Source organism: Bubalus bubalis, chromosome 2 (genome assembly GCF_019923935.1).
Source record: "Bubalus bubalis isolate 160015118507 breed Murrah chromosome 2, NDDB_SH_1, whole genome shotgun sequence".
NCBI classification, from domain to species: domain Eukaryota; kingdom Metazoa; phylum Chordata; class Mammalia; order Artiodactyla; family Bovidae; genus Bubalus; species Bubalus bubalis.
Window position 1 is genome coordinate 184,418,982 of NC_059158.1, and position 142,059 is coordinate 184,561,040.

The following is a 142,059-nucleotide window of genomic DNA, read 5'->3' on the forward strand; positions in this document are numbered from 1 at the left end:
AGGGGAAGCACTGACTGAAACTGGCCAGGCAAGATAATCGCCACCTGTGTGAGTTATCTTAAAAACAGGAGATTCGGGTAAGGAATGCGGAACTAGCAAAGTACGACCAATCAGAAGAATCCGGCGAAGGTCAAAAGGAGAGAGGAGACTCTAGTCCATACATCCTGCCGACCTCCCAGAATCTTCTTCTCTGGAAACCATCTTGTCTGAGTGATGCTCGGGCCACCAGGAAAGACCCTGAGTCAGCATGATTGGCCAGAGACGACCCGAAACTAACTCCATCACCATAAAACCAGGTGGCAGAGCAGTCCTCCCAGGTTCCCTTACTTTGCTGATCTTCGCCCAGGGGCCCCTTCCAAATAAAATCTCTTGCTTTGTCAGCGTGTGTGTCTCCACATACAATTCGTTTGAGTATTAGACAGCAGCCCACTCTCAGGCCCCTTCCTGCAGCAAACGTAAGCTTGCAACTGGCAACTGAAGTTAGGGGTGGGGGTGGCAGTCTTCAACCTGTGAAATCTGATTCTTTTTCTGGGTAGTATCAGAGTTGAGTTGAATTCTCCAACACCCTGCTGATATCTATGAATTGCTTGTCGGTGTGGGAAACCCTCTCCCCACATTGGCATTGATCTCAGAGCACCAATAAAGCTAGTGTGGGACTTTCTTGTGATAAGATTGTCATCTGATGGATTGACCTACTTTTGATGCAGGATTTTCTCCTCCAGTACTTCTAAGTTGTTTTTTTTTTTTTTTTTTTTTTTTAACAATTCATGACCCATCTGTTAATTTAATGCGATTGAGACCATTGAGTGCTACTGTTTTCAGACCATAATTGAAAAGGCATAGCTTTTCCAAATGTGTCTGAAAGACTAGAATTTGCTAAGCCTCTGGACATCAGTAATATCTGGCAGATACGTAGGTGGTAAATTGAATAAATAGGATCTATTGTGTGTTGGAAACTGGTTTCTGTAAATAGGAAATAAATGTAATGTTATCCACAGTGAGTCAGATCTGAAGTAATGGTGTTCAAACCTATTGACTCCTACTCAGGTATTTTAAGGACTAAGTCAGCCATTCTTCACCCTTTCCAAAATGCCTGGTACTGAAATGCGACAAGGCGGCGACCCCAAGGCATTATCTGTCCCCTCTGGGTTCATTTGCACAATACACACACAAGCCAGTACAATCGACATTTATCAGCTCTGGCCCGTCAAAAATCAACAGGGCCATTTCCTAAATGCTCCTGTGGAGGTGTCCTTTTCCTGTCTCTGACACACAGCCTCCAGGCATCCAGCTCTCTCTCCTCTCCTGCCCCAGGAAGCTGTTCCCGTCTTCCCTTGAGAGCTAAGCAGAGGGAAGCACTGTGCCCACTGTTCCCATCCTTGCACCGCTGCTGCAGGAAGGGGGACCCCTTCCAGGCCCAGGAGTGGGCTCTTGTCTAACAGTCAGAAATGAATCACGTGAGGAGACACATGTGCTGATAAAGCAAGAGACTTTTTGGGAAGAGGAGCCCGGGTGGAGAGCAGCAGGGTGAGGGAACCCAGGAGGACTGCTCTGCCACAGTCTCGGGTTTTCTGGTAGGGTTGGTTTCCGGTCATCTCTGGCCAATCACCCTGACTCAGGGTCCTTCCTGGTGGCGTGCGCAACACTCTGCCAAGATGGGTTCCAGTGAGAAGGATTCTGGGAAGTTGGCAGGACGTATGGGCCAGAGTCTCCTCTCTCCTTTTGAGCTTTCCCAAATTCTTCTGGTTGGTGGTAGCTTGTTAGTTTCGCACTCCTTACCAGGACCTCATGTTTAAGATAACTCATGTATGTAGTTACTATGGTGCCTGGCCAGGCCAGGCGGTTTCAGTCAGTGGTTCTCCTAACACTCCCACACCCATTTCTATGGCCCGTCCACTTCAGTTGGGTGCCTCCTCCAATGAACTATGTTCTTCCTTCATTCAGAGCTCACTTTTCAAGAAAATCGAAAAATCATCACTGTCATATGGACGTTTTCGGCCACACTTTTTAAATGATGGTTTTTAAAAACGTACATATTTAACCTCATAAATAACGATGTGATCAGTTATGCAGCACAAGCACCTGGTGTTTGGGACCAGCAGTTGGAACCTTACTTTTCCTTTAAATCAGGGCAGTCCTCTACGTTTGTGGATGCCCTGGTGGGTGTGGACCGCAGCTAATCGAACCACTCTCAACTCTCCCTCCTAACTGCATTGTGTTTCCATTTGTCTGTGCTCTTTGGGGATATAGGGCTCTGTCTGCAGCCCTCTCCTGGCCTCTGCTGTGCCTCTCAGCCTCTTCCGGCCTCCCAGCACTGCACACAGCCCTTTGCAAGTCAGTCCCTGTTCTGGGTTGGAGGTGGGTAATTCTTCCCCACAACGTGCTCTTTGTCAGCCCTGAGCCGCCAAAGTGAAAACGTGGCAGGCAGGAGCAGATGAGCTGCTGCACACCCACCCATGCTCATCCTCATTAGCTGTCTTTCTTCAAGGCGAGCACCAAGGGAGTGCAAGTTCCAGTCTTCTTGCAAACGCTAGAAGCCGGATGTTGCCTGACATAACTCCCCATAAGCAGCAGCTGGTTCCTCCCTCTTTCCTCCTGTGCATCTCTTGAACCCACTTTGGGAAAAGAACATTCCTTTGGTGCCTTGGCCAGGAATATTCTTAATCTCCTGAGGCACAGCCATTTATCAAATGCCTGTTATGCAGAAGGTACACCCTCTTTAGCGTATCTTTCAATTCTCATGTCAACTCTGGGAGGCAGGAATGGAGTCAGAAAGACCCAGGTTGGAATGCTGGTGCTGCTGTTCTCCAGCTGTGTGACCTGAAGTAACTCAAATAATGTCTGTGAGTTTTATTTCCCCATTTGTAGGATAAAGACAAGAATCCCCCCTTCCATAGGGTTGTTGTGAGATTTAAGTAGGATTTTTAATGTAAAGCCCTAACACAATGCCTTGGCATGTAGCAAGTGCTTAATAAATGCTGGGTATTATCATGGAGAAGTTGAACTTGGCCAGGTTATTTGACTTACCCCATGATGGAACTGAACCGTGAATTCAAATTATTTGAATCTATTTCCCTTTCTTCTTTTCCTCCCTTATTAGAAAGAAGGCTGTGTTTGTGCCAGAGCACTATGAAAAAATATTGGAGCTCCTGGTTACTTTGGCAGCATGCTATGCAATTAAACTCCAAGGCTAATAATAAAAAATTATAATATGATAGCTAACATCCATTGCATACCCAGTATATGGCAGAAGCATGAGAGGCACTTGGCATGCATTCTGTAGTCCTTTTAACAGTGTTCTCCAAAATTTAGTCATTTGTGCTCTATCTTCACAATTTTTGCCATTACTGTGTACCACCTATAAATTATATTACTTAATTTTCTTTAAAATTGACTCACATTATTACTTAAGTGTGTTTCAAAAGAACAGTTGTCAGTACTGTGAATAGCAGGGTCGTTTACCAGGAATAGAGGGTGATCAGGAAGACAGACCTAATCAAAACAAAGCCGTGTGGGCCAGTTCCAGCTGGATAATCCCCTGGACCGGAAGCCCCTTCTTGCTGAAAGGGAGATTAGCAAGTGTTAAGAGGACTTGGACACATTCTAGATCTGGACAGGTGTTTCTTCTGGCTGTAACTAGAATTACTGAAAAAAAAAAAAAATGGAAACAAACAGAATACCAAAACAGCTTGTGATTCCCTGTCCTTTAATGCTCTCTCAATGCACCACCTAATAAGCACAGGGTCCCCATTTCCTGCCGAGGGAAACACTGTCTTGTGACGATCTCTCAAGGAACTGTCATCACCCCATTTCACAAGTGATGACCGAGGCTCAGAGTGCTCCCATCATTTACCCAAAGTGGAAAAAAACTGGGTTAGAACCCAGGTCTTCCTCGAGAAAACACAAGAGGAATGCAATAGGCTTGATAACCCAGCACACCCAGGAGCAGCAGAGGGCTTCCTTGAGTTTTCCGTTACAGGTTCCTGGCTGTCCAGCTCATGGAGTTGCTGAGCTTCTCAGCAATCTGAGAAACCCTGATCCTCTTGGGGAGGAGGGTGGCCCAGGCTTCGGGAGCTGGGCCAGATGCCATCCTGGCGGTTGGCATGTCTCTGCCCGCTGCAGCCTTCCCAAGTGACCTTGAGCTGTGGTAGTGTGTGCAGCTGCCTCCCTGCAGGAAGCACTCCTGGCTGGCCTGTTGGGGAAGGTGGGGGTGGTAGGAAGGCATCAGGACCCACGGCCATCCTAGGCAGCTGAAGCCATTGACCAGAGTGGCACTCTGCCCTCTCACGGAGCATCGCCACACACCGAAGTGGAGGAAGAGGAGGAGCCTGAGTGCAAAGCCCAATTATTCCACCAAATTACTTAGCTCAGTAAATTGGGGGAAATACTTCACCTTTTGTACGTCAGTTTTCTAACCCGAGAAATAAGGATGAGGCCAATACTCCTTTGTAGGGTCGTTGCTAAGAAGGAATGAGCAGAAGCTTGAGCAGCTTGTGGCTGCTCACTAAATGATGGTTTTCTCCTTCCCCTCTTCCTCCCTAATGTGGTGCCTATATGCTACCTTAAATCCTCCTTCCTCTCCCAGCCCCATCTTCCTCAAGCTGAGAACATGGATTGAGACCAGTGTGTGTTTGGGCTTCATGGTGGGAATATATAATCCCTCATATGTTGTTGTTGTTCAATTGCTAAGTCGTGCCCAACTCTTTGCACACCCATGGGCTGCAGCATGCCCTTGTCCTTCACTGTCTCCCGAAGCTTGCTCAAAATCATTTCCACTGAGTCAGTGACGCCATTCAACCATCTAATCCTCTGTCGCCTCCTTCTCCTCCTGCTCTCAGTCTTTCCCAGCATCAGAGTCTTTCCCAACGAATCAGTTCTTCACATCAGGTGGCCAAAGTATTGGAGCTTCAGCATCAGTCCTTCCACTGAATATTCAGGGTTGATTTCCTGAGAATTGACTGGTTTGATCTCCTTGCTGTCCAAGGGACCTCTCAAGAGTCTTCTCCAGCACTGCAGTTCAAAAGTAACAATTTTTCATTGCTCAGCCTTCTTTATGGTCCAAATCTCACATCCATACAAGACTCCTGGAAAAACCATAGTTTTGACTATATAGACCTTTGTTGGTAAAGTGACGTCTCTGCTTTTTAATACATTGTCTAGGTTTGTCACAGCTATTCTTCCAAGGAGCAAGCGTCTCTTAATTTCTTGGCTGCAGTCATGGTCCACAGTGATTTTTGAGCCCAAGAAAGGAAAATTTGTCATTGTTTTCACTTTTTCTTCATCTATTTGCCATGGAATGATGAGACCAGATGCCATGATATTAGTTTTTTGAATGTTAAGTTCTAAACCAGCTTTTTCACTCTCCTCTTTCACTTTCATCAAAAGGCTCTTTAGCTCCTCTTCACTTTCTGCCATCAGAGTGGTATCATCTGCATATATGAGGTTATTGCTATTTCTCCTGGCAAACTTGATTCCAGCTTGTGATTCATCCAGCCCAGCATTTCATATGATGTACTCTGCATCTAAGTTAAATAAACAGTGTGACAATACACAGCCTTGACACAAGGGTGGGTGATTTCATAGTCTGACCAATGGGAGGAGTATTCCAGCTCTATCGGGGGAGGACTGGGGATTTCCAGGAACGGGGCCACCACCCACCTTTTATCTTTATGGTTAGCCCTGGAACTGTCATGGTGCCTCTGGGTGTGTCGCTTAGTCTGCCAATGTGTTATAGTGAGCATATACAGAGTCTCAAGATCTAGTGGAAATCCACTCATCTGCCACCTTGGACCTGTTTGATTTTAATCAATTTATGTCATTTCCTCAGGAGGAGCCTGGTAGGCTACAGTCCATGGGGTCGCAAAGAGTCGGACACGACTGAGTGACTTCACTTTCACTTTCAGGCCATTCTTTTAAATATAGTGCTCTGCCCCTTTCCCTCATGTTTCACCAGGGCCTTCACCATTCCACAGGTGTGATCCGGAGCACACTCTCCAGGAAACTTTCTTGTGGAAATCTCTGTCTCAGAGCCTATTTATCTGGGAATCTGGCCTTCAGTGGGAGTACCTTCGGTGGAAAGGTCCCTCCAGCACTGAATGTGTGGGCCTACATCCTGCTAATGGAGACTAGAGTGACTTGTGAGCCACACGATCAGGATTAGACTCTTACCACTCTAGAGCTTATGTTGCAGGACGCAAGGGAGTGGTCATGTCCCAGGTAAGCCCCTGGGATGGGCCACCGAGTGAGGGTCCTGGGCTTCTTGCAGGGAAGAATTCAAGAGAGAGCTGTAATAAAGTGAGAGCAGGGTTATTGAGAGAGATACACATTCCATAGGCAGAATGCAATCTTTCTTAAAAGGTGAGAGCTTTGATGAGGTGTGGTAATAGTTTTTATGGGCTGGGTAATTTCATAGGCTAATAAGTGGGAGGATTATTCCAATTCTGTTAGAGAAGGGGCAGCGAGTTTCAGGAATTGGGCCACTGACCACGTTTTATGTCTTCTGTGGTCAGCCTCAGGATTGTCAGTTGGCACTAGTGGTAAAGAATCCACCTGCCAATGCAGGAGATGCAAAAGGCATGAGTTTGATCTCTGGGTCACGAAGATCTTCTGGAGGACGAAATGGCAACCCACTCCAGTATTCTTGCCTGGAAATTCCATGGACAGAGGAGCCTGGTGGGCTACAATTCATGGAGTCACAAAGACACACCTGAGGACGCATACAAACACATACGTGAAACTCTCGTGGAGCTGGTGGGTGTGTCATTTAACATATACTCATGTATTGCAGTGGACGTATAATGAGGCTCAGTGTCTACTGGAAGCCAAGTCTTCTGTTGTCTTGTGCGTAGCGGGTTCTAACCAGTATCTGTCTTATCCCCAACATCATTCTTCTAAAGGTTGTACCCTGCCCCCTTCCTTCATCTCATTTACAGCAGTGTGATCTTAACCTTCTCAGAACCTGTTTTATTTTTTGTAATCCAAGCATAATAATGATTTCTATGTCATCTACTGTGGCAACCGAGATAACAGGCCTTATATTTAGAACAGAGCCTGGCACATGGTGAAAGGGCAGTAAATATTGGACATCTGTAGCAATCTTACTGAATGCAAATTTGTGTGCAGGACACACAGTGAGACCAAAAAACCAAAACATAAGAGTTTGCAGCAGGGAAAGATTCATTTCAGGGCCAAACAAGGAGAATGGGCGGTTCATGCTCAAAAACACCGAACACCCTAGATGGTTTTCAGGGAAACGCTTTTATTGGCAATTTTGGGCATGTGATTTTCTTCTGATTGGTTGGTTGTGAGGTAACAGGGCTTGAAGTTACCATCTTCCACCTGGCTGGGAGCCTTATTTCCTGCAGAAGAACTCAGATATTGTTATGTATATCCCTTGAGGAGGAACCAGGATCCTAATTTAATTGCTGTGCTATTGTTTCCTGATTGCTCCTCCTTTGTTTTTACATTCCCTTCCCCTTCCCTATTCAGTTCAGTTCAGTTCAGTCGCTCAGTCCTGTCAGACTATTTGTGACCCCATGAATCGCAGCACGCCAGGCCTCCCTGTCCATCACCAACTCCCAGAGCTCACTCAAACTCATGTCCATCGAGTCGGTGATGCCATCCAGCCATCTCATCCTCTGTCGTCCCCTTCTCCTCCTACCCCCAATCACGCCCAACATCAGGGTCTTTTCCAATGAGTCAACTCTTCGCATGAGGTGGCCAAAGTATTGGAGTTTCAGCTTCAGCATCAGTCCTTCCAATAAACACCCAGGACTGGTCTCCTTTAGGATGGACTGGTTGGATTTCCTTGCAGTCCAAGGAACTCTCAAGAGTCTTCTCCAACACCACAGTTCAAAAGCATCAATTCTTCAGTGCTCAGCTTTCTTCACAGTCCAACTCTCACATCCATACATGACTACTGGAAAAACCACAGCCTTGACTAGACGGACCTTTGTTGGCAAAGTAATGTCTCTGCTTTTGAATATGCTATCTAGGTTGGTCATAACTTTCCTTCCAAGGAGTAAGCGTCTTTTAATTTCATGGCTGCAGTCACCACCTGTAGTGATTTTGGAGTCCAGAAAAATAAAGTCTGACACTGTTTCCACTGTTTCCCCATCTATTTGCCATGAAGTGATGGGACCAGATGCCATGATCTTCGTTTTCTGAATATTGAGCTTTAAGCCCACTTTTTCACTCTCCTCTTTCACTTTCATCAAGAGGCTTTTTAGTTCCTCTTCACTTTCTGCCATAAAGGTGGTGTCATCTGCATATCTGAGGTGATTGATATTTCTCCCAGCAATCTTGATTCCAGCTTGTGCTTCTTCCAGCCAAGCGTTTCTCATGATGTATTCTGCATAGAAGTTAAATAAGCAGGGTGACAATATACAGCCTTGACGTACTCCTTTTCCTATTTGGAACCAGTCTGTTGTTCCATGTCCAGTTCTAACTGTTGCTTCCTGACCTGCATACAGGTTTCTCAAGAGGCAGGTCAGGTGGTCTGGTATTCCCATCTCTTTCAGAATTTTCCACAGTTGATTGTGATCCACACAGTCAAAGGCTTTGGCATAGTCAATAAAGCAGAAATAGATGTTTTTTCTGGAACTCTCTTGCTTTTTCGATGATCCAGCAGATGTTGGCAATTTGATCTCTGGTTCCTCTGCCTTTTCTAAAACCAGCTTGAACATCTGAAAGTTCATGGTTCATGTATTGCTGAAGCCTGGCTTGGAGAATTTTGAGCATTACTTTACTAGCGTGTGAGATGAGTGCAATTGTGCGGTAGTTTGAGCATTCTTTGGCATTGCCTTTCTTTGGGATTGGAATGAAAACTGACCTTTTCCAGTCCTGTGGCCACTACTGAGTTTTCCAAATTGGCTGGCATATTGAGTGTAGCACTTTCACAGCATCATCTTTCAGGATTTGAAATAGCCCAACTTGAATTCCATCACCTCCACTAGCTTTGTTCATAGTGATGCTTCCTAAGGCCCACTTGACTTCACATTCCAGGATGTCTGGCTCCAAGTATCTGCTCTTTGATACTCAGAGAAGGTCTAGGAAGCTGAAGCCTTTTCCCTGCAGACTAGAAACAGGAGACATGGAAAGGATTTGTATAACTGAATAGCACTCTATGGGGCTTTCCCAGGGCAGAGCCCTCCCCCATATCTTCTGCTTTAGCTCTCCTCCGAAGTACCCAGATAATAGCATCTGATGCGTGTTTCCTGAGTTGGTTTATACCCCACAAAATGGAAGGTGTTAACTATTTGATAACCATGAGCATGTAGTAGCCCACAGACCTACTGGAGTCTACGGACTGATAATGTGAACCCCTGTGGTACCATCCTATACCCTCACCACCATCTGATCAGATATTTGAACATTAGCTGATCGCATACCCTGCAGCCCTCCCTCCCTTACCTGGCCTTTAAAAATGTTTTGCTGAAGCCCTCGGGGGAGTGTGGGGGTTTTGAACATGAGCCACTGGTTCTCCTTTTATTGGCGCCTTATAATAAATGCTGCACAGTCCTTCACCGTAACCTGTGTCAGTAGATTGGCTTTACTGTGTGGGTGAGTGGGCCCACGTTTGGTTCAGTAACTTTTGAACCTGGAAGGGCCCCACAGGGTCCTGCTTGGTTCCAGTAGTAAACACTGCTGAAAACTCCTTAATTTCCCCCGCTTACTTGGTTTCCTTGAAATTGATGCCAAACCCTTGGCTTTCTGTGCACTGATGCCAAACAGAAGTACAGAGACAAACTTATGGAGTAGAAAGAAAGAGTGGCTTTATTTCTTTGCCAGGCAAAGAGGGAACACAGCAGACAAGAGTCTCAAGAACTATGCCCCCTATTCCCCAGGGACTAGGTCTCTGGTCCCTTTAATCTTGCCTCAGGTGGTTTCAAGGCTGCTCCTCCTTTGATTAGCAGCTGTTGGAATCTGCCCCTGGGAAGTCAGGGCAGGTCACGGAGACTGAATGAAGGCTATTTCCTATAATCAAAGGAATGGGAGACACAGAAAGGCTTTGTGCCCCACAGGGCCCTACAGGGCATCAAAATCACACTGTCCTTGCTTTGTCTGCTTTTCTCAGTATTTGTCCTCTGTTTGCTTTCCTGGCTCCTCTTCTTCCTCCTGCCTCTTCATCTGGCTGTTTAGGGTCTGTCCCATCCCCACGTCCTCTTCCCTTCTCTTGCCATGTTCTTTCTCTCGAGTCTCCTCTACTCTGTTGGAAGCTGGCCTGCAAGTGCAGTGAATAGCCATTGAAGTGGGCTGCATGTAGTTTTTAAGTGATGTAATTTTCAAGGAGGATGGGCAGACCTGTCATTTGCATGAATAATCAGAGCATTTCCCATTTGGGCTGCTCCAAAAGTCAGTCTGTCAAAGCTTGTGAATTGTTAGCAATTTTGTTTTCAATTTTTTGCCCTTGAGTAAGGGCACCTGCCTGTCTGTTATGGGTGCTATTGTCAAGGTTGATAATGCAAAGCAGGCAAGTGGAGGCGGAGGGAAGGGTAACTGCCATTTGAAGTTCTATGACAAGAGACGGGTAAAGGGATTCTGAGAAAGTCCTGGAATAATGAGGACAATGAACCATTGTTCTCAGGGCTTCATTTTTAAACTGTTTTGATACGTATCTCAAACCTCAATTGTTTACATATGAATTACAAGACTTCTAGGAAAGCATAAAATCCATGAAAATTATATGCAAAGAATTCTACTGATGGTCTGTGTTTTGGATTTAGTTGACCTACAGCTAAATCAATGAAAACATACTTTCTGACTTCAAAGGTTAGAATTAAGGCGTGTGGTTGTAGGAGGAGAAGAGGAAAAGGAGACTGGGAGAGGTCATCCCACTGCAAAAGGTGAGGAGAGAGAGGAAGAGGAAGTGAACACTTCTTAGTAATTACCCCATGCTCCCCTGATGGCTCAGCAGTAAAGAGTCTGCCTGTAATACAGGAGACCTGGGTTAGGTCCCTGGGTCAGGAAGATCCCATGGAGGAGAAAATGATAACCCACTCCAGTATTATTGCCTGGGAAATCCCATGGACAGAGAAGTCTGGTGAGGCTACAGTCCATGGGTTCACAAAAGAGTTGGACACAACATAGTGACTAAACAGCAACCCTGTGCTCAGCACCAGAAGGGTTTTCTCATTCAGTATCCAGAAAATTTCTGTAAAGAGAGTCTTACCCTGTTTTATAGAGAAAGAAACAGGCTCAGACAAAACCCCTTCCTGAGGCCACACTCAGGATGTGCTGACCCTAAAGTCTGTGTCCTTAATGTTCCCAGTAAATTTAAGGTTCTTGCTTCACTGTGAAAGAATTTAGATACGAAGTGATCGTAAGAAGTACATTTATTTAGAGAGAAACACACTTCACACTTTACATACAGGATGTGGGCCATCTCTGAAGGTGAGAGAGCCCCGACTGGGTAATTTCATAGGCTAATGAGTGGGAAGGTTATTCCAATTATTTTGGGAAAGGGGCGGAGATTTCCAGGAATTGGGTCACCGCCCACCTGTTGACCTTGTATGGTTGGCCTCAGAACTGTCACTGCGCGGGTGGGTGTGTCATTTAGCATGCTAATGTATTACAGTGAGCGGATAATGAGGCTGAAGGGCTCCTGGAAGGCGGATCTTCCGCCATCTTGGACCTAGCTGGTTCTAACTGGTTTTTCTTGGGTCCTGTGGCCATATCACTTTTTTTAAGGTTGCACCCTGCCTCTTTCCCTCCTGTTTCAGTAAGCACCCACCCAACCCCCTGTCCCAGAAGGGCTGCTGGTTTAGGGCGCTCTGACATCGTGACTTTAGGGTCTTCCGTTACCTTCAGCTTCTGTCATCACCATGTGAAATGTAGGGGAGTGCAGTGAGGTCATGACTGAACAAGATATATTTCAGTCGTGACCTTGATTTGTTTATAACACAAACCAGTGAGAGTCTTAGGATGAGTTCATATCCCTTCCTCCTGTAGCCCATGGCCCTTTACACACACACACACACACACACACACACACCCCATGCACACACTCCCCTGAGTTTGGAAGAGTTGTTGGAAGACATTCAGTTCTGTTCATTCTCACACTATCTTTGGTTCAACCCACTGTAGCCAAATGGATTGAACTTGATTTCCGTCGCCTTTCTGGGCTTAGGAAATTCTGGAGACAGTGGCTTTATCACATCTGGGTCCTAAGACCTTGCATTGGCCAACCAGTGAAACCCTCTCATCACATATGTGTGAAAAATTCTTGCTTAAATGAGTCACACCGAGCAATTTCTTATGTGATGCCCTTTTGTGATTGCTGCAAAGACAGGAAAAGGAGGAGAAATTATGTTGAAGAAGAGAGGTTAGAAAAGAAAGATCTGTCCTTTCCTCTGTGCTTGATTTAAAAAAAAAAATCTTTTTAACAGTTGAAATTTGATACTTGTGGTTTTGAAGAATAAAATTCCCAAGCCTTCTGTTGGAGCACGTGCCTCTGACCTGGCTGCCGTCCCACAGTCTGTCAGGCTGAGCACAATCGGAAGGACTCTTGGTATTGCAGCTGAAAGGAACAAACAGCTGAGAAACAACTGCCACGACCTTACAGACATCTCGGAAGTTAAGTACTTTTAAAGTGGAGTGTGTGTTGGGATCCATGCCCGCCTCATTGTGGTGTTGCAAGGAATGATGCTGGATTTCCATGAATCTTAGGTTTTAAAGGTCTTTCCAAGATTATTCTTGGTTGCCTAGAGTCCAAGGTTTCCTAAGGTCAAGGAAAGCCATCTTAGAGAACATATGAGCACAGCCCCTGAGCCAAAAGCATTAATTTTGCTTTTTCCCTTTATGCTTGCCTATGAAACATTTCCCAATTATTTTTCCATGTTGTTCTTAAGCAAGTAGTTCCTCTGGCTTTACTGCCTAGACTTTTTCAATAAAGGGTTGAACCGCTGGCTTCAGAAATAAAATGTTCAGAGGACTCCCCCATATGGGAATCCACTTTAAGAAGAAAGTCTGTGCCACTGACTCAGGTCCAGAAACCCATGTCCATTTCTTGCAAGAGGTCCTGTCCAACTGGCTCTCACCTTCCCTTCCAGTTCCCCGGGGTTCTGATTTGAAAGTACTTAATGAGGGTGCTAATTAGAACCTGATCAGGTTGCTAATGAAGTCGTTGGCAGCCCAGATCAACTAAGAAAGGAAAAAGCATCCCCGGCCTTTTGTTTGCAACCTCTTCAGGAGATGACACTCTCTCTCTTTAATTGCTTTCAAACAGGCTTTGCTGAACCAATCAGCCGCTGTCATCGCTGCTTGGCTCCTGGTCACGCTGCCCGTGCCAGCTAGAGACTGCACTGCAGAGGGGGGAAGTGTGTGGACTTCGGAAAGCAAGGCTTCCCTTTCCCCTGTGCCTGAAACTTTATAAACCTTCTACTTCCAAGGGGTTTGCTCTGCCTACTGATCACCACCCCTGACCACTGACCTTCTGAGATAAACGCTGAATCGCCATGTAACCAGCACATCCCACATAGTGTGTGTGTGTGTGTGTGTGTGTGTGTGTGTGTGTGTGTGCAGCATGAGGACTGAAACCAGAGAACTGGTTTAAATAATACTTCTACTTTATTTTTCCCCCTCCTGCTAACCTGGATGCTGGACTCCAGACACAGAACTCTTGCGTCTGGATGATGATTTTTATGGTGGAAATAACAATAGTGGGTGAATTCTGACATAGTGGGCATGACTCAGTAGAAAATGAAGTTGGTTTCTAGGCTGCAGTCATCTCACACAAGGTGTGAGGAATCCTGTGAAGCCAGGTCTGCAAATAGGCCAGAGGGGCCTGATGATGGGAGACAGACCACAGCTCAGGCAGAGGGGACCGGAGAAGGGGAGACAGACCACAGCTCAGGCAGAGGGGACCGGAGAAGGGGATGGGACTGACACTGAAGAAAAGGGGAGATAGACAAAGGGTTTAAAGAAAAAAAAATTTTAAGTATATTTGTTTATTTATTTTGGCTGTGCCGGGTTTTTGTTGCCATGTGGGCTTTCTCTAGTTGCTACGAGTAGGGGCTCCTCTCTAGTTGCGGTGCACGGGCTTCTGTTTGCGACAGCTTCTCTCGTTGCAGAGCGCAGGCTCCAGGGCGCGTGGGCTTCAGCTGTGGCACACAGCCTCAGTTGCCCCTCAGCACGTGGGATCTTCCCAGACCAGGGATTGAACCCGTGTCCCCTGCACTGGCAGGTGGATTCTTAACCACTGGTCCACCAGGGATGCCCCAACGAAATACTTTTTAAAAATATATATTGAGTATCTACTGAGCCAGGTGCCGTGCTGATCACAAGCTGTAGAGCATGGAATGAAACATGACTCTTTGGAAGACAGACCATAAAGAAATGATCGTAAGTAAAGTGTGAAGTCCTGCAAAAGATAGATCCTGAGTGCCCTGTACGGACACTGCAGAGTTGGCTGCAGAAAGAGCTTTAGGCTGAGATGCAAAGGTCACGTAAGGGATGGAGGGGCAGAGGGGCCAGAGCAGAGTTCCCGTTGCCCAACAGCACACGGGAAGTGGGAGGGAGAGAGAACAGGACCTAAGAAAAGTGCTACGTGTTGGAGCAGAGACAGGAATGGCAGGATTTCATGAGTTGAGGCTGGAGTAAAGCCCAATTATCTGTAGCCCTTTAAGTCACACGATGGATTTGCGACTGGAAGGAAGGCATTAAAAGGTTTTAAGCAGGGGATTCTTAGGATCGGATTGTATTCTTGAAATCTCCCAGCAGCTGTGTGGGGGAACTGAACAGAATGAGTCCAGATGGGAAGTGGGCCAATGATCTGGGCTTCTACAGTGGTCCAAATGAAAGTCAATGGCGGCCTGCACTCTGATGGTAGGAAAGGGGAAGGGGCGGGGTGTACTTGAGAGATAATATATAGAAAATGGAATGAGCAAGAATTGCTGGTTAATTGGGTGTTGGGGGTGAGAAAGGAGTTGTCAAGAGTGGTTCCCAAAGGTATGCTTTAGTGGTGGGTTCAAAGTGGGGCCATTTCTGAGATTAAGAGTGGTGGGGAGACGGTAGAACCAGGTCTGGGGCTGGGACAGTGGTAACTCACGTCTTGGCCGTATTTAATCTGAGGCATAGGATGGTGACCTTGGGAAGGCCAGTGGGATTGGTAGGTCTGGAACTGGGATGAGTGGAGGGTCCTTAGCCAACAGTAGACTGAAATCTGTGGAGCTCCATAAAACTTCCTTGTGGGGAGGCAAGCCTCTCTTCCCAAAAGAAGTACAAACCTGAAGCCAGGGCCTGAAGAATTCCACCATTTAACGGTCTCTCAAAAAAGGAGGAAATGAGGGACTGCCTTGGTGGTCCCCTTGCAATGCAGGGGATGCAGATTCCTTCCCTGGTTGGGGGGAAAAGAGCCCACATGCCACGGACCAGAGAAGCTTGTGAGCCGCACTCTGGAGTCCACGGGCCACAACTGCAAGTGCGTGTACAACAACAAAAGATTGTGCACGATGCAGTGAAGATCCTGCGTGTGCAGCTGAGACCACGATGCAGTGAAGATCCTGCGTGTGCAGCTGAGCCCTGACAGCTAAATAAATAGATATATATTTTTTAATCTTAAAAGGAAAGGAGGAATCTTGGGAATTCACCAAGACAACTAAGAAGAAGCTGCCAGAGACAGGAGGAGAGACACACCCTGGGGTGATGGATTTCATGTTCGAGGCTTTCTGAAAGGAGATCACTGTGGACCAACAACCACACAGGCCTAAGCGCACTGGTTTCCAAAAACATTTAAGCAGCAGAGCCCCTGAAAGTGAGATCTTTCCAGGTGACCCCCTTTCCAGCAGGGCTTGAGACGCTGCTCGCTCAGCCTTCCTCTTGTCAACGCCACCTCTGAACCCCAAGGCTCTGAGGAAGGACATTGGAACCACCCTGGCCTAGAGGACACCCACTTGGTCCGCTGAGTTGAGGGCATCTCCCAGCAGAATCGCCTTTGGACTCTCCCGAGGCTGTGCACCGCGCTACCCCATGAACCAGCCAACAGCCCAGCTCCTTTGCGCCATGAGCTTACAGAAATCTGACCTCTGCGTTACTCCAGGTTAGAAAGGATCCGGGAGCCGATTACCAGACACCTCCCCTTCTCCCCCCAGCGATAACTGCCTCATAATCCTTGGAAACCCAGCTTAGATGTCATTAACTTCATGACCCTCCCTAGGCCCCCAGTTCTGAACTGATGCTGCCTCCCCGGGCTGCTTTTTGCTGCGTCCAGTTCACAGACTATTTGGATTAGTTGTTTACACTCTCCTGCCAGACTTTGCATTTCTCGAGGGCTGGGATTCTTTACATCTTAAAGCAGGACAGTGCCTGGCACAGTGTGCATGTGGAATACATGTCTGCCCATTTCAGTTCAGTTCAGTCGCTCAGTCGTGTCCGACTCTTTGCAACCCCATGGACTGCAGTGTGCCAGGCCTCCCTGTCCATCACCAACTCCTGGAGCTTGCTCAAACTCACGTCCATGGAGTCGGTGATGCCATCCAACCATCTCATCCTCTGTCGTCCCCTTCTCCTCCCACCTTCAATCTTTCCCAGCATCAGGGTCTCTTCCAATGAGTCAGTTCTTCACATCAGGTGACCAAAGTATTAGAGTTTCAGCTTCAACATCAGTCCTTCCAATGAATATTCAGGACTGATCTCCTTTAGGATGGACTGGTTGGATCTCCTTGCAGTCCAAGGGACTCTCAAGAGTCTTCTCCAACACCACAGTTCAAAAGCATCAATTCTTCAGCGCTCAGCTTTCTGTCTAGATGTTTGCCCAATTGGATGAAATTACATTGAATCTGAACTTGGAAGGGCGCTGGGACTTCCCTGGTAGTCCAGTGGTTTAGAGTCCACCTTCCAGGGCAGGGGATGTGGGTGCGGGTTCAATCCCGGGTTGAAGAACTGAGATCCCACATGCTTCAGGGCCAATAAGCCTGAGCTGCGACTACCAAGCCTGTGCGCTCGCGAGCCCGTGTTCTGCAACGAGAGAAGCCTGTGTGCCACAACAAGGACCCAGCGCGGCAAAGACAAAACTTGGAAGGGCCCAGGCTAGTCTACAGTCCTTCCTTCTTATATAAAAGGGTAAGGATAAGCTCCAGCTTGCTGCTGGCAGAGCTCGTTCTAGAATCCAGAATCCTGATTTCGAGTCCAGTATTCCTAGGCTCCTTTCTTCGGTGCTCAAGGGTCAACAGCACTGAATAAATAGGAAAATGTTGGAGGAAAAACTCCTTAGTTTGCAAGTCACAGGAGTCTCTAACTGATTTAAGTGGTGCCATCTCAGTTCCACCCACCAGGCCCACAGCATAAACCGACTTTCTTTGGAGTCATTTTTCCTAAGACGAGTGTGACTGTCTCTCCTACTTGTCTTCACCACCTGTTATGGTTCTGGCTCCTCTACAGATTTCCTGTTTTTTTGAGTGCCTACCTTCAAAAGAAGGGCCACTTCTCACATTTTCTAGTGGAAATGTTTTATTCGTTTGTTTTTAATCTCCTCTTGCAGGATTTGGCCCAAATATAAAGGCCCTGGCGCTTTCTCTGTGTGGACAAGGGCTAGGAAATTCCTTAGGGGAAAAAGTAAAATTGGACTCTTTTCCTTGGACACAGAGTAACTGTGCTTTTCTGGAAGACCAGTTGAACAGGGGCTCTCAAGAGGCACACTGCTAAGTCACTTCAGTCGTGTCCAACTCTGTGTGACCCCATAGACGGCAGCCTACCAGGCTCCTCCGCCCGTGGGATTTGCCAGGCAAGAACTGGAGTGGGGTGCCACTGCCTTCTCCGCTCAAGAGGCATCCTTGAGTATAAAAGCTACAAGCAGTTGTTTCTCACTGTTCTTGGTGGAAGTGACCACCCCCTTCCACCACAATTTAGAAGGAACTGGCTAAAGGGTCTGAGAACCTGGTGTTCACTTCTCTCTCCCATTTATTTCTTTTTCTTAAAGTTTTTTTTGATGTGGACCATTTTTAAAGTCTTTATTGAATTTGTTGCAATATTGCCTCTGTTTTATGTTTTGTTTTTTTTTTGGCTGCTCCACAGCATGTGGGATTAAACCCTTACCCCCTGCACTGGGAGATGAGGTCTTAACTGCAGGATCACCAGGAAGTCCCTGTTCCCATTCATCATTTACCTGGGTCAGCTGTTTCCCCTTAGAGCACCCCTCCTGATACTCTGCCACCTTCCAGCTTTGGGCTAAGAGTTATTGCCAACCTACTGGTTTTCTTGAGGAAGTAAAGGCAATGGAAAAGAAGAGTGAAAGCTCAGGACTTGATCCCGTGTTCCAACCCTGGTGTGCCATCTGTCCCTTCACCTCTGCGGGCCTCAGTTTCCTCATCTGCAAAATGGGACTGATAGCCCCTCCCCAGGAGGGTAGTTGTGAGGACTGATGAAAATGTCTGTAAAGCCCCCAGCCAAGTGCTTGGCCCATGGAGTCACCTAAGGAACATTACTTGTTAATAAACCACATTTTTTTTTTCCAGGTAAAATCATTAGTTTGACTTGCCTTGATCTTGCTTGCTTGTCCGAACCAGCTATGATTGATCCATGTGCTCGCCATTTTCACGGGAGTGAGTGCAATAAAGGGTTTGCTGCTCTAATTACTGTTGTCACTAACAGCACCATTGCGATGCTTATTGATGGAAAGTCTCTGTTAAAGATAGATTCTTGCATGATAAGTAGTTACATGTAACCGAAGGCATATGAAGAATGTAGCCCGGATAGCTTTCTGTATTTTCCCTGTTTTGTGCTAGAAAAATATGAATTAATCTGTCAAAATAAAAGGATAAAGTGTTTAACCAGTGAAGGCTACTTGGACTACTCGAGTCTCGCTTCTGCAGCTTTTCAGGGTATCCTTGGCAACTGGTTAGGCGTGCGCTGAGCTTCCCGGAGGCAGCTCTCGGATGCAGGACACACGAAGGGCACACTTGCAAAGCTCTTCGTGTCTGTCAGCTAGCGTCTGTAGGCAATGTGTGCTTTTTAGAGAGCCTGATGAATTATAAGCAAGATGTGGGTGGCCAGATTCTTTCCCTTCAATAGAAATATAGTTTTCTACACTAATGTCTGATTTTCATTTAGTAGCTCTCTGGTTAAGAGGTACCATATAACAATATCTTAACCCTGGCTTAAGAGCAACTTGAAGGGCTACTCTTTTCTTTGTATCTTTACACTGGAACCCATTGCTTTTCTATTCATAGGCCCTTCCTGAAAGCCTTGAGTAGGCCATCTGTAGCATCAAATCCAACAACTGGATTCTCTTGACTCTTTTCGCAGCATTGAGTATTTGCTGGAAACTGTTTTAGTACAAACTAGTCATAAGGAAATGGCAACCCACTCCGCTGTTCTTGCCTGGAGAATCCCAGGGACGGGGGAGCCTGGTGGGCTGCCATCTATGGGGCCGCACAGAGTCGGACACGACTGAGCCACTTCACTTTCACTTTTCACTTTCATGCATTAGAGAAGGAAATGGCAAACCACTCCAGTGTTCTTGCCTGGAGAATCCCAGGGACGGGGGAGCCTGGTGGGCTGCCGTCTGTGGGGTCGCACAGAGTCGGACACGACTGAAGCGACTCAGCAGCAGCAGCAGCAGTCATACCTAAGAGCATATCCCAAGGAAATAATTAGGAACACCCAAAAAGCTGAAGAAATTCATACCAGCTTCACTCATAGCAGGAAAACACTGGACACACCTGAGACATCCAGCAGTGTTGATGTGGTTGAGGGGATTAGAACCCACCATGAGAAAGAGTTGCCTTTATGGGAAGGTTTTAACAGATGGCATGGGGAAATGTTTATGAATTAATGTTAATGTAGGACATAAAATTGTTTATTGAGCCTAATCTTTACATAAATCTGGGAAGATAGATGAAGACCAAAAGGAAATGATCCTAGAGGATAATTGTACCAAAGTTGTTCCTTGGAAGAGGGACTTTAAGACACTTTTATTTAATTCTTTATATTTTCTATTTTTCACAGCACACATTAATAACTGTGATTTAGGTAAAAGTGTCATTTAACAGAAGTAAAGGCAAAATCTCATAGGTCCAGGGAGGTGATTGTGGTAGAACTTTTAGATTATAAAATAGTAGGAAGTGGCAGCTGCTGGATATTAATGTTTAGCGCTGCTGCTGCTGCTGCTAAGTAGCTTCAGTCATGTCTTACTCTGTGTGACCCCATAGATGGCAGCCCACCAGGCTATCCCATCCCTGGGATTCTCCAGGCAGGAACACTGGAGTAGGTCCCATTTCCTTCCCCAATGCATGAAAGTGAAAAGTGAAAGTGAAGTCATTCAGTTGTGTCCGACCCTTAGCGACCCCACGGACTGCAGCCTACCAGGCCCCTCCGTCCATGGGATTTTCCAGGCAAGAGTACTGGAGTGGGCTGCCATCTCCTTCTCCAGTTTAGCACTGAGATAACATTTAATGGGATACCTTTAAGGTGTATTGTAGCACCTGAGCTCATTTTCATACCATCCCTTTGTGGCAGGCAGTAAGAATTGTAATGATTTTGTGGATGAAAAAAAAAAAATCCAGGCACAGAATGAACATTGCATTTTGCTTCTACTGATGTTTTTAAGCTGTGAAATTCAGGCCCACATGAGGACGTGTTGCCACCCATCCTCATTCATTCACACCAGACATTTAGGATTGGCAGGAACCGTAGAAACAGCGTGTTGTCCACTGCCTTGCAAGGAGGAAAGTGAGGGGAACACCGAGTCAGCCTCATATTTGGAAAGATCATTTCCATGCCTGCTTGTTCAGTACGGAGGGTCTTCCAAACAAGCTTTTTGCTTTAATATATATTATTAAATTATTCTTGCCGAGAACCTTCAAAAGAAAAAAGGAGGGGATGCTGAGTGATTACAGAGTAGATGGGAGATGGGGCAGGCAGGAGGGCTATTGGCAGCCAGAGAAAGTGGGCCGGACTCCCGGTCTCCCCACCTGCTCAGTGTCCCTGGGGCTCTCCTCATCCCCTTGTAACAGTCAGACTATTCGAGCTCCTCCCTAGTGGTCCTCCAGTCTCCGGTTACTGGTGTCTCCAGCACACCAGCCCATCTAAGGTAACTCATATTTGGGATTCAGGGTGTACTGTCCCTGGAGTGATAAGAGAATTCTAAGCTTTTCTCCCTCCCAGTTTTCTGATGTAGTTTTAAAAGGTGGTCACGGTCCAGATTCAGAAGAAGCATATATACATATTTCCTGACAGTTACCATCTCTGGTGTGTTTTGTTTTTTTTTTTTTTAATTAGTGCTTAACTGAAGATAAACTTTTTTTGGAAACTTTTTTTTGTAGCATCCGTGAGTTTGTGAGAACTCCCAAAAAGGCAAATGTTCATATGAAGATGCAACATTTGGTGCTTAATAGGTACCCAGGTTCAAATGGATGTTTTCTCTTTGGTTAATTGACCCTCAGTTTCTTCAAAGTGCAAAAAGAAGGTAATCAGAATAACGTAATAGTGCTAGGTTCCTCAGGATACGGTGTGCTATGCTGCAATAACAAGTAAATCTGGAAATATCAGTAGTTTAGAATAGCGAAATTGACTTTTTGCTCTTGTAACATCTGATGTGCATTACCTGGGCCCTCCTCAATCCGATGACTCTGGGATGCAGGTACCTTCCATCCAGCGTCGCCATCACCTTACATGTCGCTTCTAAGGTCATTGAGCCAGGGAAGTGAGAGCTAAAAGGTCAGGCGCTGTCTCTTAACTGTTGCGTCTGGAAATGACACATCACTTCCTATCATATTTCATTGACTCAAACTAGTCATATGACTTTGCCTAAGTGCAAGGGGATTGGATGTTCAGGAAAATACATAGGTCACTGTGTCTGCAGCAAATGTCTCTGCCACCTTACTAACATTAACTGAGCCCTTCCTATGTGCCAGGCACTTTCATAACTACTTTACATGCTGATTCCATTTAGCCCTAAACCTTAGGAAGTAGTTACTAATGTCTCCATTGTACAGATGCTACACTGAGCCACAGAGGGTTTAGGCCACTTGCTGTAGGCTCACAGCTAGTAAGAAACAGAGCCAGGATTCTGACTCCAGGACCTGGTACTTCACCTCAATGCCTGTCGCCTCCCTAGTATTAATAACATCTCTCCTTAGGGGTTTTCTGAAAAATGATAGGCAATGTAAATAAAACAGCTGGTATGCAACGTCTGGCATGCAGCAGTTACTCACAAATGACAGCATTTTTTTCTCTTATCATTGTTTTTGTTGGCTACCTCAGATCCTTTCTGAGTCAAGGCAGAGTATAAATAGATGGCTGTGTGATAGTGCTTTATTAAAAGGTACCCCTTTTGTCTTGGCATCTGAAGTTGCATGGAATGCTTTAATATAACCTTGCAGAGAAGTATCAAGTAATTACCATCGTGTGGAAGTATTTTAGCAAGCCGTGCCCATTCTTACCCTGTAATGGCATGAAAGCGAAGTCTACATTTTAATTACTGGCCTGCCATGTCTCATTACTGGTATCTGCAAGGCTGCTCTGAGCAGAATGTAAGGACACAACAGTAGCTTATTTTGTATTTGTTTTAATTAAACATTAGCACTGATCCTGACTTGTTCTTTGGGTAGTTAAAGCAAAAAATACGGTGCTGTAAAGTGATTTCTGAACCTCTTTGTAGAGCCAGAAATATATTTGGTGTTGAAGTGACTCCCCTGCCTCTTCCCTACCAGAAGTTAATTGAAATCACTTCTTCCCTTTCTTGGGGAGCCTCAGAGAGCCTAAGGGATGGGCCAGTGATCAAGCAGCAAAGGAACTGTTTCAGATTCTCCAGATTTGCAGCGACCGGTGAAGGATATCACTGAGTCTGTAGAAGGACTGGGGTGATCAGTGGTACAAGTAAAAGAGTGTGCTCTGGTGAGATTCCTCCTTGCCAAGTGGGAGATGGAAGGCAGACTCTGGGTACTTCAGAACTATTTCTAGTTCTCTCCTCCCACTGGGAGTTGGGGGAAGCCTCTTTTTTTATTCCTTACCTCTCTCAGAAGCCCAGTTTCTGCCATAGATTGCTGCCCATTGTCTCTGAAAAAAGGAGATGCCTTCCTAGGAATCTTTCATTAAACTGTGGATGGTGAGGCGCTCTGCTCAGCGATGGGCCAGGATAGAACACACTGCCTCAGCATCATCACACACACATAAATAATGACTCAGGATCGACCCCTGGGTTGGGAAAATCCTCTGGAGAAGGAATTGGCAACTCACTCCAGGATGCTTGCTTGGGAAATCCCATGGACAGAGGAGCCTGGCGGGCAGCAGTCCATGGTGGTCCCAAAAGAATCAGACATGATTTAGTAACTCAACAACAATAAAAAAAAAGAATTAGAAGTTCAAAACACTACATAGAGATACCCGGGGGAGTGCAGAGGAAGGGGTAGCTAACTCAGCGGATCTGTCTACAAGATCACTGAACCATATATGTGGATGCCTCAGAGTCCTTTTCTACTGATCAGAACCCACAGGTGATACAGTTTCTAAGGACTAAAAAGATCATGATAGGTAATGTAATTCCCCAGTATCATTTCAGCTTTAAGTGATTATCATTCTAAAGGATCTTTGGGTGAGGTACTGAGACTTTTGGCATTTTGGAAATAATGTCAGCCAGATATTGGATAAATTTTGGCAAGTTTTTAAAAGTAAGTATTCTGCAAAATAGCATGTATTCTGTGATTATAACTATACAAAAATAGACATATACATATCCAGCATCCAGAAGGGAATATGCATGGAAGGGAGTTACTTTATAGAGGTGAGACGATGACTTTATTTTTTAGGAAATATTTCAATATTGCATTGCCTTCAGTTTAAAGAGAGAACAAATAATTATTCTGCTATAGCCAAAACATTATATTAAAAAAATATCAAAGGGAAAAGCATCTCAGTGAGGCTGAGAAAGGGAATCTTTAAAAATAACTCAGAAACAGTCACACTTGATGGAAATTCTGACCTGTGGGCAGAGAACTTGAAAAGGATTTTAAAGCAGAAACGCATTTTTAGGGATATACAGGAAGATTTTTAGAAGTCAAAAGATCCTGGTCTAATTAGGGAACTGCTACTGGTATTTCTCAACCATCAGAGCAAAACTAAGAACATTCTAAGTAAGAAAGAAAAAGTCCCCCCAAAAGCACAAATGCCACAAACCAAACCATCTTTGGATTTGTTCCTTATACTCTAATGTTTGCTCACACATACACACAAAATTTAACATAACTTCAGATACATTTATACAGCTTTCTTCCCACAAGAGCTGTATTTTTACTTATATTGTACAATACTGTATTGTTTAATGTATTCAGAGAAGGATTTACTGACTATACTTAAAAACATGGTTATTCTGGTACACTTGTTGACTTGAACTATCTGACCTTCTCTTTAAAAAAACCATTGAGATTGTCGCAGAAAGGGAAAATATGTCAGTCTTGTCGTGTTTGGCTTGAACAGACACAAGGAAAGGTGCCAGTCCCAGGTCACCTGGACCCCCTCCACTTGGGAACTCCGTGGCAGGAATTCTGCAGCAGAGAGCACTTGACTTTAAGGTTCTTCCTAAAGCTTCTGAGCCTTTGTTTTGTGTGGCTGACATTCCAGAAAGTTTAGCTGCAAAAGGAGCTCCAGCTCAGAGCCTGCACCATAATCTTCCCGGGACGACTTGTCCTGGTGAAAACCCGGTCCATGCAGCAACACAGGTGGCGCTGTGGGTTTCCGAGCGCAGGAGCTGCCTTTAGGAGCCTGCCTGGCCTGTGCAACCTGAGCCTGAGCGTCATTCTTTAAACCACGTTGCCTTTTTGACGTGTAAGCTCATGACCGTTTCCTGTTCTCCCTGATTCAACCTGCCGAGCCAGATCGCACCATCTCCCTCTGGTCTCGGAAGAGCGAACCCCGTCCCCGCCCCGCCCTCGCCCTGGCCCTCGCCATCGCTGTGCTGGGCCAAGTGGAACCGCTGAACAAATACCCGCCCGATTGCCGCAGGCCCCGGCCAGCTGCAGTTGGAGACACATCGCCATCTAGTGGAGAAACAAAAGAAATCCGTCCCCTGCTTTTTAAAAAGAATCAGCAGGGCATCCTTGAAGTAGACCAAAGAAATCAATTGCCCTCATTTGATACCAAAGGGCTTGAGAATCAGAGAAGGAAATAGGCTTCTCGAATGTCACACAGCCGGCTAGTGGCAGCATCGACCCTACAGAATCTCATCACCGGAGCCTTGGTTCAGCATTCTTTGCACTCCAGTACTCTTGCCAGGAAAATCCCATGGGCAGAGGAGCCTGGTGGGCTGCAGTCCACAGGGTTGAAAAGAGTCGGACACGACTGAGCGACTTCACTTTCACTTTTCACTTTCATGCATTGGAGAAGGAAATGGCAACCCACTCCAGTGTTCTTACCTGGAGAATCCCAGGGACAGGGGAGCCTGGTAGGCTGCCGTCTATGGAGTCGCACAGAGTCGGACACGACCGAAGCGACCTAGCAGCAGCAGCAGCAGGAAAGAAACCGGAAGATAAAAGAGTTTCTAGTTTCGGTTGAGCATTTCAGACCTCTTCCAGGGTGCAGGTGAACACACGTAGAGGCCAATGTCTGATGAGCAGGCTTGGTTGTTTACTGTCCTAGAGAATGCCTTGGCTGGGCTCCTAGAACAAATGCAGTCTCCCCCGCCCCTTCCGCCGCCCACAGACCTGCCAAGAATTCAGCACAAGATCAGACCACATCCATGGCACTAGATTATGGAGCAGAAGATGCCACAGGTCACCTGTACCCAGAGGGAAGAGACTAGAAAGAGCCTGTGGGTTGCCAGGCCTTCCCCAGAGGCTCAGAGGTGAAGAATCCACCTGCAATGCAGGAGCCACAGGAGATGCAGGTTCGATCCTTGGTCAGGAAGTTCCACTGGAGGAGGGCATGGCAGCCCACTCCAGTATTCTTGCCTGCAGAATTGTATGGACAGAGGAGCCTGGCGGGCTACAGTCCATGGGGCTGCAAAGAGCTGGACACGACTGAGTGACTTAGCAAGCACGCATGTGGGCTACCAGTCGCCTTTCCACTGCATTTTTAGAGCTAAGGAAAAATGTGCACCTTCTTTCCAGGTCCCCGAGATCCCAGAAGAGAAGTGGGAGTGAGAATGGGGTGCAGCACCCCTGTTTCTTGCACTCCAGAGACTGCTGTGTGGAGCTGCACAGTGTGTAGGCTTCACAGCCGGTCTACCGCGAAAAGGCAACCAGATTGGGTAGACGGTGGAGGGGGAGATGCATGTGCATTATTCAGTGTCAGCTTGCGGGGTGGAAGGAAAGGTGAAAGCCACTGCCTAGCTTCGTTCCCTCGAAATAAAATCCTAAATGCTGACTTGAAACATATGGCTGTGCTTTGAGGTAAATCTCGTCTAGTTCCGCGTGGATACCCCAAACAGCTAACGAATTTCTTGGTTGCATTCTCTTCCTCGGAGCCTGGGCCTCCCCTTGACTCCTGGGAGATCGCTTCAGCAGGAAGGATGAGCCCATCTTGTCTTAAATTCTAGGGCGCTGGCAGAGCCTTCAGCTGTCAATGTGACTGTGAAGGCCATGCTGTTAACCTTTGTGCTCACTCTTTTCATTTAATTTCTCTAAAGCTGATTAGGGTAAGAGGAACCTTTTTCATTTGTTTTTCTAACCCAGGGAATCTGACTCAGGGATTTTGTGGACCGGAATGTCCTGAACTGGCCAAGATTTGATAAAACCTTCGGTGCCCAGGGCCCTGGGTGAGTCATTGTGCGGCCTCACACAGCCTGGCTTACCCCAGGCAAGAACACCTAAGTTCCCTGGATGACGGAACAGCCTCTGAGGCCAAGTGCCGAAGCCTGTCCTGCAGCCCGCGAACAGCAAGTCCAGCCCCCAGCGAGGTCCTGCCTTCACCTGCTTCTATCTCCGCCCTAGCCTCACTGTCCTGCTGCCCCAAAGTCACCGTCCTCCGAAGTGTGTGATCACACCTGGGCTGTGTGGCAATGTCCAGGAGTCTGCTGAGATGTAGAAGTCTTGCTTTTTAGGCCAGCGCATTCCTAGGAATGCTTCCCTGGTGGTTCAGCTGGTAAAGAATCCGCCTGCAATGCGGGAGACCTGGATTCGATCCCTGGGTTGGGAAGATGCCCTGGAGAAGGGAAAGGCTACCCACTCCAGTATTCTGGCCTGGAGAATTCCATGGACTGTATAGTCCATGGGGCAACAAAGAGTCGGACACAACTTTCACTTTCACTTTTGCCCCTGGGAAAGGGGCTACAAAGAGTACTTTATGATGGAGCTATTTCCCATGGGGACACTGTTTAATTGGGTGTGCTTCTAAGCAGGGACCTGGCACTGCACGAATCATCGAGATATCCCGCTGCAAGGCATAAAAGCCAGTCCGTCCCCAAGCCTCTGTAGTCGTCCATCAGAGGACAACCTCTGACAAGTCCTCCGCTCTGGATGCTGGCAGGGCCCCCAGCTCATTACTCGGTGTTCCTGAACTGAGTTGTCCCTCCCAGCACACAGGCCGGGGCCCCTTTATCTCCTCTCCGGGCTTTGATCTCCATCCTTCAGTCGTTTCACACCGTCCGGCTCTCCTTTTCTCACCAAATGTCCTTAACTGAAAAACCTCCGAGCTCAGTTCACAGTCTCCTCTGCCCTCCTTCCCCGCCAGCCCCCACAGTGACACCATCGTCGCTGTGACAAACAGCCCCCTAGACCACCCTAACAGCCCCCCTCCCCATGTTATTGATCCTGGACCGTGATTAGCATGTAAAGAAGCCCCCTATATAATGCACTTCCAGGTCTAAAACAGCCTGAATATACCTCCTCAATCCAGTCAGCTTTAAGAGAAAAGTATAGCTAAATGGGGCATTCATTTACTCTGAAAATATTTATTGATTTCTTTCTATGAGCCAGACACTTTCCAAGGCACTCAGATATAGCTGTGAATAAAGCAGATACAAACCCACAGACAGCTCGAGAAGGGAAGGCATAAAGGCATCTGTCTAATGACCGGAAAGACCATTCATCGGCTTGGGAGCCGGGAAGTCTGAGGAGCCGGTCCAGATGCTTCCACCTACCGGCTAAGTCACTTCTCTGCCTCTGATCCTGGCTCCTCACTTGAGTCCCTCCCAGTGACCCTCTAGGGGTGCTTTGATCTGTGGCCCTCCTTCCACGGTGTGTCTTTGGCTTCCCAACCGAGAGAGCGACCTCTCCTTACTCTCCTTAAGCAGGGGGCATCGTGCCTGCCTAGCTCCCCATTCTGCCCTGGTAGCCCTTTCCTGCTTTAATTCTGTTCTGCTCTTCAGAAAGAAAGAAAGGAGAGCACCCCTCCATCGGGTTACCCTGCCTGCCTTCCCGTCTCATCCCCGCTGCAGCCTCCCTTCTGCATTTCCCTGGCGTCATACATAGCTTTGAGCAACAGTCAAGTGAGCCCTTCTTCAAAGAGGGCTGTTGCAGGAAGATGCCCCTTTGGGGTCATGGCAGCGCCTTTGGGGGACTACCTGGGACTACCTGGACTCCCTCAGGGTAGCCAGTGGACAGACCCCAGAGTGGGATTCTGTATGGTTGCTGCAACAGAACCACTGCAAACCAATTAACAGGCTGGAAACCAGAGAATGGCCGGTGGCCGAAGAACAGGCTCCCCATGGTAAACAATTACTGGTGTGGGCAGGGGCGGCGATGTAGGTCAGCTCCCAGCCGGGAAGTCGTTTTCCAAGAGCAAAATGCCAGTCCCTTCTGGAAGCGGAATCTAGGTAAAGGGTTGCTTTCTATCTTTGGGCAGATGACCACCTGGTTGCCCTGCAACTGCCCTTGGTTTTGGAGACAGCTGGCATTGACGTCTACCTCCCTGCCAAGAGGAAGTGGCTCAGGAGCCTTCTAACCTTGACCTTCTGGTGGACGGTCATGAAACGGGGGGTGGGGGGCTCCATCCTGCTCCATGCACTGGGTCCAGGCGAGGGTGCCTGGATCATACTCCCACCTCCTGAGGACACGGGATGTTTTCTGGCACGAGTGTGGGAGATGCTTTCTCACTTGTTTCTGAGTGCTCACCCTTGTAAAGATTTGCCAGTTTCAGATGAATATTTGGGGAACTCAGAAATTAAGATCAACATCCAAGCTCTAAGGACTCTCCTGGCGGGGATTTGGTCAAGCAGGACGGGAGACTCTGGGATTCAGTTTCACTCGGGGGTGACATTGAGTCCCGTGAGCCCTTTGGCTCAGGTGACCGGCAACCTCTGTGACCTTTAACCTCCTCACATGGCATGGGCACAGGCTTTTACAGGCTACAACACGCTACCATACTTATTCTCTCCCTTTGGTTCTAGAGAATAGTTATGGAAAGTGGGCCGGGCAGGTGGTAACATCTTCACTTTGCTGAGAAGGAAATGGCTCAAAAAGGCTCCAGGCAAATGGCATTATTTGGTTCTTTTTTATGGCTGAGTAATACTCCAGTGTATATTTGCACTGCATCTTTACCCATTGCTCTGCTGATGGACATTTAGGCTGCTTCCCCGTCCTGCCTACTGTAAGCAGTGCTGCAAAGAACACTGGGGTGAACATATGCTTTCAAATTATGACTTTGGGATTTCTGGGTCATATGGTAGTTCTACTGTTAGTTTTTAAGGAACCTCCATACTATTCTCCGTCAGTTCAGTTCAGTCGCTCAGTCGTGTCCGACTCTTTGTGACCCCATGGACTGCAGCACAGCAGGCCTCCCTGTCCATCACCAATTTCTGGAGTTTACTCAAACTCATGTCCATTGAGTCAGTGATGCCATCCAACCATCTCATCCTCTGTCGTCCCCTTCTCCTCCCACCTTCAATCTTTCTCAGCATCAGGGTCTTTTTCAATGAGTCAGCTCATCAGATGAAGTGGTGAAAGTACTGGAGTTTTAGCTTTAGCATCATTCCTTCCAATGAACACCCAGGACTGATCTCCTTTAGGATGGACTGGTTGGATCTCCTTGCAGTCCAAGGGACTCTCAAGAGTCTTCTCCAACACCACAGTTCAAAAGCATCAATTCTTCAGTGCTCAGCTTTCTTCACAGTCCAACTCTCACATCCATACATGACCACTGAAAAAAGCCTTGACTAGACAGACCTTTGTTGGCGAAGTAATATCTCTGCTTTTTAATAAGCTGTCTAGGTCGGTCATAACTTTTATTCCAAAGAGCAACTGTCTTTTAATTTCATGGCTGCAGTCACCATCTGCAGTGATTTTGGAGCCCCCCAAAAATCTGTATGCAGGTCAAAAAGCAACAGTTAGAACTGTTCTCCATAGTGGCTGTACTAATTTACACTCCCACCAGCAGTGTAGGAGGGTTCTTTTCCCCACACCCTTTCCAGAATTTAGTTTGTAGGTTTTTTGATGATGGCCATTTGCAGCAACATGGATGAATCTGAGATTGTCATACTGAGTGAAGTAAGCCAGACACAGAAAGACAAATATCATGTATCACTTACGTGTGTGTGTGCTTGGTCACTCAGTTGTATCAGACTGTTGTGATCCCATGGACTGCAAACCGCCAGGCTCTCTGTCAAGAATCCTGGAGTGGGTTGCCATGCCCTCCTCCAGGGGATCTTCCCAACCCAGGATGGAAGCCAGACATCCTGCATTGCAGGCAGTTTCTTCACCATCTGAGCCACCAGGGAAGCCCAAGAATACTGGAGTGGGTAGCCTATTCCTTCTCCAGGGGAACTTCCCGACCCAGGAATTGAACTGGGTCTCTTGCTTTGCAGGTAGATTCTTTACCAACTGCGCTACCTGGGAAGCCCTATATTGCTTATATGTGGAATCTAAAAACAGGGGATACAAATGAACTTCTTTACAAAACAGAAGTAGAGTCATAGCTGTAGAAAACAACCTTATGGTTACCAAGGAACAAGGGAGAGGGAGGAATAAATTGGGATTGACATATACACATGACTACATATAAAATAGATAACTAATAAGAGCCTGCTGTGTAGCACAGGGAACTCTACTCAATACTCTCTAATGGCCTATATGGGAAAAGAATCTTTTTCTTAAAAAGTGAACATATGTACATGTATAACTGATTCAGCTTGCTGTACACTTGGAACTAACACAACATTGTCAATCAACGACCTGTTGTCGATGTTGTTCTGTCACTCAGGCATGGACTGTAGCCCACCAGGCTCCTCTGTCCATGGAATGGTCCAGGAAAGTATGCTGGAGTGGGTGGCTGTTTCCTTCTCCAGGGGATCTTCCTAGATCAGGGATCGAACTTGTGTCTCCTGCATTGGCAGGCAGATTCTTTACCACTGAGCCACCAGAGAAGCCCCTCCTTTTTTTAAAAAAGGCTCTGGGCTGCTATGTGACAGTCAAGCCCGGAGGTGTGGGGTCTCCTGCTGAGGCTGGAGTCTTTGCATCACCCGTAGCATGTGGGGTGTCTCCTGATAGCCCGGGTCAGATCAGCAGTGGGACTCACGAAAGCGTATGTCTGCGGTCTCTTCCCACCTTATTCAGGGAAATTCTTTAGGTTTATTAGTAACTCAGGGGGGCCATCCCGGCACATTCCTCGATAGGCCAGGGCCACAGAAGCCTGATGGGCATTTTTCCAGGCAGTTCCCGACTCTGCTTCAATAAGACCAGAGTGAAACCAGATCTCCTGAGCATCCCAGGTTTCCCAGGGAAGCGATGGTTGCCATTTGCTAGGAGCTTCGGAGGCTCTGCTCCCTGGTCCCCACTCTGCTGCAGTGACTCCCTGAGGCTGTTTTCCTCTCTGCCACGCTCTGGCTTCTGACTTACGAGGAAGTGTTGACCAAACCCCAAGACCTTCCCCTTCTCCCCTTCTCAGGCATGGCTCCAGACAGCTCTCTGGCAAATGGCCCTAGTGAGGCTTGGACCTTCTGCTGGCCTTTTCATAGAAGAACAAAAAACTGTCATCCTCAATTTAGCAACACAAATCTCCACCCCTGAAAAGCACCTGTCAACAGCTAATCCTGCAGCCTTCCTTCAAATGGCGCAGGAGGAAATTTGCCAATATGGTTGTCTGGAATCCTGATTCTGGTTCACTTTGCCAGCTGAGCTGTGTTCCTGAGAGAATCACACTGGAATCCTGCTTGGACTCATCTCTGAGCAGCTGGACCAGCTGTAGCTCACACTGGCGTCCCCCAACACTGCTCCATGCAGTAAACTCTCCGATGAGACCGTTCGCCCCCCAGCCCCTCTCTAGGGCCTTGTTACAGAGGGGTGAGATTGTTAGGGGCAAAGAAATTCAATGTGTGCCTGTAGGAATCTAATGTCTTTTTAAAACCATGAATTGAGAAGGGTCACTAATGAGCACACTGGAAAAGCCACAGACCGCCTCATTAAAGCTCAGAGCCGTGGCCCAGGTCGGGCAGAAATTCTCAGGGAAAGGCTACCCCATCCATTAATGAAGAACTTAAAAGGAAACGTGTGATAGGTTTTCAGCAGACATTTTGATAGACAGAAAGCGTTCACCAGGGGCCTTAAAAATAGCCCCGATTTTCGGTGGGATGTGGAGAGGATGAGAGAGGTGAGGAGGAAGGAAGAGGCTTCTGATGATGTACCCTGGGCATCAGAGGGCTGCTAGTTTGGGATTTCTGGGTTCAGATGATTCCAAACTGTTCCCCTCTTCCCGGCAAGGACCCTCCTGTCACGCTGGCGTTCGCTGACTCTTCTGGAGCCACCCCGCTGGAGTTGTCGTGAGGTTGAAAGAGAGACTCTGCACAAAGCTGGCACCTGAGAGTCTGGCACGCTGCCAGTGACTAGGCTGTTTGTTGCCTGGGAGACTCATGACATCCTCAGTTAGGCAGGCGATGTGTCCCTTTCTGTGAATTAGGGAAGGAGCGGAGGGGCCAGCAAAGGGGGCTGCCCATGGCTCCCGCAGAAGGTCCCAGACGCCTCAGCCTGGTGTGCCAGGGGCCAGGCTGCCTGCAGCGCCCGTGCTGGACAAAGCCCAGCCCGCAGGGAGGTGGGCTGCCTGCCGGGCCTGTCTCACGGCAGCCTGGCCCTCCTCCCAGCACCCCGGGCGGCCGGGTTGCGCTCAGGCAGCATTGCTGACCCACCAGCATGGCTAATAGAACAGAGCCCCACTATCCTCTGTAAAGGGCCTCGTCAACTGCCGAGTGCCGGGAGCCAGCCTACTCTAAGCGGCAACAGCCTTAGCTCAGGCCCTCCAAGCGGACCTCCCCGTCTCACCCTCCTTCACCCTTCACACAGCCACCAAGAGGCCTGTCTAGAATCAACTTATGATTTGAGTCATGATACACTCTTCTTTGATGCGAAGCGCTGACTCATTTGAAAAGACCCTGATGCCGGGAAGGATTGAGGGCAGGAGGAGAAGGGGACGGCAGAGGATGAGATGGTTGGATGGCATCACCGACGCGATGGATATGAGTTTCAGTGAACTCTGGGAGTTGGTGATGGACAGGGAGGCCTGGTGTGCTGCGGTTCATGGGATCGCAGAGAGTCGGACACGACTGAACGACTGAACTGAACTGAACAAAAGCCTCTTTGGGGCTTCCTTGGCAGCTCAGCAGTAAAGAATCCGGCTGCAATGCAGGAGACGAGTTTAGATCCCTGAGTCAGGGAGGCCCCCTGGAGGAAGGCACAGCAACCTCCTCTAGAATTCTCGCTTGCAGAATCCCACGGATGGAGGAGCCTGGAGGGCTGCGGTCCGTGGGGTCACACAGAGTCAGACACGACTGAAGCGACTAAGCATGCACACACGCATGCTCCTCTTTGAAAATCTCTGCAGGCTCCCCTTTGACCTCTAAGGGTCAAGTGCACAGTCCTTAGCATGGCTGTCAGGGCCCCTTGACAGTCACCCACATAACACCCCCAGAAAGACACAGCTTGGGTCCTCTGCACTCATCATTCACGCAGGGCAGGCCCTTCCTGGCTCCAAACTCATCCCGCTGCCTGGAAGGCAGTCCCCTACCCACCCTTCTCTGCCTGGAACCTCCTGTTTCATCACTTAAAACTCAGCTACAAGGTGAGCCCCATCTACGTGGCCTCCTCTGACGTTCTCAAGCAGAAGTTCGCGCACTCCTTGACCACCAGGAGCCTCCTGCCTGGTGAAGGCCAAGATGTTTCCTGCTATTCAAGGGCCAGCCCCTGCCCCCCAACCCCCAACTTCTGTGCGGGGCTTGGGTATCTCTGAACGGTGCAGCCTGGCCTTGAGAAACGTCACACACTTTCCATTTCAGCCTCCTTAGGAGACTTAGGGTAAACATTTACCCCAGAAATTGTCCTAGGCGTGGGAATTGTGTAACGGAAGATTAGAGGATATTAAATGCCATTAAAAGGTCTCCTTGTTTCTGAGATAACAACGCAGAGAATCACTGGGACCTAGAATCACAATGTGCTCTGAGCTGTGGTGGCTTCCTGGGTGGTTAAAGAGTGGTTAAAGAACCTGCCTGCCAATGCAGGAAACATAAGAGACGTGGGTTCGATCCCTGGGTCGGGAAGATCCCCTGGAGGAGGAAATGGCAACCCACTCCTGTAGTCTTGCCTGGGAAATCCCGTAAACAGAGGGTCTTGGCAGGCTACAGTCCATGGGGTCACACAGCATTGGCACGACTGAGCACACACACACACACACACACACTGAACTCTGGCAGGAGTTCTCAACTGGAGGTGGGAGTGAAGGCGTCCTGGGCTTTGCTGACACAGACTGGATGCTGAATCCGATCCTCCCCCCTCTTTACCTGCTATGACCTGCCCTAGTCACTGAGTATCAGTCACCCAAATACTGGGCAGTCACACTTCCTTTCTGAATCCCCACTTCCCCATCTGTGAAAGGGAGCAGATGATGCTGGCCTCAGAGAAATTCCCTGAAGATCAAATGAGAATCTGCCTACAAGGTTCTTGTGCTGTGCTTAGTCACTCAGTCATGTTGGGGTCTCCCAACTGTAGCCCGCCAGGCTCCTCTGTTCATGGGGATCCTCCAGGCAAGAATACTGGAGTGGGTTGCTATTTCCGGCTCCAGGGGATCTTCCCGACCCAGGGATTGAACCCGGGTCTCCCGAATTGTAGGCAGATTCCTTACCATCTGAGCCACCAGAGAAGCCCAAGAATACTGGAGTGAGTAGCCTATCCCTTCTCCAGGGGATCTTCCGGACCCAGGATTCCAACCGGGGTCTCCTGCATTGCAGGCGGATTCTTTACCAGCTGAGCTACCAGGGTTCTTAGCAGACACTGAAAACAAGTGAGCCCCACTCTCCTGCCGCTTCCTCGTGTCAGCTAGAAATTCTCCCTGGGTCCCACAGGTGCCCGTGGGAGGGAGTCCTCAGCTGTGGCACAGAGACGCTGAGGCTGGAAGGTGGGACGCCCTGGGGCAAAACGCAGCCCCCTCTCCTCTTCTTTCTACAGCTTAGGGAGAAGCTCAGACGCTGCATGGCAGGGGGCTCTGTAGCTCTCATGTCTGTGACCGGGGGTTAGGGGCGGAGGTGGCCCTGGTGTGCCCGCTGACTTCATCGTGGGGTGCACACCGGTCTGGGATGGGATGAGGCGCTCTTCCAGGAAGTACACCAGGTGGCGCTGTGGAGTAACCAGAGGGCCGAGAAGGGCCGCGGAAGCCCAAACAGGCCGAGATGCTGGGGAGGGCGGGCGGGGGAGGGGAGGCGGACAGAGAGCCCTTGGAGGCCCACCTGCCATCGGGCGCAGGCGCCCCGCTCAGGAACACCCCTCCGACTCATCTGAGCACCAGCCAGAGCACCTCTATCTGTGTTCCTTGCAGAGTTGATGACAAGAGTGGTTGACAGTATGCCACGTTCAATTCTAGGTGCTTTGTGTGAATGTGTGTGTTAGTCGTTCAGTCGTGTCTGACTCTTTGCGACCCCATGGACTGTAGCCCGCCAGCCTCCTCTGCCCATGGGATTCTCCAGGTAGGAATACTGGAGTGGGTTGCCATGCCCTCCCCCAGGGAATCTTCCTGACCCAGGGATCCAGTCCAGGTCTCCTGCATTACAGGCGGACTCTTTACCATCTGCGCCACCAGGGCGGCTTCATGTGTGTTACCTGGTAATTCTCACAACCCTGGAGCTAAGCACACGAACCACCCCAACGAGGAACACGGCACGGCAGCTGAAGCGCAGAGAGGTGAAACATTGCCCCAGGTGGCCTGGCCACAGGTGGGAGGCAGAGAGTGGAGCCCTGTGGCCTGGCCTCCGTACACAGAGAGCTGACTCTGCTCTGACAGCTTAGATACCTTTCTGGTTACCTCCAGTGGCTTGAGGGTAAAGCAGCAGCCCTGGCCTGGAGAAGATACCTCAGGAGGCTGACGATTCCACTTCCTCGTGGATGACGGACCTTTAGGTTGCCATTTTCAAGAAGCCGAAACCCAGTGTGCCTGGCGTGTGCTCTTGGCCTGTGGGGCTTGTGTTCACTTCTTCCCAAAATGTTTACCAGCCAGGCAGCAGGTGCCAGGGGTACAGACAGGCAAGTTCCCAGTCCTTGTGAACTTTATACTGGGGTTGGAAAAACAGCTAACAAGCAAATCCATAAATAAGAAAATTTCAGAAAGTAAAAGGAAGAAAAGAAAAGAAAAGAAAAGAAAAGCAGGTTGGGATTTTCCTGGTGGCCCAGATGGTAAAGAATCTGCCTGCAATGCAGGAGACCCAAGTTCGATCATTTTGCCAACAAAGGTCTGTATAGTCAAAGCTATGGTTTTTCCACTAGTCATGTACAGATATGAGAGTTGGACCATAAGGAAGGCTGAATGCCAAAGAATGGACACTTTCAGGTTGTGGTGCTGGAGGAGACTTTTGAGAGTCCCTTGGACACCAAAGAGATCAAACCTGTCAATCTTAAAGGAAGTCAACCCTGAATATTCATTGGAAGGACTGATGCTGAAGCTGAAGCTCCAACACTTTGGCCACACCTGATGCGAATAGCTGACTCCTTGGAAAGACCGTGATGCTGGGAAAAATTGAGGGCAGGAGGAGAAGGGGATGACAGAGGATGAGGTGGTTGAATGGCAATGGACATGAAAGTGTGTTAGTTGCTCAGTCGTGTCGAACTCTTTGTGACCCCATGGACTGTAGCCCGCCAGGCTCCTCTGTCCATGGGATTTCCCAGGCAAGAATACTGGAGTGGGTTGCCATTTCCTGCACCAGGGGATCTCCTCAACCCAGGGATCGAACCCAGGTCTCCTGCACTGCAGGTGGATTCTTTACTCTGGGACATGAATTTGAGCACGCTCCAGGGGTTGGTGACGGACAGGAAAGCCTGGAGTGCTGCAGTCCATGCGGTCGCAAAGAGTCAGACACAACCGAGCGACTGAACAACAGCAACAACAACACAGCAGGTTAGTGGGATCGAGATGGAACAGTAGCCAGAGGACCGGGAGGGGAAACAGAGTGATCAGGCCAGTGCAGTAAGATCGCTCTGCATGAAGTCTGCACTGCACATTTCCAAGTCCTGTGATCTCCTTCTGGAGAAGAAAAGGTCATCCGACTTGGACAGCACCCTTGTATAACCACCTCTCCTGTCATAACATCAGTTTAGGCACAGGTTAAACAAGGGAAGACTTGTTTTCCAAGTGCCAGAGGTTCTGGAGCTCAGGCAGGCCGTCTGCGCACCTCAGTTGCTCACCTGGCCCCAGGTGTAAATGGCACAGAAACGCAGCCCCATTTGGGTTGGGGAGTTGGCCGGGTCAGAGGGCTCTGTGGTAGTTGTTGAAGTTGAACCTCAGTTTTGAGCGTTTTGCAGGAAGGAGCCTGTTCATGCTTACAGCTTGGCAGGAGTTCTCACTCTCAGCCAGATTTCCAGCTATGAGCAATAAAGATCCAGCCCCTGTGGGCTGCAGAACCAAAGAACTGAAGGACTATTGAGAGACTGCCCAGCCTCTGCCTTCAGACAGGAAGGTGTAAACCCTCCTTGTCCCAAGGCACTATTTCTCTTCTTGAATGTATCTAAGGGCAGAGGTCATAGAGGGACCCCAGATGCAATCACCCCCCGGCCCCAGTGTCCTTAGGGTTACACTCCATCTCTGGTTACAGTGTTTTCATTCAGAAATGTGTTCTCCAAAAGGAACCTGAGCAAAGGTCATTAAAGTATTGGATTCCTTATCTGATATCCAGCCGCTATCTCCCCTGCAGACTGAGCTTCTGTTCTTGTGAAAATGGGAAGCATTTTGAGAACAGGAACCTCCCTGTCTTCACCGCTAAGAATGTATTATCTTGATTAAGGTAATGAAGGACGTGCTCTGAAATACGTGGATGCGGACCAAAGCAGATGGACGGAATTAATCCGAGTTTGCCAGCTCTAGCCAGCGCATGGCAGGGACTCTGCAGGCCATGCCAAGCTCCCTGGGAATGGCACAATGGACATGTGTCACTGGGAACAGGCTGGAGGGCTTGGGTGACCCAAATGACCCAAGCCAGTTCTGTGCCTTTGATGCTGAATATGTGTTTTGTTTTGTTTCAAAGGCAGGATCTTTTAAGGCAGTTTCATTTCCGAGATGTTGACAGATACCATGGGCAGCTGCATTGCTAAGCACACAGAGGAGCACAGGATGAATGAGTGGTGGGCCAGTTTTCTTTTTAACATACTTTTTTGTATCGGGGTATAGCCGATTAACAATGTTGTGATGGTTTCAGTTGAACAGCAAGAGGGCTGAGCCGTACATATCCATGTATCCACTCTTCCCCAAACTCCCATCCAGGCTGCCACATAACACTGAGCAGAGTTGCCTGTGCTATAGAGTAGGACCTTGTTGGTTATCCATTTTAAATATAGCAGTGTGTACACGTCCACCAGTCATGGGCCAGTTTCGAAGTCAGAGAGCCCAGCTGTGCACTGGTTCTGGAACATTGCTCCTCCCTTGGCTGGTTCTCTCCTTACCGGGCCCTCGGAGCCTCCAGAAGCTTCCCCCACCCTCCATCTGTGATTCCATTGTATCCTTCAGTGCATTCACTAACCCCCACAAGTGCTTACTGAGTGCCTACTGTGTGCCAGGCGCTGCTTAGATGGTCATGCTAATCCAGTGATACGACAGTCTTTTGTGCATGGATTGGCCTTCCTCAGTGCAGAGTTAGGGGGGTTGGGTGGGCGGCTTCCTGAGGACTGTGAGCATATCTTCATTCTTGCGTCCCCGTCCCTGGAACAAAGCCGCTGCTCCGTAAACATCTGTGGAGCAGATGAAGAGAGAAATGGCAACAGTATAAGAGGGATAGGTCCTAAAACAGAAATGAGCATTTATCTCTATTTTTACGGGTGTCAAAACATTCTCAATAAATGCTGCTTCATCTGATTCTTCACCACAGCCCCTTGAGATGCACTTGTCTTCAGGTGCAGCGGGAAGGCGGAGGCTCGGGAGGACCAAGAGCGTCTCAGCAGGAGGGGACTTTAGGTGTCGGATCCTGTGTTCTTCTACCCCTCATGGGAGTGCTGGGGGGAGGGGAATATGGAGAGATCGCTCCCCACGGAGAACTGCGGAGAAGGCTGGGCCCAGAGCTGCAGGGGCAGGGAGGAGGAAGCCCCCTGCCAAGGTTCGGCGGCTAGTCACTGAGTCCCTGGTCTGGCCTGCGGAGATGGCGCTGAAGAGAATCAGAGGCCACAGGTGTTGGGAGGCACCTTGGAATGACCCAGCCAAGCAGCTCGCAGCCTGGGAACCCTTACCATTCCCTGGGGCTGCTTCTTAAAGTGTCCTTCCCAGGCTCCATCCCCAGAAGATCTGGGGTGAATCTTTGTAAAACCCTTCCAGAGCGTTTGGGATGCTGGGACCCCCTTTAAAAGCCCATTCTTCAGTTGTTTGCCTACTGGACACAGCCGTCGAGCTCAAAGCCGCTTGGGAGGCGACGTGGCCATGCTGAGTCAAAGGCTGGTTGGGGGTGGTCCGAACCGCGCCCAGAGCTTGCAGCCTCACCCCTGTCTCCCGGCTGCACGCCCCCACCCTTGGACACACTGGTCCCCTCTCCTCTGCCTGGACACCCAGGAGCAGGTTGCCTCTGAGTCTGTATGTTGATTAGGTCTCTCTTGAGCACCAAGCTCACCTCTGAACTTCCTGGAGGCGGAACTGAAGAATCTAGACGGGTTGGTGCCGGATCCGTGGCTGGTGGGGCATCGGGGGAGGGGAGGATGCTGGCCCATCGTGCCCAGCCAGGACCGCATCCGGGAGCATTTCCAGCTAGTTCCCGGACTGTCCCCTCTATGGCCCCTCTCCAGATGGACGGCAGTGGGGGAAATGGGAGCTGGTTTCCTGCGCTCCCACACTGGCCTTTGCTGCCTCCACCCTCTTTCTAAAACCCAAATTAAAAGGAGTTAGAAGACTGTGGCGGGGTCGTCACTCATGGCTTTGACCAGGCTCCTGGGCAGCTGAACAGGGAGACCTCCTTCCAAGACTATTCGTCGCAGACCAATAGGAATGTTTTCTGCCACTCTGGTGCCTAGGTGGTTTCAGACTACAGTCAAAGGAGATAAATGACAGGTATGACACTTACCACATGTGGTTTTTAAAAATCTACATGCCTCTTCCCACTAGGCTGGAAATTTCCTAAGAGCAAAGACCCGCCTGATCCACCTTTGCACTCCGTGTCTGCTGCATCTACATGTCCAGTCTGTTGGCTCAATGAGAAGACACGCATTCAACCAAGATTTGAGTCATAAAAACCCAACGCGAATGTAGTTTAGGTCACGACTCTCTCTCCATATAGAGAAAACTACAATGTTTCTGTCACCAAAAATGCACATATCAACAAATATGAATATTAAGAATAAATTCTCTCTCAGACCTCCCCCATCAGTCCCCAGTTTCCTTGGCTGGAAGGAAGTATTGGAATAGTGGAACAGTGTCCCAGATTATGACAACAAATTAACTGCACCTTGAATTTTAATTTTAATATTAAAAATATTTTGAAAGACATGTAAAAGGTGTTAAGAGTAATCAAAGACGTGAAACATATGTTTAAAAAACTTTTAGGTTCTATTTTCAACAAAATTAAATTCGAAAAAGCAGTAACTTCCAAACAAAAGAAGCTGCAGTGAAACTGTTAGGTCCTTGTTATATAACCCTTCAAAAAGCAAAGCAGAAAAATGAAGGGTTTTTTTTTGTGTATATATAACTGCACCAACCTATCCTATTCCTATCAGAGTGGCAGAAGCCTATCAGGGCTTCCCTGACTGCTCAGTTGGTAAAGAATCTGCCTGTAATGCAGGAGACTCCAGTTCAATTCCTGTTTTGGGAAGATCTGCTGGAGAAGGGAAAGGCTACCCACTCCAGTATTCTTGCACTTTCCTGGTGGCTCAGCTGGTAAAGAAGCAGCAGGTAATGAATCTGCCTGCAATGCAGGAGACCTGGGTTTGATTCCTGGGTTGGGAAGATCCTCTGGAGAAGGGAATAGCTACCCACTCTAGTATTCTGGCCTGGAGAATTCCATGGACTGTATAGTCCATGGGGTCGCAAAGAGTCAGACACAACTGAGCAACTTTCACTTTCACATCCTATTCCTGCAAATCTGTCCTAAATAAATAATTCAAAAGCTGCAAAAAGCTACACAAAAGAAGATTCCAGCCTTGACTTCTGAATCAAAAACAAAAAAATCTGGCAAAGTGCAAATGTTTCCCCAAAACGAAATACTTAATAATTTACAGTAGATCAACACATTGAAATCTTATTCAATCTTATAATAATTATGAAGACTATAGAAATTTGGAAAAGGAATATAGTTCTGCTGGTTTTGCTGGGTTTACAAATGTTGAAAATATGCCTGTGTGCCTATTGGCAAGAACATAATGTGCAAAATAATGTAATCTTTGAGAATCAGATAACATATACCAAAATATTAATGGTTATCTCTGACTGAAAGGATTATGGGTGATTTTCAGTTTTTCCCTTCAATCTTCTCTGTATTTTTCAAGCTTCCCATGTGCTTTGTTTTGGAGTGAGAGTATAATGGGTTCTGGAGTCAGCCTTTTCAGCCTGGAAAAATCATTTATGATGATGATACACACCAAGGGTTAGCATTTACTTTACTACTATCTCTACAATAAAATCAAGTATCACTTCTTTAAAAAGTAAACGGATTAGATACCCAGAAGCTGATCGCTTCTCACGACATCTGTGGCTACCTCTCTGGTCTTCAACGCGCGCCTGGATTGTGGACGTAACAGCTTCTACTTGATTTCCCATCTTTCGCTCTTGTCTGCTCTCAGCACAGCAGCGGGAGTGCTGATCTGAGTGTACACGTCAGGTCGACCCTCTCACGGCGCCCTGCAGGGGCTCCCGTTGTACCCGGAGGTGCAGCACTTTAAGGGTCCCACGGGCTCTGTCTCCCCACCCCCATCTCTGGAAGCTCTACCCACTCCTCCCTCTGGCCACACTGACTGCCCTTCCCTCCAGCAGGCTAGAAATGTTCCCTCCTTGGGACCTGGGCATCCCCTCTGCCAGGAGCAGGCTCCCCGTCCCTGGAGTCCTCACCCCCGAGCCCCCTGCTCCCAGGAGCATGGTTGATTCATTTCAAGTTTTCTGCTGCTCAGGCGTTGCTTTGTCTATGAGGTCTGCCTGGACCAACCACCTCCCTGTGTAAGATTGCATCCTCTACAACCCCCGTGCTCTCCAGATCCCCCTCACCTTGCTCTGCTTTTCCATTTTCCATCACCTGTATCCTTCTCTATCACACTACTCGATATATTATTTATTATATATATTGTTTCTTTTCTGCCTCAGGCATTAGAATGCAACATCCCTCAAGGAAGGAAACTTGGGTTTGCTCTGTTTCCCTCATAGATTTAATACATGCCTGTCTTATAGGTGCCTATAAATATATTTTGAACTACAGTAATTTAAATAAGATGAGTTCCTGTTAGGAACTTCATTAAGAAGGAAAAAAGCAGACTTTCCTGGTGGGACAGCATGTAAGAGTCCACCTGCCAATGCAGGGGACGCAGGTTCGACACCTGGTCCAGAAAGATTCCACATGCCGCAAAGCAGCTAAGCCCCTGGGCCACAACTACCCAAGCCTGCGTGCCTGGGGCCTGTGCCGGCAACAAGAGAAGCTGCTGCAGTGAGGCGCCTGCGCACTGGGGGGAAGAGTGGCCCCTCACTGCTTGCTGCAACTGGAGAAGGGCCGCGGGGTGACAAAGACCCAGGGCAACCGGAAATAAACAATTTAAAAAAAAACGACGGAAAAAATCGAGCTGAGGTCCAGGCCTGAGTTGGAGAAGCTAACAAAGTTCTACAGGGCCTGGATCCAGAGTCTTTGGGACACGGCCCATGGAAGTTGAGTCTGGGTTGACCCTGTGGTATCCCTGGGCTGGAGAAAAACCCATGTGCATAGGAAGGAAATGCATGAAGTTTTTTGGATAAAGTGTATCAGATCAGTCGCTCAGTCGTGTCCGACTCTTTGCGACCCCATGAATCCCAGCACGCCAGGCCTCCCTGTCCATCACCAACTCCCGGAGTTCACTCAGACTCACATCGAGTCAGTGATGCCATCCAGCCATCTCATCCTCTGTCGTCCCCTTCTCCTCCTGCCTCAATCCCTCCCAGCATCAGAGTCTTTTCCAATGAGTCAACTCTTCGCATTAGGTGGCCAAAGTACTGGAGTTTCAGCTTTAGCATCATTCCTTCCAAAGAAATCCCAGGGCTGATCTCCTTCAGAATGGACTGGTTGGGTCTCCTTGCAGTCCAAGGGACTCTCAAGAGTCTTCTCCAACACCACAGTTCAAAAGCATCAATTCTCTGGTGCTCAGCCTTCTGCACATTCCAACTCTCACATCCATACATGACCACAGGAAAAACCATAGCCTTGACTAGACAAACCTTTGTTGGCAAAGTAATGTCTCTGCTTTTGAATATGCTGTCTAGGTTGGTCATAACTTTCCAACCTAGACAGCATATTCAAAAGCAGAGACATTACTTTGCCAACACTAGTCAAAGCTATGGTTTTTCCAGTAATCATGTATGGATGTGAGACTTGGACCATAATGAAGGCTGAGTACTGAGGAATTGATGCTTTTGAACTGTGGTGTTGGAGAAGACTCTTGAGAGTCCCTTGGACTGCAAGGAGACCCAACCAGTCCATCCTAAAGGAGATCAGTCCTGAATGTTCATTGGAAGGACTGATACTGAAACTGAAATCCCAATACTTTGGCCACCTGATGCGAAGAGCCAATTCATTAGAAATGACCCTGATGTTGGGAAAGACTGAGGGCAGGAGGAGATGGGGGTGACAGAGGATGAGATGGTTAGATGGCAACACTGACTCAATGGACATGAGTTTGAGCAAGCTGTGGGAGTTGGTGAAGGACAGGAAACCCTGGTGTGCTGAAGTCCATGGGGTTGCAAAGAATCGGACACGACTGAGCGACTGAACAATAACAAAGTCCACTCAGGTAAATCCCAACTTGTCAAACTATCTTGTCTTTTAAGAAAATGGATTATGTATCCAGAATCCGTCTATGACTACCACCCTGGCCCAAGCTACCACCATCTCGTCCCTGATTACTAACAACGTCCAGGAGTTGGTCTCTCACCTTCCACCCTGACCCCTACAGTCTGCTCAGCTCCACAAGACCGTGGGACTGAGGCTCGCTTCGTTGAACCTATCGGAAGCTGTCATATCAGCTGTTCACCTTCTTGAGATGAGATCTAAGTGTGCCCAAAAATACTTCCAGAGACCCGGGCTTGTGCATCAGCCGATCAGGGTGGCTGCTGTTTCCTCAAGCGTTTGAAGACGGGCACACAGAGGGGAGTCAGCCAGGGCTGCTGGAAACTGCCCTCATCAGGAAAGGAAAACGTCGCGTCACCAGTGTGGACACAAAATAAAACACCCAGCTCCATGTTTGTAATGCGAGTGACTGTCCTGTGTGCTGATGAGTCACCGAGTCTGCTCCTCTTGGACGGCTAACTCCTCCGCAGCGGCCCCCCGCCCTCTCTGCTTCTCTGGTGCAGTTTGGTCAGCTCTGGTTTCAGGGCAAGGGTAAACATGCTCAAAGTCTTAACTTTATCGTGGGGTGTTGTCTTGATGGGACTGAGAAAACAGGTATGCCTGTTGTTATTCTCAGAATGATTTCCAAACTAACACTGAAGCAAAGTGATCTAGTTTTCTTTGCAATTCTGTTTAAGAGGCATAGAAGTAGATCCACCGACTACATAAAAGGCTCATCTTAAGTATACCCTGAACCACAAAAGGGAATGTGGTTCCATAAAAGGGAATCGTGCACCCTTTTATCTCAACTTATGATGAAACCTTAGCTAAAAAATGTGTAAAGGGAAACTTTTTTTGCATCTTGGGGCAAGGTGGCTTTCTTTGCCATCAGACAAATGGTTGTAGAGTGTGAACAAAAGCAAAGTCTCGTGTGTGGGAGGCCTTGCTTTTGTCATGCCTGGTAGTGAGAGTGATCTAGTCTTGGAAGTTTTGCACTGGAATCAAGCCTTGTTGTATTTTTTTTTTTGTGGGGTGCTCAGGGGTGGCTGCTGGCCCACGCTTCCCTCGCCTCTTCAGCAAGACTGCCCTGGATTTGCGGCTGTGGGCTGGGTCCCTGGGTACTTTCAGGGCAAGGACTGTTGTGTCAGACCCACCTGCCATCTGTTGGCGAAAATTTTTTGGATTCTACGGGCTGAGTCACTTCTTTCTCCTGCTGTTCCTTCTGCTGCCAGGATGAATTTACCTACTGGACTTTATCAGGGGATGCTGCTGGAGTGGCTTGGCATGCAATGCTTTATCCTGTGCAAAGTTCAGGTCCCTGATGAGTGATCATCCCAGGGCCAGCGCTAGAAGAGGTGGGGAGGAGGCTCCCGAGTTTCAACAAGACAGAGAGAAGACCGGACGCCATCCAGCCTGGCCCTCACTCCAGGGCCCTACCTGATAGCACGACAGCTGTTGCCTTCACCTGCCTGGGTCCACAGTCTAAGGTGGTTCCACATTTTCTCACCAATGCTGTCATGCTAGGGTGCCATCGTTGGCCAGCAAGCACGGCACAGGGCGAGCCCTGGGTGACTGTTGGTTAAACGAGTAACTCAGGTCTACCGCAGAAGGGGCCAACTTCAGACCTACCAGGGCCACCACGAGTTGGGTCCTGGGCTCAGCTCAGCCCATGGGGCCAGGGCATCTGATGGGCAGTGCCACCTACAGAGCCAAGAACTCTGAAATTCTGATACAGTCTGTTCTTGACAACCTCAAGAGGAGAGTGAGTACTGGAATGATCTGGGGGAGAAATTCAGAAGTCTCTTTCCATACAAACAAGCTCAATGCTTTGATAGGCTTCCCTGCTGGCGTAGTTGGTAAAGAATCTGCCTGCAATGCAAGAGACACCCTGCAATGCAGGAGATCAGATTTGATCCCTGGGTTGGGAAGAGCCCCTGTGGAGAAGGAAATGGCAACCAACTCCATTATTCTTGCCTGGGAAATCCCATGGACAGAGGTGCTGCGGGCTACAGTTCATGGGGTTGCAAAGCACTGGACACGACTTAGTGACTAAACCACCACAGCGCTCTGCTATGAGCTGAGATCAGCAGCTTTGGGAAGGGTAGACATCTGGAGTGCCTGGGAAAGAAGACTTGGAACTCATAGCAGAGCCAAGTGCTTTGCCAAGGAGAAAACTGCAGACCGGGTCCATGCAGCTGTCTGTCCACGGGCCAAGTGTGGTGGCTGAAGTCTTGGGCTGAACTAAGAAGACGCACTTCTCTGCCAACTCATTTTCATGTAAATTGACTTTTATTGTTAGTACTGTCCTGTCTTGTCCCCTCTCTCACACACACACACAAAGCCTATTAAGGAGTTTCAAATCTAGCTTTATTAACAGATCCCCAAATATACTAAAATATTTCTATGCTTTATGCTTTCCAATTTTTTCCCACCACCCCAAAATTCTAAGCCAGTAGCAGCAGCAAATCCCCAAGTGCACAACATTCTACCTCCTTCAAGCCTGCTCCATTTCACTGCAGCTTTCTAAAGAGTTCCTGCCTGGAGAAATTACCAAGTCCCAGGTGGGTGGGGTTTTATTCTTACCACAGAGTAGGTGTGATTTCGTGGGAGGCTCTTCCTCTAGCCTCTGAAATCAGAGGCAGAGTTCTGTGCTCCAGTCCTGGGTGGGAGGCGAAACTCCTGGACTGTGAGTACCAGGCATGAGTTACCTGGCCCCCGGCCCCCTGCATGGTCAGTGGCCGGAGGATGTGGCCAGTGGCGGGGGCCTGACCAAGGCAATGCCCGCCCTGGCTGACCTTTGCAATCAGAGGAGTGGCTAACCAAAATGGCATTAAGAAATGTTGCAAAACATTCCAAAATAGCCTATTCTAGAATGATCTGGGTGGTGTGGGATGCAGTTTGGGACAAGGCAAGCCTTCTTCAGAGAAATGATGCTGGTGTTAATCTCCAGGGCTGCGTTATGGATTTGCTGGAAGTAACATTTCCAACTGCAGGCCTTATGTATGCACAAGATGCACCTGTTTTTGGTTTTGGTTTGTTTTGCTTTTTTGGCAGCATGTGGGATCTTAGTCCTCTGACCAGGGATTGAACCCACGCTCCCTGCATTGGAAGCCTGGAGTCTTATCTGCTGGATCACCAGAGAAGTCCCGACATGCACTTGCTGCTATGCTTCTAGAAGTCCTGCCTTCTCTGTGTACCTAGCAAGTGGGGGTGCTTATCAGTACTCAGGGCTTCCTGACAGCAGGGCTCTGGGAGGACAAGTGTTCCCCACTCTGAATGGTGATTTGGCCATAAAGGGGATCCAGATGCGACATGGGAGCCTTGCTGAGCTCACCATACGAGGAAACTTTGGCAGATTTCCACGTCAGCACTTCAGAGCTGGAAAAACAAGCCTCAGGGGTCTGCCACACAGCTGCAGGCATCATGCTGATTGACCAGACATTTACTTGGGCACGTGGTCTCAGCACAGGTGCAGCAAAGCAACACCAAACCCAGGCGCCCTCTCCCTCCAGGGGATTCTAATTCGGAGAACGTGGCACCTATGTTATCTCCAGGGCGTTTCTGTGCTTGAAGTTGGGAGACCCTGAAACTGGGGGATAAAACAGCATATCCACACCCAGATCAGCCAAGGGGGCCTTTCCTACAAACTTGTGCAGACTTGTGGGTTTTTGTGTCATTTAAAAACAAACACCACCACCACTGACAAATGCCAAGGATGTCAGATGCTACTGGCTTTTCTCAGTTTGGGGGAAATTTTGTGCACAGAGAGCAGCTACCCAAAATTGTAAACCTGGTCAGACTCTTAAAAATATAAAGTGGCTCCTGGCTACTTGCTGCTTATGGAAGGGATTTATTTTCCAGCTCTTGGGCTCTCTCGGAAATGTTGATGTGCTGGGGGATCTGTATTAGCAAAAGACCTATTCTTTCCCCTGAAACCACCTCATACGAACGGCAATCCCCGAGAACTCGAGCCACCCAAGACTGGCAGAGGGGCTGCTCCCCAAACAAGCTCAGCTGCCTGCTTCTTAAAGATGCAAGAGGCGCGAATGCCAGTGCAGTACTTCCTCGACCCTGCTTATTTAACAGGCCAGAATCCTCTCTGGGAAGTGTTTAATCCTGCATCAAATACAGAAAGGCGAGCCACTGGCTTCAAGCGAGTACAAGTTCATTGTAAAGGCAACCAGGTGCTCCAGGAAGGACCTGGGCAGCAAAGGAGGCCTGGGCACAGCTCTTCAGGGAACAGCCTTGGTCACTTGCCAGTTCACTCCAGCGATGGAGAGAACTGAACAACAGGAAGAGAATCTTCTTAACGCATTTGGTGCGTGTGCAGATTTCATGGCTCCGAAGACGATGCTTGGAGGGCGGGCATCCCAGGAGCTGCAGGTGCACCAGGTCCGTATGGCACTTGGAAGCAAGCTGCCGGGGAGGCCGTGGCACCCACGCACGCGCCTCACTGAGACACCCAGGACCCCGGTTCGATGGCTGCAGACTCAGGACCAACCTTCCCCCTCTTCCTGGGAGATGCCCAGCACCGACCTGTTGGGGATTCCACAGTCCTGCAGAGACTTGCTGAGGTCAGAGAAACGTCTCCTGGGCACGCCCATCGTTTCAACGCTGCAGTGTCGGTAGGCAGCCTTGTTCTCGTGTTCGGCCACGGCCACCACGGTCTGCAAGGCATCAGTTGGCCGGAAGTGGCGGACAAACCTTCGGCCTGAGGGTGAGCGGATGGCGAGCAGCAGTCTTGGCTCTTGATCTGATGGCTCTTCCAGGTCTCCGGCCCTGGAGGAGGTCTGTCTCTCGGTCCGCACAAGGACTCTCCTCTCTGGGGAACAGGTTTGAGCCTGGGGATCTTTTTCACCCATCTTCATGGTGCAGGCCTCCTCCTGGGAAAGAGCCTGGGCGCTGCTGAGCTGCAGGGAGCCGGCCTTCTTAGCGACAGTCTCCAGGGCGCCCTCCTCCAGGGTCCTCCTGTTGATGGAAGGGAGGACTGGGTATTTATTGAGGGAAGAGGACGCCCCAAAGGGCGCCTGCTGCAGCAACTCTGGGATCTCACTGGGGGCTCCCTGATCTGGGGATCCGGGGGTGCAGGCTCCGGGTTTCTGGCTGCTCGGCGACTCGCAGGGAATTGCTGGAGGTAGAGAAGCTGGGGCACGGCCAGAACACCCCTCCATGCCCAGGTGCTTGTGCAGTCTTGGCCGAGTACGTCCCTTGGCGGACTTGGGCCTTGTGACATGCATGTTTAGTGAGTCTGGCTGCCAAAGGAAGCTGTCAGTCGCCGTGCTGCCAACAGGGCTACATTCAGGGGGGGCTATATTCACAGGGGCTTCGGCGGCCATGGCTTCTCAACAGCCCTAAGGAAGCAGGAGAAAAGAGGAGGCCATGGGTTAAATGTTCTGGGACTCTGGACCCGAGCCGTCCCACTCCCCAGGGGCCAGAATAACGACCAGCCACAGTGGGGGCAGGGGGAGGGGTGGTACAGAGCAGCTTCTCTCTAGAAGCTGCAATTCATTCATTCATCCATTCATTCACTCCAGGCATTGGAAGGTATCAGTGAACCCAAGTCCCTGCAACTCAAAATGTTATAGTGAGAAGAGACTGGTGTTAAACCCACAGCAAATAGATCTTTTGAAAGAGTAACAACTGCTATGACAAAAATAAAAGTACTGCGCCAGAGAGCGCCTGGGCCTCCCTGGTAGCTCAGTGGTGAAGAATCCGCTTGGGATGCAGGAGACTGCCTACGACGCAGGAGCGCTTAGCTGCTCAGTCATGTCTGACTCTCCAACCCCATGGACTGTAGCTGACCAGGCTCCTCTGTCCATGGGATTCTCCAGGCAAGAATACTGGAATGGGTGGCCATGCCCTTCTCCAGGGGATCTTCCCAACCCGGGGATAGAACCCAGGTCTCCCACATTGCAGGTGGATTCTTGACTGTCTGAGCCACCAGGGGCTCCCTTTGTTCCAAAGAGGGCAAGGAATCCTGTTCGGTTGCCCAGCCAGGAAACCACGCTTAGCTTCACTTAAGACTTGAAAGCTAGACCCACAAGCGGCACGCGCTCCTTACAGAGGAGGGGCCCAGTCCTCACTGGGGAAGAGCCCCTCTCTGCCACCCCGGTTTTCCCTCCATCCTTTCCTCCCTCTTTTCCCATCTCCTCAGAGCTTCTTTTCATTCAACCTTGTGTGGCTCGGTGCACGTCACTTCATGCAATGACCCTCTGCTGCCCCCAGTCACCAGGCTAGGGGAGGAGAGGAGACCCTACTGCTGGTCCACTCACTGGCCAGAACTCAGGGAGGATTCGGCTTCCAGACCGGGGTCGGCAGTCCCTTTCCATAAATGGCTGGAGAGTAAATATTTTTGGCTCTGTGGGCCACAGTCTGTCGCAGCTACTCGTCTCTGCCCGTGTAGTGTGAAAGCCACCATCGACAGTGTGGAAATGAATGGGTGTGGCTTTGCTCCAAGAGAACTGCCTTTATGGACACTGGCATTTGAATTTCGTATCGTTTTCGTGTGGCACGGAAGAGTCTTCTCTTTTTCTCAACCATTAAACACGGCTGTTAGCTCGCGCTTAGTTGCTCAGTCGTGTCCGACTCTCTGCAACCCCACGGACTGCAGGCCCGTCGTGCTCCTCTGTCCGTGGGGATTCTCCAGGCGAGAATACTGGAGTGGGCTGCCATGCCCTCCTCCAGGGGATCTTCTCGACCCAGAATAAACTCAGGTCTCCCGCGTTGCAGGCAGATTTTTTACTGTCTGAGCCACCAGGGAAGCCCTGTTAGCTCAAGAGCCACACAAAGTGTGGGGACTCTCCCTGGTGGTCCAGTGATTACGAATCCACCTTGCAATGCAGGGGACGTGGGTTTCATCCCTGCTTGGGGAACTAAGACTCCACATACCCTGGAGCATCTAAGGCTGCGTGCTGCAACCAGAGTCTGTGCACCGCATCAAAGATCCCACATGATGCAACTGAGACCAGACACAGCCAGATAAGTAAACAAACAAACAAAACAGAAAGGAAGAGTGAAGCCCCAAGGCCATCAAGCCAGCCTGAGAAACAGAACCCAGGTCCGTAATACCCAGTTCTCAAGGACCAAGCTTGGCCTCTCCCCCACCACTGATCACGTTCTGTTTCTTCGGTAGCTGTTGACATTTCTGGTACATTGCTTTCTTCATCTATAGGAGTAGCTGCATGACCTTGAAAACATTATGTAACTAGCTCTAAACCTCAGTCTCTTTGTCTGCAACAGGAGGACAGTAATATGAAGCAGAGTAGGTAAGGCCATAAAAACCAGACTTGTAAAGGCTTCAGCTTTTCTGCTTTTGGTTTCCTGTTTGTTTAGTGCTTTCAATTATTTAAGATTCCAAAGTCTTACCAGCTGCCTCAGAGTTCTTCTCCAGGGGGTCCTGTGGTGGGTCCCCTCCCAGTCACCTCTCACTAGCTGGGTGACTCACGGGACGCATGTCTACCCCCCTCACTGCTCAGAAATGCCAGAAGGTGGACTCCAACGAGCTACTGCTTATGAAACTGTCTCCAAAAAAGTGTTCTCATGTGTCCCTTCTTCTCCCACATTTTATATATTTATTTGTGGCCATGCCACAAGGTGTGTGAGATCCTAGTTCTCTGAGCACAGATCAAACCCGGGCCCTCAGCAGTGAAAGCGCAGTGTCCTAACCGCTGGGCCACCAGGGAGTCCTCCCAGTCCCACACTTTAATCATATACTTACTTCTAACTGACTTACTCCAAGCTACCTTCATCACACAACCCTGAATGATTCAACTCAAGCCTTAGTTCTGCACCCCAGTATTCCCATTCTGTGCATATTACTATCACTACCTAATTTGAGGCTGTCTGGCCTTCCTCGCTACTAAAACCACAGCTGAAACAAACATGCAACATTCCTACATATTCCTGAAGTCCTACTCAGCTCAAAGTCTGCTCTGTCTTAACTGCAAGGCCCTTGTGTGTACTCCACTCTGCTCACAGCCTGAGCCTTTCCACACTCCCAAGTTCCCACTTCATCTTTCACACTCAATCTGGCTGCTGGGGAGTTTGGGAGCCTTCTCGGCATTAAAAAAAAGAAAAAAAAATGCCTGCCCAACTCCTTGTTAATTTAATCTATTTTCTGATCAACTGTGAAGAATGTGGGGTTTTTTCCCCTTCAATTTTAAAGGCTTTCACTTGTAATTAAGCAGCTCTGCAGCTGAACTCAGGGCAGCATGGGAAGGTCAGAACTGCCCAACTGTTCTGCCAAAGAGAAGCTCAACTGGGAAGCCAGCTCCCCCTCTCTGCCCACCCTCCCCCACTCAAGGAAGGGCTATTAATTCGCCACAGCTTCTACAGAATTATCACAGACTTGGCTTCTAACTCCCACACATGCCTGGGGAAGGTTTAACTGTCAGTAAGTTTGGTAACTTAGAAACCTCTTCCTTAACAACTTTGATGGGGAAAGTCATGTGTTCTCGCAGGCTCTCTGCTGGATTATTTTTAACAGTAAAACTTCACTGTGTGCATGCACTTTCTATACCTTTTGGTGCTATATAATTATCCATGTTCAGGGGGTGTCATAGACAAGACACCCTGGTCATAAGATAACATGACTTTGAGCTATCTCAGAGGAAAAAAAATCCTCAATTATGACTAATTCCTCTAAGCCCACTCATGGTTATTTAGAGATTAACACCTCCTTCAGGTAAAAGCGTTCCATCGAACCTGCTTTCATAACCCTCTGCCTCCTCGCGAGTGCAGGGACCATCTGCTACGTGGAGGGAACACCAGCTCTCCCCAGCTTCCCCCGCAGGGAAAGGGGAGGTGGGGGAAACAGGTGTCTAGGGACCTGGGCCAGCGGTGCCTTTAGAGTCTCACCTTGGGTCTCACACTCTACCTGGGAGGCTTCTGCCGCATCCGTCGTCAACCCTGCTCAGCTCAGCTCAGCACCTCTAGGCCTGGCACACTCTCAACCACAAAGTGATTTTTGACAGGATCTAGGCGTAGGCTTCCGTCAAGCTGCCAGCTGAATGGGCAAGTGGCCTGTTTACTTAAAACATAATAGCTGTACCCAGAGGCCTGCTAGGAGTCAGAAAACAAACATTGATAACTGTTCCCAAGGAACCGCCAAAGGACAGGTGCCCATTTCTTAGGATTAATTACCAAATCAGCTGGAAAGAAGGAGAATTTTGACTGGAGAAGCTAAAGTCATATTCCTGCTTCCCAAAGGCTCCGACCTCCCCCTAGCGGGTCAAACCACCCTATATCACTCACAACCCAAATCTAAGCCTACGATAAATGCAATAAAATAATAAGCACCCACATACCATCTGCTGGTATATACCAAGAATACATACATTTGTTTTGAATTGGTCTTCTAAAAATGTTTATCAGTTAATACTCTCCCCTGCCAATTCCCACCCCTCCTTGTGAGGATTTCAGGATGAAAACACTCAGAAGAATCAGGAGAGGACAGTTGGCCTGAAAATGAGAACACTTTGGTACCATTCCCAGTTCTGCCCGGGACTAATGATTAGAATACACTGTCCTGTGCAGAGAGCCACGTTCAAAAGGGGGAGTGGAGAAACCGGACCACAAGGCCACCAAGTGATCAAAGGTTTGGAAAAGGAATTGGGGACGATTCCAACAGCAGTGAGGAGCAGAGATCAGGGGTCGGTGGAGGGAAAGAGCTCAATTCTTTCCCAAGTACAGGCAGCTCCAGAAGGAAGCAAGCTTGGGCAGCAGGAGCAATGTGGGAGGAGGGGCAAGAAAGAGCCTCTAGAAAGGGAAGGTTGACTTGGGTGAAACAGCACTGGTCTGGGGGAGGCTCAGAGCTGGTTCCGGCCTCTGCCCGTGTCACAGGACGTCCGCCTGTCCCTCTCAGTCTGCGTCCGGTCTGTACTGCCCTGCCAGGAGGACATGGCCCAACGGTTTCCAAGGCCCCTCGGCTTCAGCAGAGCCCGGGAACCGTCCCATTCCGGCAACGGTGAGCTCTGGCCAGCTGGGCTGGCTTTGCCCCTGGGGAGTAGCCCCTTTCCTCCTGGAACCCCAGCCTGTCTCCCGGGGTTCGCCCCTGGGCCCTGCTCTGGGGAGGCCTTCCCCGGGGTGGGGGGGATGGACGAACCCTACGAACCCTCCGGGGCTCGAGTCTGGCCCCTCCAGGCCCCCGGGGAGGCGGAAGACAGCCCCTGGGGCCCGCCCAGCGGCCCACCCTGCCGCGCTCACCTCCCCGCGCGGCTCCATCTGCTGTTTGTGGCAGGGCCCAGTCCGCAGGTAAACAGCCCGGGTTTCCCGGGCAACCACGCGGGTGGGCGGCCACGTGCTTCCGGTCTGACCAGAACGGCCAGAGCCGGCGGGGAGGGGCTGGGTGCGGTGGTGGTGAGGGGGTTGTCCCTGGAAGACGGGGTTGGGACCCGTGCCTGGCCTCCCCTGCCTCCTCTCCTCACGTCGCTTGCCTGGCTGCTCATCTCCTAGGCGGAGAGGGCACCAGGGGAGGGGAGCCCTGGCCTGGGGCTGGGAGCGGCCTCCTGCCTGCCTCAAACCCTTTTTGTGAGCAGTGGCTCAGGCCTTGACCTTCCTCAGTGTCCCGGGTTTTCAGATGAAGCTGCTGAACTGGCTGATTCTTGGGAACCCGCGAATCCCAGCCGCTGTTGTAAGGGCATCTGTTTGGGTCTGGTACCCCTTGTCCACCTGATGTATGTGCCTTATCTCAGTGCTGCCCTGCCAACACCTGCCTCTTGACCTCCTTTCCCCATCAGCCTGCCACTCCCAGGCCACATCCAAAACCCTCCTGTAACTACATTTGCAGCCGGCTGACCCTCCTGACCACTCCTTCGGCTTTGGTTAACTCCAGCCACTTCTACCATGCTTGTCTTCCAAGACCTTCCAGAGGCCTGTTCATGGCCTTTTCTGCTTTCTCCCCATCACCCTGCGTCTTCCCTACCCTGTCGAATCCCAGCTCCGTTGCCTCAGCTGTTCCCTCGCCAGAGTCCATGCCGCGTCCTGCGGTCTTTCCATCACTCCCACCAGATGAAATCCCAGCCAGTCCACCCACACCAAGGTCCTGAAGAAATCCTGACAGGCGGTGATGTCATGGACATGTGTGGTCTCCAACCTCAACTGGACCCTCAGCCTTAACACAGAAATCCTTCTGGCTCGGTTTTGACTCCTTTCTTCTCACTGGCTGTTTCAAACCTTGTCCTCTCTCCTGGAATCTCTCACCTCTCCCCATTCCTCCGCCTGCTCAGAAGATAACCTTTCTCCCTCTTCAGAGAGAAAATAGAAGCCGTCAGATGGAAGCTTCCTCAGCTCTCTGCCCTCAGAGCCACAGACTCGCCTACTTCTGTCTCCTTGCTTTTCTCTCTCCCTCCGGTTCCAGTGAGAGGGGACCCGTCCTCTGATTCTAAGACCAACGGCTGCTCCAGGGCTGCCCTGAAGGCTGCCCCCGTCCGCGGGGCCCCACCCGTCCGCAGCCTCCCCACACTCCAGCCCTTCGCTTCTGCTGTATCCTCTGCCTGGAAGGTTCTTCGCCACTCTCCGCAACCCTTCATCCCCTTTCTTTGCCTCATGTCCACCTATCCTTCAAATCCCAACTTAATAGATGAAAGTATTCTTCCCAGATGGAACTAAGGGAGCCTCAGAAGGAATCCTCCCTGGACTCTTTAGTCTACCAGGCCCTGTTCTAGACTCTTGAAATTCCAAAGGAATGACTAGCGACTGTATCATCCGAGGACTTGGTAGCTCAGACAATAAAGAATCTGTTCGCAATGCAGGTGACCTGGGTTCGATCCCAGAGTTGGGAAGATCCCCTGGAGGAGGGCGTGGCAACCCACTCCAGTATTCTTGCCTGGGGAATTCCATGGACAGAGGAACCTGGTGGGTTACAAGCCACGGGGTTACAAGGAGTCGGATACAACTGAGCGACTAACACTTTCTCACAGATTATTAGAAGATCGTGTTAGGAGACATTCAAGAGCCATATATCATCAGAAGGAGCTGAGATTTACTGTGTAGCCTGATGGTGATACATTTGCTGCTGTGGCTAGCTCAGATATGTGGGCCCAGGACTCTAATGGAGCACGGCCCCGACCCTCCAGCAAGGTGTTCACACTTGGCTGAGAAGACAAGTCGCACAGCCATAAGGAGTTACAAATCAGATCCTTCTCAGCACCGTCTGAGCCAAGGCTGGAAGAGCAGCGCGGGCCAGACATGATTATGAGCCAAGTGACTGGCAGGGACCGAAAGTTCTCTGGGGGCCTGGGGAAGGTGGGGGGTTGTTTCAGCAGAAGTGTCTCGTCCCACCTCAGAAAAGAAGCACCTGATCTGTGGGAGCAGCTGGAGAGGGGCCTGGGCTGGGCAGGCTTCCTGCGCGGGTCACCCCTCCCCCGCCCTGCACACCCAGGGAGGCATCTAAGGACCCACGAGGGTGCAGAAGGTGGAGGTTTTCGGAGCCGATGGTTCTGCAGCTCTGTGCTGCTGGCTTGCTTCTTGTAAATGATTCTGTCAGAAAATATCTAAGCCAGACTCTTCAGCCCTTCAACGCCCACCCCAAAAAAGATGAAAGTGGATTCTTCATCAGCTATTTTAATATCACCTAAGGATTATGCAATCCTTTGGAAAATCAAATTGGCTTCTCACCCTGTTTGTGTGTGTGTGAGTGAGTGTGTTTGTGGGTGTGGATGTGTCCCCGTGTGGGTGCACAGGGAAACCGTGCTTATGCCCGGGGTCTGTTTCATCTTTAGCGGCCTGTGCCTTTTGCTCCCAGGGGCCGTGGAATGCACAGCTCTAGGGGGGAGGCTGCAGGGAAGGGAAGCAGGGGAGGCCGGCCAACCAGTTGCTGTGTCTGCCTGCTTTTTAAAGAAAAGGCTGACTCTGTGCCTTTGTCTCGCCTCCTTCTTTGAAGAGGATGTCTTTAAAGGGTGAGCCCTGTAATGCTGGGTCTCTGGCACACATACAAAAGTGGGTTCTCAGTAAACATGGCCGTGGATCACTGCCCGGTGGGTTTGCCTGTGGACTCACCTCCTTTCCAGCCCTGGGTCTCTCTGCTCCCCAGCCCTCTTCCTGGGCTCCAGCCAGCTTGTTCCCCAAATGCACCCTCAGCTTTTTCATCTTCAGGGTCTTCATGCTTGCCTGCCCTGACCTTGGTCCCTTCCTTGAAGTTAATCCAAATTCACTGACCCTTCGAGACTCTTCTTAAAAATCACCACTTTCTTAAACCCTTTCCTGACCATACCTGCCCCCCACACCATCCTGTGCTTCCTCTAATCCTTTCAGTCCAGTGGAACATGCCAAAGATGGCACCGTGGACTTTACTAGGTCAGCTCCTCTGATCTTCATCACTCTCCTCCTTACCAATGTAGTTGCAAAAAACAATTGAGCCTCAGAGGCCCCCAAGTTAACTACTGGCAGAGCAGTGTTAGAACCCCAGTTTGGCTGATTCTGAAGCCCATTGTGTACCCTGCAGCCTCATCTCCCCCGCTGGCATTCCCACCTGGCACTTGCCCTGTACCCGCCTCTTGTGCTGGAAGAGAGGTAGCAGGCGTGACCTCTGGGATCAAGGCTTGAGTCTGAGTTCCAGCTCCACCACTTGCTAGCTGGCCACCTTGGGCAAATGCTTTAACTTCTCTGGACCTCAGTTTCACATCCTAGAGTGGAGATGATAAGAATAGGATTGCTGTGAGGTTGAAATGAGATAATGCGCGTAAAGGTCTTAGCACAGTGTGTGGCAAGCAGTAAATGCTCGGTGAGGGTTAAGTCCATTGCCCTGTGGTTCTCGTCTCACAGGGCACCTCCCCTTCAGTCGGTTATGAGCTCCCTGTGGGCAGGAAGTTGCCTGTGTCTGTGTCCCCTGCTTTGTGGTAGGTGTGTAGCAAATGGGAATTAGAGTAACGGCAGTGGTGATGTTGATTGTACAAGCTGACTTTTCTATGAGAGATCCTGCAAGCTGCCCATTGGTACCCCCACTGAGGGTATGTGGCTTGAAGTGGAAATAACCTCTCCCAGGGCTGCGCTGAAGGCAGGAGCTTCGGTTTCTTAGCAGCTTGTCCCCAGAGACCAATTGGCCTTTTTGTTTGTTTGTTTTTCAATTAGAGACTTGTGGATTTTGGCGTCTGTGCCCCCGGGTCCCACTCTGTCTGTCCTCAGTCTCATTAGACATGTCTGTTGAGATCACAGATAGCCTTGAAGCAGAAGGTCAACTGGGTGGGTCTTCTGGTAAAGAGCCCAAGAGACTGGCACAGTTAGTCGTGCCTCCCGATGAATCAGCTTCCTGAGGGCACTGCAAGAGAAGTTTCTAGAGAATGAAATTTGCCCCTTGAAGCACTGCTGCTGTTTTTTTTTTTTTTTAATACTATTTCTGCCATATGGTTGGAAAATATCCAAAAATATATCGCCTGCTTCCCAGTGTTCTTCAGCAAAGCATAGCAGACATGGTAACTCACCTTGGCTACTGTTGACCAAGTGCTTTTACCATCGGGAGCTTGCTGAGTCTTGCCGGCAGTCCGTGGGGGGCCAGATTATTGTCTCGACCCCACAGATGAAGACGCCGAGGCTTGGGGAGCTTCAGTGGCTCTGCCAAGAAGTGGCCGACTCTGCACAATGCAACGTCTTCCTGGGGCTTGGAAGGCATTAACTACACCCCAGGTGAGACACTGTTGACGGGACTGCAGCCATCTGCCCCGCGCTCACAGCCCCAGGTTCACAGGCTCGGTCAGTTATCCTTTTAATCACTCCTCTCTCTCCCTTGCCTCCTGCTGAGAGCAGCCACTGCTTTTGTCATGCCTGTCCTACTTCTGGGTCTGAGAAAAAGAGGCTGATTCTCTTGCTAGAATTTTGTCTACCGTAAGAGCCTTGTGCGGAGAAGGCAATGGCACCCCACTCCAGTACTCTTGCCTGGAAAATCCCATGGACGGAGGAGCCTGGTAGGCTGCAGTCCATGGGGTTGCTAAGAGTCGGACACGACTGAGAGACTTCACTTCCACTTTTCCCTTTCAGGCACGGGAGAAGGAAATGGCAACCCACTCCAGTGTTCTTGCCTGGAGAATCCCAGGGACGGGGGAGCCTCGTGGGCTGCCGTCTCTGGGGTCGCACAGAGTCGGACACAACTGAAGCGACTTAGCAGCAGCAGCAGCAGCAGCAGCAAGAGCCTTGTGCCATGTGCTTGGATGCTCAGGGTTGTCAGTTTTGTTTTCTCAGCTGTGTTTTGGATACTTAGAGGGCTTGGCTCAGTGACCCACAGGTAAGCAAGAGAACTGCTAAGGGGGTTTGGGGTGCTGAGTTTGGAGTCAGACACACCTGGGGACTTCCCTGATGGTCAGATGCAGGGGCCATGGGGTCGATCCCTGGCTGGGGAACTAAGAGCGCATGAGCCTGGTGATGTGGCAAACAAAATCAAAACAAAGTAGACTCAGACACACCTGGATTAAGCCCTGGCTCTGTCAGTTTGCAGGGCAACACACCTAACCTCTGCCAGTCTCTATCCCATTGTCCGTGAACTGCGGTTGATCATCTGTGCCAGGCTTGGCCTCATTCTGGTCCTCCATGGTTGTAGCTTTGCTTTTATTTATGAGACTTGAAGCATGGTAGGACTTGGACCATTCATTCATTCGATCCTCCAATATTGATTACTGCACATCTCTCCACGTCTAGTTTTCTTTATCAGAAAAACAAAGAGAATGACAGTACTTATCTAGCTGAGGACTAGATACAAGGACTTAATGTGTAAATACATGTGAAGTGCTCAGAATTGTGCCACGTAGAAAGTAAACGTGATACACGTTAGCCATCTTTTTTAGTACTAGTCCGTGCCCGGCACAGGACTAGCTGGACTCCAGGTGAACAGCATAATGCTGACCCTTACGGACCTTGCAGGCTCCTTCCTCCTCCTGTTCTCCATGGGGAGAAAAAACCGAGCAATGTTTTATCACTGCCCACGGAAAATGAATTGATGGGTTTGAGAGAGTCGCTCTTAGGGACCCGCCTACTCCCTCCATCTCCCCCTTCATCAAGTCCCTGTGCCTCTGATCCTATGCCCTTGGCTTTGGTTCGAATCCCCCGTAAATGATTAGTCAAAGGGAGAGGACCACGTCTGTCTTGCCTAAGTTGTAGCTGTGGAGGTCAGTGTCTGTGGAAAAGCTCTGTAGCCTCCAGAAGGCCTCACGGACAAGAGGTCTAGGCAGGGGCGCCAAGCGAGGTGGAAGGAGCATGGATTTGGAGTTGGGACCTTGGGCTTGTCCTGTGTGCCGCCCCCACCCTGAACTTGGTAAGCCGCGTGGATCTGCTTCAGGTCATGTCTCCTCTCTGAGTTGGTTTCTCAGCTGTCAAGTGAAGAAATGTTAGGTCCTACCTGGAAGGGTTGCAGTGAGGAGTAAATAGATGCAGAAAACAAATTTAAGGTCATTCACTTCAGTTTGGTTCAGTCACTCAGTTGTGTCCGACTCTTTGCGACCCCATGAATCGCAGCATGCCAGGCCTCCCTGTCCATCACCAACTCCCGGAGTTCACTCAGACTCACGTCCATTGAGTCAGTGATGCCATCCAGCCATCTCATCCTCTGTCGTCCCCTTCTCCTCCTGCCCCCAATCCCTCCCAGCATCAGAGTCTTTTCCAATGAGTCAATTCTTCCCATGAGGTGGCCAAAATACTGGAGTTTCAGCTTTAGCATCATTCCTTCCAAAGAAATCCCAGGGCTGATCTCCTTCAGAATGGACTGGTTGGATCTCCTTGCAGTCCAAGGGACTCTCAAGAGTCTTCTCCAACACCACAGTTCAAAAGCATCAATTCTTCGGTGCTCAGCTTTCTTCACAGTCCAACTCTCACATCCACACATGACCACAGGAAAAACCATAGCCTTGACTAGACGAACCTTTGTTGGCAAAGTAATGTCTCTGCTTTTGAATATGCTATCTAGGTTGGTCATAACTTTCCTTCCAAGGAGTAAGCGTCTTTTAATTTCATGGCTGCAGTCACCATCTGCAGTGATTCTGGAGCCCAAAAAAATAAAGTCTGACACTGTTTCCACTGTTTCCCCATCTATTTGCCATGAAGTGATGGGACCAGATGCCATGATCTTTGTTTTCTGAATGTTGAGCTTTAAGCCAACTTTTTCACTCTCCACTTTCACTTTCATCAAGAGGCTTTTGAGTTCCTCTTCACTTTCTGCCATAAAGGTGGTGTCATCTGCTTATCTGAGGTGATTGATATTTCTCCCTGCAATCTTGATTCCGGCTTGTGTTTCTTCCAGCCCAGCGTTTCTCATGATGTACTCTGCATAGAAGTTCAATAAGCAGGGTGACAATATACAGCCTTGACGTACTCCTTTTCCTATTTGGAACCAGTCTGTTGTTCCATGTCCAGTTCTAACTGTTGCTTCCTGACCTGCATACAGGTTTCTCAAGAGGCAGATCAGGTGGTCTGATATTCCCATCTCTTTCAGAATTTTCCACAGTTTCTTGTGATCCACACAGTCAAAGGCTTTGGCATAGTCAATAAAGCAGAAATAGATGCTTTTCTGGAACTCGCTTGTTTTTTCCATGATCCAGCGGATGTTGGCAATTTGATCTCTGGTTCCTCTGTCTTTTCTAAAACCAGCTTGAACATCAGGAAGTTCACGGTTCACATATTGCTGAAGCCTGGCTTGGAGAATTTTGAGCCTTACTTTACTAGCGTGTGAGATGAGTGCAATTGTGCGGTAGTTTGAGCATTCTTTGGCATTGCCTTTCTTTGGGATTGGAATGAAAACTGACCTTTTCCAGTCCTGTGGCCACTGCTGAGTTTTCCAAATTTGCTGGCATATTGAGTGCAGCACTTTCACAGCATCATCTTTCAGGATTTGGAATAGCTCAACTGGAACATTCAAGGCCCCCCTAAATGCCTCCTTCCTTTTGGAGTTGAGTCCAGGGCTCCTTTCTTACTCAGCCACTAGAGGGCACACACATCACTCCTAGACTGGCCTCCCTGGACCCAGGCTCAGGCGGAGGGGTGCAGCCCCGGGAGGCTCCCTGGAGAGAACACCTGTGCAAAAGTGGATGCCGCAGAGTTGGGGAGCAGGAGAAGCTGACACCTGGAGGCAGCTGCTGAGGCCACAGGTGGTCCCCCAGGGCGCTCAGGACCGGGGCTGTCCTTTCAGAGATGTCCGGGAGGAGACAATAGGGCCGCCCTTTATTTAATTTATTTTTTTATTGAAGTATAGTTGACATACAGTATCATGTTAATTTCAGGAGTACACCATAGTGGCTGATGAAACACGCTGTGCAATGGTGACCATGATAAGTCTGTTAACCATCTGTCACTACACAAAATTATCACAGTATTATTAACTATAGGCCTTATGCTGTGTATTACATCCCCGTGACATCTGATAACTGGAAATCCATGTCTCTTAATGCCCTCACCTCTTTGCCCAACCCTCCACCTCCCTTCCCTGTGGAAACCACCTGTTTGTTCTCTGTATCTGTGACTCTGTTTCTGTTTTATTTGCTCATTTGTTTTGTTTTTCAGATACCACATTTGGTGGAATCATATGGTATTTGTCTTCCTCTGTATGACATTTCACTTGGCCTAATGTCCTCTAGGCCCATCCATGTTGTTGCAAATGGCAAACAATTTAGTTCATTCTGGAGAAGGAAATGGCACCCCACTCCAGTATTCTCTCTTGGAAAACCCTATGGACAGAGGAGCCTGGAGGGCCTCAGTCCATAGAGTTGCAAAGAGTTGGACATGACTTAGCAACTGAACAACAATATTTCATTACATATACATGTTAAGGAATGCTTAGGTTGCTTCATATCTTGGCTATAGTGAATAATGCTGCACTGATTATAAAGGTCATATGTGTTTCTGTTTTCTTTGGATAACTGCGCAGAAGTGGAATAGTTGGATTGTATGGTAGTGATGCAAGGAGACCCAGCCAGTCTATTCTAGAGGAAATCAGTCCTGAATATTGACTGGAAGGACTGATGCTGAAGCTGTAACTCCAGTACTTTGGCCACCTGATGTGAAGAACTGACTCATTGGAAAAGACCCTGATGGTGGGAAAGATTGAAGGCGGGAGGAAAGGGGACGACAGAGGATGAGATGGTTGGATGGCATCAGCAACTCGATGGACATGAGTTTGAGTAAACTCCGGGAGTCCATGATGGACAGGGAAGCTTGGCGTGCTGCAGTCCATGGGGTCACAAAGAGACACGACTGAGACTGAATCTCATTTGAGATTCAGATTGAGATTGATTGGGATTGAGACACGACTGAACTGAACTGCACTGATGGAGTTCTATTTTAACATTCTGAGAACTCCGCACTGTTGGGCTACACCAGTTTACGTTCCCACAAGCAGTGGCCAAGAATTCCCTTTTCTCCACATCCTGGGGACTTGGCCCTTTAAATCATCACCTCCAGGGGCTACTCCTCCCATCATGGCCGGGCAGGGTCGCAACCTTGGAGCAGACAGAGGCAGTTCCCTGTGAGTGAGTGAGAGCATCAGGAGCAGCTGATATCCCATCCCTAAAGAGGGGGCCTGCCAGAGACTGTGCCAGGCATTCAGGAAGCAGTGGAGAGCCAAGCAGACTCTCTTCCCGTGGGCGCTTTTGATCCAGATATGGGCTGTATTTACCTATTTGGTCTCCAACCAGCCTGGAGGCCCTCCTGGGGCCACAATCTTGTCTCCTTAGAAGAAGGCATGTGTGTGCTAAGTTGCTTCATTCGTGTCCGACTCTTTGAGACCCCATGGACTGTAGCCCTTCAGGCTCCTCTGTCCATGGGACTCTCCAGGCAAGAATACAGGAGTGGGTTGCCATTGCCTCCTCCAGGGGATCTTCCTGACCCCGGGATCAAAACCAGGCCTCCTACATTGTGGCTCTTTACCGCTGAGCCACCAGGGAATAGTTGATGCTTATTAAGAGCCTGTACTATCTCATTACCAGAAATGCACCCAGGTCCCTTTCTTCTTCTCACCAAAGTGTCATCACTCGCTCTTTTGAAAAATATGAGTCCCTCCATCATGGGCTAAACCATCACACAGTTATTTTTTTTTCATACTCAAAAGAAACGAAGTCAGCCTGTAAGATGGAACCTAATTTAAAAACATCCCTTGCAGCATCTGAGATGAAGGCTGGCTGGGACCAGGCCCGGTCAGGGCCCAGCCTCTCAGCATCTACTAGAATCTTGCCAGTGAGGGCAAAAGTAACAAATTCTCCCAGGGTGCTTGAGCAGGACGCTTGTTTGAAATTTTCTTGGGAAACTTTGCCACAGGACTCCATGTGAGGACATGGGACCCTGAGCCCACATTCTTCTCCGTCATCCTGGGAGAAGTGTGCCGGCCATGGCTACCATTACCGTTGCCAATGACCTTCCCAGGTGGCTCAGAGGTGAAGAATCTGCCTGCCAATGCACGAGACGCAGGTTCGATCCCGAGGTCTGGGAGACCCCCCTGGGAGGGGGGATGGCAACCCACTCTGGTATTCTAACCAGGAAAATCCCGTGGACAGAGCAGACTGGCAGGCTACAGTCCATGCGGTTGCTAAGAGTCACGCATGACTGAGCAGGTATGCATGCACCGTTGCTAATGGTAACAAGAAGGGTGTGGTCACCTGGTACAGCATTTTATGGTGCCAATCTGTTTCACTTGCCGTATTTAGTTGATCTCCACAAGTCTGTGCAGTAGGGGGCTGTGTGAGCAGGAGGAAGTTGTCCAAACTCACTGGGCCTCAGTTTCTCCATCTCGAAACTGATAATGTAGTCTCTCGGATTATTGCGAGGATTAAATAATGGAACACCCATGAAGCCCTTAAGGAAGATAGCACCTGGCATCTACTAACTTCTTTTTATTTCTTCTTTACAAAGAATTTACTGTATTAGAAATAACAGATGTGACAGTGATCTGCTGAGTGTCTTCTCTTTTTCACTGAGCTATAATTCATCACAGTGCTGCGTCAGTTCCAGGTGACAGCAGAGTGACTTGTGTACGTGTCGGTCGCTCAGGCGTGTACGACTCTGTGCGACCCTGTGGACTGCAGCCCTCCAGGCTCCTCTGTCCATAGGATTCTCCAGGCAAGAATCCTGGAGTGGGTAGCCATTCCCTTCTCCGGGGCATCTTCCTGACCCAGGGATCGAACCTGGGTCTCCTGCACTGCAGGCAGATGCTTTACCGTCTGAGCCGCCAGGGAAGCCCCTTTTAGTTATGCATATATCGATTCGTTTTCAGCGTCTTCCCCTATGTGGGTCATTAGAGTGCTGAGTAGAGCGCCCTGTGCCATGTAGAAGGTCCTTGTTGGTTGTCTATTTTATTTACAATAGTGTGCGTCTATTAATCCCAAACTCCTGATTCATCCATCCACCCCCCACTTCCCTCTTTGGTAGTCATTAGTGTGTTTCCTATGACTGTGAGTCTATTTCTGTTTTTCAAATAAGTTCATTTGTATACTTTTTTAAGATTCCAACTAATTTCTTAATAAATGTTTGAAATGACTGATAGGCAATTTTAGTCTCTTTAGGAGAGGAAACTGGGATTCAGAGGGGCTACATTTATTGGATAAGTTTCCTGGTCATCAAGGAAGGAAAACCCGGGAGGACTGCCGTGTAAATGGGGCCAGACTTTCCCACACTGGATTTCCATCACGAGCCGTATGGCATTGCCTGTCAACTTGGCACCTCAGGAAATATTGACTCTTCAAAAGAAAACTGAAAAAGGATGAAAGCTTAGTGTTGCCAAAGAAAGAAATTAAAAAAAAAAAAAAAACTTGGACTTTTCAAACAACTGAACCATTCTTATCTTTATACTTAGGTCTAAATACCCGAAGGGGTATCATATTCAGAGGTGATTAGGTTTGGAAAGGTCTCTCTGCTCGGAGCCCCCACTGAGGGCCTTTGAGGACCCGCACTGCACTCGTGGGTTTCACCACCACGTGGCGCCCCGCATTTTGGTCATTTTCTCCCCACATAGGACTTCAGCGGGCAGAGCCCTCGGCAACAGAGGAAGGTGTGGTTGTGGCGCCTCGGGCCGCCTGAGCTCCTCGGGAATGAAGGTCTTCGGGGTTCTCGTGGTCTTTGCCTCCTGCCGTAAGTAGTCGCAGTGGGGCGAGCTCCAAGGTGTCACCCCTGTCTGTGTCTATGTCTGGGGCGACCCCTCCTCAGGTGCCGTCAGGTGAGTGGAGTCAAACGTCGCCCAAAGGGCAATCTGGAGTGAAGTGGGCCCCCACTGAAGTCCTCCTGCTTCTGCATCTTCTGCAAAATCCATTCAGCCCAGTGCTGGGATCTCACAGAACATTTAGAAAATCAAAGGTTGCTAACCTTTTGCTAAGAAAGAGGGCATCTGACCACTGTTGTACCACACACATACCTTTCAGGAGTCTTTGGCTGCTAGTTGCCTTTATTTACTTGTTTTTAAATTAACTTTTATTGGCGTAGAGTTGATTTACAGTGCTGTGTTACTTTCCCTGCATAGCACAGTTACACGTATGTACACATGTCCCCTCTTTATAGATTCTTTTCCCATACAGGTCGTTACTGAATATTGAGTAGAGTTCCCTGTGCTATATAGTAGGTTCTTATTAGTTATGTGTTTTATATGCAGTTGTACGTATGTGTTAGTCCCAGTCTCCCAATTTATCCCTCTCCTCTTGCCTCCTTGGTAACCCTAGTTTGTTTTCTGCATCTTAAGTTGCCTTCATTTAAAGTCGTATGGATTCCAGAACAAAAGCATGGAATACATCTAGCTAGTTTCAGTTCAGTTCAGTCACTCAGTTGTGTCCGACTCTTTGCAACCCCATGAATCGCAGCACGCCAGGCCTCCCTGTCCATCACCAACTCCTGGAGTTCACTCAAACTCATGTCCATTGAGTTGGTGATGCCATCCAGCCATCTCATCCTCTGTCGTCCCCTTCTCCTCCTGCCTCCAAACCCCTCCCAGCATCAGAGTCTTTCCAATGGGTCAACTCTTCACATGAGGTGGCCAAAGTACTGGAGTTTCAGCTTTAACATCATTCCTTCCAAAGAACACCCAGGACTGATCTTTAGAATGGACTGGTTGGATCTCCTTGCAGTCCAAGGGACTCTCAAGAGTCTTCTCCAACATCATAGGAATGATTAATTCTCTTCAGAAAGGCATTCTTATGGTGACCTATGAAATAATGGGTAATTATAAGTCATTGCTTCCAGGAGATCAGATTACAGATCTCTGCAAAGTGAAAGAGAACTTACTGGGAAGCAGTGTTGGGTTTGCTGGAAAACTCTCTGACTTGTTGCTTTGATTAGATGAGTGGAGATTTGCCCAAATCCATTTCTCTATCCGTTTCAGCTGTGAAACAATCACTTTTGGGTTCCCAAGTCAAAATGTCAAAAATGGGGTCCCTGGTTCACTTAGTCAGTGGTGGAAGTCAGTTTTCAAGATCATGATGTTAGAGGCAGGGGATCTGTGTGCAGGAAGGGCCACTGCTGCACACTGCCCCCTGCCCCCCGCTCCATGTACCCCAAGAGTGGAGTCTCAGTGTGGTCCTACCCTCTCTCCAGGTACTGCTCCGGCAGCAGAGACCGCCCCCAGGCTTGGGCCCCCTCCACAGTGTTTGGGACCACAAGGCATCCAAAGTCACAGGAAGAGATGGGAGGGCTCCTGGGAAAATCTCCCTAAACCTCCCATTTTGGGTTTTCTTCTTCATGTTTTTATTTTATTTTTATTGTAAAACTAAGATTCACTTGTAATTAAAATGTAAAATATATTAGTGTGGAGTAACAAGATAAAATCCCTTCTCATCTTTCACAGACCCTTATGCATTTCGATGTAGACAGTCTTCAGAGTTTGATATACATCCTTTCAGGCCCTGGGCTTCCCAGGTGGTGCAGTAGTAAAGAATCCACCTGCCAATGAAGGAAACGAAAGAGGCGAAGGTTTGATCCCTGAGTCCGGAAAATCCCCTGGAGTAGGAGACATGGGTTTGATCTCTGGGTCAGGAAGATCCCCTGGAGGAGGAAATGGCAACCCACTCCAGTATTCGTACCTGGAGATCCCATGGACAGAGGAGCCTGGCGGGCTACAGTCCATGGGGTCACAAAGAGTCAGACACAACTGAGAGACCGACATACACTCAGGCCTTTGCATACATATGTTGCCAACATTTCAATAGAAAAGTAATACAGCCTTGTTGTTAAAAAAAAAAAAAAATATATATATATATATATATCAATCAGGCAACATAAAAGTAGTTAAGATAAATGTTGCCTGTTTTTTTCTCCACCTACTTCCAAGTCCCACTGCCTAGTGATATTGCTATTAAAAGTAGCATGTTTTCCAGACATCATTTAGTTATTATCTCCCTGTCAGTAGGCATGTGGGTAGTCTCCAATTTTTTGATATCACAAATAATGCTGCAGCAAACATTCCTCTCTCTCTCTCTCTCTCTCTATATATATATATATATATATACTCCTCATTTTCTTAAGCACTTTGTAGAAATGAAAATTACTGAGTTTGTGTGTGTGTGTGTGTGTGTGTGTGTGTGCTCATTCACGTCCGACTCTTTGTGATCCCATGGACTATGGGCCACCAGGCTCTTCTGCCCGTGGAATTTTCCAGGCAAGAATACTGCAGTGGGTTGCCATTTCCTCCTCCAGGGGATCTTCTCTACCCAGGGATCAAACCTGCATCTCTCACATCTCCTGCACTGGCAGAGGGATTCTTTACCACTGGACCACCTGTATTTGCCGTTAAAAAAATGAATTGAGGACAGCTTTTTCTGCCTCTTAAGTATTTTGTTTCTCCTGTGAGATTGTAAAAGCCCTGGCGATTTTTGCAGGGACTGGCATTTCTGGCTTTGAACCTTTCTTGTTAATGATTAACAGCATTCTGCACAGGATGGTGGTCTTTTACTGTGGGGAGAAGACTGTAGTTGACAGCATTGTCCTGAACATCTTGGAAACTGGGTTCTCCTCCTGGGTTAGCAAGAAACTAGCTGTGTGATGCGGCCGACTGACCCTCTCTCGTCCCCATTAAAGGGGCTGGTGTCCAGTTTAGGGGGCTCCGGCTAGGGGATGTGAACGCAATCTTTCTCATCACGTCTTCCCTTCTTCCTTATTTGCTTCTTGGCAGTGATGGCCCCCACGCACAGCAGCTTCTGGCAGTTTCAAAGGATGGTCAAGCACATCACAGGGCGGAGCGCCTTCTTCTCATATTACGGATATGGCTGCTACTGCGGGCTTGGGGGCAAGGGGACCCCCGTGGATAACACTGACAGGTGGGTGCAGAGGCTCTGAGGCTTTCTGTCATTTGATTCGCATCGAAATCCTTTCTTGAAGACAGAGAAGATGTTCAGACTTGCAAATTGCAAGGAGCAAACCGATTCGGGTGAGCCTGAGCAGGACAAAACTGAATGGGAGTGGGAGGGAGGTCTCGAGGAGCCCAGGGCGGGGCTGGCTCCCTGCGGTCTGGGGCCTGCAGGAGGTTCGCTGCTCTGCCGTCGCCATCTTGAAATGCAGGACAGTGTTTGAATAAGGGGCCCTCTCGTTTTCACGTTGCACCAGGCTTTGCAGATCGTATGGTCAGCCCTGCCCAGAGCTCTAGAAAAATGTGGGCAACCCAGAGCTCTCAGTCTTCAGGGCAAATGCCGTCTTTTCTTGGGCCCTCACGTTTTAGGATTATCAGTGCAGCAGGACTAACCCACTGTCTCCCATCCTGATTCCATTCTGCAGGAAGGAGAGAGAATCTGAGTGGCCCAGTTTGGAGAAGTTGTCCATCTGGGTGAGGACATGTGGCACAGACCTGGCTGCCAGGCCTACTTCTCAGGATGGGGAGTGGGGGGGGTGTGAGTTCCCAGAAAAGGTGGAGGTTGGTGTTATCTGGGGAGGGAACAGGGAAGTAGGAAACAGGACGGTCTGTGCATCTTTTTATTTAAAGAAATGAGAAGCAAAATGTTCCTGGCCATGTTCACCGTAGTGTGGATGAATATAGCCCCGCCGCAGGGCCTGAATATCACCCCTGGAGCTCGAGTCCTCTGGGCTGGGCTCATGAGACCACAGATTATTCTAGCCAGGAAGACCCCAGAGCCCTGGAGGGAGCCCAACACTGACGAAATGCCCGGCATGCGCAGAGCACTGGGACTGGTGGTCTGCACGCAGGGCCTGGTTGACTCCTCCTAGTGCATGGTTGAGGCCAGACCACCATCTCCATTTACAGGGGACAGTGGTGAGGGGCCCACTGAACAAAGCCACAGAGCCAGAAGACCTTCAGCCTCTTGAGTGGCGGAGTCAGGATTTGCACCAGAGGTTTCTTGTTTCAACGTCCAGGCCCTTTAATGCTCTGTGCGTCCCCTTCCAAGTCCTAAGGCTGATGAGCATTCCAACACTGTTAGCCAAAGATGACAACCAGGAGCCCACGTGTAGATGCAGATGGTGACGGAGGAAGATTGAGAGTCCAGCTCAGCGGATCGGCCAGTCCCCGTCTCTGCATTCCTGCGGCTCTGACTTGGCTGGGGAGGTGGGCAGGGGCCATCCCCACCTGTTTTCTCTCCTCCAGTGTCGCCCCCGCTCCATCTACCCCATTGCCGCCGCACCAGCTCTCAGCCTCAAGTGTGCAGAGACCGAAGGATTACATCTGATGTGCTGACCTTTGCTCAGAGCCTCTCCCAGGGCTGGGCACGTAGTTGGTGCTCAGTCATTAATTGAAGGCGAAAGGAGAAAAGAACGGCAGAGGGTGAGATGGGTGGACAGCATCACCGACTCGATGGACGTGAACTTGGGCAAACTCCGGGAGTTGGTGATAGACAGGGAAGCCTGGCGTGCTGCAGTCTACAGGCTCGCAAAGAGTCGGACACGACGTAGTGACTGAATAACAACGGCAAGTCATTAAATGAATGAATACATCACGGGAGCCTAGATTTGGGGGAAATTCACCTCTGAACATTGTTTCCTCCCGCACAGAATGGGGACAAGGACTGCACCTCCTAGGGTCACTATGAGGAGCTCATGAACCAGCAGTAGGTAGAGAAGGGCTCTTTCTATGATTTTTAACACCATCAGGAAGTCACCTCCCTGCCTTCCACACATTGTCATCTGGGAAGGAGGCAGGTGAGTCCTTTCCCGCCTTCTCCCAGGGCCGTCCTCAGGAAAGCCCCCGTCTCCCTCTGTCTGGCCTGCAGGTGCTGCCTGGCCCATGACTGCTGCTACGAGAGGGTGAAGCACCTTGGCTGCCAGCCTGTGTTGAACGGCTACCAGTTCCATGTGGTCAACGGGACCGTGGTCTGTGAGTAGTCCTCTCTGCACAGAATGTCCTTGAACCTGGGCCTTTCTCAAAGTTCAGCCTCGTGGACCCAGAGAACTTTGGGAAAAGGAGATTTTTTTTTCCAAAGAGCTTTGGGATGGAGAGTGGCAATTCTGAGCATCTGTGCTTCCTTAGAGCCCAGCCCTGGTCCCCCCCCGGTTCCCCCTGCCCCAGGTCCCTGCTCACAGCTGTGCCCCAAGCTCCCTCCCCTGGAGTGCGGGTTTCAGCCCACAGTCCCCGCTGCCCACCCGGGGTCCCTCCTGGGCTCGATAAGTAGTTGTTGACCGAAGATTACACTGAATCTTGCGGCTGCGCTTGGCAGCTGTTGCTATTGAGAAGCTTCTTCCCGATGTCTGTTGTGTGTTAACAAAGCGGCTCGGCTGTCTTTCAGTTGAACAAATATTTGTGAAGGGGGTTGCGTGCCAAGCTCTGGGGTAGGTGCTGTGAATGGGGGGGCAGGGTAGGGAGCCCACCTGGCATCGAGGCCGTTCAGGGAGGAGGACAAAGGACAGGGTGGGCCAGCGCTGAGTGTCCAGTGTGCGGGGAGGGGCTCCGACTTCTCAGAGCGCGATCAGGGGCGGCTGGGGTTGGGTAGGGCAGGCTGGATCTAAAGCGCAAGCTCACTTGCAGGCAGCAGGCTACAGGCTTGTCTCAGACGCCGTTCAGCTCGGCAGGGCAGGTGGTCTGAACGCCCCTTCACGTGTGTGACTCGCCTTCCGCTCAGCCCTGTGGAGTCACGGGAACCACTGTCCTCCCTTGCGTGTTTACTCAGAGCTGTGAGTGTGTCTTGGAGATCACCTGTCCCCTCCCAAGGCGGGGAGAACACCTCCCTTGCCTTCATCTCCCAGCGCCCCCCACCCAGAGCTCAGGCTCCGGACGCACGGAGTCAGGTGGCTTGGTCTGCCTGGTTCCGGTGCTGGGAACCATGTGGGAAGCAGGTGGGAGGCCCAGCTTCAGCCGAGTCTCCTGTTCCGCTCTCCCCTCTTCCGGCCAACTGCCGATGGGGAAGAGACCCCGTTTTTCCCATGTGAGTGCAAGAAGCCTTCCTGACCACTCTCCAGCCTAAAGCAAAGTGTCTCCACTGTGAGGCCCCTACGCCGCATCCAGGACACGGGGCAGGATCATGGTCTGGGGGATGGGGGGCGAGGGGGGACCGGAGGAGGATGATCTCAGAGATGGCTTGCTTCCGCAAGTGGTGGCGCCGAGTTTCTAGTCCCTCCCGACCCACATGTAAGGGGGTGGGGGTGGGAAACGCGGCGAGCCCGGCTGTTGCTTGGGGGGGAGGGGCACGCAGAAAAGCTGCCCCGACTCCTCTCCGTCTGGCTGGTGGTCTTGCCTTCACGTGGTTTCTTCTCATCTCTTTTCACCTTGACCTTGACCTCTGTCATGTCAGGTGTCACCTTAGGGTGGTTGAAAAGGCATCCCTTGGAGAGAAGATACGCTCTAAGAGCTCTTTCCCCCATGCCCCGTAAAGCACAGGGACTGAGGAGGAAGGGGAACAGAGCTCTGAAGAGGGAAGCAGGTTTTCAGTAGGTGCCAAGGCTCTTCCTGCGCTGTGGTCCCATGCCCCAGACCAAGCCCTCTGCTCCTGTGGGTGGGCCGTACTCAGAGTGCCTGTGAGCCTGGGTCCTCTGCACCTAGAGCAGCTTCTTTAGCAACCCTCTTCACCTTCCGCCGTGGGGACCGGAGCCACAGGCAGGGACCCCGGGAGATGGAAGAAGGTGACGTGGGAGCAGAGGCCGGAGTCCCAGCAGGTGGCACAGGAAGTGATGCCTGCTTGGCACATCACTCTGGTGGTGGGAGGTGCAGGCAGGGTCTCAGAGCTGGACTGGAATGTTCGTGGCCTGGGCTGTGCTTTCCACAGATGCTGGCGCCTGCCAAGCAGCAGGGGCCAGTTGCTCTTGAAGCTTGGCCAGGGATCCCAGAGTCCAGCATCTGTCTAAGAGAGTTAGCGAAGAGGGACGTTTACCCATCCTCACCAGGGCACTAGCAACCCCTTCTGCAGCTGACCTATCCAGTGAGTACCAGGCTGATCCCCTGTTGTTCCCACCCCCACCTTTGTTCAGTCGCTCAGTCGTGTCCATCTTTTTGCGACCCCATGGACTGCAGCATGCCAGGCCTCCCTGTCCTTCACCAACTCCCAGAGTTTACTCAAACTCATGTCCATTGAGTCGGTGATGCCATCCAACCATCTCGTCCTCTGTTGTCCCCTTCTCCTCCCGTCTGCAATCTTTTCCAGTGAGTCAGCTCTTCGCATCAGGTGGCCAGAGTATTGGAGCTTCAGCTTGCCAAGTCTCTATTTCCAGGAACAGGGCTGGGAGCTGGGTGGCCTGGCTCCTAATCCTGGATCTGTTGCTGGTGTGCTGAGACCCCGAGTGAACCCCAAGCACATCCATTCCCTTGCTCAGTATCAACTGAGTACCCCCGGGGTACCCAAGCAGGGCCAGCACTGTGCCAGGGCCAGGGGCGCAGAGAGAGGCAGCCCGGGGCCCTGCTGCCAGTGCTCTTGCAGACCAGCCTGACCAACCCCTTGCTGCAGTGATGGGGAGCCTGAGGCCCAGAGGCGGGGAAGGGCTGACCCAGGCTCCAGGCCGACTCAGTCTCATGTGTCCTGAGACTGTCTGGTGCTCGGGAACACACTGCTGGCCGGAGTCTTCTGGGCCTGAGCTTCTGCATCCGTAAAGCAGGTGCAGTCGCCATAGCTGAAGTCCATCGGCAGCTGAAGGAGGCTTGGCACTCAGCTCTCTGAGTCCACAGTAAGCCTCTGAGGTGGGCACTGTCCTCCCCGTTGTTGAGGAGGACCCCGAGGCTCAGAGAGTGAGGTGAGATGACCAAGGCCACACAGCCGGGGAAAGAACCGCTGGGACTCAGACCAGGTCATCCAACCCAGCTGGTGCTCCTGCCTCCCACCGCCCTCCCCGCTGGCATGAGACTGCTGGAAGGGGGCTGGACTGGGGGGCTCACACAAATGCAAGTCTTGTTATCTAAAGCACGCATGTCAGAATGTTCGGCTCCGGCCCAGGGGGCAAAGGAAAGCTGAAGGAGCTTGCCCCCCTGCAGTGCCCCAGATCTTCCTGTTCCAGCTCCGTGCACCTCAATGAAAGGCCCAGAGAAAGCAAATGCCTTGAAGTCAGGCAGAGCCGGGCCTGAATCCCAGCTTCACCTTTTCCAGCTGGATTAATTGCATGACCACCCTGGGCCTTAGTCTCCTCCTCTGTAAAGTACTAACCAGTACTTCCTAAGGTCTCTAAGGTCACTGGAGAAGGCAGTGGCAACCCACTCCAGTAATCTTGCCTGGAAAATCCCATGGATGTAGGAGCCTGGCAGGTACAGTCCATGGGGTCGCAAAGAGTCGGACACAACTGAGCGACGTCACCAAGGTCACTAAAGAATTGACTGAAATAACCCAGCACAGGGACCTCCCAGATGGCACCAGTGGGAAAGCACCTGCCTGCCAGGGCAGGAGATGCAAGAGACTTCCCCTCCCTGGGTCTGGAAGATCCCCTGGAGAAGGGAATGGCAACCTGCTCAAGTATTCCTGCCTGGAAAATTCTATGGGCAGAGGAGCCTGGCAGGCTACAGTCCATGGGGTTGCAAAAGACTGAGCACTCCCCAAAACTCCCCAGCTCAGAGGTCTGACCCAGAGTGGGTGCGTAATTAATACCTTTCCTTTCAGAAGTTGAGATTTCTTCTTATTTTTTTAACCCTAGTTTCCTTTCCCCCTTTACTTCGTAGGAAAGCACTGGGATTTTCTTTATTACCGTGGAGAGATTTCTACATTGGTCTCCCCTTGAACTAATGTCATTAACCCCTTATAGAATGAAAGCTCTCCCCCTGCCCCCACCACAATCCCCAGTTACACTGCAGTTCAAAGAACTGCCCTGCAAGGGTTAATCACCTCCCAAGCCTCCCAGTTCTGAAATCTGGCACCGAGCCTAGTTCCAGGTTGCCTAGCAACCAGCGGCTGCTCCTGGATGTGGTTGGTGTGAGCAGGGAAGGGAAAGGAGAAAAACAGCCTGGTCTGTCCATGTCTCGAAATGTCAGTGGGAGAGCAGTGCAGAGAAAGGCCTGGAACCCAAGCCCTGGGGCCAACTTGCCGAGTGGTGACGGCTGCCCTCAGGCAATCGGGGAGGTCGTTAGTCCTCTCTTGAGTGGGCTTGCATAAGCACTTGGAATTCGCGAGGGATTTTAAGTGGTGATGCCTCCTCCACCCACGTGTGCCCGCATCTGTTGGGCAGAGAGGGGCCCGGCCGTGGGTGGCAGAGCCAGAGTTCCAGCCCGAGGCCCCTCTGTCACCTCCATCTCTGAGCCTGTGATTCTGCCCTCTGCCCAAGGCAGAGGGCGAACCAGGTAACCACTGGAGTTTGTAGTTTGCAAACATATTTCTCCTTTGCTGAGTTTACTGCTCACAACACCTCCACTCACTGACGCATTATCCTTTTCCTTTCCTAGAATCTGGCTCAACCTGCCACCATCTCATCTTGCTCAGTTTTTTGTTTACTTACGGATCAACTCTCCCTTCAACTGGAGTTTGAGCTTCAGGAGATTGGGGAGCACTTGTTGGGGGTGGGGGTGGGGTGCATGCATGCTCGGTCATGTCTGACTCTTTTGTGACCCCATGGACTGTAGCCGGCCCCGCCTCCAGGCTCCTCTGTCCCTTGAATTCCCCAGGAAGAATACTGGAGTGAGTTGCCATTTCCTCCTCCAGGGGATCTTCTAGACCCTGGGATCAAACCCATGTCTCCTGCATTGCAGGTAGATTCTTTACTGCTGAGCCCCCTGGGGAGTCCCGGGGAGGGGGTGGGTGCTCATTCTCATAAAGCCACAGAGAAGGATGCCCGAAGCCATGCAGTTGTGGGGTCCACTCGCTCAGACCTGTCCCCCTGCTTCCTGGACAAAGGCCGGGCATATGTTAGAAACTCAATATCTGTTTGATGATCGAATGAGTGAAGAAATTCATGAAATAGTCTGTACATGAACCTGTACCCTCATTTGAAAGCCTAGGGAAGAGATTCAGAGAGGAACAACTTCCCTGAGATGCCAGAGCCTGCAAGCGGCAGATCTGGATCCAGAACCTGACTCCCCGTTTCTTGGGATGGGGGCTCTGTTCACCACCCTGTGGGCCATGTCTAAGTCCAGCCAGCGAGGTGGCAGCATACGGTGATGGAGCCCTTACTGTGTGTTTGGTGCCAAAGATCTGCAAGAAAGAGACAAACTCCATGACCGGAAGGAGCTTGTGTGCAGGCAGGGAGACAGTGCATGAAATATTCAGAAGGAAAGATACACTCGGGTAGCGACAAGCGCTGCGGCACCTCTAGAATAAGGCCACACGCTGCGGAATGAGGGCGGCGGTGGGGGTGGGTGGCTCCTTCAGGTGTGGAGGAAGGCCTCTCGAGGGAGGTGGCATCTAGCCGGAGGAGGGTGGGGGCGCCTGTCGCACGAGAAACGAGTCTGGCAAGGCCTGGCCGTGGGGTGAGGGGCTCCCCTGCTCCTTCAGTTGCAGGGGGAAGCCTTCAAGCAGACAGTGATCAGCTCAAATTTTCCTTTAGAAAGAAGACTCTGGCCCCTGCCCAGAGAAGTTGGGGAGCAAGGGAAGAAAGAGGGGCAGCCACTAGTGGGCTGTTTCCGTCGCACTGGGGAGAAGTGACCGTCGTGTGGCTCGGTAGCTGGGGCGGAGTGTCAGACGCTGGGCGCGCTTGGGAGGTGAACCAACAGAACCTGCTGTCGGGGTCGGTGTGAGGCTTGGAGGCGAGGGAGGCTAACTCTGACATCGTGGGTCTTAGCATCCGTGAGTAACTGTGCGTCTACGAGCTTTTGCACATAGAGGCGCACAGACTCTGCGGTCACAGCAAGAGCCTAGATGAGCCGTGCTGGGTTTGAGATGCACATCAGACGCTTGGCGGCGGGGGCGGGGGGTGGGCGGTCACATGAACAGACGTGTATTGGTGTCTGGAGCTCAAAGGGCTGCAGGGAGAACTGGGGAGTCTCAGCGGGAAGAAGTGAGGAGTGGGTAGTGCTCAGGTGGTATTTAGAGCCCTGAGCTTTAAAATAGGGGCACCCAAGGAGAGAGGTTAGAGACCAGGGCAGAGCTGCAGACAGGGAGCGGCCTGGCAGGCAGCCTAGGTTAGCCCATGCAGGAGCATAGACCTTCCCATCTCATTGGTGGAAGTGTGTGCTTGTGTGCGTGCTAAGTCGCTTCAGTCGTGTCCAACTCTTTGCAACCCATGGGCTGTAGCCCCCCGGGCTCCTCTGTCCATGGGATTCTCCAGGCAAGAATATTGGAATGGGTTGCCATGCCCTCCATCAGGGCATCTTCCCAACTGAGGGATGGAACCCACGTCTCTGATGTCTCCTGCATTGGCACACAGGTTCTTTACCACTAGCGCCACCTAGGAAGCCCAGCTGGAAGTATTTCAGTCTCTTCCATGGAATGAGAAAGCATTATCAGTTTCGTTCTTCATGTCTCAGTTTCTCCATCAACAAACTGAAGGATGCTGGGTCTGGATTTGGGCTTATTGTTAAAAGATGACTTCCAGGCACGGCATTTCTTGGCCCAGGGCTGCCTCTTCTAGCCAGTGGCAGGCCTGACCCTACTACGGCTGTGGGATGCCCACAGCGATAGACCACGGCTCCCTGTCAGTCCCCAAGGCCTGGGGACCGGGCCAGTCATTAGACGTAGAGTGGTTTGTCAGGAGAGAATTAACGCTTCATGCTTTGGAAAGGACCAGAAGACAAAGCAAGAAAGGGATGTGGTGAGAAAGGAAGAGGGAGGCTTGCTGAAAGGAGATGGAAGAAAGAAGAGATGGGAAAGAAAAGGAGACCAAGAGAGAAACAGAAAGAGAGAAGGGGGAGAAAGAGGAAAGCGTGGGAAATGCGACTCCCTTCTGGTTTCCAGAGAGGCAGCACCCGGGTGATGGACAGCTCGAAGCACCAGGCCCTTTGGGAGGAAAGAGAGGTTGGATGGGCTGGAGCCCTGCACCCAAGTAGCCCCACTGCGTGCAGCAGCCACATGACCCGGCAGCCCCTACCCAGCGGCTGCCTGGGGAGGGAATCCAGCGGGCAGCTGGACGCAGCAGAGGTGAGAGACCTGGACACGGATGGGTCGGGGGCTCTCGGGGGGCCCTGGGGAGCTGGGGCCCCGTGGGTGTCGTAGAATTGCCACACATGTGCGAGGGCAAAGGTGATCCAGGCGCCATGAGCAGCGGGGACAGCAGGAACCATCCCTGGTGCATTTTCTGAGGGTGAGTGGAGAGCTACTGAGGCGTGAGGTGGGTGTCAACATGTCTTGAGAAGCCCAGGCTCCATCGAGCTGGAGGAGGACAGCTTCCTGCAGGAATTGTGGACTTCCGAGAGGGAGGAGGAAAGAAAGCAGACTGGCCCAGCTTCAGAGGGGCCTTCCTCTTCCAACATGTGCAGCATCGTCATAGTAACAGCGTAATAGCAGCCTCTGTGTTCCAGGCGTATCCAGACCTCTCCATCTGTAACAACAATGAAGGTCCTCATGATGCCTGAAGTAGACGGCATTGTTTATTTTTGACGCTGTTGTTTTTATCACTGTTTTATAAATGATACTGAAACTAACTTGCCCAAGGCCAACACATCAGGGGATCTGGCTGCCTCACTTCCTCACCCCAAACCCTCAAAAGAGAATGGAATTATCCAGAAGGAGGCTGCCTTAGATATCCCTTATGCCAGGGGTCCCCCACCTCCAGGATCTAATAATGCCTGGTGATCGGAGGTGGAGCTGATGTAATAGGAATGGAAATAAAGTACACAATAAGTGTGATGCCCTCCCATCATCTTGACACCATCTCTTCCTCCCCGACCCCCAGTCCGTGGAAAAATTGTCTTCCATAAAACTGGTCTCTGGTGCCAAAGAGATTGGGAATTATAGTCATGTATGGATGTGAGAGCTGGAATATAAAGAAAGCTGAGCACATAAGAACTGATGCTTTTGAACTGTGATGTTGGAGAAGACTCTCAAGAGTCCCTTGGACTGCAAGGAGATCCAACCAGTCCCTCCTAAAGGAAATCAGTCCTGAATATTTATTGGAAGGACTGATGCTGAAGCTGAAACTCCAATCCTTTGGCCACCTGATAAACTGACTCATTTGAAAAGACCCTGATGCTGGGAAAGATTGAAGGTGGGAGGAGAAGGGGACGACAGAGGATGTGATGGTTGGATGGAATCACCGACGCGATGGACATGAGTTTGAGTAAGCTCTGGGGGTTGGTGATGGACAGGGAGGCCTGGCATGCTGCAGTCCTTGGGGTAACAGAGAGTCAGACATCACTGAGCGACTGAACTGAACACCACACACACAGACACACACACACACACACACACACGCTCACACAGCACCACAGCTCGGACAACTCTGACTGCTAAATGAAAGATGTCCACCTAGTGGTCATTTGGCCACAGTGCAGACACTCCATCCCAAAGGCCCATTAACGTTTCCTTCATTCGCTGAAGGACTGTTGAGCACATACTGTGGGCCAGCATTTGTTGTGCATCCTGGGGACACTGGGAGGGATGAGACAGAAAAAGCCTCAGTCTCACATAGCTTACACCTAGTCAAGGAGAGACAGACACAACCAGGTAAACAAATAAGAGGAGTGAGAGATGTGAAAAGTACAGGGTATCAAACGGGGATGCAAGGGAAAGAGGGTGGAGAAGTTTAGCTGGAGTGGTCAGGGAGATCGTCTCTGAAGAGAGGAAATTTGACCAAGACCCAAAGGTGGAAGCCTCCAGCCACTTGAAGATCCTGGAGAGAAGTGTTTCAGATAAAGAAGCTAGGAAGTGCAAGTGCAGAGGCCCTGGGACAAGACCAACCAAAGCATGTGACCAACCCAAAGAGGCCAGTGTTCCCAGAGCAGAAGGAAGGTGAGCGTGGAGGGCTGTCTGGGTGGAGAGTTGGGCAGGGGCCCCGTTACGGCAAGCCTGCTTCAGAGTCCGTGGCAAGGATTTGGGATGTCTTGGTTCAAACAGTAGGAAACCACAGCAGGGCTTTCAGCAAGAGAGTGAACCTCATTCATTCCAAGACAGTCCCTGTTTATTTCCTTCCATTAGGGCGGGAGAGCTGGTGATGGCAGGGACTGGGGTCATGGCCAAGAAGACGGGGAGAAGAGGGCACAGCATGAAATATTTTAAACATAGAGACATCCATGGAACTTTGGGTGGATGGAATGTGGACGTGAAAGGAAGGCAGGAATCCAGGTTGGCTGCTAGTTTTCTGGCTTGAGTTGGAGGTGGTACCGATTCTTAAGCTGAGAGTGTGGGTGGAGGGCCAGATCAGTGGGTAGGGCAGGGGCACTTACGTCAAGGACTTGTTTTGGGGCATCTTATACTGGAGATGCTAGTGATTTCCACGTGAGATGCCAGGTAAGCTGCTGGAAATAGGAGCTGAGTTCTGAGAAGATGGGTTCTGTGTCCTTGCCCTGGGAGCTGCTTGGGGATGCTAACTCAGTGCTCCCCCCACTCACGTGCAGCCCACACCTGCCCCATCTCCTGTTTCTTTCCAGGTGTCTCTTCAGGGCATGTCCAGCTGTGATGGTGGAAGGGCTTGAGATGCAGGAGAAGGACTCCCAGTTCCTTTTTCCTTTCAATTTTCAACCCTTGACTCCTTGCCGCGAGCTCCCAGTTCTCCCCGACCTTAGAACCAAGCCTGGGGGTGGCTGGAAGCCCCCGTGACCCTCTGTCTCCCTGCAGGTGAGTGCGCCCTTGGTCCCGGCGTCAGCTGCCTCTGTGGGCTGCGGGCCTGCCAGTGTGACAGTCAGTCTGCCTACTGCTTCAGAGAGAACCTGCCCACCTACGGGAAGAACTTCAAGCAGTTCTCCAGCCGGCCCCACTGTGGCAAGCACAGACCCCAGTGCTAGCGAGGCCACAGGGCCCCTGGTCAGGCCCGGGTACCCCTTGGTCACTCGGCATCAGAGGGCTGGAGATCAAAAGTGCAAAAGACAGAATCTGGGCCTTCGATGGAGGGAGATAGACCATAAATATAAATAAACGACATGTTCCAACCACAGTAAGAGCTAAGAAGCTACAAAACAAAGTGACAAGGTAGAGAGATGGCCCCTACCCCCACGCCAGGAAGATTCCAAAGGGGGAGAAGGCCCCAGGATCTGCCTTAAGCGCTCCCTTCATCCCCACCCCAAGATCGGGATGCTGGGCAGACTTGGGTACCAGACCCACATCCCAGATCCAGCTGGAGCCAAGGTCTTGGGCACATGCCAAGGCCCTGAGAGGTGCACCTGGACTCTTTTCTCATTTGCTGGAGTTCCGCCTTCTGAAAACCCCAAGGTAGGAAAATGTCGGTGCCATTCTCACCTCTCGGGAGACATAGCCTGGGAACATCCATGCCCACAGCTGCCACCGGATGTCACGACCAGGAAGACGCCAAAGCGATGGAGAGAGAGTTGGGGCAGACGAGTCAGGGGTATCCAAGGTTGCTGGTCACGTTTAGAAGCCCCTGGTCACGAGACATAAATTCTAATAAATATTAAAGCGAGCCAGTCTGGGTGGACTCTGATCATTCTGACGCCCAGCTTGTAGGTGAGATTGCAAAAATGACCACAGCTGGACATTTCCCCGGGGTCCAGTGGTTAAGACTCTGCCTCCCAGTGTGGGGGATGTGGGTTCGACCCTGGTCAGGGAACTAACATCCCCAAAGCCACAGGGTAATTAAGCCCATGTGCTGCAACTAAGAGCTAAGGAAGCCAAATCATTAAAAAAAATAATAAAAACTCTTTGGTTTAAAAAAAAAAAGCCACCATTGTTCTTACCTCTCTGTATCCTCACCTCTCGGTCTGTCGTTCAGTCGCTCAGTTACGTCCGACTCTTTGCAACCCCATGGGGTGCAGCACGCCAGGCTTCCTTGTCCTAATGCTCAGCTTTTCCCATCAAGAGGTAGAGTATGTTTCCCCCCCACTGTGAATCTGAACTCTGAACTGGCCTTGTGACTTAGTATAGTCCATAAAACATGATGAAAGCGGTGGTCCACCAGTTCCCCAGCGAGGACTCAGGAGGCCCAGGGCACACCCGCTTTCAGAACACTGCCACTGCCAAGAGCAAAAGCCCAGGGAGGCCTGCAGGAGGACGGGAGACCGCCAGGGTCAGGGTCATCCACCCAGCTGTCTGGGCTGAGACCTCAGACCTGTGAGAGTGCTCGGCAAGGATCAGCAAAGCAGCTCACAGATGGCCACACACACAGAGAACCTCAGTGAGGCCAAAAGAACCAACTGCCCAGCTGAGCTCTGGTGAAGCCGCCACCTTGCGGAAGTGCAAGCTAAATAAAGGCCCTGTTTACATTAAGTTTCGGTGTGGTTTGTCATGCGGTCTAACTCACTGATGCACTTGGTCCTCACTCCCCGAGGCTCAGCACTGTGACACGCCTGGAGGCATCAGGAACAGCGTGGCATGCCCTTGCCTTACCTTAGAGCTTGGGAGGTGCTCTAAGAGCTTAGAAGGGCAGGTGCTGACTGATGGGGAAACAGTGACAGACTTTATCTTTAGGGGCTCCAAAATCACTGCAGATGGTGACTGCAGCCATGAAATTAAAAGACGTTTGCGCATTGGAAGAAAAGCTATGACCAACCTAGACAGCACATTAGAAAGCAGAGACATTACTTTGCCAACAAAGGTCCACCTAGTCAAGGCTATGGTTTTTCCAGTGGTCATGTATGGATGTGAGAGTTGGACTGTAAAGAAAGCTGAGCACCAAAGAATTGATGCTTTTGAACTATGGTGTTGGAGAAGACTCTTGAGAGTCCCTTGGACTGCAAGGAGATCCAACCAGTCCATTCTGAAGGAGATCAGTCCTGGGTGTTCATTGGAAGGAATGATGCTGAACCTGAAACTCCAATCCTTTGGCCACCTGATGCCAAGAACCAACTCATTGGAAAATACCCTGATCTTTTCCAATCTTTCCTCAATCTGGGAAAGATGGAGGGCGGGAGGAGAAGGGGACAACAGAGGATGAGATGGTTGGATGGCATCACTGACTCAATGGGCATGAGTTTGAGCAATTCCGGGAGTTGGTGGTGGACAGGGAGGCCTGGCGTGCTGCAGTCCATGGGGTCGCAGAGAGTCGGACATGACTGTGCGACTGAACTGAACTGAACTGAACTGATAAATCCCCAACTGACCGAGGCTCAAGGCCACACAGGTGACACGTGGAAGGACAGTGACTGAGCCCAGCCGACTCTTCTCGCCCTGAGGTTCCCGCCGCAGGCTCATCCCAGAAAGAATCCACTTCTGGAGAGACCTGGGAGAAGGGCACGGAGGAGGCTGTTTGGGGTTTATACTCTTGCCCTGGAGGGAAGCTGAGCTTCTGGTTTGGGTTGTTGTTTGTTTTTAGTCACTCAGTCATGTCCAGCTCTTTGCGACTCCGTGGACTGTATAGCCTGCCAGGCTGCCCTGTCCATGGGGTTTCCCAGGCAAGAATACTGGAGTGGGTTGCCATTTCCTCCTCCCAGAGATCTTCCTGACCCAGAGACTGAACCCATGCCAACCGCATTGGCAGGCGGATTCTTCACCGCTGAGCCACCAGGGACCCGGCCACTCAGTTGTTGTGTGGTTCGTTCATTCACTCATGCATTCGCTCAAGGGCCGAATGTCCAGTGTGCCGAGTGAGAAGGGCTGGATGTGGGGGTGCAGTGGGAATAGGAGGCCCCCTCCCCCTGACGCCTGAGGCTCACAGCTGAGCTGGAGAGGTGAGGAGTGGGGCGCCCAGACGCAGGCACACCCCATCCAGACCTGCTGGTGAGCAGAGGCTTCTAGCCCGGAACGTGAGTTGGGAGGAGGCCAGGCAAGGCAGAGAGAAGGGAGAGGGAGTGAGGCAGAGGGAATGAGCAAAAGCCAGGGAGGAGATAAGGGAGGAGGCTGAGGCCGGGAGGCCAGGGGTGAAGGTGAGTTGGAGGCAGGAGTGCAGATGGAGGGGGATGAGAGGCAGTGAGCAGGGGGCTAGGGAGAAGGCCAGGGTCTCCTGTGAAGGACCCTGGAGTGAGGAACACCGCACACAAGCCCCCTTCCTTTCTGGGCCCCAGGCTCCTTATCATAATGAAGAACCATCGTTTGTATGCACCTGACCCTTCCTGTCCTTTATCGAGCCCATCTTTGCATGAAGTGTTCCTTTGGTATCTCTAATTTTCTTGAAGAGATCTCTAGTCTTTCCAGTTCTGTTGTTTTCCTCTATTTCTTTGCATTGACTGCTAAGGCTTTCTTAGAGATATCAAGGGAATATTTCATGCAAAGATGGGCTTGATAAAGGACAGAAATGGTATGGACCTAACAGAAACAGAAGATATTAAGAAGAGGTGGCAAGAATACACAGAAGAACTGTACAAAAAAGATCTTCATGACCAAGATAATCACGATGGTGTGATCACTCACCTAGAGCCAGACATCCTGGAATGTGAAGTCAAGTGGGCCTTAGGAAGCATCACTATGAACAAAGCTAGTGGAGGTGATGGAATTCCAGTTGAGCTATTTCAAATCCTGAAAGATGATGCTGTGAAAGTGTTGCACTCAATATGCCAGTAAATTTGGAAAACTCAGCCGTGGCCGCAGGACTGGAAAAGGTGTTTTCATTCCAATCCCAAAGAAAGGCAATACCAAAGAATGCTCAAACTACCACACAGTTGCACTCATCTCACATGCTAGTAAAGTAATGCTCAAAATTCTCCAAACCAGGCTTCAGCAATACATGAACCGTGATCTTCCAGATGTTCAAGCTGGTTTTTGAAAAGGCAGAGGAACCAGAGATCAAATTGCCAACATCTGCTGGATCATGGAAAAAGCAAGAGAGTTCCAGAAAAACATCTATTTCTGCTTTATTGACTATGCCAAAGCCTTTGACTGTGTGGATCACAAGAAACTGGAAAATTCCAAAAGAGATGGGAATACCAGACCACCTGATCTGCCTCTTGAGAAACCTGTATGCAGGTCAGGAAGCAACAGTTAGAACTGGACATGGAACAACAGACTGGTTCCAAATAGGAAAAGGAGTACGTCAAGGCTGTATATTGTCACCCTGCTTATTGAACTTCTATGCAGAGTACATCTTGAGAAACGCTGGGCTGGAAGAAGCACAAGCTGGAATCAAGATTGCCGGGAGAAATATCAATCACCTCAGATATGCAGATGACACCACCCTTATGGCAGAAAGTGAAGAGGAACTAAAGAGCCTCTTGATGAAAGTGAAAGAGGAGAGTGAAAAAGTTGGCTTAAAGCTCAACATTCAGAAAATGAAGATCATGGCCATCTGGTCCCATCACTTCATGGGAAATAGATGGGGAAACAGTGGAAACAGTGTCAGACTTTATTTTTCTGGGCTCCAAAATCACTGCAGATGGTGATTGCAGCCATGAAATTAAAAGACGCTTACTCATTGGAAGGAAAGTTATGACCAACCTAGATAGCATATTCAAAAGCAGAAACATTACTTTGCCAACAAAGGTCCGTCTAGTCAAGGCTATGGTTTTTCCAGTGGTCATGTATGGATGTGAGAGTTGGACTGTGAAGAAAACTGTGCACCGAAGAATTGATGCTTTTGAACTGTGGTGTTGGAGAAGACTCTTGAGAGTCCCTTGGACTGCAAGGAGATCCAACCAGTACATTCTGATGGAGATCAGTCCTGGGTGTTCATTGGAAGGAATGATGCTGAACCTGAAACTCCAATACTTTGGCCACCTCATGCGAAGCGTTGACTCATTGGAAAAGACTCTGATGCTGGAAGGGATTGGGGGCAGGAGGAGAAGGGGACGACAGAGGATGAGATGGCTGGATGGCATCACTGACTTGATGGACGTGAGTCTGAGTGAACTCTGGGAGTTGGTGATGGACAGGGAGGCCTGGTGTGCTGCGATTCATGGGGTCGCAAAGAGTCGGACATGACTGAGTGAACTGAACTGAACTGAGCTGACCCTTCCTGAAGCCCCTTTCACCTGTCCTCATGTTGTTGGTCAGCAGCAGGATCTCAGGACATATTCATCCCCGTTTCACAGATGGAGGCAGAGGGTCTGAGCCAGCACGTGGGGCTGAAACAGGAACCCGTGTCTTCTGATTCTAACTTTCTTGTTCCCATCCCCTTTCTCATAATGAGGGGGTTGTCAACGGGTTGCTCTCTGAGACTAAGGTTCTGGAGTTGGAATTCAAACCCTGCTTCTGTTGCATAACCTTGAGCAACTAACTTGGCTTCTCTGGACCTGTTTCCTCCTTCTAGAAACAAAGCTATGAATGGCCCCCACCTCATAGGGTTGTGAGGAGGGTTAGCTGAGTTGGCACACACAGAGCTCTGAGCCCAGTGCCGGCTGCAGTAAGTGCTTAATACACTTTGCTCTACTCCCTGGGCCCCAACATCCTGAGACCCCAAACTGCCAGCAGGGTTCCAGGCTCGTGCACACACCCCTACCTCCCCATGCGCAGCTTTGCTGGTTGTTGGCTGGTGGCATCAGCTGCTCGTTAGAAGCCGTAGCCAGGGAAGCTGACAGCCGTGTTGCTGTGCCAGCCTCCGGGGAGGACAGGGCCTCCTCCCTGCGTTCACGGCTGGCCCTGAGTGTGGAGAGCTGGGCAGGCTGGGTCAGGCCAGAGACGTGCAGGCGTCGGGTGCCTGGCCGTGGATCTAGGGTACCAAGCTGCCTCCTTCCTTTTTCTGCTGCCTCTCCCTCATCCTTCCCCTGCCTGGTCCCCCAGCAGCCTTGTTCAGAGAGCCAGATTTTCTGGCTAAACCTCAGCTTTGCTTTGCCAGGTTTCCATTTGCCAGAGAAGGTCACAGGCCATCCATCCCCATCAGCATCTTCCTTCCTTCCACCTGCCGCCCTTTGCTGAGCTGGCCATCAGGACCTCTGTCCCAACACGCAGCCCAGGGCCCCAGTCTCCAGCGCTGACTTTCCAGTCTCGATACCAGGCCTTGTGCTGGGAGCATTCACCTCCGTGGCCTCGTGTGGTTCTCAGACCCCACGATGCTCGTCATTATTGCCCGCATTTTACAGGAAGGGGAGATGGAGACTGGGAGGGGTGGGGTGACTAGCCCACGGCCAAGTGGCCCTTGAGCGGCAGAGCCCGTGTTGAGCCCGGTCTCCTCCTTGTGAGATGTGGTGTTGATGGCGGTGATAAGGTGCAGTGACAGTAACAATTTCCTAGTGCTCTCTTGGCCATTGCCAGCCTGGGCAGCGTCTCTCACTTTGGGTTCAGACCCAGAGGGGCAACAGGTGTGGAGCAAAGCCTAGGAGGTAACCGATCGTGATCCATTGTCTTCCCTGGTGGCTCAGACGGTAAAGAATTCAGCTGCAAGGCAGGAAACCCAGGTTCAGACCCTGGGTATCAGGAAGATCCCCTGGAGAAGGGAATGGCTACCTACGCCAGTATTCTTGCTTGGAGAATTCCGTGGACAGAGGAACCTGGCGGGTAACATGGGGTCATAGTCTGACCCAACTGAGCTACTAACAGCATCAGCATCTATCATGACCACTAGGTGTCACCCAAGTTCTAGAAAAGACTTGACCGCCACTGCCCGGAAGGGTCTGAAGAACAGGAGTGAAAATGGAAGGCTGACCAAGCTCTGGGAAGAGATGATGTAGAAAATCGGACAAAAGTTAAAGTGGTGAAAGTAGATTTTGTTAACTACTGCAACAGGGGGAAACGGACAGTATAGAACTGGACTCAGGTTTTCTTCTTCTTTTTTTCCATTTATTTGGCTGCACCAGGCCTTAGTTGTGGCATGCAGGAGCTTCGGTCTCAGTTGTGCACATAAGGGTCTTTAGCTGTGGCATGTGGGATCTAGTTCTCCATCCAGGGGTCGAACCCAGGCCCCCTGCATTGGGACCGTGAAGTCTTAGCCACTGGACCACCAGTGGAGGTCCCTGGGCTCAGTTATTAACAGAACAAAGAAAAGTGGGGATTTCTAAATAAGGAGATGGATGGGGGGAATCAGTGGATAGAAACTCGCTAAGAGAGTAGGGGATTTTTACTAAACTGACCTAACAGGATTCTTGCAAAACACAGGTCATGGTGATCAAATATCACCTGTGAGCTGGGTGGGGGGGCAGGGGATGTGGGGTGAGAAATTTGATCAGATATTGAGGAAAGGCGGGAATCTTCACTAAACTGATATAGCACGATTCTTGCTAAAACTCACTCCAGTATTCTTGTCTGGAGAATCCCTTAAACAGAGGAGCCTGGTGGGCTATAGTCCATAGGGTTGCACAGAGTCGGACACGACTGAAGAGACTTACCTTGCATGCATTGCTAAGACCCAGCAATGATGCAGAGATGAATGCAGAAGCCCACAGGTGGAGGGTGAGTTGATAAAAGGTCTCATAGGAGCCTGACTGAAGTTTGGTCGAAGAGAGAGTCTTTGCCATTCCCTCCTCTCCTTCGAGGGAGGAGATCGTCTTTCTCCTGAACCCTAAGAGTTCTGAGAAATGGAATATTTCCTGCCAGATCAGTAGACAAAGGATGTCATCAGTGATTGCAGCCCCCACAGATAGTGAGCTGGTGAGCCCTAAGGGAACTCCGAAGGAAAGAATGCCTGCCATCTAGCAGCCATCAGACTGCAGCCACTCCCTGTGGTGAGCCCTGGGGAGACTCAGGGTGTGAAAATACAAGATGCTAGACCCAGATAGGTGAGGTGCATATCGAAGGAATGATTTCAGTGTGCCCAGACTCTTGCATCTCTCCATACATAGAAAAGCGCTAAATTCCTTAACTTGGGATACCTGGTTTTAGTTCATTTACAATAAGATTTTTATGTTTCCCACTACCTGCCCTTTATCGCAAAACTCCAATACAGTCCTAGCTCCTCTCCTTGCCTTCTCAGAGCAGATTCTCAAAGCTAGATGAAACACTTTAGTCTCAGACTGCAGTTCTCATTTTGCCCCAAATAAAATTTAACTTGCAACTCTCACACTGAGCAAACTTTTATCAGTTAGTTCAGTTCAGTCGCTCAGTCATGTCCAACACTTTGTGACCCCATGAACCACAGCACACTAGGCCTCCCTGTCCATCACCAACTCCCAGAGTCTACTCAAACTCATGTCCATTGTCTCGGTGATGCCATCCAACCATCTCATCCTCTGTCTTCCCCTTCTCCTCCTGCCTTCAATCTTTCCCAGCATCAGGGTCTTTTCAAATGAGTCAGCTCTTTGCATCAGGTGGCCAAAATATTGGAGTTTCAGCTTCAACATCAGTCCCTCCAATGAACACCCAGGACTGTTCTCCTTTAGGATGGACTGGTTGGATCTCCTTGCAGTCCAAGAGACTCTCAAGAGTCTTCTCCAACACCACAGTTCAAAAGCATCAATCTTTGGTGCTCAGCTTTCTTTATAGTCCAACTCTCACATCCATACATGACCACTGGAAAAATCATAGCCTTGACTAGATAGACCTTTGTTGACAAAGTAATGTCTCTGCTTTTTAATATGCTGTCTAGGTTAGTCATAACTTTCCTTCCAAGGAGTAAGCGTCTTTTAATTTCATGGCTGCAGTCACCATCTGCAGTGATTTTGGAGCCCAGAAAAATGAAGTCAGCCACTGTTTCCACTGTTTCCCCATCTATTTCCCATGAAGTGATGGGACCAGATGCCATTATCTTAGTTTTCTGAATGTTGAGCTTTTAGCCAACTTTTTCACTCTCCTCTTTCACTTTCATCAAGAGGCTCTTTAGTTCCTCTTCACTTTCTGCCATAAGGGTGGTGTCATCTGCATATCTGAGGTGATTGATATTTCTCCCGGCAATCTTGATTCCAGCTTGTGCTTCTTCCAGCCCAGCGTTTCTCATGATGTACTCTGCATAGAAGTTCAATAAGCAGGGTGACAATATACAGCCTTGACGTACTCCTTTTCGTATTTGGAACCAGTCTGTTGTTCCATGTCCAGTTCTAACTGTTGCTTCCTGACCTGCATACAGGTTTCTCAAGAGGCAGATCAGGTGGTCTGGTATTCCCATCTCTTTCAAAATTTCCCACAGTTTATTATGATCCACACAGTCAAAGGCTTTGGCATAGTCAATAAAGCAGAAATAGATGTTTTTCTGGAACTCTCTTGCTTTTTAGATGATCCATTGGATATTGGCAATTTGATCTCTGGTTCCTCTGCCTTTCTAAAACCAGCTTGAACATCTGGAAGTTCATGGTTCACGTATTGCTGAAGCCTGGCTTGGAGAATTTTGAGCATTGCTTTACTAGCGTGTGAGATGAGTGCAATTGTGCAGTAGTTTGAGCATTCTTTGGCATTGCCTTTCTTTGGGATTGGAATGAAGACTGACCTTTTCCAGTCCTGCGGACACTGCTGAGTTTTCCAAATTTGCTGGCATATTGAGTGCAGCACTTTCACAGCATCATCTTTGAGGATTTGAAATAGCTCAACTTGAATTCCATCACCTCCACTAGCTTTGTTCGTAGTGATGCTTCCTAAGGCCCACTTGACTTCACATTCCAGGATGTGTGGCTCTAGGTGAGTGATCACACCATCGTGATTATCTGGGTCGTGAAGATCTTTTTTGTACAGTTTTTCTGTGTATTCTTGCCACCTCCTCTTAATATATTCTGCTTCTGTTAGGCACCTACCATTTCTGTCCTTTATTGATCCCATCTTTGCATGAAATGTTCCCTTGGTATCTCTAATTTTCTTGAAGAGATCTCTAGTCTTTCCCATTCTATTGTTTTCCTATATTTCTTTGCATTGATCACTGAGGAAGGTTTTCTCATCTCTCCTTGCTGTTCTTTGGAACTCTGCATTCAAATGGGTATATCTTTCCTTTTCTCCTTTGCTTTTGCTTCCCTTCTTTTGACAGCTATTTGTAAGGCCTCCTCAGACAGCCATTTTGCTTTTTTGCATTTCTTTTTTTGGGGATGGTCTTGATTCCTGTCTCCTGTACAATGTCATGAACTTCCGTCCATAGTTCATCAGGCACTCTGTATCAGATCTAGTCCCTTAAATCTATTTGTCACTTCCACTGTATAGTCATAAGGGATTTGATTTAGGTCATACCTGAGTGGTCTAGTGGTTTTCCCCACTTTCTTCCATTTAAGTCTGAATTTGGCAATAAGGCGTTCATGATCTGAGCCACAGTCAGCTCCCGGTCTTGTTTTTGTTGACTGTATAGAGCTTCTCCGTCTTTGGCTGCAAAGAGTATAATCAGTCTGATTTCTGTGTTGACCATCTGGTGATGTCCATGTGTAGAGTCTTCTCTTGTGCTGTTATTGAAGAGGGTGTTTGCTATGCCCAGTGCATTCTCTTGGCACTGCACAGTGACTGCGATGATGCAGAAGCATGGCCGAGAGGAGCTATCCCATGTCCAAGGCCAGGGGTGGCAATTCTGCTTTGCTGGAGCAGCCATGAAGAGATACCCCATGTCCAAGGTAAGAGAAAACCAAGTGAGATGGTAGGTGCTGAGAGAGGGCATCAGAGGACAAATGGACTGAAGCCACAATCACAGACAACAGGCCAATCTGACCACACAGGCCACAGCCTTGTCTAACTCAATGAAACTAAGCCATGCCACGTGGGGCCACCCAAGACGGGTGGGTCATGGTGGAGAGGTCTGACAGCCACTGGAGAAGGGAATGGCAAACCACTTCAATATTCTTGCCTTGAGAACCCCATGAACAGTATGAAAAGGCAAAAAGATAGGACACTGAAAGATGAACTCCCCAGGTCGGTGGAGATCAGTGAAGAAATAACTCCAGAAAGAATGAAGGTATGGAGGCAAAGCAAAAATAACACCCAGTTGTGGATGGGATTGGTGATAGAAGCAAGGTCTGATGCTGTAAAGAGCAATATTGCACAGGAACCTGGAATGTTAGGTCCATGAATCAAGGCAAATTGGAAGTGGTCAAACAGGTGATGACAAGAGTGAAATTGACATTCTAGGAATCAGCAAACTAAGATGGACTGGAATGGATGAATTTAACTCAGGTGACCATTATATCTACTACTGCGGGCAGGAATCCCTTAGAAGAAATGGAGTAGCCATCATGGTCAACAAAAGAGTCTGAAATGCAGTACTTGGATGCAATCTCAAAAATGACAGAATGATCTCTGTTCGTTTCCAAGGCAAAGCATGCAATATCACAGTAATCCAAGTCTATGCTCTGACCAGTAATGTTGAAGAAGCTGAAGTTGAACAGTTCTATGAAGACCTACAAGACCTTCTAGAACTAATACTCCAAAAAGATGTCCTTTTCATTATAGGGGACTGGAATGCAAAAGTAGAAAGTCAAGAAACACCTGGAGTAACAGGCAAATTTGGCCTTGTGGTACAGAATGAAGCAGGGCAAAGGCTCATAAAGTTCTGCCAAGAGAACACATTAGTCATAGCAAACTTTTTTCAGCAGTTCACTTATCAATTGATCATTTTTTGTTCATTAGTGACCAGTGGAACCATCTGTTGAGACTTGGCAGTAAAGGATATTTTCTGGATGGTGTGAATGAACCATCTAACTTTTAAACAAGGGAGATTTCTATGAAAAAAAAAAAGAGAAGAAAAACAGAGATTAATGAGTAGAGCAGTTAAACTTAGTTTCTAAGTGCAGAGGGCAGCCAACTGAGATGTTGAACTTGAAGCATCTGTAGATGGTGAAGTGAGGAGAGCAGTGGCAACCCGTTGGTCTTCCTGGTTTGCAGTTTGAAGCATCTTTGTTGATGGCACAGACATCAGGGTCACGGTCACTTTTGTGTCTTGGAGAAGAGCATGGACGCATCCAGCTTCAGGTCACAAGGTTTCTTTAGAAAGTTCCTATAAGTTTCTGGACAGTTGGGTTTAGTTCTCAGTGACTCCAAGTCAAGAGGGAAGGGACAAAAGTCGGAAACATTCATTTGAAGAGTTGTAGCCACATTTTTGGAGAAAACTAGAAGAATTAATAAAATGTGCAGGATGGCAGAATCTGTTTGGGTTTAAAGGGAGAAAGAAATGGCAACCCACTCCAGTGTTCTTGCCTAGAGAATCCCAGGGATGGTGGAGCCTGGTGGGCTGCCATCTATGGGGTCGGGTCGCACAGAGTCGGACACTACTGAAGTGACTTAACAGCAACAAAGCATAAAGGCAAATTGAGTCTAACCAAGAAGTGAAAAATGCCTCAAAGACCATGAATAGGACTATGATGTAATAACCCGGGAGGCTGTACCATGCTTTCCCACTGAAAGTGAGAGGTGTCGAATTTTTTAAAAGGCACAGTGTGAGAGATGTGAGTTAAGTTTTATTGGGGGCAAAATGAGAACTATAGTGTCTGAAATAGTGCTGAGAAAATGCTCCAAAGAGTTAAAGAGGGAAGGCGTAAGAATATTTGTGACTTTGGTGAAGGGAGTTATGCACCACCAAGCACACATTTTACGAAAGATTCCCGTGAGTCAAGAAGGTTGCTGTTATGAGGAGCAGACGTCTCCATAAGTAATTTTAGCGCTTTTCTAGATGTGAGAAGATGTTGGAAATTGGGCTCATAAAATCTTCTCCTGAAAGTATCTAGCTATCTGAGGACCTGTTCTGCCACTTTTTCCCAGAGCACAGAGAGCCTCATTCCTGAGGCTCATTTCCACCCCGAACTCCCTTTAGGGAGCGTCGGAAGTCCGCAGATGCAGTGTCTGGTGACTTCCTTCTTATGGAAGCACGTGGCAAGTGCCAATTTTTAGTTGGCAGAGATCCCAGGGTCCAGTGGTGAATCTGACTCCTCCATCTGAGTCACAGCTCCTAGAAAACCAGAGATGGATAGTAAAGTTACCAAAACAGATTTTTATTCAAAAACTCTCGCAACAGGGGCCAGTATAGATTTGGGCTCAATTCCAAAAACGACTTCACATCTTCAGTTTTCTATTTTTCCTGGAGTATAGTTGCTTTACAATGTTGTCTTAGCCTCTGCTCTACAGCACTGTGAGATCCTGAGTTTTCTTAAGTGGGGATTTATAGCAGGAGTTGGAGGTGGGGATGGAAAATTCCTGACAGGGTAGGGAATTCCTGCTGAACTGACCAAACAGGATTCTTGGAGAAGGAGTGTGGGGGTGATCTGATATCACTGGTGGGGGGAGGAGTGGAGGATGAGAGATTTGATCAGATACCCAGGGTGGGTGGGGGTGCTCAGTGAACCGACGTAGCAGGATTCTTGCTAAAACAGGGCAACGGAAACCCACATGTGGAGCCTTGGTTGAGAAAAGATCTCGCAAGAGCCTGCCCAAGTTGTGGTCAAGGAGAGCGTCTTTGCGGTGGCCGCCCTCAGACCAGTGGAAGGAAGTCCCTCATCCTCCTCAAGCCTTAGCATCAAAGACCTCACTAACCTAAGGAGAGAAAGACTACCCAGACTGGGTTAAGCAGAGTCCTTCCTCAAAATCCATGGTCCCATTCTCCTTCGCCACCTCAGAGGCATCTAATACAGCATTCCAGCTCCACCCCACCCACTCCGGGGCCACTTCCAGGACTGGCAGAGACATGCTTGGGCTCCAACCTGACACCACCTGGCCCCATACGTCAAGGATGTCGGTCCACATATCTGCCTCCCTCTCCCAGACTGTGGGCTTCCTGTGGGCAGGAGCTGTGTCTGATCAGCAGTGTCTACTGTGAAGCCCAGCCTGGTCCATAGGAGACCACCAGGACAGGTTCACTGAATGAATGAACCAATCAATGGATGACCATGTCCAGGGCTTTTCGACCTTTTGACCAAAGAGTTCCTCTTCTCCTTGCAGTAGCTCTTGTGAAGGGGCAGTAGATACCGCAGGAAAAGCAGGGTTGCTCATGGAAGGATGAGTAGGAGGCCTCCGACTCCTGTCTGCTCAGCCTCCCCTTCCTCAGAGGTCACCCCTGGGTGTCGCGGGAAAATCCACAGCTTTGGGTAGCCTCTGAAACAGCTGCTCTGGCCTCTCTGCACTTGGGGAAACCGATGCCCCTCACAGGCAAGGGGTCAAGCCAGGACCCAGGACCTGGCACCCTGCTGGGCTCTCAGTCACTTGTCCCGCTGGCCCCAGCGGCCTGAGTCCTCATTAAGAAGGTGCAAAGAGGTGACATGAAAAGTCAGAGGCTGAGGATTCAGAGCCCAGCACCATCACTAATGGCCTGGGTGACTTTGGGCAAGTTACCTGCCCTCTCTGGGCCTCAGTTCTCCAACAGAAAAAAAAGATGGGATGGACGGAGAGTGTCAAGGACTGGACGCCGGGCAAGCTCTCAGCCCACTGGTTGCTCGTGTTGTCCGATTGCTGGACCACAGTCCTACTTTCCAACCCTCCCAACACTTGCATTTCTGCTGGAGGGCAGCTGCTTCTGTCAGGCCAGAGGCAGGGAGGGAGCAGGTCATGCCCACTGCTAGGCACCAGGGAACCCATTTTCCCCAGAGCTGGAGACCCAGGAGGGAACTGCTGTGCTTTCCCCTGATGCCTGGCCAGTGGGTGCCATGCCAGCGAGGATCCAGTGGTGAGGAGTTGAGGAAGGAGGCCTTTAATAGTTTAAGGAGGGGATGTCGAGTCCTGGGAATACTCTCTTTGGGTCGCAGCACCTGGGAGAGTCTGGGGTGAGGGGTGGGCAGGCAGAACCCCTTAGCAGCAGAATTGCCTCCCAACACCCAGACTTTCAGGAAGGTGAGGGTGTGTTTGTGTGTGGAGGGGCACAGCTAGGGCTTCCATGGGCAAGGGGCCCAGGCCTCTGTGGTCCCCACCTCTGGGGGACTCCCCATCCTGACTCCATCCCTGCCTGGGTTGTGGGGGCAGCGGGGGTGGAGATTCAGCTCAGAGAAGTTGGGGGTCAGCCTGGGATGGTGAGGAAAAGGTGGGCTCCCGGGAGGATCTTGGTGACTGGGCAGGTGGGGTCAGGGCATGTGGGGGACCACAGCCGTCACCCACTGTGGCCAGCAGGACAGCAGGGGGTGAGCGGTGGTCCCACACTCAGTGAGTGCTGACCCCAGCCCCCAGGGCAGGCATCCTAGAAGCTGCAGCTCGGCGGGGCTCCGTCCAGTCCTGTCATGGTTTTTTGTAGACCTTCTCACCACTCCCACAGCCCTCCCCTGAGGACTGTAAGTCCCCAGGGCCCCCGGGAGGGCCGAGATTCCTGGTGGATGTTCTGAGCATCCCTGGGGTCACAGTGCTGCACCACTGGGCCCTCAGGGTTGATGCCAGACAAAGACAGAAGGCAGGATGCGGTGGGGCGCCCTGGGCACCCGGAGGCCGCTGATGCCTGAGGTCAGCAGGGGAGGCGAGGAAGGTGCACCTGGGAAGATATCAGTGCTGGCGCCTGTCGGGAGGCGGCCTGCTGGGCCTGACCCTTGCCCCCGCTCCGGCCGGCGGCCCCCCAGGCCCGAGGGCTCCCCCATCCCCAAGGCTCCTCCGCCCCCTTCTCCTGCCAAGACCGCTCTGGTCTGGAGTCTGGTCCCCCCCCCAACCCCGTGTCTCCCCGCTCCCCCCTCCCTTCCCTGTCCTCATCCTGTTCCCTGTCTACCCCTTCTTGAATCTTTCCCACAGCCTCCTGCCTGGCCCTGGTCCCTCCTGCCTCTGTCCCCTTTTCCCCAAGCTGGGTTCCAGCTCTCGGCGCCCTCTGCATGCAGCGGGATTCTGGGTTGAGGCTGCAGCCTTGTCCCTCCTCGTCCAGGGAGAGAGGCTTCTGGCCCATTCCACTCCCTGGCCTGGCTGCTGCATGGGGGGAGGCGCGGTGGAGGGCCTGGCCATCTAGACCGTGACCCTCTGGCCTGTGTGTTTGTCAGAGACCGGGGACGCTGGGGTTAGGGTCTCCTCAGAGCTGCTCAGGGCTGCAGAGTCGTGGCCAGGCTGTTCCTCTGAGCTGAGTGGGTCAGCAGGAGAGACAGGAAGACCTGCCTGGGGGGGCATGTTTGTGTGTGCCCCCATCTGGGTCCCTGTGGACCTGGGGCGGGGGGGTGGTGCATGTGGGTTCTCTCAGGGCCCAGGAGCCTGCTTGGAGGCTCTTTGGGTCACTGAGGCTGGACTTCAGGGCTGGGACCCAAGCCCTGTGACTATCCGATCTGGGCTGGGACTCATGTGCCAACGATGAAGGCCAGGATGGGGCCACCTGCTCTTTAATGGGGCTCTGGAGGCCCCCAAAGCATGGATCACCCCGACTCATCCTGTGGGAGCAGCGAGGGGCCCCCAGAACCCAGACCTGTGACCAGCACTCCGTCTGCCTGGGAGCTGCTCCTAGGACACACGGAGCTCTGGGCCCGTGTGGCTGCTGCAGGCCTGGGTCTTGAAGACCCTGGGATCCACCCTTTTGTGCCTGGCTCAGTCAGCGAGAGGCCTCTCTCAGAGGCCCCCAATCTCTTCCACGCTTGGGGGAGACCCCAACAAGGCATGTGCCGCCCCCTTGCCGCGTCCAGGACGAAGCCACACCCAGGGCTGGGCTTGAGGAGCCTGGTGGCCAGGGCCAGGGCCCAGACCTTTCTGAGTCCTCTGGACCACTGGAAGGCTCCCAGGGCAAGGCGGCCAGACGCACCGGGGTTCCCGATCCACCCCCACCTCCACCTGCTCCATCCACCTGGCCCCCAGAGCCAGAGCCTCCTCCCAGCTCCTCCACCAGCCCCAGGGGACCTAGGGTGGCGCGGGGGGCGGCTCGTAGATGCTGCAGTTGGGCGTGGGGCCCTGGCAGTAGATGTTGAGATAGTTGCGGTGCTCCTCCCTGTATATCTGCTTCTGGAAGCACAGAACCACGCTCCTGTCGCACTCGCACGTCTGCTTGTCACACTCGGTCTGGTTGAGCTCGCCTGTGGAGAGTGGAGCACACGGACCCTGAGGTCACAGGAGGCCTCTGAAAGTGGTCCTGGGCAGGCCACACCATCATCCAGGGGGGCCCACCCTGGGCCTGCAGGCGCAGGAGGTCAGGGCCGGGGCCCAGCCTCTTGCATTCTCAGCCCTCCAGGTGCCCCTGGCATGTGGGAAACACACAACCACGGAAGCCCAACAGGACAGTGTTGAGTTGGGGAAACTGAGGCTCAGGATGGGGTGTAGCTTGCCTAAGTCACCCAGCAAACCTGGGGCTGAGCTGGGGTAGAAACTCAGGTGTTGGGAACTAACCCCCATCTCCACCCCGCCCCCTCCCCACTTTCTACATCACAGGCTTCCTCTCTTCAAGCCCAGAATCCCAGCACCCCCGCTCTGGAGGGCGCTGTGGTAAGGATGGAGGGAGCAAAACACTCTGAAGAGCTCAGCTCAGTGCCTCGCATGGAGCAGATGTTGTTGTTGCTACTATTGGCCTTCAGAAATCATCTTCCCCTGAGTTCTCGGCCTCAGGTGAGCTTTGGGATCAGCTGCTTGCCGTTGTTGTTCCTCCACTAATTCGCATCTGACTCTGTGAGCCCACGGACGGCAGCACACCAGGCTTCCTTGCCTTTCACTATCTCCAGGGGTTTGCTCAAATTCATGTCTGTTGAGTCGGTGATGCCAGTCAGCCATCTCATCCTCTGTCACCCTCTTCTCCTCTTGCCCTTAATCTTTCCCAGCATCAGGGTTTTTCTAATGACTCAGCTCTTCACATCAGGTGGCCAAAGTATTGGAGCTTCAGCCACAGCATAAGTCCTTCCAGTGAATATTCAAGGTTGATTTCCTCTGGGATTGACTGGTTTGACCTCCTTGCAGTCCAAGGGACTCTCAAGAGTCTTCTCCAGCACCCCAGTTTGACAGCATCAATTCTTTGGTGCTCGGCCTTCTTTATGGTCCAACTTTCTCATCCATACTGAATGTGACTACTGGAAAAACCATAGCTTTGACTATATGGACCTTCTGTCAACAAAGTGATGTCTCTGCTTTATAATATGCTGTCTAGGTTTATTATAGCTTTCCTTCCAAAGAGCAAGTGTCTTTTAATTTCATGGCTGCAGTCACCGTCCACAGTGATTTTGGAGCCCAATAAAATGAAATCTGTTTGGAGGGCTCTTAAAACAAAGGCTGCCCCACCTCACCCCTAGAGATTCAGATTCAGTGAGTCTGGGGTGGGGGCCTGATAACTGCATTTCTAACAAGTGATGCTGATGCTGAGGTTCAGGGAACCCCTTTCGAGAACCACCCACTAGCCCAGTGATTTGCAAACTTGCAAACTTTCCATCAGCAGAATCCTTTCTCTGACGTGAAACTCTTTACCAAAGACGAATATCTCAAGCAGCTTTTCAGAAGCTGATGGTAGATAGTAGAAAGTGGGGAGGGGGCGGGGTGGAGATGGGGGTTAGTTCCCTACATCTGAGTTTCTACCCCAGCTCAGCCCCAGGTTTGCTGGGGCTACAAAATATATCAAAGAGCCAGCTGGACCACTCAGGGATACCTCCCCATCACTGGCTCATAGCAGCTGACCTGCTGGTCCCAGAAATCCCCAGAACCCAGTGTGAAAACCACAGCTCAGGTTGGTCCACAGTCTTAGGGGTTGAGGAGGGAGATTTGATCTGCTTAACGGACTCCTGCTCAAGCAGCGCCTCCACTCTACATCTGAACAGCAGCATCTGAGGACCACTCAGCCCTGGGCTGCCAAGGGGCACCAGAAGTGCTTGGATCCCCACCAGACTCTTTCCCAGAGAACAGGAGTCTTGAGTTGTTTTCTTTTTTGCAAAACTGACGTTGCTCGTGAGCTCTTAGTGAGGCATGACACACAGCCTGGTTAATGTAAGGGGACAAAGGGAGCCTGGGGCTGCCCAGGGGACACCTGCTGGCCCAGCAGGACTGCTAAGGGGAGGCGCCACAGGCGGGACTTCTGGGCTGACTTCGGATGCTGCACCCCTCGGGTGGGGAATGACTGTGGAGAGTCTATGGCAAAGTGAGGTAACCTGCCAGGCCTGGCTCCAGCATCTCAAATCCCTAGAAACACTGGGTGTCCTAGCATGGGGCCACCTCATCTACTGGGGTCCCAGTGAGAGAGCTAGAAGGGAAGGGGTCTGCTCAGATCCAAACCCCTCAATGTACCTGTGGGGAGACTGAAGTGAGGTGGGGAAGGACCCTGCCCAGGGCCACATGGGGAGGAGATGCTGGCCAAACCTGGGTATCAACACAGGACTCCCGACTCCCTGGCCAGCCTGCTACAAAGTCTCAGAATCACCCGAGGATCTGGTTAAAAACAGAGAGAACTGGGACCCTCCAAACTTGACCCACTGAATCAAGATCGCTCTCTAAGTTCTCCAAAGCTGAAGTGGGGACTGAAGAATCAGGGTGCCCATTCAGGTGGGGGCCTCAGAGCGCTTCAGGGGGATGTGCCAGAGCCTATTAGATTCAGCAAGCAAGCAAACAAAAGCAAGGTGCCCAGTGAAATCTGAATTTCAGACAATAAATGTTTTAGTATAAGTATATTCCAAACATTGCATGGGATATACTTATGCTACTTCTTTATTTTATACTAATACTAAATAGTTTTCCGCTAAGGTTTAGTGTAAGTATGTTCCATGCACTATTTGGGCTTCCCAGGCGAATCCGCCTGCCCATGCAGGAGGCATAAGAGATGCAGGTTCGATCCCTGGCTCGAGAAGATCCCCTGGAGGAGGGCATGGTAACCCACTCCAGTATTCTTGCCTGGAGAATCCCATGGACAGAGGACTCTGGCAGGCTACAGTCCATCAAGTCAAATAGAGTTGGACACTAATGAGGCAGCTTAACATGCGTGCGCACACACACACACACACACACACACACACACTATTTAGGATATTTGTTGCTGCTGTTCAGTTGCTCAGTCGTGTCTGACTCTGTGCGACCCCATGGACTGCAGCATGACAGGCTTCCTGTCCTTCAGTATCTCCTGGAGTTCACTTGAACTCATGTCCACTGAGTCAGTGTAAACTTCCATGAAAACACTTTTCATTGTTTAGCTGAAATTCAGAGTTATTGGGACCTCCTGCATTTCATGGGCAGCCCTGCCCACAGACCCCGGCACAGGCTACGGGGACGGCTGGCAGTCAGGCTTTTCCTGGGGAAGGGGTGACTGGGGGGCACTCACTGCAGACAATGTCAGTGTTGTTTTCGATGGTGTAGTCGTAGTGGTCCACATAGGTGCGGCAGCCCAGGTCAAAGAGCTTCTGGTAGCAGCAGTCGTGGGCATGGCAGCACCTAGGGGCAGGGAGGGGAGAGTAGGCAGACATGTCCGGGCTTGGCCCCTCTCCCGCTGGCAGGGAGCCCTGCCATGATCAGCTGTTCACATCCCTCACGTAAGACCTTCAGACGGTGGCCCAGAGAGGGCAGTTACTTGCCGGAAGTCACACAGCCAGAAGGAGTCAGGCCAGTGCCCCGGGATCGAGTCTGTGACCCCCTCTCTCTGTCCTCTCCCCAGAGCTCTGGCTCTCCCCACCCTTGAGCCCTGGCTGCAGCTGTAGGAGGGGCAGGGTGGGAGGGAGGGGCCTGGGTGAAGTCCGCAGGGGAGGAGACCGGCCAGATGCAGGGGCTACTCCTGGCTGTGCAGGATGGCCAGGGAGGGACCAAGGTCTGGAGGGGGAAGTGGGGCTTGGGGGTGGGGGACATGGAGCCACTGCTGATGTGGCTGTCCCATCCCCTCTGGTGAGAGGCAGGCAATTAGTCAACATGCATTTATGAAGCCCCCAGGGATGCCAGACTCATGCTGGCTGCTTTGGGTTGGGGAAAGGAGGAGAGGACAAGCCACGGCTTCCAGGAACTCCCAGCTGATGGAGGAGGCACAGTCCTGCTCTCCAGGGCCTGCTGTCTGAGCAGGCAGGGGTCTCAGCCCTTGCTTTGTCCAGCACAACAGTGTGACTGTAGCTCTCATGTGTGAAAGAAAGTGAAAAGAAAAGTGAAAGTGAAGTCACTCAGTTGTATCTGACTCTTTGCAACCCCACGGACTGTAGCCCACCAGGCTCCTCTGTCCATGGAACTTTCCAGGCAAGAGCACTGGAGTGGGTTGCCATTTCCTTCTCCAGGGGATCTTCCCGGCCCAGGGATCGAAGCCAGGTCTCCCGCATTGCAGGCAGACGCTTCACCATCTGAGCCACCAGGGCAGCCCATGTGTGTTTGGGGACAGGTCAAAAGTTCCGCTGAGAATGGAAATTCTAGACCTTGGTGCTGGGAAAGATTGAGGGCAGGAAGAGAAGGGGACGACAGAGGATGAGATGGTTGGATGGCATCACCCACTCAATGGACATGGGTTTGGGTGAACTCGGGGAGTTGGTGATGGACAGGGAGGCCTGGCGTGCTGCGGTTCAAGGGGTTGCAAAGAGTCGGACACGACTGAGCAACTGAACTGAATGCCTCCAAGCCCAAGACCTTGGAAACAGACAATAGGAAGTGTCCCAGATGGTTGAGGAGAACGTAGGTCAAATGTCAGGCTTCTGGTTACAAACTCAGCACACAAGCCTCCTTCTTGGGGTAAGGGCCTTCCCCCACCACTGGGAGACTGGGGACAGTCTGACCTGGGCTGTCCCTGCCCAGTTCTGAGCGTGGCCCAGCCTCTCGAGACCTACCAGTCCACCTCGTCCATGGGCAGGCCGTGGCCCCCGAGCCCGCAGTAGCAGCCGTAGCCCACGAAGGACAAGATGGCGTTCCTCCCAGTGACCGTCTCCACCATGGACTTGAGGTTGAGCAGGCTGCTGCGGGCCGCAGGCAGGACTGCGAGAGAGAGCCAAGGGGTGTGGTGAGCTCCCGGCCCCGTTCATGGCCGCTCCTGCCCGCCTGGCTGGGGCCAGGGGATGGGAGACGGGGGCAGGGGAGGAGGGCAGAGCAGAAGGAGGCAGCACTCCACAGGGCGCCCCATGCGGTGCGCTGCCCATATCCTCACACTGAGCCCCACAGCCCCCAGAAGAAAGTGGGCCCTGCCCGACGCCCTTCCATGCCCGAGTCCATCAAGTGCTCACTGCAACCCTGTAAAAAAAACCCATTTTACAGATGAAGCGATCAAGGCCCAAAACATTTAGCAACTGGCCCAAGGAGACATTGTTGAAAATCAGTGGAGGCAGAATTTGGACCCAGACAGGGAGAGCTGAGTGTCTGATACACCCTAAGGGGCTTCCCAGATGCCATGTGCTCTTCTGAACAGGGTTCTGGGCCCTGTTGGTTTGGCCTGGCTCCTGAGCTCCCAGCAGGGCCTGGGGCGGGAGCATCTCAGGGTTAATCCGGAGACAATTGGGTGTTCTGGACATGTAGTGAACACACACACAGGCACGTGCACACACACACACACACACATGCACACACACACACTCCCAAGTATACATTTCTTCCCCTTTGCCCTTGTCTCACAGGTAGTGCAACAACCCTTCGGATACCAGCAGACTCCCAGGGTCAGCTTCCTGGCGCCCTTCAGGCTGCTCACCCCGGGGCCGTCTACTGCCCTCCTCTGTCTCTCTGCCTCCCGGGCTCCCGGGCATGCTGGCTCCCGGCTGAGTCAACACTGAGCCTGGTGTTTGGGTTCTTACCTGGGTGAGGCTGCGCAACCGCCCCCCCCACCCCCACCACATAGGCAGGAGGGCTGCTCTTACCCCATTTTATGGATGAGCAGCTGAGGCTCAGAGAGGTGGTTTGCCCCATGCAGCCTGGACGTGGCAGAGCCCAGACCTGGACCTGGGTCTGTGACCCCCCTGGAGCTAGGATGCCAGCTCACCACCCCTCACCCCTGCTGCCTCCCCTGGGAGGCTCCTCCAGCTGTGCCTGGGGCAAGGCGCCCAGTTCAGCACCTTTCCCCCAGCTCTCAAGTCATGCTTCCCACTCCGCTCTGTGGCCTGATAGAGGAAATGTACTGGGAGAGGGAGGAAGCCGAGAATTTCAGAAACAGCCCAGATGGAATCCCAAAGGCTGAAACAACTTGCTTCTGGAGACTTGGCTGTCCAACATCCCTAGTGATGATGGGGGAACTCACCACCTCAACCTGCCTTGGTGAGAAGGGCACAGACTTTGGAGTCAGACAGATGCAGGCCCTAGGAGATAAGGCTCCCTTAGGCCTCAGTTTTCCCATCTGTAAAATGGGAATAACAACCCCAGCCTCCAGGGAAATGCAAGCATCCAGCTCGCACCAGACCCTTGCTCTTCCCACGGCGTCCCCTCTCAGAGCTTACTGGGACCCTGAACCAGGCTTGGCCTCCAGTCAGAGAGCTGATTTAGGGAATCCTTCTCCACCTGCCTCTTCCAGTCTATCTTCGGGACTTTTGTTGTTTCAGAGAATAAGTAGCAAATGAAAGAGGAAACAAAGGCGCGGAGAGGCCAACAACCTTAAGAGGGTGGTTTAGAGCCTGTAAATGGTTGTCTGGGTCTGGGGCAGGGAGGAAGGGGTCCCTGCGACCTGGGGGCCTGTCTCTGATTTGGCCACAATGGAAGAGAGAAGGGGGCTGAGAGGGGTTCCCAGTAACATAAGCTCTCCCCCAGCCCTTTCTGTTCTGCAGGATTCTTGTCACTGGAATCAAACGTGTGCCCAGAAGCCTGGGGGTCAGATGGACCCCCATCTGCAAACAGGCTTCTCCGTTAGTGCTGCGGGGCCGGGGGCAGGGTTCATAAGTAAGACAGACCCTCCCCTCCAGGGCCCGGGACCGATGGCCTGCTGTGAGGTCCTGGCCTCCTGCCCCTAATCCTGTAGGTGTTACCCCTGGTGGGGGGCAGCTTCCATCCCCGGGACCCCTCAACCATCAGTTCTCTCCTAAAACTCACCCATCCACATGCAGGACAGACACACGTCATACTCTTACACGCAGGCAGATGTAAATACACACTCACCCGCTGCACCCTCTCCTCCATATATCACACAGTTACACACACACTCACCCACAAATACCTCTCACACGCACATGGTCTCACAAACAGACCCACACTCATCTCCCACACCTTTACACATGCATACACACTCCCACTCTCACACATGTGCAACACCCAGAGTGGCCACGTCCGCACCCTGCTTGGAGCAGAAGAAACAAAACCTGTGTTCACTCAGTCTGCAGCCTCTGTGCCCGGCCCCTGGGCTGGGCTGGACACAAGGGGTTATTTTCTAAATAACAGGTCACTTTGCCTGAATTCAACCAACCATTTCTCATGTCTGGCTGCATTCAACTTCATTTTGTCTCTGGTATTTTCTTTCTTTGTCTCAAACCTGTTTGGGTTCAGGGGGTGCTGAACAGGTAGACAGAAGGCCAGTGGGATGCCCAGCCTCTCTCCTGCCTACACAGGGCACCTGCCGCCAGGAGCTTGCCCGTGTGTCAGGAGCCTCGGTGATTCTGGGGGTGGTCCCTCCAGAAAGAAGAAGGAGGAGGCTCCCAGACCACCTCCATCATCTTCCATTACCTCTCACACCCAGACACTGCTCCACACACGCATGTGCAGATGTGTGCACCCTACATTCACCTACACACTCCAGAGACACACACGCTGCCGTGAACACATGCTTACCCATCTTCCAGTTGTGTGTTACACACACAGACATCACCATGTGCTCAGACACACCCCCTACACACAGACATGCGGATACCTGCATGCAAGCTCACTAGTTCCTGTCTGCACGTACACATGTATGTACACAAACACGCCTTCCTAATGTACACAAGCGCCCCAGTGTCGCCGAGTGCCCTGACGCCCAGCTACCAGCACCACTTTATGATGCTTGCTCAGCTGTGCGCCCTGCACCCTGGAGGCTCATAACTAGTTAATGCTGACCGCCTTGGGCGTGTTTACAGGTGGCTGGAGGAGTAAACAGCCACAGAGAGGGAATGAAGCCCGGCAGAGCCGGGGAGCAGAGACCCAGCGGAGGGTCTGAGAGCCTGTGGCCAACAGCTGAGTCACGGGAGAAAGGCTGGAGTCGGGGTCAGAAGGAGGGGTTTCCCAGCACCTTCACTCACCGCTGCTGGCTAGGATGGTGATGGTGATGAAACTCTTCATCCCCAGGCGAGATCTGAGAGGGGAAGAGAGCCCAGTCCTCAGTCTGTCCCTCCCCACCGTGTGCGGTTCCTGGCCTATGGCTCCCTCCTGAGCCTCCTTACATCCGCAGTCAACACCACCCCTTGATGCCCAGGTTCCTGTTGCCCTTGCCCTGTGATTAGCTCCTGCGGGGAGATCTGAGCACCTCCTGCCTGCCGGCACCTCCGGGAGCAACGGCCCCCAGCAGTGCAGAGCCGGGAGGCACAGGGAGCCTCCTTCCCTTCCACCCCGAGCCAGGCTTCCAAGGGACAGAGAGCTCCCTGTCTCGCAGGGTTGGACCTGGTCACACATCAGAACCAGCCCCTTCCATTTGCACGTCAGTCACGTGACCCCACCTGGTGGCTGGCTTTTGTATCTGGAGCCAAGAGACATGAGTCCCTGGGTTCTAGCTGCAACTCTACTTCCAAAATGCTGTGTGACCATCAATAGATCCCTTACCCTCTCTGGGCCTCAAGTGCCTATGAGGACTGATGGATCCCAAGGCCCCGGTAGTGCAGAAAATGCTATATCTCAGCCCTAAGCAGAGGCTCAGACTTTCTGAAGAAACGGGTTCTAGGAGTCAGCTCTTCGCCCACCTCCCTGCTCATCTCCACCAAGGGCTCCATCCCAGGGAGGCAGGCACCTACCTGGAGGTTCTTGAAGAGGTCCTGAGGCTCAGGCCTCTCCTCCCAGGGGTTTGTCTAACCAGCCCCTTCTTCCTGCACCCTTTGGGGTTGGCCGGAGCCCCATCTGGCATCTTCTGGGTTCTGGGGGGCCAGCGACATAGGGCTCGCAAAGTCCGCAATCTGCTCCGATGGCTGTGGGGAACAGGCCCCAGCGTCTCGCTGCCGCTCACTGGCAGGGGAGTGCCAGGGCAATGCCCCTGGGCGGGAAGCGGGTGGCTCATGGCCTAGAAAAAGGAGGCCCCGCCTCCTCCCTCCCCCCCCGCCCCGCCCACAGCTGCCCAGTCACATCCCACCCCAGGGTGCTCCGGCCTGCGGGGGCAGGGGCTTGATGTACCAGAAGAGGACTTGGCCTTTCCCCAATCATCTGAAGGGAAATGAGCCCACGTTCTCTCCTTTCCCACCTGAAAGGGATGAGGATAAGTTAAAGAAAAACATTCAGTAATACTTGTTAAAGCACAGCCAAGCAGACCATTTATTCAATGGGGTTATTGGACCAGGTCTGCAGGGACCGCTGACTCCCAAGAGCCCTGGTAGAGAGAAGTCAAAGGTTGTGAGCCTGGCTGGGAAGAAGTTGCCATTGAACTTCTTTCCAACAAAGGAACTTGTGAGAGTCTTGCATCCTGGGGACTAATGAGCAAGCTTCTGGCTCGACGTGTTGAGGCCTTCCCGGCAACGCCCCGAGTGCACGATAACCAAGAGACAGAAGGCTGGAAACTGCTCTGATGAAGTCTTGCCATGGAGGAGACAGATTGAATTCAACTCCAAAGAGAAGAACCTAGAAAGTGGGAATTTGTAGCCAAGGTGCAAGGTGGAGGTCAGTGGATGGGAAATTACTAAGAAGAAACATCAGGAGTAGCGGAGATTCTAGCTTAACCCACCACTAGAAGGATCTGGCTGAAGGCAGGCAGGGTGGCGTCACCTAGCAACGGGAGTGAGGAGCCCCATCAGACATCAAGATGAGGAATCCTGGCTGAACTGACTCAGCAGTACATGCGTGCTCGGTCTCTTCAGTCATGTCCAACTCTGCAACCCCATGGACTGTAGCCCGCCAGGCTCCACTGTCCATGGGATTCTCCAGACAAGAATACTGCAGTGGGTTGCCATGCCCTTCTCCAGGGCATCTTCCCAACCCAGGGATCGAACCTGCGTCTCTTGCAACTCCTGCATCGGCAGGCCGATTCTTTACCACTAGAGCCGCCTGGGCTTTCCTGACTGAACAATGCTGAAATGAATACAGAAGCCCAGAAGTTGAGGCCTAAGAGAAGAAAAAGAGTTCAAGGAGCCGCACCAGGGTTGGGTCAAGGAGCAGCTCTGTCAGGGAGGCCCTCCATGTGGATACGCATGTGCCTGCAGGGCAACCCTTCACATCTGGAAGCGCTTTAGTCTAGAATCTGCAGAGAACTCTCCACCTACATCTGCAAGCTGTGGGTGCCCACCTCTGGCTGAGACTGGAGTGGGCCACAGATGCAGGCAGACAACAGGAAGCCTCCAGTGCAGACGTGGAAGGGCGAGCCTGCGCATCTGGGACAGGGCTACTCTGCACCCCTCACCACTGTCATGTGACCCGACACCCGTCTGCGGGGCCATCCTAGGCATCCCGTGGGCTTGGGCAGCACCCCTTACCTCCATCACTAGACCCAGTAGCTGCTGCCTTCCTGTGCTCCACCCTAGCTTCCCAGGTGGCGCTAAGGTCTATAGGGCTGCAAAGAGTCAGATAAAATGGAAGGGACTTAGCACGCACACACGCTCCTCCCTGCTCCCCCCACCACACCCCGCCGACTTTTGAGAAGCAGAAATGGCTCCACACATTGCCAAATGTGCCCTGGGGAACCCAGTCACCTCTGGCTGAGATCCTGGTGGCCTGGGAGTTGGTGCTGTTCCCCTCTGGTGGGGGATAGCAGCACAAGTGGGGGAAAGATGGAGTGGGGAGGAGCAGAGGGGGCCAGAGCCCTGAGAGACCCCCAGTGTGGACGGTTACACAGATAAGGGGCTCGGACCCCAGCGCCCCAACTTCTTGACTCTGCCATCCTGACAAGCTAGCTCCGGTCCTTGGGCCTCTGTGTCCTCAGCTGCAGGGCGGGTATAACCAGGCGTCACTGAGTAAGGATCCTGTTCCCAGATAATAACAGACAACAGGTGTGTGCTGTGAGGGTTAAGGCAGGTGCTCAAGCTTGTAACCTGTGTATTACTGAGCCGAGATCTGTTCTTCAGCCTTGAGATGGATTAAGGTGGTGGGAGCGGGAACAGGGAGGGAGGGGAGGGGTTTGACCGGAAATGAAACCTCCAAACTGCGGCCCACCTTCACATCATCGGTCCCTTCTGACATCCCCAGACTTGCTGGCGAGGAACAGGAGTGAGCCCCTCCCCACCCAGGACTTCCCTCCCCACCCCCGGCTTTTCCGGCTTGTACTTCTGGCTCTACCAAACCAGCGGGCTGGCTGGTCCCATTTCCCGCTTCCCAAGCCCCTCCTCTTCCCCTGCCCAACTTCCTGTCTGTGAGTCCAGACCCTTCTCTTTCCCAGGAAGTTATCCTAGACAAGTCCCACTGCATCTAATCACCCATCCCTTCATGGATGCCGGCGACTGGTACCTGCTGATACAGTCTTTTGTGGGCACCTGTACATGTTTTGTTCTGTGGGTCTTTGCATTGCACTCAGGCCAGGGGTCCTGGGGAACAGAGGGCTGTCATTTCTCCAATAAACACCAGGGGTTCCCCCAAAGACAGGGGTTGCATCCACCCTGTCAGACGGGAGCTCCCTGAGATCGGAGTGTGACGATGGGAGGGTGAGGCTGGTTTCTGCCTTCACTTGCCTATGCAGAGCTTGGCTTCAGTTCTCTATTCGAGTTTTGCAGATGCCTCTTAATGATATCACTCAACTCCAAAGCAGGAAGAGCCAAGAAGTAAGGCCCAATCCATACTGATGATACAGCTGCCAACATACAGATAACCGGGAGCCACTTAGATCCATGCCAAGGAGGTCATGGCTGGGGCGGAGGGCAGGCGGGGGTGCCCTGGGAGTCTTTGCATAGTTCTGGGCCATTTTCTCATCCCACACCCCCACGGGCTGCCACCAGTTGGGCTGGTCCTTTGAGGGGAAGATGGGCACTTCCCCCCTCTCTCCTCTCCCAGCCATGGGCGCTTAATCAGAAAAGTCAAGAATAAACTTGTCGACCCAGTAATTCCACTTCTGAGACTATAAACCGAGATACAAACCCGAGTAGTTCCTAGAGGCAGATGAAAAAGAATATTGACTGTGGTATTCTTTGTAATGTTGCTGCTGCTGCTGCTGTGTCACTTCAGTCGTGTCCGACTCTGTGCGACCCCATAGACGGCAGCCACCAGGCTCCCCCGTCCCTGGGATTCTCCAGGCAAGAACACTGGAGTGGGTTGCCCCCCCACCAAATCAGAAGCACCTCAAATTAGGGACTTAGTTAAGCAAATTTTTAACAATCCATCCAAAATTATGTTTTCAAAGACTTGATGATTACAAAAACCCTGGATATTATGGGTAATAGCAATTTTGTTAAAAAAAAAAAGGGGGGGGGGCGGTTGTTGAGGAGAGTTGGTGGGCACCTGTATAAAAATTATGTGGAAAGATATACAGCAAAACATTCACAATGGTTACTTTTAGACAGTAGAATAACTGGTGGTTTTATTGTCTTTTTAAAAATGTGTTTATTTTTAATTGAAGGATAATTGCTTTACAATATTGCGTTGGTTCCTGCCGCCCATCACCATGAATCACCACAGATGCTCATACGTCCTCTGCCTCTTGAACCTCCCTCCCAACTCCCACCACCCACCCCATCTCACTCCGCTGCTGCTGTTGCTGCTGCTGCTGCTGCTAAGTCACTTCAGTCGTGTCCGACTCTGTGTGACCCCATAGACGGTAGCCCACCAGGCTCCCCCATCCCTGGGATTCTCCAGGCAAGAACACTGGAGTGGGTTGCCATTTCCTTCTCCAATGCATGAAAGTGAAAAGTGAAAGTGAAGTTGCTCAGTCGTGTCCGACTCTTCGAGACCCCATGGACTGCAGCCTACCAGGCTCCTCCGTCCATGGGATATTCCAGGCAAGAGTAATGGAGAGGAGTGCCATTGCCTTCTCTGTCTCACTCCTCTAGGTTGTCACAAAGCACCAGTTTGACCTCCCTGCATCATACTGCAGATTCACAGTTACATGGCAGGGTATATGTTTATGTCACTTTTTCTGTGCTAAAATGAATGTAAGGCAGTATATTCCATGACTAAGATGGAAAGATCCATTTCCTTGAAAGACACAAAGTCATTCAACTGGAAATAGCCCCTGTATCTATGAAACAAATGGAGTATGTAGTTTAAAACCTTTTCATAAATGAACTTCATGTGTGGATGACTTCACAGGTGAATGCAACCCAACCGTCTTAGGCTGCAGGGAGTGCCGTAACAGAGTACCATAGATACTGCAGGGAGTTCCATATCAAAGTACCATAGACTGGGTTGCTTAAACAACAGAAATTCATTTTCTCACATTTCTGGAAGCTTGGAGTCCACGATGAACATGTTGGCAGAGTTGATTTCATGCTGAGTCCTCTCTCCTTGGCTTGCTGTGTTCGCACATATTCTTTCCTCGGTGCACACACATCCATCCTGTTTCTTTCTGTGGCTGAATTTCCTCATCTCATAAAGACCAGGCCCCTGGACTGAGAACCCCCTGGTGGTCTCATTTAAATTCAGTTCAGTTCAGTTCAGTCAGTTCAGTTCAGTCACTCAGTCGTGTCCTACTCTTTGCGACCCCATGAATTGCAGCACGCCAGGCCTCCCTGTCCATCACCAACTCCCAGAGTTCACTCAGACTCACGTCCATTGAGTCAGTGATGCCATCCAGCCATCTCATCCTCTGTCGTCCCCTTCTCCTTCTGCCCCCAATCCCTCCCAGCATCAGAGTCTTTTCCAGAGTCAACTCTTCCCATGAGGTGGCCAAAGTACTGGAGTTTCAGCTTTAGCATCATTCCTTCCAAAGAAATCCCAGGGCTGATCTCCTTCAGAATGGACTGGTTGGATCTCCTTGCAGTCCAAGGGACTCTCAAGAGTCTTCTCCAACACCACAGTTCAAAAGTATCAATTCTTCGGCGCTCAGCCTTCCTCACAGTCCAACTCTCACATCCATACATGACCACAGGAAAAACCATAGCCTTGACTAGCTGGACCTTTGTTGTCAAAGTAATCTCTCTGCTTTTTGAATATGCTATCTAGGTTGGACATAACTTTCCTTCCAAGGAGTAAGCATCTTTTAATTTCATGGCTGCAGTCACCATCTGCAGTGATTTTGGAGCCCAGAAAAATAAAGTCTGACACTGTATCCACTGTTTTTCCATCTATTTCCCATGAAGTGATGGGACCAGATGCCATGATCTTTGTTTTCTGAATGTTGAGCTTTAAGCCAACTTTTTCACTCTCCTCTTTCACTTTCATCAAGAGGCTTTTGAGTTCCTCTTCACTTTCTGCCATAAGGATGGTGCCGGCAAAGTTGATCAGGTCCCGAGAACGTGCACGGCGGGGCCGAGAAAAGAAACTAAAGCAAGAGAAATCTACAACAAAGATGGGGTCGAGAGGTTCGGACACGTCTCCACGGAGGGACGCAGTCTGACCCCAACTTTATTCAGCATCTCATATTTATACAGAAGAGCGTGAGAAGGACAAGACAGTTAACATTTTATTTGTTGACCTATACATCTTACAAACAGTCACAAGAAATCTTGAGAGCATGGGAATGGCACCCTGTTATTCTTACACCAGATAACATTTCTCTGTGCATGAGAAGTTTGCACAGAACTCCAGGTGTCTGCAGTAAATAAGTGCCTAATCTCTGGGGTGGCGGGACAGAGAGCTTATGTTTGCAAGCAAACCCTCAAGGACTGAGGCAGCTCCCAGAGCTGTGTCCTTCGGACAAAGGACCCCGTTCTCACAGGCAGCTCCCCGCATCTCCCCCTTTCTTTTTATATAGGCGCACGCTTATGTTCCTTCAACCGCAGACCATTTTCATAGATGGAAGCCTTTATCATCCATAGATCATCAATCAGTTTTTTAATTAAACAAGGTGCAAGAAATAAAACTGTTAAAATTATTAAGAATAATCCTCCTATGGCCACTCCTAAGTACCAAATACTATTGATGGTAGGAACATGTCGAAAAAGTTTTTTTAACAAAAGACTCAGCTCTTTTTGCAACATCCAAATCAGGTCTAGGTGCATTTTCAATGTTCATTATTTCTTGATGTAGACGTAGTAAATCTAAGGAAATATTTTCATTATGCCAAATACTTTCTAAATGAGCTTTCACCTTATCCCAAGCAGTTATACTACCATTATATTTTTTGGGGGTAACAGAAATCCATCAAAAATCAGCATGACATTGTACCCGTAATCTCAACTTTATACTTTGAACCTCTTTACCTAAAAATTTTACAACATCATAAAGGGCATTCAATAGATCTTCTAGCTTTTTGTCAATATCTTCTTGAGTCCCCAGGGTAACGGATACATTTTGTGCCCGATTATTAACAAAAGTTGCAGTTTGCACTGAGTGTGCCAGGGTCAAGGCTGCAGTAATCGAGGAAGCAATAAGGGTTACCAAAGCTACAAATCCCAGAATTACTAACCTTATTTTCCTACGATAATGCATTAAAGCACCCTCTACTTCTCTCCAAAGTTCAAGTCTTCTTTCATCATACCAAGACCCATTGATCTTTACAGGAACCATAACAAAAGCAGGCTGTCTTAAGACTAGAACCCTAGTTTGATTAGTAATTCCCCTAATGCAGTTAGTTAAGGTACAATTGTTACAAGTTACATCATAATTTTGTAACCCAGGTTGTATGTTTACAGATCCTACTAGTAAAGCATAAGGGTGAGGCACACATGCACGAGGGTACCTCATGGTGAGATTCCATAAATAACCGTGTCTCACTTTCGATCCCACCTGAAGGTAGGAACCCTCACATCCAAGGGCAGCAGCTAATTTTCAGATTTCAGTTTGGAACACTTTAGAGACGCCCAAGTTCCAAATATGGGATGCAAAGTTCCTATCGTCCTGAGCTCCAGGGTTTCGGGCCGAGTCTGGAGACCAGTCTCACAATGACTCATTTGTCCCAAATATGTTATAAACCGTAGCAGTTCCATCTCGACACAGTTTCCATGGTGCAGCAGTGACTCTTCTCCTTGTTCTAAAGTCGCAGACAGGGATATCTAAAGGACCAGTTCCATTACGACGTTGAGGAGTTCCAGATTCTTTCGTTACTCCAGGAATATATAGGCTCCAACCATTGTCATGATCAGCATATCCTGACTCCCCAACAAAAAGACATCCTGTTGAATTAAAATATCTAGACAGACAAATAGGTAAGCGATCAAACACTCCATGATAAGATAAATTAACTTGATTAGGAATAATATGTTTATCTGAAAAACCACCCAAAGACACAGTATCATTAGTGTATATGGGAATGGACCGACCCTCCCAGCCCACCGGTTGGAGAAGGGGAGGATTGGGAAAATAAGCCCAGTAAGCATTTGAATATTCTTCAGAATGTGCAGTATTAATCTGATTTAAGATAATTAATAAGGTTATCAGGAAGCTTAAAGGCGATATCGGATCGCCCTGCACAGCAACATGATTCTGTGCCTCTCGCATCAATGCCTGAAGTTGTTGCTGAGATGGTAATTCATCATGCTCTTGAATCGCCAATCTCCTCATCTGGTTTACTAGCGATCGTCTCCGCCGTGCGTACCAACCTTTCCAGCAGCCAGCGCGGCGCTTCGGCATCCTGTGGGAAAACACAAACATGCCCTCGTCCCCAGATTAGTACAGGATCTGGTCCATACCATTTTCCCACAAGTGGGTCTTTCCAAAAGACTTTAGGTCTTATTGTTCATGCATCAAAATTCCAAAATCACTGTGCTGCTGAATGGCCACTTATATCCAATTGTAAAAAATTTAGAACAAATAAAGCATGGTTTAGAGAGTTGGAGGGGTTATTGGGATACAATTCCCCCTTTTTTAGTTTTTGTAATTGATGTTTGAGAGTTTGATGTGCCCGTTCAATCATTTCTTGACCTTGAGGATTATAAGGGATACCTGTTTTATGTGAGATAGACAATTGTGTACAAAATAGTTGAAAATTTTTTCTAGTGTCTCTTGGACCATTGTCTGTTTTTATGGTCTTAGGGGTTCCCATAACAGCAAAACATTTAATGTAATGAGCTATACAATGTTTGTTAGCTTTTTCAGATTGTAGAGAGGCATGTAAAAAGCCGGAGAAGGTGTCAATAGTAACATGAACAAATTTTTGTTTACCAAATTCAGGAATATGGGTAACATCCATTTGTCATATATCGTTTGGCAACAATCCTCGGGGATTAATTCCATAATGAGGGACACTAAAAAATTGAGGACATGTTTGACATTGTTTAACAATCTGTCAGGCAGCTTCTCGAGTAATGCCAAATTGAAGTCTCAAGCTATTGCTGTTTTGATGGTGTAAGCTGTGAGAAGTCTTTGCCATTTGTTCCAATGAAGAAAATATCATACATGTAGCTTCGTCAGCCAAAGCATTGCCTCGTGTTAAAGGTCCAGGAAGTCCAGAGTGAGCACGAATATGGCCGAAATAGCATTTATTAACTCTGGAGCAAATTAAATGTTGTATATCACGAAAAAGAGTTTGGATAGTAGAATTCAGGGTACCAATAAATGGAACAGTCTCAATAGTGTTTAAGGCTCTTATGATATATTGACTGTCTGAATATAAATTAAATGGAGCAGAAATTTGTAATAAAGCCTGAAAAACGGCAAATAGTTCTACTTCTTGAGCAGACTTATAATTAGTATGCCAGGTGGTGGTATTGTCTTGTACAATCAAACTAGCTATTTTATTAGAAGATCCATCAGCAAATACAGTTAGCAACGATTTTTGGGAAGAGAAATTGGTGACAATGAGCAAATTGTAAAATTTTATCTCTTATCTCGCTTTTGTTGCTGATACAGTACTTCTTTGACTGTCTTTCTTTGTAATGTCCCGGCCAAAGTTATGCCTTGGACGTACAAAGGGCCGATATCGGCACAAATCCGTACATAATCGGATAAGCCTCCCTTTTTTCTGTAAGGTCTCAAGGCAGCTTGACAAGCCGGATTGGCATTCTCATAAGCAAGCTGTTTAGCCAACACCATCCCCGCCTGCTCATCCCCTATCACTTTACCAATTGCCTCAAGCAGGCAGGCAACAAGATCCTGATATGGTTCATCTGGCCCCTGGCGAATTTTAGATAAATCTTCAGTCTTTTTATCAGAATTTGGAAGCTTTTTCCATGTTCGTAGAGCCGCAGCACTAATCTGAGGGTAGGTTCCAGGCAAATAATTAAGTTGACTATTAGTGTCTCGATAATCTCCCTCTCCCACCATCATTTCATAAGCGGTGTTCAGTCCCTGTCGCTGATTGATATCAGCTGTGATCCCACACTGCTCAGCAAACTCAGATTTCCATAGTAAATAATCTCCTCCAGATAAACAAGCCCGAGCAACCTGTTTCCAATCATTAGGTGGCAGATTTTGATTTCCTAAAGCCTCTATAATAGCCTGAGTAAACGGTGCAGTTGGGCCGTATTGTGCACAAGCCATTTTTAACTCTTTTAGTTGCTTAAAGGGCAGCGGTTTATAATACCTCTGCTGTTGAGCATTTTCAAATACTGGATAGATTCCTGAAAGCCCGGGAATATGTTTTCTTTTTTCATTAGCTCGCTTAATCGCTTGTTGAAGAGGAGATAATAATATCTCACTTCTAATTTTTATGTTTTCACCGGGCAAAGAAGCAGGGATAGATATAAGCTCTCACGGCTCTACAAAAGGCGGAGGTGGATCGAGTCCAGCAAGAACCAAGGGAGGACATGCTGGAGGCACAGGCTTGCTGGAGTGGGAGTCTCCCTGTGCCTCCTTTTTTACTGTTATAACAATCTTCTGAATTAAATTTTCTAGCTGTTCTTCAGAAAGCCCTGAATGCTTTAATTCTCCTTTTCTCAAGGGGGATTGTATGTTAACCATCATTTTCCAAGGCATTTCCTCCCTATGGTACTGAGCCGCTTATTCATTTAACTCTTCCTGTTCATCAGAGCTTAACATATCATCATTCCCTCCAGCCTTACAAGCTGTTCCCTCAGGCACAGCATAAAGCGGCTCAGGTGGAAGGGCGGAAGGCTCTTCAACTTTGGGTTCCGTGGAATCCCTGAGAGCCGTTTGAATTTTATGTCCCTCATGTTCAGGATCCAGACAGTCTCTTATGAGAGTCCACAAAGAAAAAGCATCCACAGGAACAAGATTGGGACCATGTATGGAATAATATGTCTGCAATTGTTTTCTTATCTTTTTCCAAGTTTCCAGACTAACTGTTCCTTCCTCTGGAAACCAGGGACAAACCTCTTCTATAAAAAGTAAAAACTTCTCTAGCTGTAACTTATTTACATGAATTCCCCTACCTTTTAACATAGTTTTCAACATATGTACAAATAACTGGCGACTATTGCCTTGTCCCATGATTTATTACTCTCGACAGTAACACTCCCTGCCCCTTTTACTTCATTTAATTAATTAGGAATTCCTTGTCACTTACCTCAATCTTGGCGGGCGGTGCCCGTCGTCGCGCTCCAATTCCCAAGTCCCTGTTCGGGCGCCACCGCCGGTGCCAGCTGGCAAAGTCGATCAGGTCCCGAGAACGTGCACGGCGGGGCTGAGAAAAGAAACTAAAGCAAGAGAAATCTACAACAAAGATGGGGTCGAGAGGTTCAGACACGTCTCCACGAAGGGACGCAGTCTGACCCCAACTTTATTCAGCATCTCATATTTATACAGAAGAGCGTGAGAAAGACAAGACAGTTAACATTTTATTTGTTGACCTATACATCTTACAGTCACAAAAAATCTTGAGAACATGGGAATGGCACCCTGTTATTATTTCTTACACCAGATAACATTTCTCTGTGCATGAGAAGTTTGCACAAAACTCCAGGTGTCTGCAGTAAATAAGCGCCTAATCTCTGGGGTGGCGAGACAGAGAGCTATGTTTACAAACAAACCCTCAAAGACTGAGGCAGCTCCCAGAGCTGTGTCCTTTGGACAAAGGACCCCATTCTCACAGACAGCTCCCTGCAAGCATTTCTCATGATGTACTCTGCATATAAGTTAAATAAGCAGTGTGACAATATACAGCCTTTATGTACTCCTTTTCCTATTTGAAACCAGTCTGTTGTTCCATGTCCAGTTCTAACTGTTGCTTCTTGACCTGCATATAGGTTTCTCAAGAGGCAGGTCAGGTGGTCTGGTATTCCCATCTCTTTAAGAATTTTACACAGTTTATTGTGATCCACACAGTCAAAGGCTTTGGCATAGTCAATAAAGCAGAAATAGATGTTTTTCTGGAACTCTCTTACTTTTTTGATGATCCATTGGATGTTGGCAATTTGATCTCTGGTTCCTCTGCCTTTTCTAAAACCAGCTTGAACATCAGGAAGTTCACGGTTCACATATTGCTGAAGACTGGCTTGGAGAATTTTGAGCATTACTTTACTAGCATGTGAGATGAGTGCAATTGTGTGGTAGTTTGAGCATTCTTTGGCATTGCCTTTCTTTGGGATTGGAATGAAAACTGACCTTTTCTAGTCCTGTGGTCACTGCTGAGTTTTCCAAATTTGCTGGCATATTGAGTGCAGCACTTTCACAGCATCATCTCATAAACTCAGTTAAAAACCCTTTATCCAAATACAGTCATCTTCTGAGATACCGGGCTTCCCTTGTGGGTCAGCTAGTTAAGAATCCGCTTGCAATGTGGGAGACCTCGGTTCAATCCCTGGGTAGCTTTGACTAGAAGGAACTTTGTTGGCAAAATAATGTGCTTTTTAATATACTGTCCAGATCGATCATAGCCTTTCTTCCAAGAAACAAGAGCCTTTTAATTTCATGCCTGAAATTTCATGTTTTTTAATTTCTTTTAAGTTCATATTTACTAGCAATAAAAAACCAGAAAATGAATTGAAAAATATGCTTTAACAGTAACATCTAAAAATATGAAATATTTAGGGATAGTGGAAAAGATGAAGGAAGAAAGTGAAAGTCACTCAGTTGTGTCCAACTCTTAGCAATCCTATGGACGGTAGCCCACCAGGGTCCTCTGTCCATGGGATTCTCCAGGCAAAAATACTGGAATTGGTAGCCATTCTCTTCTCCAGGGGATCTTCCCAACCCAGGGATCGAGCCAAGGTGCCCTGCATTGCAGGCAGATTCTTTACCATCTGAGCCACCAGGGAAGCTCATGGAAGCCTTGTACATAGATAACTATGAAACAATGCCCAGAGAAATCAAGAAAGACCATGTTTATGAATCAGAAGACTGCATTTTGCTAAGATGTCATTTGCTCTATAGGGTCAATGCCTTCTCAATCAAAATCCTGGTTCACTTTTCTTGTAGAAATTGACAAACTGATTCTAAAATGCATATGGAAGTGCAAAGGACCTAGAATACCAAATTGACTTTGAAACAGCAGAGTTGACAGATTTATACTACCTAATTTTAAGGCTTATAAAGTTACTTTAATCAACACAGTATAGACTAGTACAAAGACAAGCAATGGAATAGAATAGATGATCCAGAATTAGACCCATACATTTATGAGAATTTGTTTTTGACAAAAGTATAAAAGCAATTCCATGGAGGAAGAATAGATTTTCAAAAATGGTGTGGGAACAATTGACAATAGATCTGAAAAAGAAGAGGGAAAGAAGGAAAGGAGGGAGGAGAAAAAAAGGACAAAGAATTTTTATCCATACTTCTCACCATATTCAAAATTAATCAGAATGGATCATAGTTCAACAAGGGTACTAAGACAATTTAAGAAGGAAAGAGGCCTTGGAAAAATGATGCTGAAACAAATAGATATCCACATGTCAAAGAATGAAGCTGGTTTCCTTTCCCATGCCATACACAAAAATGAACTCAAAATAGATAATAGATTTAACTGTAAGGATTAAAACTATAAAGCTCTTGGAAGAAAACATAGGAGTAGATCTTTGTGACCTTAGTTTAGGCAGGGCTTTCTTAGATACTACAACAAAAGTGTAAGTGACCGAAAAAAGGGACAAATTGAACTTCATCAAAATTAAAGACTTCTGTGTTGGAAACCATACCCCTAAGAAAGTAAAAAGACAGCCCATAGGATAGTACAGTATATGTGTAAATTATACATCTGATAAGGGACTTGGGTCCAGAATATGTAAAGAATTCCTGTATGTCAGCAATAAAATAACAGCCCAATTTAAAAATAGGTAAAGGGCTGTTCACCTTAAATTACCACCCCATTGTTAATTGGCTGTACCCTAATACAAAATAAAGTTTGAAAAAAAAAAAAACAAACAAGTGAAGGGCTTGAATACACGTTTCACTAAAGAAGATTAACAATGACAAATAAGCCCAAGAAAATTTGCTCAACATCATGAGTCATTAGGGAAACACAATCAAAAGCATAATGAGAGATGACTTCACACCCACTAGGATGACAATACTGGCCATATATGTATGTATGTATGTATGTATGTGTATATATATATATATATATATATATATATATATATATGACAAATGATAACAAGTGTTGGCGAGGTTGTGGAGAAGTTGGAAAGTTTATATTTTGCTGATGGAAATGTAAAATGGTGCAGCTGCTTTGGAAAACATTTGACAGTTCTCAAAGTGTTAAACATGGAGTTACCACACATGACTCAGCAACTCCACTCCTAGGTATGTACCTAAGAGAAATGAGAACATACATCCACACAAAAATTTGCACATAGATGTTCATAGCAGCATTATTCATAATAACCAAAAAGTAGAAAAAAGAAAACAAAAAACAAACGTCCATCGTTGATGAATGGATACATGAAAGGTGAAATATCTATTCAATGGAACATTATTCATGTTTTATTCAACTATTGTTTGAATTCATGTCTTACTTGACAAATGTTTTATTCAACAATTAAAAACAACAAAATATTGATACATAAGACGAATGAGCCTCAAGAACATTGTTAAATGAAAGAAGCCAGTCACAAAAGGCCAAATATTATATGATTTCATTTACATGAAATTGCAGATGAGGCAACTCTATAGAGACAGAAAGTAGATTAGCGGTTGCCTATGGCTTAGAGATGGCTTCCTGGTGGCTCAGTGGTAAAGAATCCTCCTGCGATGCAGGAGACTGCCTGCAATGCAAGAGCTATGCTTTGATCCCTGGATTGGGAAGCTCCCCTGGAGAAGGAAATGGCAACCCACTCCAGTATTCCTGCTGGAAAAATCCCATGGACATAGGAGCCTGGGATGTTACTTAATGTTGGACTTGACTTAGTGACTAAACCACCACCACTGGGGCTTAGGGAAGGGAGTGTGTGGTAGAGAAGGTTGCGGAGTAACTGTTGGGGTGATTTCTTTGGAGCATGTTGAAAATGTCCTAAAATTAGATTGTGGGGATGGCTGTACAACTGTGAATATACAAAATAATTATATTCTTGAAATAAATGAATGGTATGGTATCCAAATTATACTTTGGTAAAGTTATTTTTTAATGGATTATATTATTCAGCTTTAAAAAGAAAGGAATTTTTGACATATGCCATATGAACAAAGTTCTCAAGAATTGAGAACTTCCAGATGTTAAAGCTGGATTTAGAAAAGGCAGAAGAACCAGAGATCAAATTGCCAACATCTGTTGGATCATTGAAAAAGCAAGAGTTCCAGATGGAAAATCCCATGGATGGAGGAGCCTGGTAGGCTGCATGGGGTCGCGAAGAGTCGGACATGACTGAGCGACTTCACCTTCATCTCTGTTTTATTGATTACACCAAAGCCTTTGACTATGTGGATCACAACAAACTGTGGAAAATTCTGAAAGAGATGGGAATACCAGAGCACCTGACCTGCCTCCTAAGAAATCTGTATGCAGGTCAAGAAGCAACAGTTAGAACTGGACATGGAACAGACTAGTTCCAAATCGGGAAAGGAGTACATCAAGACTGTATGTTGTCACTCTGTTTATTTAACTTCTATGCCAAGTACATCATGTGAAATGCTGGGTTTGATGAAGCGCAAGCTGGAATCAAGATTACCGGGAGAAATATCAGTAACCTCAGATATGCAGATGACACCACCCTTATGGCAGAAAACGAAGAGGAACTAAAGAGCCTCTTGAAAGTGAAAGAAGAGAGTGAAAAAGCTGGCTAAAGACTCAACATTCAGAAAACTAAGATCATGGCATCTGGTCCCATCACTTCATGGCAAATAGATGGGGAAACAATGGAAGCTGTGATAGACTTTGCTTTCTTGGGCTCCAAACTCACTGCAGATGGTGACTGCAGCCATGAAATTAAAAGACGCTTGCTCCTTGGAAGAAAAGTTATGGCCAACCTAGACAGCATATTGAAAAGCAGAGACATTACTTTGCCAACAAATGTCTGTGTGGTCAAAGCTATGGTTTTTCCAGTAGTCATGTATGGATGTGAGTGTTGGACCATAAAGAAAGCTGAGCACCAAAGAACTGATACTTTTGAACTGTGGCGTTGGAGAAGACTCTTGAGAGTCCCTTGGACTGCAAGGAGATCCAACCAGTCCATTCTAAAGGAGATCAGTCCTGAATATTCATTGCAATGACGGATGCTGAAGCTGAAACTCCAATACTTTGGCCTCCTGATGCGAAGAACTGACTCATTTGAAAAGACCCTGATGCTGGGAAAGATTGGGGGCAGGAGAAGGGGATGACAGAGGATGAGATGATTGGATGGCATCACCGACTCCATGGATATGAGTTTGAGTAAACTCCGGGTGTTGGTGATGGACAGGGAGGCCAGGCGTGCTGCAGTCCATGGGGTTGCAAAGAGTTGGATACGACTGTGCGACTAAACTGAACTGAACTTATATGGATAAAACTTGAGGGCAATGTGTTAAGTAAACGGATAATAGATTAAACGGCAAGGATTAAAACTATGAAACTCTTAGAAGAAAACATAGAAGTAGATCTTTGTGACCTTAGGTTAGGCAGTGGTTTCTTCGATACAACAAAAGCACAGGTGACCAAAAAAGAGAGAGAGACAAATGGAAGTTCATCAAAATTAAAAACTTCTCTCCTTAGAAAAGGACATATACTATATAATTTCACTCATATGAGGTATTTAGTATAGTCAGATTCATAGAGACAGAAGAACGGTGGTTGCCAGGTCCTGGGGGAAGGTGGAAACTGGGAGTTTTTGTTCAGTGGGTACAGAGTTTCAGTTTTGCAGAGGGAAGGAATTCTGCAGCTAGATGACGGTAATGGTTGCACAGCACTGTGAATGTACTTAATGCCAGTAAACTGTATATTCAAAAATAATTAAGATGGCAAGTGTTGAGATGGCTAGATATCATGGCCAACTCAATGGACACGAATCTGAGCAAACTCCAGGAGATGGTGTAGGACAGGGCAACATGGGGTGCTGCAGTCCATGGGGTCACAAAGAGTCAGACACAACTTTTCCCGTTGAACTGAACAACAACGACAAATGTTACTTTCTGTATATTCTACCAAAAATTTAAAAAAATATTTTTTTTAAAAAAAGTGGATCATAGGCCTAGATGTAAAGCCTAAGCTTGTAACATTTTTATAAAGAATCACAGCAGAAATTCTTTGTGATATCGGACTAGGCAGATTTCTCGGTATGACACTAAAGCACAATATAGAAGAGAAAAAAATATAATAAATTGGACTTGATGAAAATTAAACTTCTGCTTTTAAAGACTATACTAAGATAATAGAAAGATACATCATAGAGCAAAAGAAAACATTTGCATATCACACATCTGATAACAAACTTTTATCCAGAATTTGTTAAGAGTTCTCAAAACTTAATAAGAAAACAAACCACTCAAGTTTTAAAAATCATCAAAGCATTTGAACAGACTCTTCACCAAAGAAGATGTAGCTTGATAAACTAGCATAGAGAAAAAGATGGTCCGCATCATTATACATTAGGGAAGTGAAAATTGACATTACATGAAATTCTGTTACAAACCTGTTGCTGCTGCTGCTGTTAAGTCACTTCAGTCGTCTCCGACTCTGTGTGAGCCCATAGACGGCAGCCCATCAGGCTCCCCGTCCCTGGGATTCTCCAGGCAAGAACACTGGAGTGGGTTTCCATTTCCTTCTCCAATGCATGAAAGTGAAAAGTGAAAGTGAAGTCGCTCAGTCGTGTCTGATAGCGACACTATGGACTGCAGCCTACCAGGCTCCTCCGTCCATGGGAGTTTCCAGGCAAGAGTGCTGGAGTGGGGTGCCATTGCCTTCTACATACAAAGCTGTTAGAGTGCCCCAAATTAAAAAGACTGACCATACCAAATTTTGTGTAAATTGTACTTTAGAAAGTTAACTTTGGGGCTTTCGCAGTGGCTCCACAGTAAAGAATACACCTGCAATGCAGGAGGCATGGGTTCAATATCTGGGTTGGGAAGATCCTCTGGAGAAGGCATGGAGACCCACTCCAGTATTCTAGCCAGGAAAATCCCATGGACAGGAGACTGGTGGGCTACAGTCCACAGGGTTGCTAAGAGTCAGACACAACTAAAGCAAAGACCATGAGCAAACTTGCCTTTAAAAGAAACAAAAAATAAATAAATAAATAAAAGAAACAAAAAATTAAGAAACACATGTTCCCTCTATATTTGAAACAAAAATGTTTTATTAATATATAGATACACACACATATAATGACTATTTCAATTCAGTTCAGTTCAGTTGCTCAGTCATGTCTGACTCTGTGACCCCATGGACTGCAGCACGCCAGGCTTCCCTGTCCATCACCGACTCCCAGAGCTTGCTCAAACGCATGTCCATCATGCTGGTGATGCCATCCAACTATCTCATCCTCTGTCGTTCTCCTTCTCCTGACTTCAGTCTTTCCCAGCATCAGGGTCTTTTCAAATGAGTCACTTCCTTGCATCAGATGACCAAAGTATTGGAGTTTCAGCTTCAGCATCCATCATTCCAATGAATATTCAGGACTGATTTCCTTTAGGATTGACTGGTTGGATATCCTTGCTGTCCAAGGGACTCTCAAGAGTCTTCTCCAACACCTCCGTTCAAAGGTATCAAGTTTTTGGCACTCAGCTTTCTTTATAGTCCAACACTCACTTCCCATACATGACTACTGGAAAAACTATAGCTTTGACTAGCCAGTCAAAAAACATAGCTTTGCCAACCATACTTTGTTGGCCAAGTAACATCTCTGCTTTTTAATATGTTGTCTAGGTTGATCATAACTTTTCTTCCAAGGAGTAAGTGTCTTTTAATTTCGTGGCTGCAGTCACCATCTGCAGTGATTTTGGAATCCCCAAAAATACTCTGTCACAGTTTCCATTGTTTCCACATCTATTTGCCATGAAGAGATGGGACCAGATGCCATGATCTTAGTTTTCAGAATGTTGAGCTTTAAGCCAACTTTTTCACTCTCCTCTTTCATTTTCACCAAGAGGCTCTTCAGTTCTTCTTCACTTTCTGCCATAAGAGTGCTGTGATCTGCATGTCTGAGGTTATTGATATTTGTCCCGGCAATCTTGATTCCAGCTTGTGCTTCATCCAGCCCGGTGTTTCTCATGATGTACTTGGCATAGAAGTTAAATAAGCAGAGTGACAATATACAGCCTTGACATACTCCTTTCCCGATAGGGAACCACTCTGTTGTTCCATGTCCAGTTCTAACTGTTGCTTCTTGACTTGGATACAGATCTCAGGAGGCAGGTAAGGCAGTCTGGTATTCCCATCTCTTGAGGAATTTCCACAGTTTGTTGTGATTCACACAGCCAAAGGATTTGGCATAGTGAATAAAGCAGAAGTAGATGTTTTTTTCTGGAACTCGCTTGCTTTTCCAATGATCCAATGAATGTTAGCAATTTGATCTCTGGTTCCTCTGCCTTTTCTAAATCCAGCTTGAACATCTGGAAGCTCATGGTTCACATACTGTTGAAGCTTGGCTTGCAGAATTTTGAGCATGACTTTGCTAGCGTTGTAATGAGAGCAATTGTGCAGTAGTTCGAGCATTCTTTGGCATTGCCTTTCTTTGAGATTGGAATGAAAACAGACCTTTTCGAGTCCTGTGGCCACTGCTGAGTTTTCCGTATTTGCTGGCATATTGAGTGCAGCACTTTCATAGCATCATCTTTTAGGATTTGAAATAGCTCAACTGGAATTTCATCACCTCCACTAGCTTTGTTCATAGTGATGCTTCCTAAGGCCCACTTGACATTACATTCCAGGATGTCTGGCTCTACGTGAGTGATCACATCGTCATGATTATCTGGCCATGGAGATCTTTTTTGTGTAGTTCTTCTGTGTATTGTTGCCACTTCCTCTTAATATCTTCTGCTTCTGTTTGTTCTATACAATTTCTGTCCTTTATTGTGCCCATCTTTACATGAAAATCTCCCTTGGTATCTTTAATTTTCTTGAAGAGATCTCTAGTCTTTCCCATTCTATTGTTTTCCTCTATTTCTTTGAATTGATCGCTGAGGATGGCTTTCTTATCTCTCCTTGCTATTCTTTGCACAATGTCAAAAACCTCTGTCCATAGTTCTTCAGGCACTCTGTCTATCAGATACAATCCCTTGAATCTATTTCTCACTTCCACGATATAATTGTAAGGCATTTTATTTAGTTCATACCCAAATGGTCTAGTGGTTTTCCCTACTTTCTTCAATTTAAGTCTGAATCTAGCAATAAGGAGTTCATGATGTGAGCCACAGTCAACTCCCAGACTTGTTTTTGCTGACTGTATAAAACTCCTCCTATAGAACTTCTCCTTCTTCTTCTTCTTCTCTTTGGCTACAAAGAATATAATCAATCTGATTTCGGTATTCACCATCTGGTGATGTCCATGTGTAGAGTCTTCTCTTGTGTTGTTGGAAGAGGGTGTTTGCTATGAACAGTGCATTCTCTTGGCGAAATACTCTTAGCCTTTGACCTGCTTCATTTTATACTCCAAGGCCAAATTTGCCTGTTACTCCAGGTATCTGTTGACTTCCTACTTTTGCATTCCAGTCTCCTATAATGAAAAGGACATCTTTTTTGGGTGTTAGTTCTAGAAGGTTCTGTAGGTCTTCATAGAACCATTCAATTTCAGCTTCTTCAGCATTACTGGTTGGGTCATAGACTTGGATTACCATGATATTGAATGGTTTGCCTTGGAAATGAACAGAGATCATTCTGTCGTTTTTGAGATTGCATCCAAGTACTGCATTTCAGACTCTTTTATTGACTATGATGGCTACTCCATATCTTCTAAGGGATTCTTGCCCACAGTAGTCGATATAATGGTCATCTGAGTTAAATTCACCCATTCCAGACCATTTTAGTTCACTGATTCCTAAAATGTTGATGTTCACTCTTGCCATATCCTGTTTGACCACTTCTGATTTACTTTGAACCATGGACCTAACATTCCAAGTTCCTATGCAATATTGTTCTTTACAGCAATCGGGCTTTACTTCCACCACCAGTCACATCCACCACTGGTGTTGCTTTTGCTCTGGCTCTGTCTCTTCTCGATCAAAATGGCAGAGTACAAGGATGTTTGCTCATCTTCTCTTGTGAGAACTCCAAAATTACAACTTGCTGCGGAACAATCATCAACAAGAGAATGTTGGATACCACCAAAAAAAAAAAAGGCACCCCACGCCCAAAGGAAAGGAGAAGCCCAGCAAGACGGTAGGAGGGATGAAATCACATTTAAGATCAAACCTCATACCTGCCAGAGACAGAGGGCTCAAGCAATACCTTGCACACACCAGGAGACCCCACAGAGACTGAACCAGACCTGATTTTGAGAGTTTAAGTGTCTCCAGCAGAGGTATGGGTCAGCAGTGGCCTGCCGCAGGGGTAGGGGCTCTGGGTGCAGCAGACCTGGGTATGACATAAACCCTCTTGGAGGAGGTCACCATTAACCCCGCCATAAAGCTGCCAGAACTTACACAGGACTGGGAAACAGACTCCTGGAGGGCACAAACAAAACCTTATGCCCGCTGAATCAATTGTTTGCTGGGTTCCTCTGGGATTTCTTGGACACGTGGTCTTTGCCTCCCACAAGATAGTACTAATAACAGCAACATAAACTACCATTACTGAACACTTACTGTGTTCAGTTCAGTTCAGCTCAGTCATGTTCAGCTCTTTGTGACCCCATGAACCGAGCACGCCAGGCCTCCCCATCCATCACCAACTCCCAGAGTTCACTGAAACCCATGTCCATTGAGTCAGTGATGCCATCCAGCCATCTCATCGTCTGTCGTCCCTTTCTCCTCATGCCCTCAATCTTTACCAGCATCAGGGTCTTTTCAAATGAGTCAGCTTTTCATATCAGGTGGCCAAAATACCGGAGTTTCAGCTTCAACATCAGTCCTTCCAATGAACACCCAGGATTGATCTCCTCTGGGATGGACTGCTTGGATCTCCTTGCAGTCCAAGGTACTCTCAAGAGTCTTCTCCTTCACCACAGTTCAAAAGCATCAATTCTTTGGTGCTCAGCTTTCTTTATAGTCCAACTCTCACATCCATACATGACTATTAGGAAAACTATAGCCTTGACTAGATGGACCTCTTTTGACAAAGTAATGTCTCTGCTTTTTAATATGCTGTCTAGGTACAAGCCCCATATCTCAGAATTCTCACAAGAACTCCAATAGCTGGGCTGTCTCATGTTCCTTCACCCCATTTAACAAATGAGAAAACACAAGTGGGGGTCAGGATCCACATCTGGGCTATCTAACCCCCAAACCTCCTTTTGAACACCCAGGCTCTGCTGCTTCCCAGGGCAATGTGACCTTGAGGAAGGTCACAGGGACTCAGGCCAAGTCTGAAAACAAGAAGAACCTTCAAGCAATGGCAGTGTTGAAGTTGCTGGGAAGGCGGGTTTTGAGTGATTCTGAAATCACACTCTGTGGCTACTTGTCTGAGAAGTCAAAGTGGAAATTCCCTGGTCTATGACCAACTGTATCATTTAGAAGCAAGAGTCTCTGGGCCTGAGGTGTAAGGGGAGCTCAGAACTTTAAACTCTTTTCTCCTGGGGAGTTTTGAGTGATTCTGAAATCACATTCTGTGGCCACTTGTCTGAAAGGCCAAAGTGGAAATTCCCTGGTCTATGACCAACTGTATCATTTAGAAGCAAGAGTCTCTGGGCCTGAGGTGTGAGGGGAGCTCAGAACTTTAAACTCCTTTCTACTGGGGGGAGGGGTCACCAAGTGCCATGCATGTACTATCAACTGTGTGCCAACCATTCTACTTGTAATCATGACAACAAGCCTCAAAGAGTGCATGTCGATCCCAGTTTCAGATGGGAAACTTGAGGTTCAGAGAGACGAAGTAATGTAATTAATGCCATAAACAAGCTAGAATTTGAAGCCAGATTTGCCTGATATCAAAGTAAAAATTTGTTTTCACTGCACAGCTTCAGTTGTTGTTCATAACTTAGTAGGATATCTTACCATCTACAAACATATTGGGTGACATAGGGGACACAGGAGATGTGGGTTTGATCCTTGGTTCAGGGTTGAATCCCCTGTTGAAGGACATGGCAACCCAGTCTGGTAGTTTTGTCTGGAAAATCCCTTGAACAGAGGAGCCTGGCGGGCTACAGTCCATGGGGTCACAAAGACTCAGACATGACTGAAGTGACCTAGCACGTGTGTGTGTGTGTGCACACACACACACATACACACACACACACACGGACACACACACACACACACAAACACACACACGCACACACACACAAACACACACACACATACACACACACATGCACACACACATGCACACACACACACGCACACACACACACATGCACACATACACACATGCACACACACACATACACACATACACACGCACACGCACATGCGCACACACACATGCACACACATGCACACACACGCACACATACACACACGCACACATACACACACACGCACACATACACACACACACACAAGGACCACTTAGAAGGATATTGGATCACCTGGAAGGATACTGGGTCACCTAGTAACATATCTGATCATCTAGAAAGATACTGGATTATCCAGAAGGATATCTGATCATCCAGAAGGCTATCTCAGGTACTTCTACCAAAGTTTGAGTCCACTTGCTTTTACTCTCACAATCTTCATTATCATTGTTGTTACTTACATTCATGGATTTATAAAATATGCACAAGAATATACAAATCAAAACAGCTGGAATAATTTTCAGAATATGAACACACCAACGTCACCAATACCAGAAGAGAAGGACCATCGGTAGCATCCCTGAAGCCCTCTTAGTAACCCCACCAGTCACCATGCCCTTCGATGGGTAGCCACTGTCCTGACTTCTAAAAGTGCAGATTAGCTTGACTGTCTGGAAGTTCATATAAATCTCTCTTACAACCTGTACTCTTTTGTGTTCAGCATAATGTTTGTGAGGTTTTTCCGTGTTGCTGTGTATAGCTGTAGTTTGTTGGTGTGGTATAATCACACAATTTACCATTCTGCAGCAGACAGACATTTGAGTGGTTTCTGGTCATTTAATTCACTTGCTTTAGTTCTGCTTTGGTGCGGCTGGAGGAAAGTGGGTTACTCTCCCACAGAGGAATTTCAAATCTCTCCCTCCTCCTCGCTTGGCAGAGTGTATCAGAGATGAAGTGCAGAAGACCCCAAGAAAGCCCAGCTTCTTTCTTTATTTTTTTAATTTGTATTTTTATTGAAGGATATTTGCTTACAGAATTTGTTTTCTGCTAAACCTCAACAGGAATCAGCCATAGGTATACATATTTTTTTTAACTTATTTTCCTCTTTATATTTTTCATTTAATTTTTATTTTGCATTGGAGGGTAGTTGACTTACCATGTTGTGTTAGTTTCAGAGGTACAGCAAAGAGATTCAGTTCTGCATATGCATATATCTGTTCTCTTTCAGATTCTTTTCTCATATAGGATATTACACAATATTGAATAGAATTCCCTGTGTTGTACAGTAAGTCCTTGTTCATTATTTTATATACAGTAGTGTGTTTGTTAATCCTGAACTCCTAATTTATCCCTCCCCCATCTTTCCCCTTAGTCTGTGAGTCTGTTTTTATTTTGTAAGTAAATTCATTCATATCACTTTTTCTTAAAGATTCCACATATAAGTGATGTCATATAGTATTGACTTTCTCTGCTTTTCTTCGCTTAGTGTGAACATCTCTTGGTAAGCCCAGCTTCTTTCAATTTCCTCTTCCCCTGCAGAACTTCTGCATTAATAATAATAATTCTGAGCTGCATCTAGCAGCCTCTGGCAGGTTTCATCACAGATGGAATCCAGGCAGTGGGGCCATTTCAGTAAATGAGACTTTATGGGAAGGGATGACAGAGGAGCCTGGCAGGTTACAGTCCATAGGGTTGCAAGGAGCTGGACACAACTGAAGCAACTTAGCACATGAGTCAAGCAAAGGACTCTGGTCACTGGCTGAAAGGGGCTGTCTCTTAGGAAATGGGGGTTCACCTTCTCTGCAGTGAGGTTGGGGGTAGCAGACTCCAAGCTCTGCCAGCTCTTCTCATTTCCACCTCCATCTATGTTGGCTCAGAAAGTAGCCCCTGGGTACAATGACTCATCTGTATCTTGGGGATCCCGGCAGTGCCTCTTTGCACTTACTCTGTGTGAACACTTAGAACAGTGCCCAGCATGTAATAGGGGCAGCTCTGGCTGACCTGTATTCTGACCCAAATTCTGCCACTCACCTGCTGCTGTGTGACTCTGGGCAGGTTCCTAACCTCGCTGGGCCCCAGCTGATGGTAACTATTCTTAATAGAATTTGCACGTCAGGGTCTAAGCCCTCTCCTGCTTCCTTCCATCCTCCACCTGGAGATCTCGATGGATCATGGGCGAACAGTATCACCAAGTATGTCTCCTCTGTTTCCAAGGAAGTGAAAACTCAGGTTTGCTGGAAAGGCTCAGGAGATGATCAATTCCATCTATTATATGCTGCTGATGGAGCCAAAAGCTAGGGAGTTTCTAAATTTCAACCAATTTCAGAAGAAGGAAGAACTTTAAGAACATTTCTATCTTCTGATTCAGCAATTTCACTTCTGGAAATCTACTTTAAAGACACTTCCCTTTTAAAATAGACAAAGATTTATTATTATCATAGTCTTTTCTCTTCTTTTCTTTGGCCACATAGCATGGGGGACCTTAGTTCCCCAAAGAGGGATCAAACCAGCACCCCCTGCAGTGGAAACTCAGAGTCCTAACCACTGGACCCTCAGGGAAGTCCCTAGAGTGTTTCCTAGAACGATGAGCAATGGAGACCTAAAAGTCATAATGAAAAAAAATCTGTAGAAACAGACCTAGGAACAAAAATGATAGGATTAGTAGATAAACATATTAAGACAGTCTTACACCTATATTCTCTATGTTTAAGAAAATAGAGGAAAGCTTGAGCCTGTTAATTAGAAACATAGAAAAAGAAAGGGAAGTAGCTCAGTCGTGTCTGACTTTGCGATCCAATGGATTGTAGCCCGCCAGGCTCCTCTGTCCATGGGATTTTCCAGGTAAGAATACTGAAGCAGGTTGCCATTTCCTTCTCCACAGGATCTTCCTGACCCAGGGATAGAACCTGGGTCTCCTGCACTGCAGGCAGACTCTTTACTGTCTGAGTCACCAGGGAAGCCAATTAGAAACATCAGTTCAGTTTAGCTCAGTTCAGTCCCTCAGTCGTGTCCGACTCTTTGCGACCCCATGAATCGCAGCATGCCAGGCCTCCCTGTCCACACCATCTCCCGAGTTCACTCAAAGTCATGTCCATCGAGTCGGTGATGCCATCCAGCCATCTCATCCTCTGTCGTCCCCTTTTCCTCCTGCCCCCAATCCCTCCCATCATCAGAATCTTTTCCAATGAGTCAACTCTTCGCATGAGGTGGCCAAAGTACTGGAGTTTTAGCTTTAGCATCATTCCTTCCAAAGTACACCCAGGACTGATCTTCTTTAGAATGGACTGGTTGGATCTCCTTGCAGTTCATAGGACTCTCAAGAGTCTTCTCCAACACCACAGTTCAAAAGCATCAATTCTTTGGCACTCAGCTTTCTTCACAGTCCTACTCTCACATCCATACATGACCACTGGAAAAACCATAGCCTTGACTAGATGGACCTTTGTTGGCAAAGTAATGTCTCTGCTTTTCAACATGCTATCTAGGTTGGTCATAACTTTCCTTCCAAGGAGTAAGCGTCTTTTAATTTCATGGCTGCATCACCATCTGCAGTGATTTTTTAGTCCCAAAAAATAAAGCCTGACACTGATTCCATTGTTTCCCCATCTATTTCCCATGAAGTGATGGGACCAGATGCCATGATCTTTGTTTTCTGAATGTTGAGCTTTAAGCCCACTTTTTCACTCTCATCTTTCACTTTCATCAAGAGGCTTTTTAGTTCCTCTTCACTTTCTGCCATAAGGGTGCTGTGATCTGCATATCTGAGGTTATTGATATTTCTCCCAGCAATCTTGATTCCAGCTTATGCTTCTTCTAGGCAATCGTTTCTCATGATGTACTCTGCATAGAAGTTAAATAAGCAGAGTGACAATATACAGCCTTGACGTACTCCTTTTACTATTTGGAACCAGTCTGTTGTTCCATGTCCAGTTCTAACTGTTGCTTCCTGACCTGCATATAGGTTTCTCAACAGTCAGGTCAGGTGGTCTGGTATTCCCATCTCTTTCAGAATTTTCCACAGTTTCTTGTGATCCACACAGTCAAAGGCTTTGGCATAGTCAATAAAGCAGAAATAGATGTTTTTCTGGAACTCTTGCTTTTTCGATGATCCATTGGATGTTGGCAATTTGATCTCTGGTTCCTCTGCCTTTTCTCAATCCAGCTTGAACATCTGAAAGTTCATGGTTCACATATTGCTGAAGCTTGGCTTCGAGAATTTTGAGCCTTACTTTACTAGCGTGTGAGATGAGTGAATTGTGCAGTAGTTTGAGCATTCTTTAACATTGCCTTTCTTTGGGATTGGAATGAAAACTGACCTTTTCCAGTCCTGTGTCCACTGCTGAGTTTTCCAAATTTGCTGGCATATTGAGTGCAGCACTTTCACAGCATCATCTTTCAGAATTGGAAATAGCTCAACTGGAATTTCATCACCTCCCTTAGCTTTGTTCATAGTGATGCTTTCTAAGGCCCACTTGACTTCACATTCCAGGATGTCTGGCTCTAGGTGAGTGATCACACCATCGTGATTATCTTTGGTCATGAAGATCTTTTTTGTACAGTTCTTCTGTGTATTCTTGCCACCTCTTCTTAATATCTTCTGCTTCTGTTAGGTCCATACTATTTCTGTCCTTTATCAAGCCCGTCTTTGCATGAAACGTTCCCTTGTTATCTCTAATTTTCTTGAAGATTCTGTAGTCTTTCCCATTTTGTTGTTTTCCTCTATTTCTTTGCATTGATCGCTGAAGAAGGCTTTCTTATCTCTTCTTGCTATTCTTTGGAACTCTGCATTCAGATGTTTATATCTTTCCTTTTCTCCTTTGCTTTTCGATTCTCTTCTTTTCACAGCTATTTGTATGGCCTCCCCAGACAGCCATTTTGCTTTTTTGCATTTCTTTTCCATGGGGATGGTCTTGATCCCTGTCTCCTGTGCAATGTCACGAATCTCATTCCATAGTTCATCAGGCACTCTGTCTATCAGATCTAGCCCCTTAAATCTATTTCTCACTTCCACTGTATAATCATAAGGGATTTGATTTAGGTCATACCTGAATGGTCTAGTGGTTTTCCCTACTTTCTTCAATTTAAGTCTGAATTTGGCAATAAGGATTTCATGATCTGAGCCACAGTCAGTTCCCGGTCTTGTTTTTGCTGACTGGATAGAGCTTCTCCATCATTGGCTGCAAAGAATATAATCAATCTGATTTCGGTGTTGACCATCTGGTGATGTCCATGTGTAGTCTTCTCTTGTGTTGTTGGAACAGGGTGTTTGCTATGACCAGTGTGTTCTCTTGGCAAAACTCTATTAGCCTTTGGCCTGCTCCATCCCATGCTCCAAGGCCAAATTTGCCTGTTACTCCAGGTGTTTCCTGACTTCCTACTTTTGCATTCCAGTCCCCTATAATGAAAAGAACGTCTTTTTTGGGTGTTAGTTCTAAAAGGTCTTGTAGGTCTTCATAGAACCATTCAACTTCAGCTTCTTCAGCGTTACTGGTTGGGGCATAGGCTTGGATTATTGTGATACTTAATGGTTTGCCTTGGAAATGAACAGAGATCATTGCATCGTTTTTGAGATTGCATCTAAGTACTGCATTTTGGACTCTTTTGTTGACCATGTTGGCTACTCCATTTCTTCTAAGGTATTCTTGCCCACAGTAGTAGATATAATGGTCATCTGAGTTAAATTCACCCATTCCAGTCCATTTTAGTTCACTGATTCCTGGAATGTTGGCGTTCACTCTTGCCATCTCCTGTTTGACCACTTCCAATTTGCCTTGATTCATGGACCTAACATTCCAGGTTCCTGTGCAATATTGCTCTTTACAGCATCAGACCTTGCTTCTATCACCAGTCACATCTGCAGCTGGGTATTTTTTTTTTTGCTTGGCTCCATTCCTTCATTCTTTCTTCTGGAGTTATTTATCCACTGATCTCCAGTAGAATATTGGGCACCTACTGACCTGGGGAGTTTCTCTTTCAGTGTCCTATATTTTTGCCTTTTCATACTGTTCATGGAGTTCTCAAGGCAAGAATACTGAAGTGGTTTGCCATTCCCTTCTCCAGTGGACCACATTCTTTCAGACCTCTCCACCATGACCCGCCCGTCTTGGGTGGCCCCATGGGCATGGCTTAGTTTCATTGAGTTAGACAAGACTGTGGTCCTAGTGTGATTAGATTGACTAGTTTTCTGTGAGTATGGTTTCAGTGTGTCTGCCCTCTGATGCCTTCTTGCAACACCTACTGTCTGACTTGGGTTTCTCTTACCTTGGACGTGGGGTGTCTCATCACGGCTGGTCCAGCAAAGCGCAGCTGCTTCTCCTTACCTTGGATGAAGGGTATCTCCTCACCCCCGCCCCTCCTGACCTTGAACATGGAGTAGCTCCTCTCGGCCCTCCTGCGCCTGTGCAGCCACCACTCCTTGGATGTGGAGATATTAAAAAACAAAACAAAACAAAACAAAAAAAACTAGATCAAATTTCTAGAGAGAAACAAATACACTGAGAAGACAGACTGGAGAGGATTAACGCAGATTAGACAATGTAAAAGCAAAACTTAGCTATTTATTCTGTTCATTTTAAGCAGCGAAGGTGCAGATGAAGATGATGGTGGGGGGAGTCACTGTAGCTCACATTTGTTGGTTTCTGGCTACTGACGGAGCTCTGTCCCCATATCACCTCATTTAATTCCCACAAGTCTATGAAGCAGGTGCTATGGTAACCAAGCTGGACCCTATGGTGCTTTCCCAGGACAGACCTGCCCCCACTTGAGTCTTCCACCTGCCTCTCACTTATAAAAAAAACTTTGACCTCCTAGGTCTTCCCCAAGTTCCAATGAATACATTTAATCAGAAAAGTAAGAAAAATGCAAAGCCAAAAGAAAACAGTCAAGCAGGACAAAAATAATAATAGTTTAGCCATTAAACAAACTCGAGGACCTTTAGTTCCTCCTTAAGGGCTGTTCTGAGCCAATCGTATGAACTGTTTCACAGACTGCACCACGTGGAAGAAGTTAACTGTATGTAAGCTGTCATAAGCACATAGACCCCAGACGACTGGAACCAGAAGGTTGACAATATCGATCCCTTAATTCTCTTATCACCAACCAATCATAAGAATGCCCACAGGCTGACCACACACCCCCAAACCCCTCCCCCTCAGCCTGTCTTTAAAACCTTTCCCTGAAAGCCACCATGGGAATTCAGGCCTTTTGAGAAAGAGCTGGACACGACTGAGTGACTGAGCTGAATTGAACTCAGTATTAGCTGTCTGGACTGCTTGCTTGGTGCCCTGCAATAAACGATGCTCTTTACTTCACCATGACCTGAAGTCAGTAGACTGGCTTTTCTGGGCAAGCAGACTCAAGTTTGGTTCTGTAACACTCTTACCACCCTGTTTCATGCGTGAGAAAATGGAAGACACGGAGCTGAGCAGCTTTCTCCCGGGAAACATCTGGAACCCCAGGGAGGCAGCCTGGGTTTGGGTCCCAGTTCCCGCCTCTTTGTCTCCATGTGATGCTACATAACCTGTGTTGCGGTCACCATGACGGCATTCTCTCTGCGGGTGTGTTGTGCACAGCGTTTTGTGTGCATGTGGTCTCTAAAGTCCACGGCCATCAGAGGAGAGAGGGGCGGTTGCGTCCACATTGTCCACGTTCTGCACATGAGGAAAGCAAGGCTCTTGAGGTCAAATGACTTGCCCAGGATCCCAAGCTGGTAGGAGAAGAAGCTAGAGTTTGAATGTGTTCCCTTTGAACTGTGCCCTGGGATCTCTGGGAATGTCTGGGACAGCAGATTTTGAAGACTTTTTGCAGCATCTATCAAGTCTTCTCTCCAAGTCTTCTGGAATCAGCAGAAGTCCCGGCCATGTTTGCTTCTGCCTGATTGAGACCAACTCAGTGGGAAGCTGGGGCTCATAAGGGTAACCACAGACCTAGAAGAGTGCACAGGAAGGTCCCACATTAGTCAGAGCATAAAGGTAAAGAGCATAGGACCACAGTGGTAAAGAGCATAGGACTACAGAGCACACACGGGGGAGGCATGCCCAAGACTATGCCAGAGATTTCATGTATTTGCTGCTTAGTATTTTGCATGCAGATTGCTTTTTCATGTATGAGATGATCAGTTAATGACTGAGTCTAGGAATAAAGGAAAATTAGATTTTAAAGAGACAGGGAAGAGGGAGAGGGAGATCGCCCAGCTATGACCTGACTTTTTTTGGGTAGACCAGTTAGCTGGCAGCAAAGAGGTCAGCCTGTGCTCTATGCTCTTGAATAGCCATCTGACAGGCACTGAAGAAACCCAGTTTCTGCTCTTGTGGACTCTGGCAAACCTTAGAGGTTACTGGTAGAGCGTTTGCAGCAGACTGTCCATTTTTAATGCCAAGCATGTCTTGCCATCAGCACCTCCACCCTAGTTGGGCTGGGTCCACGTCATTTGCCTGATTAGGAGTCCCATTTTAAACTGGGGCAGACCTTCTGCAGGGTAAGTTGTCAACACATGTCAATTGCCTTCAAATTGTAGGTGTGCTTTGACTCAGCAAGCCCACTTCAGGAGTACACCCTATGGAAACAATTCTGGGCAGGGATGAGATTTCATCTCAAAGAGTTCTTTCACTGTCCTGCCGTGTGGTCTAGAATAGTATGATATTGGAAATAACCCATATGCCCAACAATAGGGGATTCTTTAAATGAATGGCATACAAGGCTACCTTTCAAAATGTTTCTGCAGGAGATGATTTAACAACATAGAAATATGTTCAAGTTATTTTAGTAAATGAAAAGACAGACTACAACGTACTACCTGTAATGTTTACCTAATTTGGTCAGGGAACAGTGTGGAAAGATATATACAGAGAGTAATAGAACCAGGATAACATTGACACCAAGATGTTAATGATGGAAACAACTTAAGCACCCGTCAATGGATGAGTGCGTAAAGAACATGCCGTTTGTGCATATGTGTGTGTGTGTGTGTACAGACATGTTAAAATAGAGAGTAAAATGGTAGTTACAGAAAGTTGGGGGGGGGAGCTAGGAAAATATTGTATAATTTACAAACTTGCAACAAGTAGTAAATAAGTCCTGGACAGTACAGTGAATATAGACAACAATATTGTGTCATAATCACCAAACTTGCCTAGAGACTAGATCTTAATTATTGCAACCACAAAGAGAAATTGTAATTATGTGATGGGATGGAAATTCTAGTTATTGCTGCACTAACACAAGGTCATGAAATATAAATGTATCACATCAATATATTGTACACTTAAATTTACACAGTTATATGTCAATTTCATTGACAAAATTAATGGTGATGAATGGATTCACAAATGATTTTAAATTGCTTCTAGTTGTTCAAGTTCTCCAAATCTTCTATGCCAAACATGCAATCAAAAACATTTTTTAAAGATATTAAAAACAGAAATAATAAAACTCCGCATTGCCAGAAAAGAGGAAACACAAAGAGCATAGGTGACCTCCGGCAGAGCTGAAGCTGGGAGGGCGGGAGCGAGCTCGGAGGGCAGGGGCCATCTGATATAAGGGGCTGCTGCCTCACAAGGGGACTTCCAGTCACTGCCTCCACTGCTCTGTGCTGGGGTCATGGGCCTCTCCCTGCTCTGCGCACTGCTGGTCTTTGCTGGTAAGTGGGGACACCACCTTTAGCCGGGAGGGCAGGAAGGGAAGCTGGGATGCCCTGTATCTCTTTCCTAAACTGAGCTGCTCTGCTGATTGTCACTGCCCTGGTCTCCAGTCCCCCACTATTTGGCTCCCTGCAAGGAGTCGTCAGTGGCTCAATCCCCTGGAACAGTAGCTTCAGTCAGAGAGCTGTGGGTGGCCAAGCTGTGTGGCAGGCAAAGGCGGGAAACTAGAAGTTCAGAAACTGGGCTCCAGCTGAACTGACGTCTGTGGTACTTTGAACACAAACTACAGAAATGGATCTGCTCTCCTGTGTCCCTCTGACCAGATAATAGTAATCTCTTACATATGCACACCTCTCCACACTTTTAGGGGGCTTTCCTGGTGGCTCAGTCAGTAAAGAATCCACCTGCAATGCAAGAGACTGAAGTTTGATCCCTGGGTTGGCAAGATCCCCTGGAGAAGAAAATGGCAATCCACTCCAGTATTCTTGCCTGGGAAATCCCATGGACAGAGGAGCCTGGCAGGCTACAGTCCATGGGTTGCAAAGAGTCGGGCACCACTGAGTAACTATCACTTTCTTCACAAGGCAAGCACCCTGCTTCTGATGGCACCCCCGGCCCACTGCCCACATCATCCCAGCCCCAGCTTTCCCTAGTTTAGGGCTCTCCCATGCTTATTACTCACTTTATTTGAGTGTAGAGCTTTCGTTATACCACCATTTACTTGAGGGTGGGGGGTTAGCTTCCAAAACTAGGGTCACCCAAAGGAGCCTCCCCAGCCCAGTCTCTCTGAGACTCGGGCTCCATCTGTGTCCTTAGGGCATCTCCTGAGGTTGCACACAGGTACATTCCAGTCCCTTTCGCATCTCATCTGTTTCTCCCAAATTCTTCCCTGAACTCATTGGCTTAATGTATTTTATTTCTCCTAACAATATAATGCATTCCTCTCTCCCAATAAAATGAATTCCCCTTATGATCAATTCTCACCAGCAGATATTATGACTGAAGTGAAAAATATTCATGAAAAACATTGATTTCTAAATCACGCTGCTTCCCAGAAGAGCCATGCATAGTTTTTTGAAGAGGCTTTTTTAAAAAAATGACTTTATTTATTTTATTTTATTTCTGGCAGTGATGGGTCTCCGTTGCTGGGTGAGGTTTCTCTCTAGTAGCGGTGTGTGGGCTTCTCAGCACGGGGGGTTCTCTTGTTGTTGAAGGAAGGTGCTGGGGGGCGTAGGTTTCAGTAACTGCAGCACGTGGGCTCTGCAGCTGTGGCTCCCAGGCACGATAGCTGTGGCGCATGGGCTTAGCTGCTCCTCGGCACGTGGGCTCTTCCTGGACCAGGGACTGCACCTGTGTCTCCTGCATTGGCAGGCGGATTCTTTACCACTGAGCCACCAGGGAAGCCCCCATGCATACTGTTTAATGTGTGGATTCTCTATGGGCTGTGGTGGGAGTCGGGGGTGGGGTGGGGAGGAGTGTCTTCCTACTATAGAATGTGAACCCAGAGACAGAGCAGAACCAGACTGCCCTAGGCTTTAATCCTGCTCCTCTGTTTACCAGCTACCATGACCTGGAACAAGTTACTGAGCCTCAGTGTGTTCATCCCTAAAATGGAGATTAAAAACAGCATTTGTGTTTCCAATACTGGTTTCTTAGTTTTCATACATATACCACGATGAGAGGAAACTGAATGGGGAGGTGTATGAGATCTCTTTATATGATCTTGGCAACTTTTCTCTACATTGAGAATAAACCAAAATAAAAGGATTTAAAAAAAAAGAGTCTCTCATGGAAAGGAAGGAGTCAATAGGTCTCTACATGAAAAGATCCATGGTAATCAGTTACCAATTGTCATTATATTTCCAATAGCCATAGTGTTTGTTGTTACTTTATTATCCAAGGGCAGTGGTTTGGCCCAGCAGAGCAGAGGTGCCAGGCCTGCCGCCCCCTGGGCTCCCCTGAGATTCACATCCTCTCCTTGTGGCTGGGCTCCTTGGCAGGTATGGTTCCAGCCGAGGCCGACATGCTGGACCTGAACAAGATGGTCAGACAAGTGACGGGGAAGATCCCCATCTTCTTCTATTTATCCTATGGCTGTTACTGCGGAATTGGTGGCCAAGGCCAACCCAGAGATGCCACAGACCGGTAACTCCTCCCAATCGTGCTCTGCCTCTCCCCAGGGACCCTCCCCTTCCCTCTCCTGCTCCTTCTCCATCCATTTATTCATTTGGTGCCATGTGCTGTTGAAGCCTAGCCTGAAGGAGCTTGAGCCTTACCTTGCTAGCATGTGAAGTGAGCACAATTGTGCAGTAGTTTGAACATTCTTTGGCATTGCCTTTCTTTGGGATCAGAATGAAACCTGACTTTTTCAGTCCTGTGGCCACTGCTGTTTCCCAAATTTCCCTGGCTTATTGAGTGGAGCACTTTTACAGCATCATCTTTTAGGGTTTGAAAGAGCTCAACTGGAATTCCATCACTTCCAATAGCTTTGTTTCTAGTAATGCTTCCTAAGGCCTACTTGACTTCACACAACAGGACGTCCGGCTGTAGGCGAGTGATCACACTATGGTGGTTATCCAGGTTATTAAGTCCTTTTCTGTATAGTTCTTCTGTGTATTCTTGCCACGTCTTCTTAATCTCTTTCACTTCTGTTAGGTCCATACCAC

At 48.9% G+C, this 142,059-nt stretch overlaps 4 protein-coding genes across 9 annotated transcripts in view; 2 read left to right on the forward strand and 2 right to left on the reverse strand.

Annotated features, from left to right (window-relative positions):
- Positions 1-46,632: 46,632 nt before the first annotated feature.
- UBXN10 (UBX domain protein 10) lies at positions 46,633-54,602 on the reverse strand. Of its 3 annotated transcripts, none has more exons than XM_006054367.4 (2): positions 54,491-54,602; positions 46,633-49,638 (listed from the first exon to the last, which is right to left on the reverse strand). In XM_006054367.4, exon 2 carries the CDS (start codon positions 49,621-49,623, stop codon positions 48,778-48,780), a length of 846 nt encoding a protein of 281 aa, XP_006054429.3. In that variant the 5' UTR covers positions 49,624-49,638; positions 54,491-54,602; the 3' UTR covers positions 46,633-48,777. The 3 variants fall into 3 exon arrangements, with proteins under 3 accessions (XP_006054429.3, XP_006054428.3, XP_044794117.2); XM_006054366.4 differs by lacking the exon at positions 54,491-54,602 and adding an exon at positions 53,163-53,341; XM_044938182.2 differs by lacking the exon at positions 54,491-54,602 and adding an exon at positions 53,144-53,340.
- Positions 53,604-82,019, forward strand: PLA2G2C (phospholipase A2 group IIC). 4 transcript variants are annotated; one of them, XM_044938183.2, is made up of 6 exons: positions 53,604-53,882; positions 54,128-54,251; positions 66,201-66,316; positions 69,339-69,483; positions 71,383-71,486; positions 81,217-82,019. In XM_044938183.2, the coding sequence occupies exons 1-6, from the start codon at positions 53,753-53,755 to the stop codon at positions 81,381-81,383; spliced, it is 786 nt and encodes a 261-aa protein (XP_044794118.1). In that variant the 5' UTR covers positions 53,604-53,752; the 3' UTR covers positions 81,384-82,019. The 4 variants fall into 4 exon arrangements, with proteins under 4 accessions (XP_044794118.1, XP_006054418.3, XP_006054423.1 ...); XM_006054356.3 differs by lacking the exon at positions 81,217-82,019 and adding an exon at positions 81,030-81,210; XM_006054361.4 differs by lacking the exon at positions 66,201-66,316 and having other exon boundaries at positions 53,745-53,882.
- Positions 82,020-93,681: 11,662 nt separating this feature from the next.
- Positions 93,682-107,185, reverse strand: PLA2G2F (phospholipase A2 group IIF). The gene is made up of 5 exons (XM_006054368.3): positions 106,920-107,185; positions 106,215-106,267; positions 102,864-103,008; positions 101,393-101,502; positions 93,682-98,186 (listed from the first exon to the last, which is right to left on the reverse strand). The coding sequence occupies exons 1-5, from the start codon at positions 107,177-107,179 to the stop codon at positions 98,014-98,016; spliced, it is 741 nt and encodes a 246-aa protein (XP_006054430.3). The 5' UTR covers positions 107,180-107,185; the 3' UTR covers positions 93,682-98,013.
- Positions 107,186-139,352: 32,167 nt separating this feature from the next.
- Positions 139,353-142,059, forward strand: part of LOC123332249 (group IID secretory phospholipase A2-like) — a 6,194-nt gene continuing 3,487 nt past the window's right edge. Inside the window, exons 1-2 of the mRNA XM_044938184.1 lie at positions 139,353-139,392; positions 141,394-141,538. Of these exons, the coding sequence (XP_044794119.1) occupies positions 139,353-139,392; positions 141,394-141,538 (185 nt within the window). The remainder of the gene's footprint in view (positions 139,393-141,393; positions 141,539-142,059) is intronic.

Excerpts from the sequence above, each read along its gene's own strand:
- PLA2G2C (XM_044938183.2), top strand. The coding sequence starts at position 53,753 with ATGAGAACACTTTGGTACCATTCCCAGTTCTGCCCGGGACTAATGATT. Across the intron at positions 53,883-54,127 it reads AGGCCACCAAGTGATCAAAG|GACGTCCGCCTGTCCCTCTC; the intron begins GTTTGGAAAAGG and ends CCCGTGTCACAG. Across the intron at positions 66,317-69,338 it reads CGTGGTCTTTGCCTCCTGCC|TGATGGCCCCCACGCACAGC; the intron begins GTAAGTAGTCGC and ends GCTTCTTGGCAG.
- PLA2G2F (XM_006054368.3), bottom strand. The coding sequence starts at position 107,179 with ATGAGCCACCCGCTTCCCGCCCAGGGGCATTGCCCTGGCACTCCCCTG. Across the intron at positions 106,268-106,919 it reads ACCTCTTCAAGAACCTCCAG|ATCTCGCCTGGGGATGAAGA; the intron begins GTAGGTGCCTGC and ends TTCCCCTCTCAG. Across the intron at positions 101,503-102,863 it reads CCCATGGACGAGGTGGACTG|GTGCTGCCATGCCCACGACT; the intron begins GTAGGTCTCGAG and ends CCCTGCCCCTAG.
- UBXN10 (XM_006054367.4), bottom strand. The coding sequence starts at position 49,623 with ATGGCCGCCGAAGCCCCTGTGAATATAGCCCCCCCTGAATGTAGCCCT.